At 40.0% G+C, this 144,179-nt stretch overlaps 1 protein-coding gene, 1 long non-coding RNA gene and 10 gene segments (V, D, J or C); all 12 read left to right on the top strand.

The window, feature by feature from the left end:
- Positions 1 to 13,351: 13,351 nt before the first annotated feature.
- On the top strand, positions 13,352 to 14,680 carry LOC125136138 (T cell receptor alpha variable 2-like). The segment is given in 2 exon segments: positions 13,352 to 13,558; positions 13,731 to 14,680. Coding segments are annotated over 2 exon segments (360 nt in total).
- Positions 14,681 to 17,674: 2,994 nt separating this feature from the next.
- Positions 17,675 to 18,744, top strand: LOC125136672 (T cell receptor alpha variable 3-like). The segment is given in 2 exon segments: positions 17,675 to 18,204; positions 18,296 to 18,744. Coding segments are annotated over 2 exon segments (495 nt in total).
- A 17,055-nt stretch (positions 18,745 to 35,799) lies between these two features.
- LOC125136671 (uncharacterized) lies at positions 35,800 to 42,228 on the top strand. Its single transcript, XM_047797485.1, has 3 exons — positions 35,800 to 35,965; positions 36,405 to 36,740; positions 41,945 to 42,228. The coding sequence occupies exons 1-3, from the start codon at positions 35,926 to 35,928 to the stop codon at positions 42,226 to 42,228; spliced, it is 660 nt and encodes a 219-aa protein (XP_047653441.1). The 5' UTR covers positions 35,800 to 35,925.
- A 6,729-nt stretch (positions 42,229 to 48,957) lies between these two features.
- On the top strand, positions 48,958 to 49,609 carry LOC125134977 (T cell receptor alpha variable 5-like). The segment is given in 2 exon segments: positions 48,958 to 49,077; positions 49,256 to 49,609. Coding segments are annotated over 2 exon segments (396 nt in total).
- A 13,687-nt stretch (positions 49,610 to 63,296) lies between these two features.
- Positions 63,297 to 63,995, top strand: LOC125136670 (T cell receptor alpha variable 8-3-like). The segment is given in 2 exon segments: positions 63,297 to 63,531; positions 63,658 to 63,995. Coding segments are annotated over 2 exon segments (384 nt in total).
- Positions 63,996 to 81,345: 17,350 nt separating this feature from the next.
- LOC125134976 (T cell receptor alpha variable 8-3-like) lies at positions 81,346 to 83,617 on the top strand. The segment is given in 3 exon segments: positions 81,346 to 81,603; positions 81,714 to 82,019; positions 83,373 to 83,617. Coding segments are annotated over 3 exon segments (360 nt in total).
- A 9,741-nt stretch (positions 83,618 to 93,358) lies between these two features.
- On the top strand, positions 93,359 to 94,241 carry LOC125134975 (T cell receptor alpha variable 14/delta variable 4-like). The segment is given in 2 exon segments: positions 93,359 to 93,524; positions 93,700 to 94,241. Coding segments are annotated over 2 exon segments (435 nt in total).
- A 6,214-nt stretch (positions 94,242 to 100,455) lies between these two features.
- Positions 100,456 to 101,300, top strand: LOC125134974 (T cell receptor alpha variable 13-1-like). The segment is given in 2 exon segments: positions 100,456 to 100,600; positions 100,773 to 101,300. Coding segments are annotated over 2 exon segments (366 nt in total).
- Positions 101,301 to 105,517: 4,217 nt separating this feature from the next.
- On the top strand, positions 105,518 to 106,264 carry LOC125134973 (T cell receptor alpha variable 14/delta variable 4-like). The segment is given in 2 exon segments: positions 105,518 to 105,668; positions 105,825 to 106,264. Coding segments are annotated over 2 exon segments (435 nt in total).
- A 12,295-nt stretch (positions 106,265 to 118,559) lies between these two features.
- LOC125134971 (T cell receptor alpha variable 13-1-like) lies at positions 118,560 to 119,251 on the top strand. The segment is given in 2 exon segments: positions 118,560 to 118,704; positions 118,880 to 119,251. Coding segments are annotated over 2 exon segments (354 nt in total).
- Positions 119,252 to 122,177: 2,926 nt separating this feature from the next.
- On the top strand, positions 122,178 to 123,219 carry LOC125134970 (T cell receptor alpha variable 14/delta variable 4-like). The segment is given in 2 exon segments: positions 122,178 to 122,481; positions 122,645 to 123,219. Coding segments are annotated over 2 exon segments (435 nt in total).
- A 6,640-nt stretch (positions 123,220 to 129,859) lies between these two features.
- Positions 129,860 to 138,602, top strand: LOC125134969 (uncharacterized). Its single transcript, XR_007136877.1, has 3 exons — positions 129,860 to 129,905; positions 130,030 to 130,904; positions 138,546 to 138,602. It is a non-coding gene; the product is annotated as an uncharacterized LOC125134969 (long non-coding RNA).
- Positions 138,603 to 144,179: the final 5,577 nt, after the last annotated feature.

The raw sequence follows: 144,179 nt of genomic DNA, 5'->3' as shown, positions 1-144,179 counted from the left end.
CGACCATGAGATATCACCTCACACCAGTCAGAATGGCCATCATTCATAAATCCACAAATAACAAGTGCTGGAAGGGCTGTGGAGAAAAGGGAACCCTCCTGCACTGTTGGTGGGAATGTAAACTGGTACAGCCACTCTGGAGAACAGTTTGGAGATACCTTAGAAGTCTATACATAGAACTTCCATATGACCCCACAATCCCACTGTTGGGCATCTATCCAGACAAAACTCTACTTAAAAGAGACACGTGCACCTGCATGTTCATTGCAGCACTATTCACAATAGCCAAGACATGGAAACAACCCAAATGTCCATCGACAGATGATTGGATTCGGAAGAAGTGTTATATATACACAATGGAATACTACTCAGCCATAAAAAAGAATGACATAATGCCATTTGCAGCAACATGGATGGAACTAGAGACTCTCATACTGAGTGAAATGAGCCAGAAAGACAAAGACAAGTACCATATGATATCACTTATAACTGGAATCTAATACCCAGCACAAATGAATATCTCCTCAGAAAAGAAAATCATGGACTTGGAGAAGAGACTTGTGGCTGCCTGATGGGAGGTGGGGGGAGTGGGAGGGATCGGGAGCTTGGGCTTATCAGACACAATTTAGAATAGATTTACAAGGAGATCCTGCTGAATAGCATTGAGAACTTTGTCTAGATACTCATGTTGCAACAGAAGAAAGGGTGGGGGAAAAATGTAATTGTAATGTATACATGTAAGGATAACCTGACCCCCTTGCTGTACAGTGGGAAAATAAAAAAATAAAAAAAAAAGAAAATCTGGCCATCAGTTGAATCTACGATTGTGGTCTGAGAATTTTTTATTTTCTAAGTGGTAGAAGACCATCACCATTATGAAGATAGGAGAGATCATATTGATAAAACTTTTAGTCAAGTAATAGAATGAGTTAAAATACAATAATAAGCAAAATTAATGGTAGATCAAAAGAAAAGAAAATGGGTGAAGAGTTAGAAAATTAACCTTATTTTGTTGTCTTTGGTGGAAACTGTTCAGTTGAGCAGTTAGTAGTTGGTTCCTAGTTTTGGCAAAAACTAGTCACTTCTGCAATCATCAGTTTCTGGAGAATTTATCGGACTCCTCAATTTGATGTCTTCCAATTGAATGGATTTCCATGGTGGTGAGAAACTGATGTGTCCTTTTATAGCTAGGAAGGATCAACACCATCTAAGATGAGGCCTGAGAATCTGTCTGTCTACAAGTTCCCAAGTAATGCTTTTGCTGGTCTGGGGACCACAATTTAATAACCATTAGTTTGGAATAGCACACCGAATGGCATGCCCACAGGCATTATGACAGTTCTGAGGCCAACCAGAAAAGGCCAAAAAGTGGGCAGTGGCCCAATTCCTGGAAACCCTGCCCTTTCCCAGAAATTGTTGGAATAATCCTCCCAGTCATTAGCCTATGAAATTGACCAGCCCATAAAAAACTCACCACCCCACATTTTGGGGCCTCTCTTTCTGGCCTTCTAAGATGGCCCACACTTTGTCTCTCTCTCAATAAATCTTACCTATTGCTTTGCCTTTCACTGAATTCTTTCTGTGCTGAGAAATAAAGAGCCTGAACTTCATTTCAGTAAGTTGTGGGACCAGGTGTATGATTTTAATTAAAAAACAGTGGGTTCATATCCCATTCTGGGTTTTGGCTGAGTTTCAGCCCCAGCACATGGATGCTAACCCCAATGTGAGGTGTATAGAAGAAGTGATATTTTTGTATTGCTTTTCTTCCAGTTTAGTTTATACACGTTCAAATCTTAATGAATATTATTGAAAACTTAATATATGATTGGGATTTGCTTGATTGTGTAGAATAATGAGAAGATATAAACATGTCAGATGTTATGAAAAAGTGGAACTTCATATAATTTAATCAGACATAGGATGGTATTGCCTTATAATTAGTTTGAAACTTGTGAAGACATGAGAATTTAGGAGTTCCTATCATGGCTTAGTAGGTTAAGGACACAGCATTGTCTCTGTGAGGATGGGAGTTCAATCCCTGGCCTTGCTCAGTGGGTTAAGGAGCTGGCATTGCCACAAGCTGTGGCTCGGATCCAGTGTTTTTGTAACTATGATGTAGGCCTGCAGCTGCAGCTCCGATTCAGCCCTTAGTCTGGGAACTTCCGTATGCTATAGGTGTGACCTTAAATATATATTATATATATATATATAAAATGAGATTTTATTTTTTAGAAGCTTCACAAGTTTCAAACTAAATATATACAGGCTGTCCCTGTCACCCATAGGTATAGTTTTTCTAGCTCCCCATCATTTATTCTCATTCTCCTTCTTTCTCTTTCACACACACACTACCACATAGCCAATATTTTTTATTTTGCATTTTTAAATTAAAGTGTAGTTCATTTACAATGTTTTGCTAATTTATGCTATACAGTAAAGTGACCCAGTCATATATATATATATATATACATTTCCCTTTCTCATAATATCTTCCATCATGGTCTATCCCAAGAGACTGGATATAGTTCCCTGTGCTATACAGTAGGACCTCATTGCTTGACCATTCTAGATGTAATAGTTTACATCTACTAACTCCTAACTCCCAATCCATCCCACTCCCTCCTCCTTCCCTCTTGGCAACCACAAGGCTGTTCTCTATGTCTTGAATCTGTTTCTGTTTTATAGATAGGTTCATTTGTGACCACATAGCCAATATTCCTGTAAAAATCCTGTTTTCTGTAAAATGCTATAGGAGACAGATGAGGAAGAAAAAGGGATGGACCAGAGTCTTCCAACTTTTAACAACATCCTATAATTGTAGGTTGTAACTGCTTCTGGAGATTATTATTATTATTATTATTGTCTTTTTGCCATTTCTTGGGCTGTTCCCACAGCACATGGAGGTTCCCAGGCTAGGGGTTGAATCGGAGCTGTAGCCACTGGCCTAAGCCAGAGCCACAGCAACGCAGGATCCGAGCTGCATCTGCGACCTACACCACAGCTCACGGCAACCCCGGATCCTTAACCCACAACCTCATGGTTCCTAGTCGGATTCGTTAACCACTGAGCCATGACGGGAACTCCCTAGAGATTATATTCTGATCCTAGCTTTCAAAAACATGGGACTTCAGAAACAAGGCAAACATGCTTAGATGTATCTCTGTTCCCCCCCTGCCCCCAGCAGTGGGAACATGGAGCAGTTTCTGTGACACAAAACCATGGCCAATTTCAAAACCACAAGTTCACTACTTCGAGAGACATTTACCCTAGCTCTGAAGGAACTAGTTCATTTTGGAATTTTTCTCACTCACTGACAGAGTGAGACAATGAGCCCAGGGGGAAGGATCACTTTCTCTCCTTTTCTAGTGTAGATAAAAAAGCCCTGTGTCTCAATGGAATCACCATTTCCAGCTGGCTTCCCATGAAGAAGGAGTTTGCCTCACTCCAGAATGAGACAGATGGAGCCAGAATTGGGAGAAAACAATGTGTTGAGGCTTTTCTCTGTGGGGGCACTCGGGTAAATAATTTCAGTTGTTAGACATTCACTTTCCTGTTAAAGTGGCAATTACTCTATTTAGAGAGGTATAATTGAATATAGAAATGCAAATAAAGTGGGGAATGTTAACAAATAAGCAATGACAATCATGCTAAATGTTTCTGATTCTAGTCCAGGAGGTAACTAAACTAATTCCCTGTTAAGAGAGACCACAAATGATATCACCTCGAAAATTACATTCACTGTTGCATACATAGATATTATACATACATATATATAATAGATATTATATATTATAGCCAATGTCTAAATTCTTTTTTTTGGCTGCGCCTGTGGCTTGTGGAAGTTCCCAGGCCAGGGATCAAACCTGCACCACAGCAGCAACTTGAGCTGCAACACTGAGAGTGCTAGATCCTTAACCCGCTGAGTCACATGGGAAATCCTCACCACTCACATTCTTGAAAACATTTATGAAGGGCTTATCTTTGGCAACCATGGAAACAGAAGCAAATTAAGGTATGATTCCAGTCCATTCTCCCACCCCCAACCAACTCCTGTGCTCCATCCTAAGATAAGTTTTTAAACTGGTTTGAAAACAAAATCATGGAGTTCCCATCGTGGCGCAGTGGTTAGCGAATCTGACTAGGAACCATGAGGTTGCGGGTTCGATCCCTGCCCTTGCTCAGTGGGTTAAGATCCGGCGTTGCCGTGAGCTGTGGTGTAGGTCGCAGACGTGGCTCGGATCCTGCATTGCTGTGGCTCTGGTGTAGGCCAGCGGTTACAGCTCCGATTTGACCCCTAGACTGGGAACCTCCATATGCCACAGGAGTGGCCCAAGAAACAGCAAAAAGACCAAAAAAAAAAAAAAAGAAAAAACCAAAACAAACCCCCAAATCATTAACAATTGAAAAGATTATTTTCATTAGTCTCACCACCTGGACACTGACAAACATATACAAGGCTTTGTGAATACAAATATTTGTTCCAATGTAAATAATGTATTTATAGGTGAGAATTATAATGATGCTCATATGGGAGACAATGGAAGTATAGAAAAAGTAAGAGTATAGAAATTGATACTGCAAAGAGCTGAATTCAAATCCTGACTGCCTTTTACTAGTTGAGTGACCTTGGGAAATTTGCTTAACTTTTCCTATCTTCATATTTTTTTTTCTTCTTTTTTTTAGGGCTGCAGCCTCTGCATAAGGAGGTTCATGGAGTCGTATCTGTAGCCACTGGCCTACACTACAGCCACAGCAAGGCTGGATCCCTGACCCACTGAGTGAGGCCAGAGATTGAATCCACATCCACATGGATACTAACTGGGTTTTTTTCTGCTGCACCACAATGGGAACACCCCATCTTCATCTTTTTTACAGAAAATTGAAAATAGGAATATCTATTTCATGGGACTGATAGGAAAATAAATGCAATAATAAAACTATATTGCAGTTTGTATATATAATTAAAATAAATATATTAAAGTTAAGCCAATTTAGTTATTTAAAGAATTAAATAAGTATAAATCTTGCTCTTTACTTAGTAGATGTTCAATAAATGAAATGTTTGTGAGAGTTTACCATGCGAAATTGTTGAGGAATACATGGAAGATTGTGGTAGGGAAGTTACACTGATTTCTTCATCTCAATATCTTACTGATTTTAGCAAGGGTTCTTGAAAATGAGGCTAGAAATAACAAACAATGCTGGATGTGGACAGATCTCCTGACTGTGGCTGGGCTATGGAGTCTGGTTATGGTCAAGAAATCTGAGTCCTAGTCTGCCACCCTCTAGACATGTGACATTGATATACTGTCATAATTTTTTTGCTCTCAGTATTTTTTGTAAAACCAGGAAGTTGGACTCAACTCTCTGATGTGGGTCATTGGGTTAAGGACATGACCTAGTACCTGTGAGGGTGTGGGTTTGATCCCTGGCCCAGTTCAGTGGCATAAGTTGCAGGTGTGGCTTGGATCTAGTGCTGCAGTGGCTGTGGTGTAGGCTGGCAGCTGCAGCTCTGATTCAACCCCTAGCTTGGGAACTTCCATATGCCACAGGAGTGGCTTCGAAAACAAACAAACAAACAAAAACAACAACCAGGAAGTTGTATTGGATGTCCTCCAGGGTATTTTCCAGCTCTAACATTATGTGTTTTTATGAAGATGAGATGCTGAGTGCAGAGTTAAATATGCTGAAGTGTTCACATTTAGTTTAGCTACCTTTCAACTCATTAGCATTCTCTGTAGGAAAGTCATGTACTAATCTTTCCATTATTCTGGAAACTTACTTTTCTCTTCCTTTAGTGGTATGCAGACCTGATATCTTTCAGATGCTACAGTCCTTCCTGATAATACTTCAGGAAAGGGAAAAAGTCTAGACTTCCTGTAGCCTCGGTTCCATTATCCATGAATTCAAGCTTTTAATTTTTTTTTCATTTTTCATTTTTATTTTATTTTTTGTCTTTTTAGGGCCATACCTGTGGCATATGGAGGTTCCCAGGTTAGGGGTTGAATCCGAGCTGTAGCTGCTGACCTGCACCACAGCCACAGCAATGACCAATCTGAGCCGAGTCTGTGACCGACACCACAGCTCACGGCAACGTCGGATCCTTAACCCACTGAGTAAGGCTAGGGATTGAACCCACAACCTCATGGATACTAGTCAGGTTTGTTTCTGCTGAGCCACGAAGGGAACTCCTAAAATTTTTTACTTTTTATTGTATTTTTATTAGAGTATAGTTGATTTACAGTGTTGTGTCAATTTCTGCTGTACAGCATTACACACACACACACACACACACACATTCTTTTTCTCATACTATCTTCTATCATGTTTGATCCAAGAGATTGGATATAGTTCCCTGAGCTGTACAGTATGACCTCATTGCTTATCCATTCTAAATGTAACAGTTTTGGTATAGAAATCCAAGGGAACTTGGGAACAGGGCTCCATTTTCTGGGAATTCAATTTATGGAATTTTTCTCATCAAAACAAGACGGTTGCCTAAGATAACTAATCTCTCTTAGGTGGGGCAGAATAGACTCACAGTGAAATTAATTCTGTGTTGTAACAGATACTGTTGCTGAAATTTGGCCTTCGTTCACTGGTGTTGAATAGAAATGCAGAGGCAGAGTTTTGGGTGAAGTAGAAAATAATAGTTTTATTGCTTTGCCAGGCAAAGGGGACCGTGGCAGGCTGGCGCCCTCAAAACTCTGTCCCCCCAAAAAGGGGAGTGAAGAGCTTATAGTGTTTAAGGAGCAGGGCATGATCAGCTTATGGACTTCCTTCTGATTGGTTGGTGATGAGGTAATTGGAGTCAGCATCATCAACCTTCTGGTTCCAACAGTTTTGGGGTCTATGTGCTTACGGGCAGCATACATTTAACCTCTTCTACCTGGTGGGGTTTCAATATCTGCAAAATAGCTCAAAAGACATGGATCGGACTATTATCTACAGTCCTTGAGGAAGAACAAAAGGTCCTTTATTTTGTTGAATGGCTAAACTAGTATTATTTTGTCTTGCTTGTTTTCCTTTTTTCCTGCATTTTCTCACTTCCCTGATTAAATTTATTCTTTTTCTTTATAGGACCACACCCTCATCATATGGAAGTTCCCAGGCTAGGGGTTGAATCAGAGCTACAGCTGCTGGCCTACACCCAGCCACAACAACTCAGGATCTGAGCTGCATCTGCAACCTACACCACAGCTCACTGCAATGCCAGATCCTTAACTCACTGAGTGAGGCCAGGGATGGAACCCACAACCTCATGGTTTCTAGTCAGATTTGTTTCCGCTATGCCATGATGGGAACTCCTTTAAATTTATTCTTTGAGTCAATTTTTTCTACAAATTTCAAGCAGACGTCATGAGTGGGAGGGGTGTCTTTTCTGGGAAGGCCCCATTTGGTCCTGCCAGTTATAGTACTACGAGAAGATTTCAGAGACCAATGTATTCTTTAGAGTACACATCAGGGTGGAGAGAAGTTAGAAAAGCAGGGCTGAACTGAGAGAAATCTGATGGTTTTAAATTGAATTTATGATCCAAGTGAAGGCTATGTTCAAAGACTTTAGTAAGATGGTGCTTTAAAGTGAAGTTTTTGAAAACTGGAGATAGTTTTGGAAAACATCACAGAGGTAGAATTGGTGTTAAAGACACCTGAGCAAATGCATGTAGATTTCAAAGTTGCTAAGAAGACTTTCAGAGATATACTTGTATATTGTATACTTAGGGTTGTTTTCCAAATTCTTCATGTGGAGTAGGTTCTGAATTTTTGTAATAGTCTATTCTCCCTTGGCACTGCTTCGTTCATTCACATCTTCAATTTTAGTCCCACTGAATCAATCCTTTCAGCCTATAAACATGCTCAGAAATTTCCTATAATGAAAAAAATTCTAATTGTGGCTCTGTTGTCTGATTGGCCTACTATCTTATTCTTCTTTATTTTGTCAACAGGTTATTTGTTTCCAGTGCCTGACTATGCACTTATGCTTTATTTCTTGCAATTTGGTTTCTATATATATCAATCTGTCTGGGCTGCTCTAAAAAAAAATCATAGATTGGGTGATTTAAGCAAAAAATACTTGGAGTTCCTGTCATGGCTCAGCGGTTAATGAACCTGACTAATATCCACGAGGACGTGTGTTCAATCCCTGGTCTCCTTCAGTGGGTTAAAGATTCGGCATTGCCATGAGCTGTGGTGTAGGTCACAGACATGGCTTGGATCCCACATTGCTGTTGCGGTGTAGGCCAGCAGTTAGAGCACCGATTCAACCCCTAGCCTGGGAACTTCCATATGCTGGGGGTGTGGCCCTAAAAAGATACACACACACACACATAAACACAAACCAAAACACCCCCAAACAAGAAATACTTATTTCTCATAGTGCTATCTTCAGGGGGCTGTGCGGGCCTACCTCTTGTTGTCGCTCCCCAATCCTTGTCCCTTTGGAGAAAAATTTCCATAAAGAGCGTAGTGAAGCAAAATGTTTATAAGAAAGAAGATGTGTGCAGAGAAAGCATGGGCAGGCTGGGGCATGGGGAGAGGGACAGACAGACAGAGAGATTGAGAAAGAGAGAAGAGAGGAGAAAAAGAGTGGTACATGCTTTGGATGTGGTTTAAATAACTTGTATGGGGGCAGTCCTTCCAGGGTTCCTCTGGCCAATCATCTTGCTTTGTCTGGCCTTGAGTCCACATTTGGCCTGACTCGGGGTCCTCCTCTGTGTGCACACACATCTTTGAGCCAAGATGGATTCTAGTGCCAGGGTTTCTGGGAAGTTGACAGGATGTGCTATGGTTTAGCACCCCCTCCCTTCTCTGACCCTTGAGGAACAATTCTGCACAGTGTAGTTCCAGAAGTCTCCTGGAGCTCGAGAATGAGAAATATGTACTCTCTTTATTTATCTAAGTAGGACTCAACTCCTTCTTGCTCCTGCCATAATCTTTATCCTGAGGTATTTGTCCACAGAAGACAGATTCCAGTCAGTCCTTCTGGGACCCATCTATCTCCCATCTCAGTTCTAGAGGCTGAGAAACCCAAGACTGAGGTTCTGGCAGACTTGGTGTCTGGCGAGAGCCCACTTCCTGGTTTGTAGATGTCTGTCTTTTCATTGTATCTTTGTATGGCAGAGAGCAAAGAGATCCTGTGCTTTCTCTGCCTTTTGTAAGGACATTGATCTCATCATGAGGGCATCACCCTCCTGACCTAATCTAATCCTGATTACATCCCAAAGGCCCCACCTCCAAAAATCATCTTACTGGCGTTTAAGATTTCATCATATGAATTTTGAGGAGACACAAACCTTCAGTCCATAACACCTACTATCTCTAGAACCCATACCCTTGAAGGCCACTAGTGACTTCATAAAGGTTAGTTCAGAAAGCCTTTTTTCTTTTTCATAACATCCTTATTGGAGTATGAATTTCATACAATAAACTGGACATATTTAAAGTATGCAGTTTGATGTGACATATGTATAATCCATGACGCTATCACCACAAATTAATGATCATAACCATCAGTTCTGCAGTTTTCTTGTACACCTTTGTGATTCCCCTTTCTGTCCCTTCCCACTAACATCTCCCTTTCCCAGGCAACCACTGTTGTGCTGTCACTATCAATTAGTTGTCCTTTTCAGAATTGCTAGAATTTTATGTAAATGGACAATATATATACCTTCTTTGTCTAGCTTTTCTCACTCTGTGTAATTATTTTGAGATCTATTTTTGTCTTTTCTTGTATCTGGTTCACTTCGTTGTAATGCTTGTATATACCACAGTTTGTTAGCCCAACTTATATTTACAGGATTGTCAAAAAGGTGAAACATATATAATTAACTGAAGCATGCATGGAACATCAACACCAAAAAGCTCAGAAATAAATGCTGCTATAGCTAAGAAACATCTATGTGATTAAAAAGAGGAGCAAGTCAATGAATTAGGCAAATTCAAACAAATTATTTTAGAGTCATTGAATAGAGATACGGAGCAAAAAATTCTAATGGATCAGTATGGGTAATTAAGAAGAGCAGTGAATTAAGGTTATAGAGCTTATGTTATTAAATAGATTGAGAAATGATCTTGTTTGAGGAAGATTATGTGATATGCAGGCTAGATTAGAGATAAGATTGACTAGAATATGGAAGCCAGAGAAAGGAGACTGTGGTAGCAATTGGAATTATTAGAATAAATAAGAACAATGGTGCTGAGAATAGAGAGAAAAGGGAAACTGTTAGAGAGATTTCAAAATTTCAAAGGAAAAAAGAATATGACATCACATTTTCCTAACCACAATTATATTAATCTCTTCATTTGTTTCCAGACTTGTCTTCACATGGCAGACACCCTTAACAATTTTTGTTAGAAGAACACTGAACTAAGAGATTAGAGTTGTACCTTTAGATCTGCTTAATCACATACTTTGTGTTTGACCTTAGGCAAGTCATGTTACCTTCCAGAGTGTCTGCTTTCTGTCCTATAAAATGAATGGGCTACAGCAGGTAGACCCTGAAACTTCTCCAAATTTCTTAGATGAGAAGGATTTATTATCTTGAATTTGCACTAGAATTGGGCCTATGACAAGAGACTGATTCAACTGGAAATAAAAAGAATAAGTGAATTGTATAGACTACCTACCCACACGGGGCCCTGGTGAAGTAGTTAACTGTAATCTAGGTTACAAATCCTCTCTACACACTGTGCTTTCTCTTAATGGTGAAGGGAGCTGTGCACAAAGGAATAAGCTTGTAGGGTAGTAATTTACTTCCACTCTGCTGGGTCAAGTAGCACTCGAGGGTTTAGGTGTCCCTAATCCAAACACACAAAGTTCAGAGAAAAATGAAGCCTAGAGCTTTGCTACTTTTGACAAATTACAGGTCAATAAGGACTGCTCATTAAGATGACCCAGAGGAAAATTCATCTTTTTAATTAATCTCCTGTGTCCCTTTGGCACATGCCAACATCATAGCTAAGACCAGAGAATGCCTCTAGTGATTCATTATAACTCCTGCTCTCATTGATTACCCTCTGATGTTTCTCTGTGGTAAGGATGGTAGTTAATAAAGGAGTTGTGTTCCCCAGTGGCCCTTACTAAAAATGTTGTGGTTATGAGGTGATTAACTTATGTACATGAATCAATGCAGCCAAGGAACCATGCTATGCACCCAAAACATACCCAGGAGGCAGAGGATCACAAAGCCTAGCATCATTTAAAGGTGAATTCTGGGAGAAAAATGAAAAAGGAATTCTGAGAATTATTACTTTGATTTCCAAAACACTAAGGGTGAAATGACAGATGATTAGAAGATTTTTGTTGAATTTGTACATGTTGTAGAACAGATTACTAGAACAAAGGTTAAAGTACCTTGCCATTAGCGATACTGGTCATCTCAAGTGGCTGTATTCAAGCTACCACTTCATCTGGTACACATCCTATCTGCATCCTATTTACAGTCAGCAAACATCACCAACTCCTTTATTGTGCCACTTGTATCTCAGAGGCAGACTAATTTTATTCTGCTGTGTAGAATAGATTGGAGGGGTGAGTGAGCTAGCCTAAGATTTCAAGTCTAGGGAAATGAAGGAGACTATTATAGAAATTGAAAGTCAGGAAGAGAAGAAGTTTGTGTGAAAAGGATAATTCAGATTTTGGCTTGTGTAATAATAATGTGTTTTGAGCAAAGAGAATAGAACTTTTCTGTTAAGAAGTAACTAGTTTCCTTTGAGGTCCTAACTCGCTACAAATATCAGAGATAGGGTCACTAAGGCACTTTTCTGTGAATAAAAATCGGTTGTAATATGGTTAAAATTTACTGATTTTTGTAAAGTAAAGTTGCTTTACTACCATTTGTAGAAAATTGTACTAGAGACAAAAATTGATGTGTTGGTGATGAGAGTATTTCTCCTGGGTTTGGGAAGTGCACATTGTATGACCATATGCAGAGCCTTGTCAGGATAGACATTTAAAAACAAATGGCTCACCTAGCTTTATGGAAGAATTTTTTTTTTTTTGGTCTTTTCTAGGGCCGCACCCACGGCACATGGAGGTTTCCAGGCTAGGGCTCGAATTGGAGCTGTAGCCACGAGCCACAGCAATGCCAGATCCAAGCCATGTCTGCAACCTAAGCCTCAGCTCATGGCAACACCGGATCCTTAACCCACTGATCGAGGCCAGGGATCGAACCCACAACCTCATGGTTCCTAGTCAGATTCGTTAACCACTGAGCCACGATAGGAACTCCTGGAAGTATGTTTTAAATAACTACTCATCTGAGTGAAAGGTTGGTTAACCAGAAGGCTTTCTGAGAAGGTGGTTATCTCCTCTGTACAGCATTCCTATCCTTATGGAAAGTGAATAAAGATGAGGGATTTGAACAAAAGCAAAGGGCAAGAAATCTCTTCAGGACGTTAGAAGCTGTGAAGACTGTCTCAGAGGATGCTTGGGAATATGATTTTCTGTCAGTTCCCATGTAGCCCTCTAGGTGGTGGTGGTGGTGCACATAAAACTCTACTGTAGAAACTTCAAATTGCCACAAACCTCGTTTACCCTTCTTTTTCAGATAAAACCCCAAGAAAATCTCTATAAAAGCTTGAGGTAGGATCAGTAAGCCCCCATTAATAATCAAGGAGCCAACCTCAGGGTATATAATGAGGGAAGGTACTATCCAAAACAGATTATTTCTTTTTTTTCTTTTTCCACTGTAGAGCATGGGGACCCAGTTACACATACACGTATACATAATTTTTTCTCCCATTGTCATGCTGTGATGTAAATATCTAGATATAGTTCTCAGTGCTACATAGCAGCATCTCATTGCAAATCCATTCCAAGAGCAATAGTTTGCATCCGTTAACCCCAAGCTCCCACTCCCTCCCACTCTCCCCGGGCAACAACAAGTCTCTTCTCCAAGTTCATGATTTTCTTTTCAAAACAGATCATTCCTAATGCAATTTTGTCTTCCTTGACCTAGTTTTTTTTCTCCTTGCTTACAGAAAAGTATAAGTGAGATTTTGATTTCTGTGCTTATTCTAGAGATTACTTTGGATGCAAGGAGTCAAGTTTTGATGAATATGTTTACATCCTAATTTTATGTCTTAAAAAATCTATCCCATCTCATCTACCACAGTTGCTAAGATTTCATGATCATTACTTTTAACACAGCATGTCTTATATCACATAAATTCTTTTTGTATGAGTCCATCACTTTATTTTGAATGATGAAGCAGTCCTGCATCAATTATGAGAATAATGACACAGAGAAGGAAGCGAGCTATGGTGACCTCTGAAAGGTCCTTTTAAAGAACTTATTAAAACACAGTTGTTCTTCTCAGACAGACACAGTTGAAGTCATTATTAAGTAGCCTCAGTACTGTAGCCACTCTTCTACAGTTCACAGATTCTGGTTGATGATGTCATGACAGAAGAAAATGCAAAACAGGCAGGCTTAAATCAGCTTCCTGCTGAGCATCACACAGCTGAGGCCTGAGACAGGGTGCATCTGGGCCATGGCTTTGCAGACCACTCTGGACGCAGTGCGGCTGGGGGTCCTCCTCAGCTCTTTCTGGAAGGGTGAGTCAGCTCCTTCACCATCTGGTCTTGGAAAAGTGCCTGCCATTGTTTTAACATTTGGAATCTTAAAAATAATAAGACAGCCAAATTCATTAATAATCACTGTTTCTAAGGGGCAATGGGTAAGCCAAATAGCATAAAAGTCACAACCTTGGGTTACTGTTTCCTGCAGTTGTGGAGAGCAAGGACCAAATATCTCAGCCTGCCACTGTGATGTCTTCGGAGGGAGCCGTGGCCGAAATCTCCTGCAATCACTCTATATCCAATGCTTACAACTTCTTCTGGTACCTTTACTTCCCGGGATGTGCACCAAGGCTCCTCATCAAGGGCTTAAGTCCTTCTCAGCAGGGACGCTACAACATGACACATGAGCGGTTCTCTTCATCACTGCTCATCCTTCAGGTGCAGGTGGCAGATGCTGCTGTTTACTACTGTGCTCTGGAGGACACAGAGGCAGAGAGCCCGTAACAAGCTGAACAGAAACAGGGAGAGAACACAGCCTTTGCAGGAGGCGGAAAAGAGATGAGCAATAACCGCACCTCCCACCCCCAATTCAGCATTCCCCAAGCTTTTCCATTTGGCACTGCCATCAGAAAAAAACCTTTGAGTCCAGACACACTCTATATGAGTAAATGTACATAGGGAAATTTGCTTTTAGGGAGTGATTAAGTAATGGCCCTGTAAATCCATGTTTTAAATAGTCTCGATAACTGGAACAATTTTGACCCATTTCTTTTTTTGAAATTGGAGTTGATTTCTTGCTTTCCCTTTTAAAGCGGCTGATGATGAACTTGTGATAGGAGGAAGAGTCATGTCCACTCTGCCATTTTCTTCTTGCTTTCTGGGTTTGCATTTTAAATCTTATGTGCCCGCTTTAGTCTCTTTTCAAGCCATGTATCTGTTTTGTAAAGGATACTTTAGTTGACATTGGGTAACAGAGTAAGGTGAAAGGAAATGAATGCACCAACACCCCTGAGCTTCAATCCTTCTCTCAGGATATCTTAATTATGATAATCTAATATACAGACCCACTGAGGATGCTAGTGTCAGTCAGTATATATACATATATTTTTTGCTTTTTAGGGCTGCACCCATGGCATATGACAGTTTCCAGGCTAGAGGTCGAATGGAACTACAGCTGCCAGCCTATGCCACAGCAATGCAGGATCCGAGCCACGTCTGCCACTTATAACACAGCTCAAGGTACCACTGGATCCTTAACCCACTGATGGAGGCCAGGGATGGAACTTGAATCCTCCTGGATACTAGTCGGGTTCATAACCCGCTAAGCCACAGTGGGAACTCCGGTATATAAAATATTAGTAAAACTCAATCTCCTTCCCAATTTTTAAATGGGAAAAAAATACAATTGGAAGTTGTAATATATTCTTCGCATATCCTTGTTAAATTATCTTTGCCTTTTTACACAGATGTGTCCCCCTCTCCCCACCCCCCTCACTTTAGAGACTACTGTCTAAGGTAGATCAGTTGTTCCCAACCTTTTTAATCAGAAGTCTTTGAACTTTTGTTGAAAAAATAGTTTTTTTTTTCTGCATCATAGATTATGAATCAGGGTTTGCCGAAGTGGGGCTTGGAGTCTGTATTTTCCATAATTGTTTCTCTTATGATTCTGTTCTTCAGCCAAGTTTGATCTGGGAATACCAGACTCTGGATTCCAGATCTTGAGGCTTTTTTTTTTCTGCTGCGCCTATGGCATGAGGAAGTTCCTGGGCCAGGGACTAAACTTGCGCCGTAGCAGCAACCCAAGCTGCGGCAGTGACGACAGATCCTTAACCAGCGGTGCCACTGCCACAGAGGGAACTTTCTAGGAATCCTTTGGGTTATGCAGCTTTTTAAAGGCTTAGTTCATTTGCAGCACTTGGAATTAATTATTATGGTTGAAGGTAAACAAAATCTGTCCCTTGCACTATCTAGGCATATACCTGCATGCTGTGTGTACTATATCTGTGAAGGATAGAAGTAGAGATTGAGGAATTACCTGGAAAATTTAATGACAGTGCTAAAGCCTGTCCTGGACTATTGTTTTCATTTGGTTTATTTGTCTTTCTACATTGATCAGACTGCTGTATGGATAGGCCTGTATGTACATCTAGGATATACCCACATTTTGCCTAATTGACAGGGCAGCTGTAAACACCAGTGTCGGAGAGGTGGGGGGGTGTGTGCTGAATGTTCTCTGTTCTTCTCTCCAGCCCAGAGGCTGACTTCTTTGCATTTGTCCTTTTTGCTTCTGGTTGGGGTTGGTCCAGTGGGAGGCATTGGCAGGAGAAAGTGGTCAGGGTATTTATATTCTGAGATCTTTTTTTCCTGTGCTGAAACTCACAGGTCGTGTTCACAGGTCACAGGTTCTTTCCTGTGCTGAAATTGCCCTAGCCTCAGTTATAGGCTTCCCAGGCTAGGGTAATTTCTTCCTCCTCTGTCCCTTCAGGCCTAGGAGTGGTGAAGTCTTCTGGCTGTTGCTGTCCTGGGGTGCTTTATCTTCTCTTGTAGGTTTGCCTGTGTATTTTCAAATGTTGCTTTCATTAAGCTTTTCCCAGTCATCCTCTGGAGATGATTGCCAGGACCCTCAAAAGCACACTACTAACACTTAAGCTTTAGACAAAGAGAGAAGACATCTATTTTATGTTCTCATTCATCACAGGCCTCTTTGGGACTTGAAGATTAGTATTTAAGGATAACTTACGTATTCCAAAGAAAGGCATTACTTATCGTAGGGTCAAGGTTTTAACTATTAACATGTGAGATCCTTAGCAAAGCTTTTGGAAACTTATGTTCTACATTTTTTTCTGATTCAGGGTAAAGAGATTTTTTTTACCCTCTTTCCAAAATGTGTGGTTTATCTGGATATTCTTTAAAGGAAAACAAGGCAAATCAGAGAAACAACTTCTTTGTATTTATACTTGTTTGTTTCCTTTTTTTAAAAAAATTTTTAAATTTTTGTCTTTTTAGGACCGCACCAGTGGCATATGGGGTTCCCAGGTTAGGGGTAGAATTGGAGCAGTAGCCTCTGGCCTATGTCACAGCTACAACAACATGGGATCCAAGCCATGTTTGTAACTTGTGTCATAGGTCATGGTAATGTCAGATCCTTAACCCACTGAGTAATGTCAGGGATCGAATCTGCCTCCTCATGGATACTAGTCAGATTCATTTCTTCTAAGCCACAATGGGCATGCCTACTTACTTGTTTCCTTTAAATTCAAATCTACTGAATAATCATTTTGCTGCTATTATGACATTTTTGGGTATAAAATTTTAGCCTGTCCTCCTTTTTTTTTTGTCTTTTTGCCATTTCTTGGGCCACTCCCACGGCATATGTAGGTTCCCAGGCTGTGGTCAAATTGGAGCTGTAGCTACCAGCCTATGCCACAGCCACAGTAATGCAGGATCCAAGCTGCATCTGCAACCTACACTACAGCTCACAGCAACGCCGGATCCTTAACCCACTGAGCAAGGCCAAGGATTGAACCCGCAACCTCATGGGTCCTAGTCAGATTCGCTAACCACTGAGACACGATGGAAACTCCATAGCCTGTCCTCCTCTTAAAATGGGCCATTTGTCATCATTGTAGTACCTCAAGCTTAGTTAACCAATAATTTTTCTCAATATTCACTTCATCTGAAGTCTGTTTTTCAGTAGCTTCTCTATGTGGAAAAATCTCTGTCTTTGCAACTCCTTCACAGAGGGTTTTTTTTTTTTTTAACTCTATTGTATATAATCTACTGTTTAATATGACAAATATACTAGGAGGTGTTTATAACACCAAACCTTCTTTTTCTCTCTCTAAAAATGTTTAAGGAGACGGTTCAAGTTCTTTTTGTATGACTCATTAACTAAACATCATGGGGAGGGGTCCCAACAAGCCAAACATGCAGAAAAACCTGAGTTATCTTGTGGTCAAAGACGTTTACTCAGAAGTCAGTGTTAAATTATTTCTAAAGAGAAGAATAAGCTTCTCATTCTTATCATTTCTCCTCTCTTGTCGTACTCTTTCCCCCTATTTTGCCTTTGCTTATCTCTCATTTTTCTTTTCCTCTCTCTTTATCCAAAGCTATACTTTCTCTTCTTTTTTCTATTTCCCCATCCTATTAAAATATTCTATTTCTCTTCTTTCTGTCTCTATATTATCTTTCGAGAGCATAAACCATTTAAAACTTGATCCTCCCAGCAAGCATTTCCTCCCACTTTGATTCACAAACCCCTGGTTCTTCTCCTCGAACACCAATGGAAAATGTAAACATCCCGAGGTCTTGTTCCCTGATTAGTCCTGGAAGCACTGGCTACTTGACAAAGTCACCTGGTTCTTTGGGTGGGCTCTAGGCGGCGCTGCAGTGTGAGGTGTGTCCCTGGTGTGAGAGGTGCAGCAGTCTTGGATCCCAGCGAGCTTTGAGGAGTCCCACCAAAAGCTTGCTTGACAGAGAGAAGATACAGGTGCCAGGAAGCCCCAGGATAATTTGCCAAACACAGTGCTGACACAGGGGTGCTGGTACCTCTTTGAAAGGCCAGTTTCTGCGGTGGGGCTCTATCTCCAGCAAACCTGGGCTGGAAAGGTGCCCCCCAGCCCGCCCAGGTTGAGCCATGGCTTCTGCAAGACTCTCTTCGCTTCTAATTCTTTTTACACTGAGTGAGTACTATTCCCTTCCCGTTTTCCACTTGTATTATCCACTTACGTTTTTTTCAGCAGCTTCACTGATGCAGTGTGTATTAATTTACAGGTGGACTGAGAGCTCAGTCCGTGACTCAGTCAGAAGATCGGGTTCCTGTCACCGAAGGGGATCCAGTGACTGTGAAATGTACCTATTCAGTTTCTGGGACCCCTTATCTCTTTTGGTATGTCCAACATCCCAACCAAGGTCTCCAGTTCCTTCTGAAATACATTGGAGGGGACAACCTGGTTAAAGGTAGCTACGGTTTTGAGGCTGAATTTAATAAGAGTCAAACCTCTTTCCACCTGAAGAAACCAGCTGTCCTAGGGAGCGACTCTGCGGTGTACTTCTGTGCTGTGAGAGACACAGTGGTGGGGGCCACAGAGAGAGCTGAATACAAACCCCGGCGGACAGAAAAATCTTTTCATGAAGACTTAACATCCTTCCACAAGGGGGTGATGTGGTTCCAAGATTTGTCATTCATCATGACATATCACATGGCATTTCAAACCAAATGACAATTAAAAATTTTTTTTTCTATATTTATAACGATTTTTATTTTTTCCATTATAGCTGGTTTACAGTGTTCTGTCAATTTTCTACTGTACATCAAGTTGCCCCAGTTACACATACACATATACATTTTTTTTCTCATTTATCATACTCCATCATAAGCAACTAGACATAGTTCCCAGTGCTATACAGCAGGATCTCATTGCTTATCCATTCCAAAGGCAATAGTTTGCATCTATTAACCCCAAATTCCCAATCCATCCCACTACCTCCCCTTCCCCCTTGGCAACCACAAGTCTGTTCTTCTAGTCAATGATTTTCTTTTCTGTGGAAAAGTTCATTTGTGGCATACATTAGATTCCAGATATAAGTAGTATCATGTGGTATTTGTCTTTCTCTTTCTGACTTACTTCACTTAGTGTGAGAGTCTCTAGTTCCATCCGTGTTGCTGCAAATGGCATTATTTTGTCTTTTTGTATGGCTGAGTAGTAGCAAGTATGCCATTGTGTATATATACCACCTCTTCTTGATCCAATCATCTGTTGATGGACATTTAGGTTGTTTCCATGTCTTAGAATAGTGAGTAGTGCTACAAACGGGTGCATGTGTCTTTTTCAAGGTTAGTTTTGTCTGGATACATGCCCAGGAGTGGGATTGCTGGGTCATATGGTAGTTTTATGTATAGTTTTCTAAGGTAGCTCCATACTGTTTTCCATAGTAGCTGTACCAATTTACATTCCCACCAACAGTGCAGAAGTGTTCCCTTTTCTCTACACCCTCTCCTGCATTTGTTATTTGTGGATTTATGAATGATGGCCATTCTGACTGGTGTGAGATGGTACCTCATGGTAGTTTTGATTAGCATTTCTCTAATAGTCAGTGATGTTGAGCATTTTTTCATGTGCTTGTTGGCCATCTGTATATCTTTGGAGAAATGTCTATTCAGGTCTTTTGCCCATTTTTCCATTGGGTTGTTGGCTTTTTTGCTGTTAAATTGTGAAAGTTGTTTGTGTATTTTAGAGATTAAGCCCTTGTCTCTTGCACCATTTCTCCCATTCTGTAAGTTGTCTTTTTTTTTTCTTATGGTTTCCTTTGCTGTGCAAAAGCTTGTCAGTTTGATTAGGTCCCATTGGTTTATTTTTGCTTTTATCTGTGTTGCTTTGGGAGACTGACCTGAGAAAACATTTGTAAGGTTGATATCAGAGAATGTTTTGCCTTTGTTCTCTTCTAGGAGTTTAATGGTGTCTTGTCTTATGTTTAGGTCTTTCAGCCATTTTGAGTTTATTTTTGTGTATGGTGTGAGGGTGTGTTCTAGTTTCCTTGATTTACATACAGCTGTCCAGTTTTCCCAGTACCACTTGCTGGAAAGACTGTCTTTTTCCCATTTTATATTCTTTTTTTTTTTGTCTTTTGTTGTTGTTGTTTTTGTTGTTGTTGCTATTTCTTGGGCCGCTCCCGCGGCATATGGAGGTTCCCAGGCTAGGGTTGAATCGGAGCTGTAGCCACCGGCCTACGCCAGAGCCACAGCAACGCGGGATCCGAGCCGCGTCTGCAACCTACACCACAGCTCAGGGCAACGCCGGATCGTTAACCCACTGAGCAAGGGCAGGGACCAAACCCGCAACCTCATGTTTCCTAGTCGGATTCGTTAACCACTGCGCCACGACGGGAACTCCCCATTTTATATTCTTGCCTCCTTTATCAAGGATTACTTGACTGTAGGTGTCTGGGTTTATTCCTGGGTTCTCTATTCTGTTCCATTGCTCTGTCTGTCTGTTTTGTTACCAGCACCACACTGTCTTGATAACTGTGGCTTTGTAATATTGTGGGAAGTCTTGGAGAGTTATACCTCCTGCTTGATTTTTGTTCCTCAGGATTGCTTTGGCAATTCTGGGTCTTTTGTGGTTCCATATAAATTTTGGCTTGTTTGTTCTAGTTCTGTGAAAAATGTCATGGGTAATTTGATAGGGATTGCATTGAACCAGTAGATTGCTTTGGGTAGTATGGCCATTTTTACAATATTAATTTTTCCAAACCAGGAGCATGGAATATCTTTCCATCTCTTTGACTCTTCTTTAATTTCCTTGATTAATGTTTTCTAGTTCTCAGCATATAAGTCTTTCACCTCCTTGGTCAGGTTTATTCTCAGGTGTTTCATTTTTGGGGAGGTGCAATTTTACAAGGTATTGTACTTTTGTATTCCTTTTTCAATATTTCATTGTTGGTATACAGAAATGTGACTGGTTTCTGAATGTTAATCTTATATCCTGCTTCTTTGCTGAATTTGTTGATCAGTTCAAGCAGTTTTGGGATTGAGTCCTTAGCGATTTCTATATATAGTACCATGTCATCTGCATACAGTGACACTTTTACCTCTTCTCTTCCAATTTATTTCTTTTGTTTGTCTGATTGCTGTGGCTAGGGCTTCCTGTACTATGTTGAATAACAGTGGTGAGAGTGAGCATCCTTGTCTTGTTTCAGATTTTAGTGGGAAGGCTTTCAGCTTTTCTCCATTGAGTTTTATATTTGCTGTGGGTTTGTCATAAGTGGCTTTTATTATGTTAAGGTATGTTCCCTCTATACCCACTTTGGTAAGAGTTTTGATCATGAATGGATGCTGGACTTTGTCAAATGATTTTTCTGCATCTGTTGAGGTGATCATGTGGTTTCTGACTTTCCTTTTGTTAGTGTGGTATATAATGTTGATTGATTTGTGTATGTTGAACCATCCTTGTACACCTGGGATGAATCCCACTTGGTTGTGGTATATGATCTTTTTTATATGTTGTTGGATTCAGTTGGCTAAAATTTTTTTGAGAATTTTTGTGTCTATATCCATCAGAAATTTTGGCCTGTAGTTTTCTTTTTTTGGTAGTATCTTTGTCTGGTTTTGGTGTTAGGGTGATAGTGGCATCCTAGGATGTCTTTGGGAGTGTTCCTTCTTCAACCTTTTGGAAAAGTTTAAGGAGGATGGGTATAAGTTCCTCTTTGTATGTTTGGTAGAATTTGCCTGTGAAGTCATCTGGTCTTGGACTTTTATTTGTAGAGAGTGTTTTTATGACATATTCAATTTCATTTCTAGTGATTGGTCTGTTCAGTTGATCTATTTCTTCTTGATTCAGTTTTGGCAGGCTGTAAGTCTCTAGAAAGTTGTCCGAGAAGACAACTTCTAGGTTGTTAAATTTGTTGGCATACAGTTGTTCATAGTATTCCCTTTTTGTTTGTTTGTTTGTATGTTTGTTTGTATTTCTGCAGTAGTCATTGTGATTTCTCCTTTTTCATTTCTTACTTTGTTTATTGGGTTTTTTCTCTCCTCTTCTTGGTGAGTCTGGCCAGAGGTTTGTCGATTTTGTTTACCTTTTCAAAAAACCAGCTCTTGGTTTTATTGATTTTTTCTACTGTTTTTTGAATCTCTATTTTATTGATTTCCTCTCTGATCTTTATGATTTCCTTCCTTCTGCTGACTTTAGGTTTTGTTTGTTCTTCTTTTTCTAATTCATTTAGGTGTTGGGTTAGGTTGTCTATTTGAGATTTTTCTTCTTTTTTTGAGTAAGGCCTGTATTGCTATAATTTCCCTCTGAGCACTGCTTTTGTGGCATCCCATAGATTTTGAGTGGTTGTGTCTTCATTATCTTTTGCCTCGAGGTATTTTTTAATTTCCTTCTTGATTTCCTCATTGTCCCATTGGTTTTTTAGTAACATGTTGTTTAGTCTCCTGTTGCAAGACATGTTTCCTTGAAAACTCCATCTTGTCCTTCTTTACTTTATCCCATCTTCTTGTCTTACTTTATCCCATCTTCCTTTTTGGAGAAACAGTCACAGTGCTGGTAAATGACTTAAGCTTAAGAGCAAAGACCTAAAGGCATAAGTGATGTGCCTAGAGGTCAGAGTAAGAGCTTAACCCTTTACCACCTAAGTGGCTTTCTAAATAGTAAAAGAACTTATATATAATAAACAAACCCTGTATCATCCACCCATAGCCACTCCTCACTTGATCTCATCTAAAGAGCACAATAAAAGCAGTGTGGTTTCTTGAGGCAGGGCGCTCTTGGTCCCTGAGACCTTGAGTCCCCCATGCTCTTGGTCCCTGAGACCTTGAGTTCCCTGGCTCCCACCTCTACTTAAGATAAATGTCTCTGTGTCTTGTTTTGTGTTAACTATTTTTCCTTAAGTTCCACAGCACCCGTTCTTCAGCCCCACTCTGCTGAGTTGGCCCCGGCAGTCTCCATGCAGTTAGTTTTTTCTCATTTCCTGTGGTTGATTTCTAGTTTCATGCCATTGTGGTCATGGTCAGGAGAATATAATTGAAATAATTTCTATACTCTTGAATTTGTTGAGGTTAGCTTTGTGCCCCAGTATGTGATTGATCCTTGAGAATGTTCCATGTACACTTGAGAAGAATGTACACTCTGATTTTTTGGGATGTAATGTCCTGAAAGTGTCAATTAAGTCCAGCTTTTCTTTTATTTTTTTATCTTTTTAGGGCCGCACCCACGGCATATGGAGGTTCCCAGGTTAGAGGTCTAATAGGAGCTACAGCTGCCAGCCTATGCCAGAGCCACAGCAATGCCAGATCCCAAGCTGTGTCTGTGACCTACACCACAGCTCACAGCAACGCTGGATCCTTAACCCACTGAGCAAGGCCAGGGATCAAACCTGCAACCTCATTGTTCCTAGTTGGATTCATTTCTACTGTGCCACGATGGGAACTCTGAAGCCTAACTTTTATATTGTGTCATTTAGGATCTCTGCTGCCTTATTGATTTTCTATCTAGAGGATCTGTCCATTGGTGTGAGTAGGGTGTGAAAGTCTCCTACTTTGATTGTATTCCCATTTATTTCTCCTTTTATGTCTGTGAGTATTTGTTGTAGGTATCTGGGTGCTCCTATATTAGGGACATATATATTGATGATTGTAATATCCTCTTCTTGAATGGATCCTTTAACCATTATGTAGTGTCCTTCTTTGTCTTTCTTTATGGCCTTCGTTTTAAAGTCTGTTTTGTTTGTTATGAGTATTGCAACTCCTGCTTTCCTGTCTTGTCCATTGGCATGAAATATCTTTTCTCATCCCTTCACTTTCAATCTATATGTGTCCTTTGCCTTAAGATGAGTCTCTTGTAGACAGCAGATTGTAGGTTTTTGCTTTTTTTATCCAATCTGCCACTCTGTGTCTTTTGATTAGAGAATTCAGTTCATTGACATTTAAGGTAACTATTGATAGCTATGTATTTATTTCCATTTTAAATCTTGTTTTCCAGTTGATTCTATGTTTCTCTTTTCTTCCTTTCTTTTTTTGGTTGGGTGATTTCCATCTATTTTATGCTTGAGTACTTTTCCTTTTAGTTTTTGTGAATGTAATGTTTGGTTTTGATTTGCAGTTTCCCTGTTTTTTTAGGTATGTTAACCCCTTCCTGTATCTGCTTGCTTTAGCGTGATAGTCATATAGGCTTAAACACATTATTAAAATAAACAAAAGAATCCATATTCTCTTACTTTCTTTCCACATATTCTATGATTTTGAAGTTTTTTTTTTTTTAACATCTTCATGTTTAGATCTATATGCTGGCTTATTTAAGTGATTGCTTTCCAATTGCGGTTTCCTCCATCCTACTTTTTCTTACTTCTTCTCCTTCTTTTTTTTTTTTTTACTTAGAGAAGCCCTTTCAGTATTTCTTTTAGAATGGGTTTAATACTGCTGTATTCTTTTAACTTTTGTTTGTTGGAGAAATTCTTTATTTCCCTTTCTATTTTAAATGATATTCTTGCTGGATAGAGTATTCTAGGTTGCAATTTTTTTCCTTTCAGCACTTTAAATATATCTTGCCACTCCCTTCTGGCCTGTAGTGTTTCTGTAGAGAAATCAGCTGATAGCCTAATGGGCTTATAGTTAATGCTTTGCTTTTCTCTTGCTGCCTTTAGAATCCTCTATTTATCTTTAACTTTTGCCATTTTTATTATAATATGTCTTGGTGTGGTCCTATTTGGGTTCAACTTGTTTGGGGCCCTCTGTGCTTCCTGTATTTTGATATCAGTTTCCTTTAGATTTGGAAAGTTTTCAGCCATAATTTCTTCAAATATATTTTCAATCCCCTTTTCTTTTTCTTCTCCTTCTGTGTAGATTGGCCCACTTTATATTATCCCATAGATCTCTTATATTGCTTTCGTGTTTGTTCATTTGGTTTTCTGTCTGCTGTCCTGATTGGGTGATTTCCATTATTCTATCTTCCAAGCCACTAATTCATTCCTCTGCCTTATTCATTCTGCTATTTAGTGCCTTTAGCTCAATTTGCATCTCCGCAAATGAATTTTCTAATTTTTCTATATTCCTCCTTATATTCATTAGTTCCTTTCTAAAGGGATCTGCATTACTGGTCATATCTGTTCCTAATTCCTTGATATTCAGCCTTAATTCCTTCAGTATTCTCACTACCTCCCTTTTGAACTCAGTGTCTGTCAGACTGTAGAGGTCTGTTTCATTGTTTGCTGCTTCATGTGAGTTCTGTTCTTTTATCTGGGAATGGTTCCCGAGCTTCATCTTGCTTATGGTTTTCTTTTTCTGTGAGTTTAGGGAAGCCAAACTGTAGTCTTGGAGGGCTACTTCTATGCAAGAGCACCCCTTTGTATTTTGTGGGGGAGGTTACTATTTATTCTTGGCATAGGAGTTTGAATATTTGCTGTTTCTTTCTTTGGTGTGAGCATGCTGTTATCCCCAGGGTGCTGAGTGTGTTTCCAGGGAGAAGGAGGCAATGGGTAGGGCTAGTAGTGAGTGCCTGGTTGCTGGGCTCTTAACAGCAGCAAGGACCTTCAGGAAGGTGGTGCAGTATACTCCTAGTTGCAGGGCCCTGGGAAGTGGTAATGAGCCTAGGAAGATTTACAAGGTGCCCAGAGCATGTGGCAGTGGCAGCAGCAGGATGTGTGGGTTCCCAGGGGAGCGAGAGCCACAACAGGTAGTATTCGATTGCAGTGCCCTCCTCTGAGGTGATTGGAGCCCCAAGTGGTGCCTGTTCAGGGACTCTTAGTGGTAGCAGGACATGCCCACCTCTGGAGTCGGTGATAACTGCAGTGGTTTGCCCCTGCCACCTGCAGACCATTCAAGAAGCAGCCTGTCTCACTCAGCCCCCACAGAAGGTGCTGTACAGGCTGCTCCTAGTTGCAGGATCCTGGGAAGTGACAGAGATCAAGCATGTGGGTACTGCCCAGAGCATTCAGCAGTGACAGCAACAGGGTCAGTGTGCTCCCAGGGGTGTGAGAGCAACAACAGGTGGTGTTTGGTCACAATGCCCCTCCTCTGTTGTAACTTTGATGTGGTTGGGGCCACAAGTTGTGCCTGTTCATGGACCCCTAGTGGTGACGGGCCATGCCTACCTCTGGAGTCAGTGATAACTGTGGTTTGCCCCCCCACCTGCAGACCATGCAAGAAGCACCCTGTCCCACTTAGCCCACGCAGGAGGTGCTGCACCAGCTGCTCCTAGTTGCAGGATCCTGGGAAGTGACAGAGATCAAGTGTGTGGACACTACCTGGAGTGTTAGGCAGTGGCAACAACAGGGCTGGTGAGCTCCCAGGGATTCGAGAGCAACAGCAGGTGGTATTCAGTCACAATGCCCTCCTCTGTGGTACCTTTGATGTGACTGGGCCTGCAAGTGGTGCCTATTTATAGACCCCTAGTGGTGGCGGGCCACGCCCACCTCTGGAGTCAGAGATAACTGTGGTGGTTTGCCCCCACCACCTGCAGACCACTCAAGAAGCACCCCATCTCACTTAGCCCACACAGGAGGTGCTACACAAGCTGCTCCTAGTTGCAGGATCCTGGGAAGGAACAGTGATCAAGTGTCTGGGCACTGCCCAGAGCATTTGGCAGTGGCAGCAGCAGGACGGGGGTGCTCCCAGGGGTGCGAGGGCAACAACAGGTGGTGTTTGGTCACAATATCCTCCTCTGTGGCACCCTTGATGTGACTGGGGCTGCAAGTGGTGCCTGTTCATGGACCCCTAGTGGTTGCAGGCCATGCCCACCTCTGGAGTTGGAAATAACTGTGGTGGTTTGCATTTACCACCTGCAAACCACGCAAGAAGCACCCCGTCCTGCTTAGCCCACGCAGGAGGTGCTGCACCATCTGCTCCTAGTTTTAGGGTCTTAGGAGAGGACAGTGATCAAGCATTGGGGTGCTGCCCAGAGCCTTTGGCAGTGGCAGCCACAGGGCGGGTGTGTTCCCAGAAGGGTGAGAGCAACAATGTGTGGTGTTTGGTTGTGGTGCCCTCTTTTTTTCTTTTCTTTCTTTCTTTTTTTTTTGCCGACCCCTGAGGTGATTGGGACTGCAGGTGGAGCCCACTCACAGGCCCCCAGTGGTGGCAGGCCATATCTCCCTCTGGCCTCCAAGACGACCACCATGGTCCGTTCCTGCTGCCTGCAGATCACGCAAGAGGCACCACATCCTGCTAACCCTTGTGCTGCCCTTAGCCCACACAAGAGGTTCCCGGCCACCTGTGGCCTGCACAAGAAGTGCCCTGTCTCCTGTAGCCAGAGCAAGTAGCTTCTGGCCACCCACAGCCTGTGCCAGAGGCGCCCCACCCTCTGAGAGCCCACCAGCGCATGCGCAGGGAGATTCCTATGGCGGTCCGCCCCCTCCTCCTCCTCCTCCTCCTCTCACCCTCCCCAACAATGGCGCCTTGTTTCCTCTGCAGGACCAGACTTTCTCCTGGGTTCCCTCTGCCGTGGCGGTCCACTCCCCAGCCCGTAGCACACTGTTCCCCTGCCCTTGGCGCACGGTTCCTTAGCCCCTCAGGCTGTCCCCACACAGCCAACCCTAGTCCTTTCCCCGGGACTGACCTCTGGAGTGTCTCAGGCTGTGGTGTCTGGGCGGTGGTGCAGATGAACTGTGCAGCTCTCACTCTACTTTGTCCTCAGTGCAGCTGCTGTGCTTTTCTCCACGACTTTGAGGTCCCTCTGTCTCGGCTGGTCTCCCAGTAGGTTAGGTGGCTTCCCAGGGTATGGGTTCCTTTCTCCTTCACAGCTTCCTCTCAGGAATGCCAGTCCTGTCCTGATTCCTTTTCTCTCTCTCTCTCTCTCTTTCTACCCCGTTATGTCAAGGGTTTCTTGCCCTTTTTTGGAGGTTTAAGTTCTTCTGCCACCATTCAGTAGATGTTCCGTGCAAGTCATTTTACACGTAGATGCATTTTTTTGATGTGTTTGTGGGAGAAGCTGAGCTCGAAGTCTTACTCCTCCTCCGCCATCTTGATCTGTCTTCGAATGACAATTTCAAACCACAGAATACATTCATTCACACAGTATTTATTGAATCCCTGTGTGCCAGGTACTGTGCTGAGCACTGACTATAAAGAAGTGAAAGAAGCTATGCCTCATTTCTGGGTGCCAAGTGTGGTCCCAAACATTTATGAACCCATGAATTCTCACAAGTATTATCATGAACTTCATTTTACATATGAAGGACCTAAGACTCAAAGAACTTAAGTATCTCATTTAAGTTACAAACTGTTAAACAGTAAAGTGAAACCCAGGCAGTCACCTTTCAGGTGTGTGGTCTAATTGCTCTACTTCCCCATTAGCCTATATAGGCTCCATGAGGTGTAAGACTGTGGTTTAAGCAGTGGAGTAGCCCTAAACCCCCAAATGGTCCCTGTCATAAAAAAGTATTGGTTGTAGGGCCTAGATGTCCATCAACAGAGGAATGGATAAAGAAAACGTGGTGTATCTGTACAATGGAATATTACTCAGCCATAGAAAAGAATGAAATAATGCCATTTGCAGCAACATGGGTGGACCTAGAGATTATTACACTAAGTGAGGTTAAAGGCAAATATCCCATGATATCACTTGTATGTGGAATCTAAAAAAGGTATACAAATGAAATTATTTGCAGGAAGAATCAGACTCACAGAATTTGTTTGCTTTTTTGTTTAGGGTCAAACCTGTGGCATATTTGAATTGGAGGTGTAGCTGCTGGCCACAGCCACAGCCGCAGCAATGCCAGGCCTGAGCCGTGTCTGCGACCTACACCACAGCTCACAGCAAAACCGGATCCTTAACCTGCTGAGCGAGGCCAGGTGTTGAACCTGTGTCCTCATGGATGCTAGTCAGATTGGTTTCTGCTGAGCCATGACGGGAACTCCAGACTCACAGATTTTGAAAACAAACCTATGGTTACCAAAGGGGAGGACTGAATGGAGCACAAGCTGACTCCATGGAGAGTGAGTCCTACTGGGGAGAGGTCCTCCCCTGACCCCCCAGCATCCAGGCAAAGACAAATTCTCCCAGGGATGCAGCAGGTGGCTGTCTACACCTAGAGTTCTCAGGAAAACCAGGACAATTTTCTGATCCAGCGTTGCTGCAGCTGTGACATAAGTCACAGCTGGGGCTCAGATTCAATCCCTGGCCTGGGAACTTTTATAAACTGCAGGTGTGGCCAAAAAAAAAAAAGGGGGGGGGTGAGTTCCTCAGCAAAGCTTTCAGAAATGGCTATGTTCCACTTTTTTTTCCTGATTCAAAGTGAAGAGATGATTTTTTTTATCCTCTTTCCAAAATGTGTGGTTTATTTAGATATTATTTAGAAGAAAAATAAGGCAAATCAGAGAAAAAAAAGTCTTTCTATTGATACTTGCTTATTTCAATTCAAATCTTTTGAATACTCATTTTGCAGTTATTATGGCATTTTTTTGGGTAAAAAGCTTGAGTCTGTCCTCCCCTTAAAATGAGCCCTTTGTCACCATCATGATACTTCAAGCTTAGTTAACCATGAATTTTTACTCAATATTCCCTTCATCTGTAGTCTGGTTTTTGTTTGTTTGTTTGTTTGTTTGTTTTCCTTTTTATGGCCTCACCTGTGGCATATGGAAGTTCCCAAGCTAGGGGTCAAATTGGGGCCACAGCTGCGGCATATGCCATAGCCATGGCAGTACCAGATTCGTGCCTCCTCTGTGACCTATGCCACATATTGCAGCAACACCAGATTGTTAATCCACTGAGCAAGGCCAGGGATTGAATCCATGTCCTCACAGAGACTGTGTTATGTCCTTAACCCGCTGAGCCACAGTGGTAACTCCTGAAGTCTGTTTAAGTAACTTCTCTATGTGGGAAAACCTCTATCTTTGCAACTTCTTCACAGAACTCCCTTGCCCCTGCATCCTTATGGTAACATAGCAGGGAGATGCTGATTTATGAAGCAACAAGTGAGTACTCATCAGCCATTCAATCCACTGGCACCTCGATCCTGGACTTCCTAACCTTCAGAACTGTGATAAGTAACTGTTTGCTGTTTAAGCCATCGGTTTATGGTATTTTTGTTAGAGCAGCCCACATGGACTAAGACCACCACCACCAACACTAAGAAACTCCTATATCTGCCCTGAACTGTTTACATGTGGACTGTAACAAAAGAAGGAAATACACTTCTACCTTAAGTTACTTTACTTTGGCCTTGGTCCCATCGCTTGGACCTTTGACGTCTGAAAACCTGCTATTAGGGAAGGAGCTAATATTATCTAATTACATTGTGGTTAAATTGAATTCCAACAACATTCTTTTATTACTTGTGGAATCACAGCATTTTCCCTGGAGTAGAATTTTAACCATGTTAGAGAAGATAGGGGTAGAGATACATTTTGGGGGGCAGAAAAATTGTCCTGGTTTTCCTGAGAACTCTAGATGTAAACAGCCACCTTCATCCATGTGAGAACTTGCCTTTGTCTGGATGCTGGGCGGAGGCATCTCTCCCCAGGAGGACCCACTCTCCATGAAGCCTGCTTGTGCTCCATTCAGTCCTTTATCCTTTTATTTATTTATTTTTTCTGATTGTGTAACAAGTTTTACTGGGTGTTCTCTGCAAGAATCCAGGAGCATTAAAATTAAGTGGTGTGATGCTTAGCTCTTCCTCCTCTCTGCTTCCCCAAACAACAGAAACAAAAAAGAGAAACTCCTTGTTGTTTCTTTCCTATATCATACACCATCGACCCAAGTGCCATCTACTTGTGCTTCCACATGCGCTTCCAGGTCTGCCCAGATGCTGTTCCTTCTTCCTCTTCCCGCTTGACCTAGTCTTTACTTATGTCCCTCTTCTTCTCTTACATGTTAGTTCAGGGGTCACTCTGGCTGGGAAGTGTGCCTGGAACCCCACAATCAAAGTAGTTTCACTACCTGTGTAATACTGTACTTCCCCTATCACAATGGTTATTATGAAGACTGTCATTGCTTTAAAAATTCTCTTCCTTCTCATGGGACCACTGGGTCTTTCTCACCACTGAATGTCCAAGTGTCTAGCTCAGTGCCTGACTCAGTAGGGACTCTGCAAATATTTTTTGAGTAAAATAATACCAGGAATTTTGAAATATTTTTACTCTTTAATCCAGACAATCCCCTTTGTACTAGCTAGTCTAAAGAAATGATTGGGGGAGTTCCTGTTGTGGCAGAGTAGAAACAAATACTACTAGCATCTACGGAGGAGGTGGGTTCGATCCCTGGCCTCACTTAGTTGGGAATCTGGCATTGCCCGTGAGCTGTGGTGTAGCATGCAGATGCAGCTCAGATCCGGAATTGCTGTGGCTGTGAAGGAGGCTGGCAGTTGCAGCAGCTCTGATTCAACCCCTTGCCTGGGAACTTCCATATGCTGCAGGTGCGGCCCTTGAAAGAAAAAAAAAAAAAAAGGAATTAAGACAAAAGATATTTAAGCACAGAGGTGTTTATCATAGTATTCTTTCTGGTTAGGGAACCCGACTAGCATCCATGAGGAGGTGGGTTCGATCCCTGGCCTTGCTCAGTGGGTTAAGGATCTGGTGTTGCTGTGGCTGTGGTGTAGGCTGGCAGCTGTAGCTCCAATTTGACCCCTAGCCTGGGAACCTCCATATGCCGTGGGTGCGGCCCTAAAAAAGACAAAAAGACCAAAATAAAATTCAAATATTTAATACTGGGAAAATTGGTAAATTATAGTACGTCTCTACCATGAGATATTTTGAAAAATATTCTCAATTAGAATTGAGATTCTATGTATATTTATTGACAGGCAAACATATTTGGGAAATTACATTAAAAAAATAAAAACCCCAAGGTACCAAAATGTGTGTGTTTGTGTGTGCTTGTGTGTATTTGCACATGCAATCCAATTTTGTTAAAAATATTTATGCATAGACAAAGGACTGAAAAGAAATATACCCAAATATTGTCAATATTATTTCTGGAATATGGCTCTACACATGATTTTCATTTTTTATTCTTTTCCATATTTTCCAAATTCTATATTTTATTTTATTTTTTTATTTTTAATTTTTTTGTATTTTTTGTTGTTGTTGTTGCTATTTCTTGGGCCGCTCCCGCGGCATATGGAAGTTCCCAGGCTAGGGGTCGAATCGGAGCTGTAGCCACTGGCCTACGCCAGAGCCACAGCAATGCAGGATCCGAGCCGCGTCTGCAACCTACACCACAGCTCATGGCAACGCCAGATCGTTAACCCACTGAGCGAGGGCAGGGACCGAACCCGAAACCTCATGGTTCCTAGTCGGATTCGTTAACCACTGCACCACGATGGGAACTCCTATATTTTAGAATTCATTATTTTAATAACCAGGGGAAAATACTTTTTAAAAATTTAAAATATATCTCTGGTTGGTGGCTCTTGGTATAGGGCACTGTTTTCTTAATTTTAGGAACTTTCTAAAATTTGCTTTAATGAGAGTTTTAGTTATTTATTATAATATATATATAAAACAAAGAATGTTAATGCATATACATTCTTCTGTGTTGACCCAGATCTTTTGAACACAAAAAATGTTTTTCAAAGGAGTATGTATGATGTAGAACACGATTATTAGCACCATATATTTGTTTACTTAACTGGGTGGCTTAAACCAGAGACATTCATTGTCTCACAGTTCTGGAGGTTCGAGGTTCAAGATCAAGATGTCAGAGGGCTGGTTCCTTCTTTATTCCTTTATTATTATTTTTTTTGCTTTTTATTTTTTTTAGGGCTGCAACTGAGGCATATGGAGGTTCCCAGGCTAGGGGTCAAATCAGAGCTTCAGCTGCCAGCCTACACCACAGCCACAGCAATGCAGGATCCAAGCCGAGTCTGCGACCTACACCACAGCTCACGGTTGGATCCTTAACCCACTGAGAGAGGCCAGGGATCGAACTTGCAACCTCATGGTTCCTATTCGGATTGGTTTCCGCTGTACCGCAACGGGAGCTTCCAGGGCTGGTTCTTTCTGAGATCTATGAGGGAACAATCTGTTTCAGGACTCTACTTGGCTTGTAGATGGCCATCTTCTCCCTGTGTCTCTTCACATTTTTTCCCCTATAAAAGATCTCCCTCTTTTACAAGGACACCAATCACACTGAATTAAAGTCCACCCAAATAACCTCATTTTAACTTGATTACTTCTGTAAAGACCCATTTCTAAATAAGGTCATGTTTGGAGTTACCAGGGACTAGGAGTCCAGCATATCTTTTTTTTTTTTTTTGGCAAGGGAAGTGGGGAGGGACAAAATCCAGCCCACAACACAATGCAACCATTAATGATTACTTTCATTCCAAGGGCTGTAACAAAGTAAAAGTTCTAGTGTTTCTTGGTCTAGTTGCTTGATATCTAGTGGTAATCTCCTGAGTTAACAGATGGCAACACAGAAACATCAAGTTCCATTTGTTGGCTGAAGAAGTAAGATCATTTTGGTCTTATGATATTTCCTATTAATATTAATAGGATGTTAATATTAAACATAATTTAATATCAAACACATTATTATTATTATATATTAGCATGTTAATATTATAACATTATAATATTAATAAAATAATATTAACATATTAATATTAAACATTAAAATTAGTTTGTATTCATATATAATTCTGCAGTGTAGACAGAACTTTATTATTGTACATTTAATTTCTATAATATCTTTTATAGTGATAAAGAAACTGCCTCTTAGAGAGTCAGTTATTTGCACAAAATTGCACAGATATCAAGTCCAGAGAATTGCTTACAACTACTTTGTCTAGATCCTCATTCAGAGTTTTTTCCATTGCATCTAATAGACTCCATGATCTGTGTGATCCAACCAAACTACTGGCTACTGCATTTATCAAAGAAATATGATGGAGATTCCATAAATTGCTTGCGTCTGAGACGTATTGACTTCTGTGAAACATTTCTTCTGTCCTAGTTTATTTACCACACGGGGGCGCTGTTGTAACTGAGATGATTCTAAAGTGTAACATTTTATGTTTCTTTTCTGCCCAAGGTGTCCTGGCATACCTAGCTCCCTCATAAATACTTCTTTCTACTTCTTTCACCTTCACTGGATACTGAGGGCAAGCTGGTTGGTTGTTTATTCCATGCCTTGTGATATCTACTTGGTCAAAATGTTAGTAGAAGCATCAACACTCACCAATCTTTTCTATGAGAAAAAGGAAAATTTGCTCACTCAGAATACATTAGGCAGTTCTAAACCTAGAAGAGGCACTCCTCAAATATTTTCTAGTGATTTTCCTTTCTCATATCTTATGAACAAAGAACTCAACACACCACTATACTTCCCACATTAATGTATCTAACATACTTTGATTATTGAAATTGGCTGATTAGCATTACAGTGTCTATTGGATTAAATCCAATCTTTTCCTGAGTGAATGTTTTGTTTTTGTTTTTAATTTTTGTGTTACTGTTATTGAGTTCATATTGAGTATTTCTTGAAGGAAGGGTGAACTTTATATGTATATACACACACATATATATTTTTATTTTTATTTATTTATTTATTTATTTATTTATTTATTTATTTATTTTTTTGTCTTTTGTTGTTGCTATTTCTTGGGCCGCTCCCGCGGCATATGGAGGTTCCCAGGCTAGGGGTTGAATCGGAGCTGTAGCCACCGGCCTACGCCAGAGCCACAGCAACGCGGGATCCGAGCCGCGTCTGCAACCTACACCACAGCTCAGGGCAACGCCGGATTGTTAACCCACTGAGCAAGGGCAGGGACCGAACCCGCAACCTCATGGTTCCTAGTCGGATTCGTTAACAACTGCGCCACGACGGGAACTCCATATTTGTATTTTTAAAAAAATCACATATATAATCCTACGCTTCTTTTACTTGTCATGGTCCTTGACATATGGTTTGGATGAGAAGGAAAGGAAATGGAAAGAATTACAATTTACTGTTGACTATATGCCATAGGCTGACTCTGAAGTAGGTATTATTGTCCCTATTTTAGAGATGAAGAAACTGAGGTTCAGAGGAATGAGTTATCTAAAGTCACAAAGTGGCAGAAGTGCATTTGGATTTAGGTTTGTCTGACTCTGAACTTGTGCCTTTTGCTCTTCACTTCCTCTCTGGTTAGGTGACTGATTCCATATCAAATGTCGTATCCTAGCAAGTCAGTAGGGATTTGTGAGGAGTCCGCTCCTCCGTTTAACATCTGTTAAGTGAGATTAAGTAGCAGATGTAAGATGTGGACTTAGTGCAATTATAAAAGGACATCAGGGTGTCAGGAGATGAAAGGTCTAGTTCAGACAGTCTCATTTTCTCTTTTGTGGAAATAAGATTCCAGGGAGTTCTTGCTGTGAGCTAAGTGGATTAAGCATCTGGCTTTGGAGCAGCTGTGGTGTAGATCGCAGTGGATCAGACTGATCCCTGGTCCAGGAACTTCCATGTGCTGGGGTTGTGGTCAAAAAAGAAAAAAAAAAAAAGATTCCATTTCATCTTACATAGGAATCAATGGGAGATTTCTGGGCATGGACTACCAGGTCAGATGGGTTATTCTCAGAGCTCCATGAGCATAGGACTAACTATAGTAGATGACCTTCTTCCAGGACTGTGGAAAATTCATGGAGAATAAGGAGCCCAGTGGAATCTACCCTCTAATATATTTGGTTCAGTCAGACTGAATCTGTAAGGGATTAGACCTTAGAAGAAATCTCAAAGGAAATCCAGGCTTCAGTGCTGTTGGGCTGGAAGTTTTTACCCCCATCCTTCTTCCTGAGTGCTTAGATGAACCTTGAGGGGAAGCCCATTCTGAGGAGCTGTCGCCCCACTATTGGCTTGCTTCTGGGTTCAGCCCTGGGTGAGAGCTGCTAGTGTGAGCTCTGGCAGCTGCTGCTGTGCCTCTTTCCTGTGCCTCTTTTCCTTGGTCCAGGCTGACTCAGCAACAGAGCCTAGACCCTGGGGCCTGGTTTACACTAGAACATGAGGCTGATGACAAGAGTACTAGTGCTCCTGATCTTGGGTGAGTTATTTTGGGATTAAGAGGAATTGGGATCTGGGTCTGGATTGGGATCTGCAAACTTGCCTGCTGCCATGGCTCTTGATCAGGGATGTTGAGAAGTGGCTTTGGGGTCCTATTCTTCTCCAGGTAGTTTCTTAACATTTATGTGGGGGAGAGAGCAAGAGCAATTAAAGATATTCTGGGTTACTAAGCTCTGGTCCACCCATGGGAGGGAGAAATGAGACTTGCCACTTCCATTCATGTGTCTCCAGGATTCCTCGGGTACATAAAAAAAAAAATCATCCTGAAACACAAGTGAGAAGTACATCGTATGTGTCTGTATATGGTGGGGAAGTAGGTGGGGGTGATTTTCTTGAGAAAGAACCTGGAGGATGCTGAGTTGGACCTTCAGTTTGGTTTTAGGATAGGAGCAGCTAGTGTCCTGTTTTTATCTCCACAGATACTTTGAGCCTTGCTAAGACCATCCAGCCCATCTTCGTTGATTCATATGAAGGACAAGAAGTGAACATATCCTGTAGCCACACCAACATTACTACCAGTGAGTATATCTTCTGGTATCGACAGTTCCCCAACCAGGGACCACAATTTGTCATTCAAGGATATAAGACAAATGTGGCAAATGAAGTGGCATCTCTGATCATTCCTGCTGACAGGAAGTCCAGCACCCTGATCCTGCCTTGGGCCACCCTGAAAGACACTGCTGTGTACTACTGCATCCTGGGTGTGCACAGTGAGACAGATGGGGCTGCACACCTGTGCAGTATCTCCTTGTGGGGTGGGAGTCACATCACAGGGAAAGCCCCAAAGTAGTACTTTATTTTTTTTTTTGTCTTTTTGCCATTTCTTGGGCCGCTCCCATGGCATGTGGAGGTTCCCAGGCTCGGGGTTGAATTGGAGCTGTAGCCACCGGCCTATGCCAGAGCCACAGCAATGTGGGATCCAAGCTGAGTCTGCAACCTACACCACAGCTCACAGCAACGCTGGATCCTTTACCCACTGAGCAAGGGCAGGGACCAAACCCGCAACCTCATGGTTCCTAGTCGGATTCGTTAACCACTGAGCCACGATGGGAACTCCCAAAGTAGTACTTTCTAAAGTGTTTATTTTCATTATTATCTTCAGAAGCTATTAGCAAATCCATGTATTAGTTTACTATTTTTAAATTTTTTGCACACTAATATTTATGGAATGATTGGCCAATGGGGACCTGCTGTATAGCACAGAGAACTCTACCTATTATTCTGTGATGATCTATGTGGAAAAGAATCTGAAAAAGAATCTGTGTATATGTATAACTAAATCACTTTGTTGTGCAGCAGAAATTATTACAACCTTGTAAATCAACTATACTTCAATAAAACTTTAAAAAAGGTGTGGCTGTAAAAGGAAAAAAAATTAAAATAGTTAGAATAAATTTAACCAAGGAGGTTAAAGATCAGAACAGTGAAAATTATAAGACAATGATGAAAGTAATTGCAGAAAACACAAATAAATGTAAAGATATCCCATGTTCATGGAATGGAAGAATTAACATTGTTAAAATGCTCCAGGGAGTTCCCGTCATGGCGCAGCAGAAACAAATCCAACTAGGAACCATAAGGTTGCAGGTTTGATCCCTGGCCTTGCTCAGTGGGTTGGGGATCTGGCATTGCCATGAGCTGTGGTGTAGGTCACAGACGTGGCTCGGATCCTATGTTGCTGTGGCTGTAGTGTAGGCCAGCAGCTACAGCTCCAATTGGACCCCTAGCCTGGGAACCTCCATATGCCATGGGTGCAGCCCTGAAAAGACAAAAAAAGCCAAAAAAAAAAGTTCCAATGCCATCTACAAATTCAATGCAATCTCCATCAAAATTTCAATGGCATTTTTCAAAGAAATATAAAAACAATCTCACAATTTGTATGGAACAATAAAAGACTCCAAGTAGCTGAAACAATACTGAGAAAGAACAAAGCTGGAGGCATCACAAACCTACAGTAATCAAAACAGTATGGAACTAGAATAAAAATAGACACATAACCAGGAATTCCCGTTGTGGCGCAGTGGTTAATGAATCCGACTAGGAACCATGAGGTTGCGGGTTTGGTCCCTGCCCTTGCTCAGTGGGTTAAATGATCCAGCATTGCCGTGAGCTGTGGTGTAGGTTGCAGATGAGGCTCAGATCCCACGCTGGTGTGGCTGTGGTGTAGGCCAGCAGCTACAGCTCCGATTCAACCCGTAGCCTGGGAACCTCCATATGCCGTGGGAGCGGCCCAAGAAATAGCAAAAAGACAAAAAAAAAAAAAAAAAGACACATAACCAGTGGAAAAGAATCTAGAACCCAAAAATAATATTCAATGGAGAAAGGATTGTCTCTTCAATAAGTGGTATTTGGAAAACAAGGCGGCCACATGCAAAGGAATGAAAATGGACCATTAACTTGAACCATACACAAAAATCAACTCAAAATAGATTAAAGCTAGAAAAAAATTAAAGGGGAATAGCAAGCAAAAAATAGGATGAGGCTTTAAATACATAAATATTAGACTGTCCTAATATTAGGCTGTTTGAAACTGACAGTAAAAGTATAAGAAACACCCAGACATTAAACAGGAAGTGAGAAGAAAATTAGATAGGCAGTAATTAAGAAAATTAACCTGTGTCCTGCTTTTTTGCCATTGAGTCTAATTCATTTTATAAACCAACTTATTAATAAATAAAGGAATAGAAGTTTGCATTTTCTGATCAAAGATAGTAGACAGGCCATGTTAGTTTTTCACCTTGCACTCCTAAGACCACAGACTGGAACTCTGTTGGAAAAAGCCTCCAGCTTCTCTAGACTAGCTTCCCTCTCCAGTGTTCTTTCCTCAGCATGTCAAGTATGGATCAGTCTCACTGCCACTCTCTCTCCTCACTATGCCAACGGGGGTGGGCTCAGCAGGTTTCTTCCTAAGATATTTCCAGGCAAGAGTCAGAAACCAGTCTCTGTCCTCTTAAACTCCAGAGGACGTATCCTCCCAGGCACTCTCTTGGGCTCTCTTCTGTTTGCAGGCAGAACAGACCACTCCTGCAAAGTTTCTGCTCTGCAACAAACATTCATCTGAGGGGAAATATGTCTCAGTCTCACCTTTTGAAAATTACTTCCCAGGTATCTGAGGGGTTTAGATGCTGCCTTAATTTAGTTTGAAGGAGGGGTCAATATTCCCTTTCCTAGGAGGAAGACAGAGGAAATTCCACAGAGACGTGTCTCTGAATAATTTTCAAAGAATATTCTTTTTCTACATGTCTCAACTTCTCTCACAGACTGGAGACAGGTGACATGCTTAGGTGTTCAGAACAAATTTATCACTCTTGCCAAGTCCTGTTGGATGTGTCTAATGTCTCAACCTAAATTTTACAAAAACTCATCCATATTGTCCTCAGTCTTAGTAGAAATGATTAAAAACAGGCAAACTCCTCATCGTTTAAGTAAATTTAGTCAATATTCATTCATTCATTCCCCACAATAAAAGCAGATTTTGCAGCTCATTTATATGTATATTAGACCATTATATTACTATTTTCTTCCTTTTTAAAAAATAAGAAGCATATACCTCTGTCTGCTGGTCCATCATATTAGTCAGTGTGTTCATTCTCCTCTGTGAGATGAAGCTGCGAAGGACCCCACTCAGACCTTCCTTCTCTCTCTCCTCTGTCCCATATACTGTCCACTACATTGGTATCTTTATGTGCTTTCAGTTGTCAATAGTCTTTTAAAAAATTTATTATTGAAGTATAGTTTATTTACAATGTCATGTTAGTTTCAGGTGTATGGCAAAGTGATTTTTATATATATATATATGTATACACATTCAGTATATATAGATCCTTTTTAAGTTTCTTTTCCATTATAGATTATTACAAGATATTGAATATAGTTCTCTCTGCTATACTGTAAGGCCCTTGTTGTTCCTCATTTTTTTTTTGTTTAATCTATTTTACATACAATAGTTTGTATGTGCTAATCCCAAACTCCTAATTTATTCCACCCCATCTCCTTTCCCGTTTGGTAACGATGTTTCTTTTCTATGTCTGTGAGTCTAATTCTGTTTTGTAAATGAGTTCATTGGTATCAGTTTTTAGATTCCACATGTAAGTGGTATCATGTGATATTTGTCTTTGTCTGATTAACTTCATTTAGCATGATCTCTAGGTTGGTCCATCCATGCTGCTATAAATGGCATTATTTAATTCTTTCTTATGGCTGAGTAGTATTCCATTATATATCTATACTACATCTTCTTTATTCGTTCATCTGTTGATGAACATTTAGGTTCATCATGTCCTGGCTATTCTAAATAGTGCTGCTATGAACATTGGTGTAATTAAAAAAATGTATCTTTTTTGAATTATAGTTTTGTTCAGATATATGCCCAGGAATGTGTTTGTTGGATCACATGGAAACTTTAGTTTTAGTTTTTAAGGAATCTCAGTACTGTTTTCCATAGTGGCTGTACCAATGTACATTCCCACCAACAGTGTAAGAGAGTTCCCTTTTCTCCACACACACTCTGGTATTAATTTTTTGTAGATATATTAATATTTTTATTAATTCTTTGGTCTGGATGTTGGTTTATAAAATTAAGATACAACAAATGACATTATATTACTGTTATTTTATTCACCCCATACAAGGCAATGTGGAGTGACTATTTCCTACTCTAAAAAGCCATTGTCATAGCCAAAGAAAATTGTTATTAGCATCATCAGTTGGTCTTTCTTTTCCTAAATTCCCTAACTTTTTAAAAATAGTTTTACATTTATTTTACCCCTTTCTTATACGTGTTTTCCCCTCTGGCAGTTTCTAATCTTCACTTTTACTTCTTTGGAAGAAATATACTTTCATCATTTTCTCTCTCTCTTTTTTTTTATGATCACATCTGGAGCATATGGAAGATCCCAGGCCAGGGAATGAATCCAAGCTGCAGCTGTGATCTATGCCATAGATGGGGCAATGCTGGATTTTTATTCCACTGTGCTGGGCCAGGGGTTGAACCCATACTTTCACAGTAACCCAGCAGGCTACAGTTGGATTCTTTTTCTTTTTTCTTTTGTCCTTTTTAGAGCCACACCCATGGTATATGGAGGTTCCCAGGCTAGGGGTCTAATCTGAGCTGAAGCTGTTGGCCTACGCCAGAGCCACAGCAACACCAGAACCGAGCTGCATCTGTGAACTACGCCACGGCTCACGGCAATGCTGGATCCTTAACCCACCAAGTGAGGCCAAGGATCAAACCGGCAACCTCATGGTTCCTAGTCGGATTCGTTTCCACTGCTCCACGACGGGAAATCCTTTTTTTGTTTTTTGGGGTTTTTTTTGGCCATGCTCACAGCATGCAGAAGTTTCCAGGCCAGGGATCAAACCACAGTAGTGACAACACAGATCTTTAACTGCTAAGCTGTCGGGAAACTTCTGGCCTTGACTTTTTTGAATTGACGATTTTGTGAAATGTTCTAGGGGAGTGATTGGCATTTTTCTTTCTTTTTTTCTAGTAACAGCTAAATTGCATGTGTTTGTGTGTGTGTGTTATAATGTCATGATACCCTTATTTGACCTGCTGGCTACTTCATAACCAAAACTGAGCCTGGGTCAGTCTATTTGGTTTCCTTGCCCCAAGGATTATTCTGATGCTTTCTATGTAATCAATCATGGACAAAGACTCAGAAGACTATTGTATTCGTCCGATCAATTTTTCTGTGTAAAGTCTCTTAATTTCTCTCATCTTATGTGTCTCCATACCTGAGATGAACAATATAGGTCACAAGAGGGTCATGAACTCATAGATTAGGGAAGCAGGAAATGTCAAAACAACCACAAATCACATCATGCCTCTGAAATCATAAAGACAAGAAAAACTTAATAGGTAAGTCTGTCTGATCTCACTGACATGGAATTGATATTTCAAGAGGAGCCCAAGCCCAGTCAGTGACCCGGCTTGACAGCCACATCACTGTCCCTGAAGGAGACCCTCCGGAGCTGAGGTGCAACTACTCATCTTCTTTTTCAACCTATCTCTTCTGGTATGTGCAGTACCCCAACCAAGGACTTCAGCTTCTCTTAAAGTACATGTTTGGAAAGAGCCTTGTTTCAGGAATCAAAGGTTTTGAGGCTGAATTTAAGAAGAATGAAACCTCCTTCCACCTGAGGAAAACATCATCCCATTGGAGTGACTCAGCCAAGTACGTCTGTGTTCTGAGTGACACAGTATCTGGGACTGTAGAGGAGCTGAACAATAGCTTCCAGTGAATGTGAGGCTTTCAGTGATTCAAGAGATCAACGTGGGGCATTTTTAGTAAAAACTTGTGTTCTATAAAGACAAGTAGGGCAGAGGGGACTCAATTTGTTTGCTCTTGTGCAGACATGGTCTTTACTTAATCTTCAGAGTCAGGATTCATGAGGAAAGACAATTCATGTGAAAAACACAATGTCTCCAACAGACTAGAGACTGGAACTTGTTTAGAGGACCACTTTATTATTTATTTATTTGCTTTTTAGGGTCTTACCTGGCATATGGAAGTTCCCAGGGTAGGGGTCGAATTGGAGCAGCAGCTGCCAGCTTAGGCTGCAGCCACAGCCACATGGGGTCTGAGCCATGCCTGTGATCTACACCACAGCTACTGGTAGCATCAGATCCCTAACCCACTGAGTGAGGCCAGGGATGGAACCTGAAACCTCATGGTTCCTAGTCGGATTTGTTAACCACTGCGCCATGACGGGAACTCCCTAGAGGACCACTTTAAACAGGGTAGTGGCAGTATCTGCTTTTGTGTGGGGATTGCCATATGACCTGGGATTAGACATAGGAGAGTACTGTGACAGTCTACATAGATGGCTTTAATCCATTACCTTCACTCTAACCTAAGATCACTTCCTAATGTCCGAGATAACCCACCTGTGTGTGAATATTTGAAAAACTGAGTGGGGAGATGTTTAACCAGAGTTAGAGATGGGACTGAGGAAAATGTGGTAAAATAAAAATCACTGGAGTTCTCTTGTAGCCTATTGGATTAAGAGTCCGACATTGTCACTGCAGTGGCTTGGGTCCCTGTTGTGGCATGTGTTTGATCCCTGGCCTGAGAACTTCCACATCCTGTGGGTACAGCCAAAAAAAAAAAAAATCACTAAGGATACTGGGAGAACATTTACTGAACTTAACTATCCCATTTTAACATAATCTCAAAAAGATGGAGCTCAGATCATATTAAATCCATCACTAAATCTGTCTGAGGAGGGCCTGGGCTATGATAATTTGACAAAGATGACTACCGGAGCAGGGCTGAGAATAGGAATTTGTTAGATCTACGTGGAGCTGGAGGCTCCAGTGGAAAATATTATCTGTTTCCTTTCCCTCTGATTTTTATAAATAAAAATTCTTAAAATGGCCTTGTACTCCACTGAATTAGAAATTACTAATACCCCTCATGAAATTTCTTATCCTGTATCTCCTCTGAGAAAAAAGACAAAGAAATGAGGGAAATGAGGACTGAAAGTAAAGAGAGGAGAAAGGAGGGGTGGTGTAAGGAAAGACTAGAGGAGAAAAGAAAAATATTTTGTCTGAACTAAAGACCATGGGCTTCATCTTGTGTTCACAGAGCAGAATCAGCCACGTCATGTGCAGGATGTCAGGAGAAAGGGTTGGATGGGAGAAGCGAGGAGGTGGGAATGAGATCAAGGTGAATATCCTATACACGTTCGCTTTCTTTTTCTACCAAAGTCTTACCGTATACGTCTACTGTGTTCCTATATAAGTGTTAAGTCTAAATTTTTATATTTATAAAACTATCCTAATTTCTTTTATTGGAATTTACTTTTCTAACAAAAGGGTTTAACAAGATGTTATGTACCATAAAGCAGTATTCCTCCGCTAGACATTCCATATGAATAAATTATCAAATTCTCAGTCAAACTCCATGTCTTAATTCTTGCTTAGAAATCATGCTCACTGAAACTGTCATCTTCCAGGGTGTGTTGAACCAGACCCCTATTTACCTCTGATTTGTCTTTTTACTTTTCTTACCCTCCATCCACACTTTCTTTCTTTCCTACTTAAAACAGTTTTGAAGAAGAAAAAGAAGATGGGGACTATTGGATATTTCCCTTTATTGCTTCTCTCACCCCCACTAGCTTGGGTTCCCCTACTCCCAATACAACCACACACTTGAAAGACATTACATGCTCAGCCTGGGCTGGGCCATCATTGGTGGAGTTTCCTGTTAAGAAGAGAAATGATGAAACATGTGTGTGATGGGTGCTCAGTGGTTCTGGTGGAACATATTGACAGTAAAAACAAAAATTTTCTGGAACCAAGACTCTAAACCCTCCAGAGAAGGAGTGAAGGCACCCCAGCCACTGGGCAAGAAGGCATGCAGAGACCTTGGGGAGCCCTGCTGGGGCTTCTGTGGGTCCAGATTTTCTGTGAGTTGGGATTGCCCCAGAGGGGACAGGGGAGTGCCTCACAGGTGACAGTGGGAGGGAGGGAAAGAGAGCTGACCCAGAGCTTCTAGATGGTGCTACATCCTCATGGGTGTTTCCTGGGATATTTTATGGGTCTGGAAACTGCATCAGTGACTCCCCAGTGACATTATATGTGTTTGTCTTTCTCTTTCTATACAGGGGTGAGAGGGGTCAAGGTGGAGCAGACTCCTTCATCCCTGAGCCTCCAGGAGGGAACAAACTCTACTCTGAAATGCAATTTTTCTGCCCCAGTGGACTGGGTGCAGTGGTTCTGACAGAATCCTGGGGGCGGCCTCATCAATCTGTTTTTCATAGCTTTGGGGATGAAGCAGAACGGAAGGTTAAGCTCCACAGTGAATTCTAAGGAACGATACAGCACCCTCCAGGTCACGGCCTCCCACCTGGAAGACTCAGCCACCTACCTCTGTGGGGTGGAGGCACAGTGCTCCCAGGTGGGCTGCAGCCTGTGCCCAAAGTGCAGCTGAGCCTGTACCCACAGTTTCTGCTCTGGGAAGACTTGCACAGCAGCACTTTCCACAGCCTTTGCTTTCCTCATCCATTTTGTCAGTATTTAAATTTTCTCTCTAATTATACAACATCAAATGCTAACCTGGAGATTCTAAAAAAAAAAAAAAAAAAAGGCAAGATCCAAATCCATGTTTAAGTAAACAGTGGAAAGGTCCAAATCAAAGTCAAATTTGGGACCTCAAGGAACAGACACTAAATAGGCTCGTATGGGGAGAAACCTAGAAATGTTCATGCACTGGTGGTAATATAGTGCCTTATCTGTTAATGTTAACACACGGCTCTGCTTTTAAGGAAAGAAAAAAGAGCTTTAACATCCTTGACCATCTTGTATTCATAATTTTAGTGCCTGGAGGTCCTGAATAACAAATATAATAGCGAAATACCTAATCTTTCTGTAGCCTTTACATGCAACAAGTGCTGTATGAATCTCTTTAGTATTCAATTTCCTTATTACCCTATGATACAGATATTGTGTTGTCCTCATTTTTTTAATGACAGGAGAGAAAACCTTAAAAAGTAAAAAGCTGAAAGACTTAAGGCCAAGTTACTAAATGGCAGACCAGTATTAGAAGAGAAACAATCTGACTTCAGATGCCACAGTATTAATCCTTACCACCTTCTTAGACATCTATAAGTCAAACTTTAATCATGATACATATGCAGAAAATTTTCATGAGAGTCAACAAAGAAACACATTTTGACCATTTCTAATGAGTGACTTCTAAGTCAAAGCTGGTTTGATGAACCTATTGTCTTCAGTTCTGTAGAACCACCCACTGCCACCTCTAGCAGGTCTCATTGACCCAAGCAGCAGTGGCCAGGAGACACATGAGGCCAGAGGCATCTCATGATTCAACCCAGACTCAGGCCCTACCAGGCCCCTGGGGATCTGCTTTTTTCTCTCTATGAGAGAAGTAACCAAAATTATTTTGTTTGGAGTTTGTTCAAGCATACATTCATTCAACAAATATTTATTTGGTTGTATACTCTGACAGGTGCTGGTGTAGTGGTTGAAGATACTTTATTCTACAGTATAGACAAGTTTCTTCACAAGTGGAATTTTTTTTCCCCAAGATATGAAGAGAATTTATTAAAGTACCGGGACATGAAATTTACTTTCAGTTATCAACAGCCTTTGCATCTACAATAACAACTCAGACTATAAAATGAAGATAGCTTAGATTTCCCATTGTGGCTCAGTGGCAATGAATCTAACTAGAATCCATCCCTGGCCTCGATCAGTGGGTTAAGGACCCTGCATTGCCCTGAGCTGCAGTGTAGGTCGCAGACAAGGTTCGGATTGCAGTTGCTGTGGCTGTGCTTGTCTGTGACCTACACCACAGCTCATGGGTCAGATCCTGACCCACTGAGAGAGGCCAGGGATCCGACCTACATCCTCATGGATACTAGTTGTTTCTGCTGCACCACAATGGAAATGCCTTCATTTCCTCTGGATATATACCCAGAAGTGGAATTGCTGGATCATATGGTAGTTCAGTTTTAATTTGTCGTGGAAACGCCATAAGGTTTTCTGTAGTCTCTGCACCAATTTACATTCCTACCAACAGTGTGCACATGTTCTCTTTTTCTCCATAACTTCACCAACGCTTACTATCTCTGGTCTTTTTTTCTTTCTTTTTTTTTTGGCCACCCCACAGCATATAGAGTTCCTGGGCCAGAGTTCGAATCCAAGCTGGAGTTGCAACTGTAGCAGCGCCTGATCCTTAACCCACTGCAGTGGGCCAGGGATAGAACCTTCATCCCTGCTGCTTCAGAGACACTATCCATCCCCTCTCTGTTTTTTTGATAATAGTCATTCTAACAGGTTAGAGGTGATATATCATTATGGTTTTGATTTGCATTTCCCTGATGATTACTGATTTGAGCACTTTTTCATATACCTTTTGGCCATTTGTATAGCTTCTTTTGATAAACGTCTATTCAGATTCTTTGTCTATTAAGAAAATCATTGCCCATTAAAAAATTATTTGTTTGTCATGCTACTGAGTTTTATGAGTTCTTTATCTATTTTGGATAGATGTATAATTTACAAATGTTTATCAGATGTATAATTCACAAATGTTTTCTCCTGTTATGTTGGTTTCCTTTTCTTTTTTTTTTTTTGGACAAGCCCATGGCATGTGGGAGTTCCCCAGCCCAGAGATCGAATCCATGCCATAGCATTGACCCAAGGCATTATGACGACAATGCCAGATCCTTAACCCACTGTGTCACCAGGGAACTCTAGGCAATACTTTAAAACTATGCAAATAAACCCCTTTCAGGGAAAGACTGGGAAATGGTTGTGACCATTTGCTCCCTCTGCACTGAGCTCTGGGGGAACAGACACACTGAGTCCTTGTGAGCCCATCAAAAACTGTTCCTTTGTTTATTATAGTCTTGTAGGTTTCACGGATTCAAGTGCCACTGATTTTCAGAGGTGGGTGTTTTGTGGAGCTGTCTCTTATGCGGAAGTCTTATGAATTGGGGTGCTAGATGTTGGGTCTAAACCCTTCACACCTAAGGAAGAATCTGGGAGTTGTGAGTTCCCTCCCAATCATGTGTTATGGTGAGATTGTTTTCTGCCTCCCTAACCCATTTTCGATATGTTTTCCCCTCATTCACCTAATGTGTTGGAGTCACACAGACAGTTTTTGGATTTCTTTGAGGCAAAACTGCTCTGTATGTAGTTGTAGATTTGATGTGTCTGTGGGAGAAGTTAAGTTCTGGAGGCTTCTATGTTGCCATGTTGATCCAGAATCTCTTCCATGGTTTTGATAGTAACACAAAATTTAGTTAAAAAAATCATACAGCTGAGAATTTGTCCAGGGAATAGTTATACTAGGGTTATCCCTAATCTCAAATGATCTGTTCTTCCAGAGGAAAAGATTTCACAGTGAATGTCAGATTTCTCACCACAGCTTACAAGCCAAATTCTTCCCTGTGTTTGGACTAATATTAACTCATGGAAGTGTTTCTCCCTCTTCTTATCCCTTAATCTACAGTTTATCCAATTTTACTAAAGGAACATTCATGTTTTGACTTATGGAACTGTCCATTCCTTAGGGAGGAGGAGATCAGGGGTAAGGCCAGATTTGGGGTAGCAGAGACTGCAATAGCATGCATTTGACATATTTTATGTATTTATCTATGTACTTGTTTGTTATTGTTTACTCTAATCTTTGTGCTTAAATGTTGCTTTTAGAAAGGGTTTTCCTTTGTGGGAGCTGAACCACGGTGGGTAATTTGGTTCATTAATTAGCCAATTAAAAATGCTGGAGAAGATAAGGAGGAAATATTTTACTCCTCAGTTGCTTAGCAAAGTCACTCATGGCATTTTCCTGATTTCAAGTAGACTAAACCTGTCATGGAAAAATGTTGGAAACATCTGACTTCTTCCAGTTTATTCAAAATGACTCAATGGTGTGCTGAGAAGATAAGATCAAAAATTTTTTTTCTTTTTAGGGCTGTACCTGTGGCTTATGGAAGTTCCCAGGCTAAGGGTTGAATTAGAGCCACAGCTGCTGGCCTAAACCACAGCCATAGCAATGCCAGATCCTAGCTGCATCTGCAACCTACACCCAGGTCATGGCAACACCGGATCCTTAACCCATTGAGCAAGGCCAGGGATTGAACCTATGTCTTCATGTATTATAGTCGGGCTCATTTCCGCTGAGCCACAACAGGAACTTCTAGATGGAATTTGAACTCTCCATTTCCCTCTCTGCTTTCTGATAATCCACATGATTTCTGATTGGAGACACACTTGGAACTTAATTTATTTGACCCATTGCTCTTTTATGTGTCAGAGTCTCCCACAGATACAGGACACAAGAGGATTTGACAAGCTAGTTTAGCAGTTGGAGATCTGACCACAAGGTGGCAGAGCATCTTTGCTGATGTGGAATATGTGAAAGGTTCCTTTTGGTCGACTGTAAGCTTAGCCTAAAGCCTGTGTAGAAAGTTTAAGAAACCACTGTGCTTTGGAGGAAAGGAAGAGATAACCTGGTAACAGAAGTAGCTCTCCTGGCTGGAGATTGCAGGTCCTAATTGGGAGAAGAATGAAGACATCCATTGGACCTTTATTCCTGTTCTTGTGGCTGCAGCTGAACTGTGAGTGGAGAGCTTTTGGAACAGGGTGTTTTAGTAAATATTTATCAGAAGTCTGAGGAGGAGACTTACCTTTTCCAGACTGCCTGAAATTACTGTAGAAAAAAAAAGGGAACTCTGGAAAAATGGTGATGACAATCTTGTCTAGCTTTTCTTTCTTTCTTTTTTTGTGGGGGTACAGGTATGAGGAGAGGAGAAAGTGTGGAGCAGCATCCTTCTTTTCTGAGAACCTGGGAGGGAGACACCTGGGTCATCAACTGTACTTACACAGACAGTGCCTCCACTGACTTCTATTGGTACAAACAAGAACCTGGAAAAGGTCTGCAGTTGCTGATACGTAGTTTTTCAAGTGAGGCCAAGAAACAAGAACAAAGACTCACTGTCTTATTGGATAAGAAGGAAAAACATCTCTTCCTGAACATCACAGCAGCCCAACCTGGGGACTCAGCAACCTACTTCTGTGCAACAGGAACACAGTGGTCCATAGGCACCTGGATCCTGTACCCAAACCTGAGACTGGGCTGAAGTCCCAGTCTTCCTTCTTTGTCACAGATGGTCAAGTCAGGAATTTTTCTTTACCATTGCATTTTAAGTGTATAGAAATTTTACACATCCCTCAAAAAAGTCAGCTTTGAAATGACTCAATAAATGTTAGAATATTTTGAATGAATGCTTAAGAGGAGTTAATGATTTCTTAGATATCTGGGCTTTAGGATTGACTTTATGGGTACCATTCAGAGTTCCTTCCTACCAAGAACATCTTGATGTCAATGTCAGAGAATATGCTTTTTGATGGAAAGAGTCTCATCTTTTGATAAAATATTTATTAACTTTTCCTGATTTAAAAAATATTAACTACATGATATAGAAAAAACACCCCAAGAATACAAAATAGAAAATTTAACTGTAATCCTATCATCCAGATAAATCATGGCTAACACTTGGTATACCTTCTTAATTAAAAATCTTTTTAAAAATGAGAAGCACACAGACTGATATTTTGACTTACTTCCACTTAATAGTATATCCTAACCTGAACATTTCACATTTGTCAAATCTTATAAGACCTAATTTGTAATGATTCCATGAGTGATTTTATTTCACCATTTTTTTCCTTCTTAAATCATCCATTTCCATTCGTGGTAAAAGGTAATATTTTTCTGAACTCAGATGTTATCTTTTAAATGTATAGTTTTGTAAATGTGGTAGCCAATAATAACAATAATGATAATAGTAAAAACTATAAATAAGATAAAAATATCCAATAGAAAGACAGTAAAAAAAAGCAAGGAATGGACTTGAAAATAAAAGAATCTCAAGAGGAGTTCCCGTTGTGGCGCAGTGGTTAACGAATCCGACTAGGAACCATGAGGTTGCGGGTTCGGTCTCTGCCCTTGGTTAACGATCCGGCATTGCCGTGAGCTGTGGTGTAGGTTGCAGACGCGGCTCGGATTCCACGTTGCTGTGGCTCTGGCATAGGCCGGTGGCTACAGCTTCGATTCAACCCCTAGCCTGGGAACCTCCATATGCCGCGGGAGCGGCCCAAGAAATAGCAACAACAACAACAACAACAAAAAGACAAAAGACAAAAAAAAAAAAAAAGAATCTCAAGAAAACAAAAGAGACATTCTAACGAAAATAAACAGATGGGTCCTAATCAAACTTACAATCTTTTGCACAGCAAAGGAAACCATAAAAAAAAAAAAGAAAAGATAACGTATGGAATGGGAGAAAATGATGCAACCAATGAAGGCTTAATCTCCAAAATACACAAACAACATGTACAACTCAATGGCAAAAAAATAAACACCCTAACCAAAAAATGGGCAGAAGACCTAAACAGACATTTCTCCAAAGAAGACCTACAGATGGACAACAAGCACATGAAAAAATGCTCAACATCACTGATTATTAGAGAAATGCAAATCAAAACTACAATGAGGTACCACCTCACAATCATCAGAATAGCCATCATTAACAAGCCTACAAATTACAAATGCTGGGGGGGATGAGAAAAGGGGACTCTCCTACTCTGTTGGTGGGAGTGTAAATTGGTACAACCACTATGAAAAACAGTATGGAAATTCCTCAGAAAACTAAATATAGGACTACCATGTGATCTAGCAATCCCACTCCTGGGCATATATCTGGACAAAACTATAATTTGAAAGTATACATGCACCTGTATGTTCATAGCAACACTGTTCACAATAGCCAAGACATGGAAACAACCTAAATGTCCATCAACATATGAATGGATTAAGAAGATGTGGTACCTATACACAATAGTCATAAAAAAGAATGAAATAATGCCATTTGCAGTAACATGGATGGAACTAGAGACTCTCATACTAAATGAAGTAAGTCAGAAAGAGAAAGACAAATACCATATGATATCACTTATATCTGGAATCCAATATATGGCACAAAGAACCTACCTACAGAAAAGAAACAAACTCCTGGACATGGAGAACAAACTTGTGGTTGCTAAGGGGGAAGGGGAGGAGAGGGATGGATTGGGAATTTGGGGTTAGTAGATGCAAATTATTGCATTTAGAGTGGATAATCAGTGAGGTCCTACTGTATAGCACAGGGAACTATATCCAATCTGTTGAGATAGAATATGATGGAAGATAATATAAGAAATGAAACAAATGTATATGTGTGGCTAGGTCACTTTGCTGTATAGTAGAAATTGGCACAACCCGTAAATCAACTATAATTTAATAAAAATAAATAAAACAAAAACAAAAGGGGAGTTCTAAATTAATGGGAGGAATTTTTTTCACCAATGATGTTTATCAGTTGTTTGGACCAGATGTTTTCTGAAACATCCCTACAGAGCAGGGACAATGAAATCATTCCTTTGATAGGCACCTTAGCTATCTGGGGCCAGTATCCTGTGTTTTCACATCCTGAGTTTCCTCGGGGCTCATCACCTGCCATGGCTGCAGTCTGATGGCTACTAGATGGCAGGTATTCTTTGTTAACTTCCTGAGTTCCCTCAGGACTCACCTTGAAGCTGCAGTTGCTGATTGTGACATCTTTGTTTTCTGATTGGCAGGCAATATTTTATTTCCCAAGACTCAACAAGCTCTCTTCTAGACTTGCTACTTAAAGTATCCTCTGAGAACCAGCAGCACCAACATCACCTAATAAGCTTGTTAGGAATGTGCATTATCCAGCCACGCCAGACCCAGTGAAGCAGAATCTGCTTCTTAGCAAAATCCCTGGATGGTTAAGTAAGTGTGAGAAGCACATTTCATCGGTGTAAACAACCGTCTGAACACAAGATGGCAGTGTCTCCTATTTCTTCGTGTTTCTCAGGTTTGAAATAAAATTCGCTTTAGCATTAGATAGGCCCCTGTGTGTATTAAAGGACTGAAGAGACTTGTCTCTCATTGGCTGGGTAGGAGGTGGAGACTTCCTCCAAAAAAGAGCCTCAGTGGTACCCACCAAATAAAAAAGAGCATCTTTTTGACTGAGGAGGCTGAGTCCACATTTCAGGCCACAGTTGGGGAGAAGAATGGAACTGTTCCTGAGAGTTGTTTTGATGATTTTGTGAATCCCAGTAGATTGTGAGTTGGAGGCATCCTGGTGATAAAGTGACTCGGGGACACAGCACACAGGATGGAGAGGAGAGGGCTAAGATCCACTCTGCTTCATCTTTGGTTATACTGGGGCTTGTGGGAAGAAAACATGACTCTTAAAAATGTCAGTGTAGTGACTAAACCTCCTGTTTCTGGCCTTGCGTTTTTGTCTAGGGGTGAGCAGCCAAAAGATGGAACAGAATCCCCCATCTCTCAGCATTCAAGAAGGTGGAAAAGCCATGCTGATTTGTAACTATACAAATTATTCTCCAGCATTTATACAGTGGTACCGACAAGACCCAGGAAGAGGCCTGGTCTTCTTGCTCCTAATACGTGAAAATGAGCATGAGAAACAGACAGGAAGACTGAGCACCACCTTTGACACCAGAGTCAAACAGACTGCCTTTCATATCACAGCCTCCCAGCCTGCAGACTCAGCCACCTACTTCTGTGCTGCAGACACACAGTAGGGCCCTGCCACCCACTGCCTGCACCCAAACCCTGCAAATCACTCACAGTCAACAGAGCTGCTGGCTACGCCATCCCACAAAGGCTGACCAAGCTCCTGGCAAAATAAAATGGGGATTATTTGAAGGGGTAAATGGTGTGAGTCAGAGCCTGGATTGAGAGCTAGTCTTAGTTCTACTGATACTGACTATATGACTCTGAGCAACTCATGAGCTTTGTAGGTCTTAGTTTCCTCAACTAAAAGTGATGGGGAAAAAAAAGGAAGTTTGCATTGTGGCTCAGCCATAACAAACCTGACTGGTATCCATGAGGATGCAGGTTCAATCCCTGGCCCTGTTCAGTAGGTTAAGGATCCGGTGTTGCTGTGAGCTGTGGTGTAGGTCGCAGTCACAGGTTGGATCCCACGATGCTGTGACTGTGGCTGTGGTGTAGGCCAGCAGCTGAAGCTCCCATTTGACCCTTAGCCTGGGAACTTCCATATACTGTGGGTGTGGCCCTAAAAAAAAAAAAAAAAAGAAAAGAAAAAAAGTGGATTTATTGAGAGACGTAGAATGTGGGCCATCTCAGAAAGTTCCATCAACAGAATGCAGTCCATCTCAAGAAGAGAGAGATCAGGCCCTGAAATATGTAGTGGTTAGTTTTTATGGGTTGAATAATTTCATAGGCTAATTAGTGGGAGGATTATTCCGACTATTTCAGGGAAGGGGTGGGGATTTCTGGAAATTGTGCCACCACCCACTTTTTTGGCCTTTTATGGTTGGTCTTATGATGCCTGTGAGTGTGCCATTTAGCTGATGTATTATAATGAACCTAATGAAACTTCAGGTCTACTGGAAGTGGAACCTTCCACCATCTTGACCCTAGCTGGTTCTAACCAGTTTTTAGCATATCCTCAATGGCTACGTCATTCTGTTGTGTTTTTTTTTTCCCCCTTTTTTGGCCATCTTGTGGCATATGGAATTTCTGGGCCAGGGATCAGATCTGAGCCCCATTTGTGACCTACACCACAGCTGTGGCAACACCATATCCTTTTAACCCTCTGTGCTGGGTCAGGGATGGAAGCTGTGCCTAGGCGGTACAGAGATGCCACCGATCTCATTACAACAATGGCTATGTCATTCTTTTAAAGATTGTGCCCTGCCACCTTCTCTTCTGATTCAATAGTGCTCTTTCTGGACTTTAGATCCAGTAGGGGAGCAAAATTTGCTATCCTAAAATGTGTCTCTTTGGCATGAGGATTAATTTAGGCTGATTATTTTTAAGGTCCAAAAGACTCAGGAAGAACCACTGACCTTCCCCCCAACTTCCTAAAAGAGTGTAAATAGAGGACCTATTCCAGGAAGGGAGCCATCACTGTAGTTATCTCTAGTAGGAACTAGGGATGTAGACAGGAAGGAACTTAGCAAAGTCTGTTAAAATTCCTCTCTGTGTCCCATTGTCTCTGCAAGGCCCATGTTTTTCCATCTCCCTGTGAATTTCTTTCCTCTCTTTTGAAGTCCCAAAACACCACCTCCAACATCCTCTTTTGTCTTTAACTGAAGACCATATTTAAGGTGAGAGTGAATTATCTGAGGAACACACGTGCTGGCAAAGCAAGAGACTTTATTGGGACTTTAAAAAACAAAAGTCGGAGTTCCTGTCGTGGCTCAGTGGCTAATGAATCCGACTAGGAACCATGAGGTTGTGGGTTCAATCCCTGGCCTTGCTCAGTGGGTTAAGGATCTGGCATTGCTGCAAGCTGTGGTGTAGGTGGCAGATGCGGCTTGGATCTGGCATTGCCGTGGCTGTGGCGTAGGCCGGTGGCTACAGCTCCAATTCGACCCCTAGCCTAGGAACCTCTATATGCCACGGGTGTGGCCCTAGAAAAGGCAAAAAGACCAAAAAAAAAAAAAAGTTTTTTTATTGGGAAGGAGTGCCTAGGCAGAGAGCAGCAGGGTAAGGAGACCTAGGAGAACTGTTCAGCCATGTGGCCCATGGTCTCTGGTTTTATGGGAATGGAGTTAGTTTACAGGTTGTCTCTGGCTGATCGTCTTGCTCAGCCCATATTTGATCTGGCCCTGGGTCCTTCTTGGTGGCACATGCACCTCTCAGCCAAGATGGATTCCAGCACCAAGGATCCAGGGAGGTTGGTGGTCTCCTTCCTCTTATTGGAACAGAATACTAACTAAGGTAGTCAGTGTAGGAGCATGGGCTTCAATGCATTCTTTGATATGGCTATTGATTAACATTTGTGGTTTGAGGGCTCCAGGGAGTAATTCCCCTCAGGCCTTGTTTATTATAGGAACTAACATCCCCACAGGCCTTGTTTACTATAGGGAGTGTACCTACACCCAGATGGGCATTAATCCCTAACCCCTGTGACTCAGTTTACAGGAAGAAAAGGGCAAAGAAATCAGAAGACTAACAGGACATTTCTACCCCTAAGACCCCTGCTGGACAAGGACTGACATAGGTAACTGGACAAGGCCAATGGGAGAAAACCACATATTTCTGGACCCCACGTTGGTGCCCCCCTATCTTTAAGGGATAAAAACCCCTATAGGACAATTGAGAGCAGGGGCCTTCTCCCCTCTCCCAGCAGCCCTGAGAGCTATTTGCTTTCCTGTAATAATGACTTTGCTTGCTTGCTGCCTGTGTGTTCACAGAGTTCATTCTTCCACTGCATGAACAAGAACCCGGATTCTGGTAACATCTTTCCAGCATCACTATTGGCCACTCCCAAATCCTACCGGTTTGTCTTCAGGGCAGCACCGTGTTCCTTATCAAGAACGCCTGTCTTGTGACAGCTCATGTAAGTGGTTATTTTTGTGCCCAGTCAGTGGGCAGTTTCAGTCAATGGTCCCCTGACGTGTGTATGTTATTAAAGTTTTGTTTGATTTTTTTTCCTGTTAATCTGTCTTATGTCAATTTAATTCTTAGACCAGCCAGAAGAAGCTAGAAGTGTAGAGGGAATTTTCTTAATTTCTGACAATCTAAATTTGTTTAGGCAGTTAAGGTGGAGGTTTAAAAAAAAAGATTTCCTGAGATGAGACTTTTGTTTTTTAAAAACAATTAGTTCAAAATAATCCTCAAGCCAAAAAGACACATTTTGTGGTGGCAAATTTTGTTTCCCTATAGACTGAAATACATGATTTCTCAAGCTTGTCTTAGTTCCAAATTTCAAACAGTCTAATTTTTCAGAAAATGAAACAAATATGCCTTAAAGAATGCTTGAGAACTTGAAGAAAAGTTTTTCATTTTGTTTGTTTCTTTGTTTTTAAGGCAGTTAATTCTGTCTGGTTATTGCGACTAGGCCAGAATAACATGAGAAATACACTGAATTGAATTCATTCCTCTTGAACTTAAAAATTATATTAGGTATAAAAATAGTGAAAAATTTGAACACTTCTAAACTGAACACGAGATAAAAGATGATGGGTGTTCCTGTCATGGCTCAGTGGCTAATGAATTTGACTAGTATCCATGAGGGTGAGGGTTTGATTCCTGGCCTTGTTCTGTGGGTTAAGGATTCAGCGTAGCTGTGAGCTGAGGTGTAAATCGCAGACTTGGCTCAGATCCTGCGTTGCTGTGGCTGTGAGACAGAATACTAACTCAGGTAGTCAGTGTAGGAACATGGGCTCTGATGCAGTCTTTTGATATGGATAAAAGGGCTTAAGGGCCCTAGCTTAAGGGCTCCAGGGAGTAATACCTCCACAAGTCTTGTTTTATTATAGGAAATGCGCATTCCCCAGAGGTGTTGTTTACTATAGGAAATATGAATCTCTAGCCCACTCCTCAACTGATAAAAAGAAATGAGAGGAATGGTGACTTAATCTAAGGACAGAAAAGGACAAAGGAACCATAAAACTTACAGGACATTTCCAACTCTAATACCCCTATTGGACAAGGACTGATATAAGTAATTGAGCAAGGCCAATGGGAGAAAAACCACATCTTTCTGGACCCCCCCCCATTAGTGCCCTCCATCTTTAAGGAATAAAAACCCCTATAGGACAATAGAAAAAGGGGGGCTCTTCTCCCCCCTCCCAGCTGTCCTGGGAGCTATTTGCTTTTCTTTAATAAAGATTTTGCTTGCTTGCTGCCTGTGTGTTCGCGGAATTCATTCTTTGACTGCTGTGAACAAGAACCCAGATTCTGGTATCATCTTTCCAGTATCAGCTGTACTGTAGGCCAGAAGCTGTAGCTCTGATTAGACCCCTGGCCTGGGAACTTCCATATGCTGTGGGTACGGCCCTAAAAAGACAAAGGATCACAATAAAAGATGATGGCAAAAATGATGTTGACTAAAAATATATATGCACAACCTTAAAGTTGAGAATTATGTTTTATTCAGTGGACAACCTGAAGATTTAAGCCCTAGAAGCAGCATCTCAAGTAACCCTGAGAAAACAGCTCCAAGAAGGTGAAGGGAGAATGAGGATATATAGGAATTCTGCAACAAAGAACAGGTTCTGGACTCGCTGAAATTGATTTCAGAGAGACAGCAGTGAGTGAAGGCTTGGAGCGAGACCTTAATTCTCTGCTCAGTTATTGAACCTGGGCAGCCTGAATGAAAACCTGAAATCCTAGTCACTAGATAGCAGAATTTCCCTGATTCGTGCAAGCAAGAGTGTTTCAAAGAGGCAAAGACTATGAAAATGAGTATAAAGTTTATTGTTAGAAACACAGTACAATAGGAGATCCCATTGTGACACAGTGGAAATGAATCCGACTAGGAGCCATGAGGTTGTGGTTTGATCCCTGGCCTCACTCAGTGGGTTAAGGATCTGGCATTGCTGTGAGCTGTGGTGTAGGTTGCAGATGTGGCTCAGATCTGGCATGGCAGTGGCTGTGGCCAGCAGCAACAGCTCCGATTGGACCCCTAGCCTGGGAACCTCTGTGTGCCACAGTTGCAGCCCTAAAAACCAAAAACAAAACAAGACAAAAAAACCAAACAAAAAAACCCCCCACAGTACAAGATGTGGGAGAGCACACAGAGAAAGGTCTATTTATCTAAGGCAGAAGTAAAGCAGTAATACACACCCAAAGGAGAGGGGGGTGCACTCTCCTGAATGAGGAGCATGCCAGAGAGTTGATTTAAGCCACTTATATGGGTCCATTTTTCCAGGTCTTTGTAATCCTTTAGCCCATTATCTTGTTTTACTTTTCACACCTGACCAGATCCAGGGCCCTTCACTGATCTGCTTGTGCACATTTTGGCCAAGATGGATTCTAAAGCAAAACATGGCAGAAAGGTTATCTGGACTTATTATGGCCTGACACCCCCTCCCTTTCTGGCTCAGAGAGGTCTCTCTGCACATGCATAGTTGAGATCTCCCTGACTCTGTGGATGGGGAGTATATGACCTCTTGGTCTTTTGTCCAAGCAGGGCTCAGCCCCTCTTTTGATCCTGTCATTACTATTGTTTAACAGTTCATAAAACAAGTACCAGCTATTTGCCTTGTGCCTGTTGTTATTTCTGTCTTGTAGTATAGATTGGTGGCTGGCTGTAAAATGTTAATCCCAGAGCACACCTATCTCCCACCTCAGGAAATGTAAATAAGGGGCTAGTTGCAAATGTCTATCCTGAGCACATCTATCTCCTGCCTCAAAATCATTCCTTTGATGTGCTTTGTAGCTGTTAGGGGGCAGTATTCAGTGTTTTCATATCCTGAGTTCCCTCAGGGCTCACCGGCTCACCCTTGGAGGTACTGCAATCCCTGAAGACTATGACATACATTCTTTTCTGATATGGCAGGGAATATTTTATTTCTCAATGATGCCACCGCTGATGAAACTGAGTAGGACCTTGTGGGGCTCCTGGACACAATTTCTTGTTTTTAGGAAATAGGCCTCATTCAGCCTCCATGACCTTCTCTGAGTTCCAAAGGGCAGGTTCAAACAGTTGCTCATCAGGGAAGGGAGGGGTGCAGGGACCAGGGAGGAACAGCCAAGAAACAATAGTGTAGCCTCAGAGCAAAGTCCTGTACCTCCTCAAGGAATATACATAACAACACCTTTGAGTTCTTCTGAAGAAATAAAACCCCAGTATATGAAAAATGTTAACTACTTGATGAAGCATTCTTCATTCCAGAAAGGAGGACCTCCAGAATCCATCCTGGGGTCACTGAACACCAGCTTTGAAGAAGAATGCAAGCTTGTGTCTAACCTGATCCTTACTGTGGCCATATTTTCCACTCCCCAAACTAGAAGACCACCTCTTATTTTCTCCCAAAGGGGGGCACAGCCTTTAGGGGATTAGCCTGTGGTGGCCTCTTTTGCCTGATAAAGCAATAAAGCTATTTTTTTTTCTCCTTCACCCAAATCTCTTTGTTTCTATTTGGCACTGGTGGACAGTGGCTGAGTTTTGACAACAATGATGATATTAACAAATTGACCTGTATCTTGGGTTTTTACTCATTTTGTGAACAGATGACCATGATATATTGGGCAACATACCACAGTCATAAACATCACAAAGCTCAATTTAGAGTCTTAATGTTTACTATGTGTGTGGTATTGAAACCAAAACACTTCTGACTTGAACACAGCTGAAACCCAGATTGGAACTTGAATCCACTGTTGTTGTTGTTGTTGTTTTTGTCTTTTTAGGGCCGCACCAACGGCATATGAAGATTCCCAAGCTAGGGGTCCAATCAGAGCTGCAGCTGCCAGCCTATGCCACAGCCACAGCAAGGCCAGATCTGAGCCACATCTGTGACCTACACCAGATCCTTAACTCACTGATTGAAGCCAGGAATCAAACCTGCAACCTCATGGTTCCTAGTGGGATTTATTTCGGCTGTGCCGTGATGGGAACTCCAAAACCACGTTTTTTTTTTTGTTTTTTTTTTGTCTTTTTGCTATTTCTTGGGCCGCTCCAGCAGCATATGGAGGTTCCCAGGCTAGGGGTCGAATCGGAGCTGTAGCCACTAGCCTACGCCAGAGCCACAGCAACACAGGATCCGAGCCGTGTCTGCAACCTACACCACAGCTCACGGCAACGCCGGATCATTAACCCACTGAGCAAGGGCAGGGACCGAACCCTCAACCTCATGGTTCCTAGTCAGATTCGTTAACCACTGCGCCACGACGGGAACTCCCAAATCCATTGTTTTTTAATTAGAATCACTCACATGGTGTCTGGACTTACTGAGATTTATGTTCTTTGTGTCTCAGTGAAGAAGCAATTCAGTGAGAGGCAAAGTGATAGGCAAGAAATAGATTTATTAAGATAGGACCTTTTTGAGGGATAAAAGTGAGCAGGCAAGGAGGCTCTGCCCTGAGGATTATTTGGGATACATTTTTATAATTCAAGGAAAGTGGAGGAGGGGGAAAGACCCCTTCTTCCTCATTCTTTGAGTAGATATTAGGCTTATATCACTAACTTCTTCCCTTTGAGGTCATGTTGCAGGATTCTCATAGAGAGACAGGACACTGAGGCTTTTTGCCAGGAAGCAGCCTTTATTCATGCCTGCACTGGCTCAGCGGATTCATATCCAAGGCTGAGCCCCGAAAGCAGGGGGGCATTGTCTGATATACCCTCCTTTATTTTCCCTTTTACATTTTGTTCCCTTTGTCCCCCTTGTAAGACAACATACATTCTGTAAATTCTGGTTGGATGGTCTATGTTACAGAGTTGAACATGGATACTGATTATGCTCTGCTGCCTCAGAGTTACGCATGCACACACAGATGCTGGTTATGCCACATTGCCTTCCCTTTGTTCTGGGAGGGCCCTTACCACAGTCAAACTAGGACTGTCGTGGTGCTATTTCAAATCAGCCGAAGGAAGGTAACATATGAGAAAATACTTTGAATCATCTCAGGTTTCCATGAGAGGGTCTCCTACTTTGGAATATCGTCTTTCCCTTAAATGCCTGTCTTTGGTCCTAAGGATTATCATCTTGCTGAACTTGAATGCAGGCCTCATTTTACCTTTCAATTAATGACCTGAGGCATATCTCATGCTTTTATTTATGGTTTTATAAGTTAAGCAAGCCTGCCTCATTCTGATGGCAGCATCTCTATAAAGTAAATCACTTTCTCTAATTTACAGTGGTCTCCCAAAGTTCCCTAGGTTTCCCTCTCAACTATGGTCCCCTACTGGACGTGTACAACTACTTGTGTAATTATCCTACTCTATTCTTATCAGGATCAGTGAGTGTTTCTATATACAACTCTTTTAAAAAGAGGGACCTTGCACCTTCCTTTGCTAGGCATAGGTTCTGAGTTGAAGACTTCTCTTTTTTTTCTTTACATTGCATTGCACTAAAATTTCTCTTGAAAGGGTACAAAATACACCACCCCAACATATGCCTCTTTGGAATATTGCTTATTCTGAGATAGGTTTTTTTTTTTTTTTCTTTTTAGGGCTGCACCTACAGCATCTGAAACTATCTAGGGTAGGGTTTGAATTTAAGCTGCAGCTGCCAGCCTATGCCACAGCCACAACACTGGATACGAGCCGCAATCCTGTTGTGCCACAGCAGGAACTCCAACACGGCGGTATTTTAAAATTTAAGTATTATGTCTAAATATATATATACATTACATATATATTAAGACATAATGCCATTGCACACTAAATAGACTAGTGTATAGTGTAAATATAACTTTTATAAAAAATTTGCCTGACTTGCTTTATTGCAATATTGGCTTTATTGGTGTGGTCTGGAACAGAAGCTGCAATATCTCCAAGGTGTGCCTGTGCTCAATTTCATCTGTAGATATTCAAACCCATCAATATTCTTTCGATGATGTAGCACCCATAAATGGGTGTTATATTTCAGTCATGTTGTACATGGATAGCAGTGGGATTTTACTTTTTTATCTGAATATTATATCATTATTGTTGTTGCTCTAAAACCACTGAATCTTCATAATTCTGTTTGAAGTAGACAAAGAGAATCTACTTCATTTTCATGGTGTGGACCTGTGTGCTAAGCTGTTTGTTTGTTTGTTTGTTTTTGTTTTGGCCATGCCTGGGGCATATGGAAGTTCCTTGGGCAGGGAATGAACCCATATCACAGCTGTAACCTGAGCCACTGCAGTGACAACACTGGAACCTTAACCTGCTGAGCCACAAGGGAACTCCCTGTCTGATCTGATTTTTAATTTCACCAGACAGGGCAATTATCTCCACATCCCACTGTGTTCTCCCTTCAATCTGATGCTGACTGCAAGCAAGGCCATCCAAAGCTCAGCCTAGGGAAGTTGATCTGATTATCTTGAACAATGGTTCCACTGCTTTTTTTTTTTTTTTTTGTCTTTTGTCTTTTTATTGTTGTTGTTGTTGTTGTTGCTATTTCTTGGGCCGCTCCCGCGGCATATGGAGGTTCCCAGGCTAGGGGTTGAATCGGAGCTGTAGCCACCGGCCTACGCCAGAGCCACAGCAACGCGGGATCCGAGCCGCGTCTGCAACCTACACCACAGCTCACGGCAACGCCGGATCGTTAACCCACTGAGCAAGGGCAGGGACTGAACCCGCAACCTCATGGTTCCTAGTCGGATTCGTGAACCACTGCGCCACGACGGGAACTCCATGGTTCCACCGCTTTTACATAAAGACTCTAATATATTACTGCAACTTTTGGTAGACTGCTTGTTAATCAGCATCTCTATATAGTATATCCCTTCTCTATTTTACAGCTCCATTTTTCATCGAGGCAAGGATTGATAAAATATACGGAGAGTGATATATCACATATTTGGGAAGAAAGAAGCATGTTCAGTGGAATTTTTTTTTTTTTTTTTTTTTGTCTTTCGGTTTTTTCTAGGGCCACACTCACGGCATATGGAGGGTCGCAGGCTAGCAGTATAATCATAGCTGTAGGCACCGGCCTACACCAGAGCCACAGCAACCCTGGATCCTTAACCTACTGAGCAAGGCCAGGGATTGAACCCGCAACTTTGTGGTTCCTAGTCCGATTTGCCAACCACTGTGTCACGACGGGAACTCCTTCAGTGGAATTTTTTCATGCATCTCTGAGTAGAAGGAAAGCACACATTAGCTTCCTGTGGGGGAGTCTGGATCCTTGGTCCTATGTGTGGCCTCCAGAGGGCGATGTTGCACAAACTAGAGATCCCTGTTTCCCTTGGAGATGGGCATTTTCCCCTAAGCCCCTCCTTCCTGCAGCTATGAGGGCAGAGGCATCCTTTCCAGTTCTTTGAAGATAGGGACAGATGAGGAGAATCACAAATCAGGAAGCACTCAAGATCATCTCATCAGTTTTTGTATTTTCACCTCAACGAGGGGCATGTCCAGCCCAACCTTACTCACACCTCCTATTTCCAAGAGCTAGGTTCTGCACCTGCTTCCGGCCTACTTGAGATCTTCCAGAAAGAAGTCTGCAGCATTTCCACCGCTCAGCCATGTTCCTGTTGCTCATCCCAGTACTGGGGCTGCCTTTTTCTCTGAGTGAGTAATAGTCTATTATAGTCACTAAGTCCACAGGAGTAAGTGTTCTCTTACTCAAATTTTAGTAGAAATGCTTTTCATAGTGAAATCTGCACTGCTTTTACTGATATAACATTTATTTCGCAGGGGATGCCAGAGCCCAGTCAGTGACTCAGCCTGATAAACATGTTACCGTCTCTGAAGAAGGCTTGCTGGAGCTAAAGTGCAACTATTCCTTTGCTGGAGCTCCTTATCTCTTCTGGTATGTCCAGTACCCCAGCCAAGGCCTCCAGCTGCTCCTGAAGTATTTATCAGGTCCCCCCCTGGTTGAAGGCATCAAAGGTTTCAAGGCTGAATTTAAGAAGGATGAAACCTCCTTCTACCTGAGGAAAACGTCAGCCCTTTGGAGTGACTCGGCCAAGTACTTCTGTGTTTTGGGTGACACAGTGCCCGAGTCTGCAGGGGGAGCTGAACACAAACTCTGAGATGCTAGGGAGGATAAGTGCACCTGAAAGGTTTTAGATTCTGACAGAGTAGAAATCTTGGTGTTTTTATGACCCAGTGTATGGAAGCTCAAGGCCTTGCTGAGCTGGTGTGGGGCAGAGGAATGTAAAGTGCTTGGATATGTGAGTGGGACATGGCACAAGAGGGTTTTTCTTTTCTTTTTTTTTTTTGTCTTTTTGTCTTTTCTAGGGCCACAACCGTGGTATATAGAGGTTCCCAGGCTAGGGGTCTAATCAAAGCTGTAGCCGCCGGCCTACACCACAGCCACAGCAATGCCAGATCCAAGCTGGGTCTGCGACCTACACCACAGCTCATGGCAACACCGGATCCTTAACCCACTGAGCGATGCCATGGCAACACCGGATCCTTAACCCACTGAGCGATGCCAGGGCTCAAACCCGAAACCTCGTGGTTCCTAGTCGGATTCGTTAACCACTGAGCCATGACAGGAACTCCGGGTTTTACTTTCCATTCATCATTTTATCTTCCAATAATCCAAAGCAAATGTGAACTCCTTTTGATAACTGAACTCCTTTCAAACTTACTACTTCCCAATTTGGTAATTTCAAGCTGGTTTTCTTGGAATCTTTCGTCCTGGCTCCACTCTGTGCTGGTTATTTTTGCTCATTTTTTTAGGTGCCCAATCTAGGAGGGACAAGATGATTGGGATTGTGAATAGCTTAGAATATGGTATTTTTGTGTAGATTTTAGTAATTTATTAGGAATATTAAAGAAAGTAGACTGAATAACTCAAAAATTTTAATATCTATTTAGGTGAGAGGAGATGATAAATATAGATGCTTTTTTTTTTTTTTTAAAGTGAAGCTCACTTAATTTTTTCCAGTTATAACAATAGACTCCTATTCCTTGGACATTCTGCAAAGCCACTTATTACAGGAAAATTTTAGAACTGGTGGGATAGTAACTTTTGGCAATTTCTCACAAACACTGTCAATGTATTCTTTTTTACTTTTATTCTGTTTTAATATGGTCTCACTGTGGGAATGTTAGAAACTGGTTCTCATCGTGTTTGACACTGCTATAATGGTGCACAGGGTTTAGCAATTTCTGGCCCCTGAAGATATACTGATTAAGAGTTGCCACAAGGAGTTCCCATCATGGCTCAGCGGTAATGAACCCGATTAGGATCCATGAGGATGTGGGTTTGATCCCTGTCCCCCATCAGTGGGTTAAAGGATCTGGCCTTGCTGTAAGCTGTGGTGTAGGTCACAGACTCGACTCAGATCTGGTGTTGTTGTGGCTGTCGCGTAGGCTGGCAGCTGTAGCTCTGGTTCGACCCCTAGCCTGGGAACCTCCGTATGCCGTGAGTGCGGGCCTAAAGAGAACCCCCGCCCCCCCAAATAAAGAGTTGCCACAAAAATTAAAAAAGTCAAAGGGCATGAGAAAGATATGACTGTCCCCTGGTTAGGACGAAAATCTCTACAAGACAACTAACTGTGTTCTTAAGTACCTGAAGCCTTGTAAATCGATAGCAACTTTAAAAGAAAGTAAAGGGGAGGATGCGAAGGAGGGTTGGATTTTTTTAGTTGTGAACCTCTTTGAAACAGTTATCAAATGTAATGTTTTGATTTTTAAAAATAGAACATTACAAATAAAATTGCCATCTCTTTTATTTTTCTCCTCAATCTTCTTCCTTTTCCCAAGACAAACTTATAATGAATTTTGTTTCTCACATCCATGTTTTTGGTATTTCTAATATACATATGTTTATCTCTAAATAATATGTGGTGATGTATTTTGTGTTTTTAGATTTACATGAATGCTATTGCATTGTATGTATAATTGTGAAACTCGGTTTTTCATTAAAATATTTCTGAGATACAGAAAAATTTATACATAGAGTTATATTTCATTACTTTTAACTGGTATGTAGTTTCCCACTTTATGACTATACCATATCTCTTTTTGATGGACATTTGTATTGGGCAAAACCACCAATGATTGTCTTAGGCTAAAGTAGACATTCTGCTTTACAAAGCTCAGTGGACCACAGAGGTATTGACTTCTTTCATGCCAGGATTTTTTTTTTTTTTTTGTCTTTTTGCTATTTCTTGGGCCGCTCCAGCAACATATGGAAGTTCCCAGGCTAGGGGTTGTATCGGAGCTGGAGCCACCGGCCTATGCCAGAGCCACAGCAACGCAGGATCCAAGCTGCGTCAGCAACCTTCACCACAGCTCACAGCAACGCCGGATCCTTAACCCACTGAGCAAGGGCAGGGATCGAACCCGCAACCTCATGGTTCCTAGTCAGATTCGTTAACCACTGCGCCACAACGGGAACTCCCCAGGAATGTTTTTAAGGTGAGTCCCCTCAGCTGTCTACATAGGAGCTCAGGGACTATTTTTTTGCAACTCCCCCCTTCTCCTCCTCCCACATCAAGGGCTCCAATATGAAGGAACATGACGAAACAGCCTACCCAGACTTAGAAGCCCTGTGTCCCAAATAGGAACCAAAATCTCTAGTAAAAATTTCAAAAATCATTGCCTCAAAGCCATTGCTTCCTACCAAGTAGTCACAGTTCATTTACATGCAGAAGTTCCTGCACCTCAGCAGCAACCTGAGCTGCAGCAGTGACAATGCTGGATCCTTAACCCACTGAGCCACCAGGGAGCTCCAGTCAGGGATCATTTTTTCACAAGCAATGTTATCTAATAATACAACTGACATCTCACCTTTATCAGGTTTCCAAAGGAACAGAGGTATAAAGTTAACCTAATTTTTCATGCAGAAAGAAGAAGAGTTTTGCTAATCCTTTACTCAAGAGGTGTTTCTAATTTTTTATTATTATAGCAATTCTACAAAGAATATATGTTTTCTTTTTCTTTCTTTCTTTCTTTCTTTTTTTTTTGGTCTTTTTGCCATTTCTTGGGCCGCTTCCACAGCATATGGAGGTTCCCAGGCTAGGTAGGGGTTGAATTGGAGCTGTAGCTGTCGGCCACAGCCACAGCCACAGAAACTCAGGATCTGAGCCGCATCTTCGACCTACACCACAGCTCACGGCAACTCCGGTTCCTTAACCCACTGAGCAAGGCCAGGGATCGAACCCACAACCTCATGGTTCTTAGTCGGATTCATTAACCACTGAGCCACAATGGGAACTCCTATGTTTTCTTATATATAAATTAAAATATTTCATTGCATATAGGTTAGAATTTCTATGTTATATACCTAGAAGTGGCATTGCTGGGTCATATAATTTGCATTCCTAAAATTTACTTGCTATTGCCAAATTGCTCTCCAAAACATTCTTATCAACTTTTACTCACAACGGCAACATAAAACCTCCTATTTCCTCATATCAAAGTCTTAATAGTCCCTAAATCACATTCCCCCTCTCCTCCCTGTATTTCTTATATTTCCCAAATAAACTTCTTGCACACAAAAATTTTTTCAAGGTTGACTTCAGGGTTGGCTTCTGGAGGAGTTTGGGTACATGAATGGTCCTAGCGAGAAAATATACAGAACAGGAGTTCCCTGGTTAAGCGAGTTAAGTGGGTTAAGGATCTTGCATTGTCAGTTCAGTGGCTCAGGTTGCTGCTGTGGCATGAGTTTGATCCTTGGCCTGGGAACTTCTTCAAGCTGTGGATAGGGCCACAACAACAACAACAACTACAACAAAAGCCCACCAAAACCAAAACAAAGAAACAAACAAACAAACAACAAAGAAAATATACAAAACGAGATTCTGGAATTAAATTATTCATGGTCAGGGGGCAATAAGGATCCCATTATTCAAGGTAAGTGGGGGTGGTGATAAGTCCTGACAGGCTGCAGCATCACAAGTACTAATTACTTGTGGGGAACTGGCAAGGGATTCAGGTATAAGTTTTTGCAGTAGCTTATGTGATGCCTTTAGTATTTGAGAGGTATTGTGATAATGGTAAATTTGTGTACTGTGGAGTTGGTTAGTTGTTAGGTTTCAGCAGGGAAGGGTTAAAGTCAGCCAACACCACTGTTTGTCTTTCACCATCTTTAATCAACAGTGATCTTCAGAAGATAATGGCTGCTGCTTACTGTCAGTCTCCCAAACCTTGTGAAAATTCACTTTTGCACTCAGAACCATAAAAAGAATTTTGGGAAATGTATTTATTACACAACCAAATTGGCTATAGAATAACCCAGTATGAAATGCATAAAACCACTATGAACAGAAAGAAAATCTTAACCTCTTGAGGATCATACTCTCCCAATACAGATATTCCTCAAATTTTCTTTCCCTAGATTCAGTGGGAATTACTCAGTGGGAGAATCTGACTAGCATCCATGAGGATGCGGGTTCGATCCTTAGCCTTGCTTGGTGGGTTAAGGATCTGACGTTGCTGCAAGCTGCGAGTTCCTGTCGTGGTGCAGCAGAAACGAATCCAACTAGGAACCGTGAGGTTGCAGGTTCAAACCCTGGCCTCGCTCAGTGGGTTAAGGATCTGGTGTTGCTGTGAGCTGTGGTGTAGGTCACAGATAAAGCTTGGATCTGGCATTGCTGTGGCTGTGGTGTAGGCAGGCAGCTGAAGCTCTGATTCACCTCCTAGCCTGGGAACTTCCATATGCCGCAGATGCGGCCCTAAAAAGAAAAAAAGAATTACTCACTTTGGAGATGCAGGCTGCTGAATACATTACACCCCAGAATTCCTTGTAATTAATCTTCTTTGCTTTATCAACTCTTCCTACGTCTGAATGTCTAATTCCCTGTACTGAATTTCTTTCTACTTAAAATATTTGGACCTGTCTCTGTTTACCTGACTGACTTTTGCCCAATCCCTCTGGGTATATCTAAATCCCTTCAGCAGAGCTCTGAGTTCTTGAAGTCGGGGCATCTGAATAAAATCTGCTATTAGCTGGTCATTAGCTTAAGCCATTTTTGTTATCAATCACTGTCCCCATACATTTCACCAAATCTTTTGGTACAATTCTTCAACAATACCCGCCTATTGTACTTATGAACTCATGATGTGCATGTTAGGAATGGAGGGTTGTTACATCACAAAGGGACAAGGCTGACTTGAAAAAGTAATGGAAATATGGAAGAAAGACTGTTCACTCTGTTTATTTCTACTTTGACTTCAGGTAGAGTTAGATTAGAGGCATGTGCCAAAAGAACCAGGTGAAAAGGAAGAAGACTCTGCTTGCTCAGAGATTTGACGCTGGATGGAAGGGAAAAGGGAGAGAGAGAATTGCTTATGAACACAAATGATATCTAGAGTTAAATTTTCTACCCAAGGCTGAAACTTTTTACTATTTAAATCCTTGATGCAGGACCATGTAGCTGGCTTTTCCAAATTCATGGAGAGTGAGTTTTCCAGGAGACACATGGGAAAAGCCTTCCATACTCTGATACATGTTAGTAAGGCTTGATAGGTAAAAGGCATCCTCTCCCCTAGGTTTGTCCTGAGAACAGTCAGAGTGTTTTAAGTTCAATGGGAAAGAATAGAGAGACTAAGTAGCATTTGATTTGCTACTGTGACTTCAGCACTACCACAAAAAGAGAATGGCTTTAAAAATCTCTCCGAGGATTGGAGGCATTTTTCCCATGCTGTCCCCAGAAGTGATCACTGAAACTTTGATTGTCCTCCTTTTTTTTTTTTCCTTTTTCTTTTTCTTTTTTAATGGTAGCATCCATGGCACATGGAAATTCCCCAGCCAGGGATTGAATCTGAGCCACAGCTTCAACATAAGCAGCTGGGCTGGCCACTGCAGTCAGATTCTTTTTTAAAAATTTATTATTATTATTATTATTTTTTATGGCTGCACCCATGGCATATGGAAATTCCTGGGCTAGGAGTCGAATGGGAACTGCAGTTGCTGACCTCCGCCACAGCCACAGCAATGCCAGATCCAAGCCGCAACTGTGACCTATACTGCAGCTTGTGGCAACGCTGGATCCTTAATTCACTGAGTGGGGCCAGGGACTGAACACACATCCTCATGGATACTAGTTGGGTTTGTTTCCTGCTGTCAGATTTGAACCCACTGCACTACAACTAAGAACTCTAGTTTTTTGCTTGTTTGTTTTTTGTTTTTTGGCCTTTTAGTTCAGGGTTCCTGAAAGTTGTTTTGTAAATTTGTGTAACATTGGCTGCATCACAAACCACCAGAGATTTTTAACTTCTCAAACTTCAAGTCTAGAGATTATGATTTTTTAAGTATAGAGATCTTTAAATCTGTATTTTTAAGTTGATGACCAGTTAACACTTATATACAAAAAGAAGTTCCGCCCTTGCTATAAAACATTTCTGTACCTCAGCAGACATGTCTTTACCAATTCTAGAAGCTGAGACGGAGCTCATTTTTTTGTCTTCTGAGGCAAATCCATATCATCTGAGTATCTTATCATGTCACAATAATTTTTCTGAACTATATTAGTCAATAATTTTGACAGAAAAATTTATGTAGAGAGCATACTTGAGGAAAAATTTCCATTAAAAGTTTAGTCTCACAACATTTTGCCTGATGGTCATAGGTCGATCAGATTATCTGAGAATCACTAAAATCCTAAGGGAGAAGAAGGTTTTGTCAGATATTTTTATAGCGATTCAATTATTTTAGTGACTGTATTTCTTCAGTGCTAAAAGTCATATATTTTTTACTTTTTGATGTGAAGCGGTAGGGTATTTCAAGTAGCAGCAAATTTTCAATCACTGTTAATTCACGTAGTCACTCATTTATGCACTTAAAAATATTTGCAGACTACTTGCTAGGTGGTTTATGTGTAGGAATAAAGTAGTGAAAAAAGTTTAATCTTTGCTGTTCAAAATCAACTAATGACTAAATGTGGTGTTTCTCTGATTTTACCATAAAAAATGCTTATATAATGTTTTAGGGGCTCATGAAATAGGCAAACAATGGCTAAATAAGAAAAAGTAAAATTGAATGCTTCTCAGAAATGGCATGATATGGGTGGGGCTCCCATGTCAGATTGTGTGCTGGGGGAAACATAGGCTTATGGAAAATACCAGCTATTTAAAAAAAAAATTATTGGAGAATAGTTGACTTAGAGTATTGTATTAGTCTCAGGTGTATAGTAAAATGAATCATTTATACATATACAAATATCCATTCTTTAACTACATAGGCTATTACAAACTATTGAATAGATTTCCTTGTGCTATAAGTAGGTTCTTATTAATTATCTACTTTAAACAGTGAATCTTGGAGTTCCCATTGTGGCACAGTGGAAACAAATCTGAGTAGGAACCATGAGGTTGTGAGTTCGATCCCTGGCCTTGTTCAGTGGGTTAAGGATCTGGCGTTGCGGTGAGCTGTGGTGTAGGTCACAGACACAGCTTGGATCCTGCGTTGCTGTGGCTGTGGTGTAGGCCGGCAGCTGTAGCTCTGATTTGAACACTAGCTTGGGAACCTCCATATTCCTCAGGTGCAGCCCTTAAAAAAACAAAACAAAACAAAACAATTCAAACAAACCCAAAAAACAAAACAGTGGTATCTATATGTTATTCCCACCCTCCTAATTTATCCCTACCCCCCATGGTTCCCCCTGTGGTAACCATATATTTGATTTTGTAATCTGTGAGTTTTTTCTGTTTTATAAAGAAGTTCATTTGTATCATTTTAAAATAGATTCCACATATAAGTGATATCATATGATATTAGTCTTTCTTTCTGGCTTACTTCACTTAGTATGATAATTTCTATGTCCATCCATGTTGCCAAAAATGGCATTGTTTCATTCTTTTTTTATGGCCGAGTAACATTCCATTGCATCCAACTATTTTTTAGATTTACAAAGATCATCTTGAAAGCTAACATTTGTCATAAAAGTAAAGCTAGAGACTAAGATATAGGACTGACTGTTGAGAGGAGAACATGTTAGCAGCATCTGAGTGTAGCATCTCACCCACAAGGGGGTGCCTCTTCCTAAGATATACGCATTTCCTGTTTAAATTCTGAGTTCTCTTTTATCCATTTACTGTGACCTTAACATTTTTTCACACTGAGCAAGCACGACTCAAGAACAACAGAGACTTTTAGAATGAACTCTTCTCCCGGATCAGTGATTGTGCTGTTCTTAATGTTTGGTAAGTGAAATGGCACATAGAGCTTAGAGGCTTTTGTTTCATTATGGCAGTGTCATTTTTTTCTTTTGGCTATACCTGCAGCATGTGGAAGTTCCTGGGCCAGGGATCGAATTCCCACCACAGCAGCAACCTGAGCTGCTGTGGTGATAACACCAGATCCTTAACCCTCTTCGCCACAAGGGAATGCCATGGTGGTATAATCTTTAACTGCAATTTTCATGAAGGAGCCCACATCATGCCAAGGTAAATAACCATTATTATTATTATTATTATTTTCAGGAGGAAGCAATGGACACTCTGTGACCCAGATAGAAGGTCAAATGACCCTCATAGAAGGAGATTCCCTGACTGTGAACTGTTCTTATGAAACCACACAGTATCCTGCCCTTTTCTGGTATGTCCAGTATCCTGAAGAAGGTCCACAGCTTCTCCTGAGAGCCTTGAAGGCCAATGATAAGAGAAGTAACAAAGGTTTTGAAGCCACATACAATCAAGAAAACACTTCCTTCCACTTGAAGAAAGCCCTAGTCCAAGACTCAGACTCAGCTCTGTACTACTGTGCCCTGGAGGACGCAGTGACAGCAAGTGCAGGGGGAGCCGACTCTGGGCAGGATGAGAGGGCCTGGATGCTGAGTGTCTGACCTCATGATCCATTCTGGTTTAGGAACCAGGAACTAGGCTACTGTTTTATCACACACCACACACCCCCCAGGCACTCTTGCTGGTGTGAAAGAATTCCACTCTAAAGACACAGCAGAAAAACAAACAAACATGTCTCATATAAGACAGTTTAATGATGAGAGTGAAAAAAGCAATCTATTACCATAGTTTCTTTATCAGGGATGAAATTTGTGAATTTTTTTTTTCTTTTTAGGGCAGTACCATGGCATATGGTAGTTTCCAGGCTAGGGGTTGAATCAGAGCTATGGCTACCAGCCTACACCATAGCCACAAAAACATGGGATCCAATCCACCTCTGCGACCTACACCTCAGCTCACGGCAACGCCAGATCCTTAACCCACTGTGCGAGGCTAGGTATCGAACTCTCATCCTCATGGGTTCTAATAGGATTCCTTTCCACTGAGCCATGATGTGAACTCCCTAAATTTGTGATTTTAAAAATATAAAATCTCAGAGTTCCGGCAGTGGTGCAGCAGGTTAAGAATCTGACTGCAGTGGCTTGGGTTGCCACAGAGATGCAGGTTCAATCCCTGACCTGGCACAGTGGTTTAAAGGATCCAGTCTTGCCACAGCTGCCATGTAGATTGCAGCTGTGGCCCTGATTCAATCCCTGGCCCAGGAACTTTCATATGCCACGGGCATTGCCATTAAAAAAAAAGTATAAAATCTCCAGTGGATGAAATGGTCTATGTGTTCATCCTTGCATATAATTCTAGCCCCCGACCATGTCCTAGGTCATCCAGGGAAATAGTATATTTAAACATACACCTGTAATAGATGAGGATGTAAATACTCAATGTCTCAATGACAAGCTGGGCAAGAAAGGATGATTTCTAGAGAAGCTTCAGCCCAACAAACAATAGATTCTTAAAGGAAGAAAGAAATGTAAGAAAGGAGGAGGAGAGAGTCCTGTGCATGATCACTCATACACAAAGTAAAGATAGAACTCTTTCTTCCTTCCTTCCTTTCTTCCTTTCTTTCCTTTCTTCTCTCTCTCTCTTTCTTCCTTTCTTTCTTTCTCTCTTTCTCTCTCTCTCTTTCCTCCCTTCCTTCTTTCTTTCTTTTCCTTTCTTTTTTTTTTTTTTTTTGCTTTTTAGGGCTGCACTCGTGGCACATGGAGGTTCCCAGGCTAGGGGTCAAATTGGAGCTCAGCTGCCGGCCTGTGCCACAGCCACAGCAACTCCAGATCCGAGCCACGTCTTCGACCTACACCATAGCTCACGGCACTGCTGGATCCTTAACCCTCTGAGCGAGGCCAGGGATTGAACCCGCAACCTCATGGTTTCTAGTTGGATTTATTTCCTCAGCGCTACGACAGGAATTCCAAGATGGAACATTTCTTACAGCTTATTTTGGGGGAAGTTACATGTCAGACATGGATTGGTGTTCTCCATGTGCTTTTAAAGTAAAATTGTTATACTCACTTTAATTAGAATAGTGCCTGCATCATAGTAAAGTCTCTTCAGGTATTTGTTAAATTAATAAATGAATAGGAAAACCCGTTATTGTTTCCACAAAAAAGCTAGTAATTTTTTCATTACATAAATGTATTCAATAAAGAATTATTTGTGCATACTCAGTGTCTGATCATAATCTAAGAGACAGTACACAAAACAGACAAAATCTGCTGCCCTTAATAGAACTAATTTTCTAATATAGAGCTTACTCAGTGTTGCTGCCATTCTAAGTCTTTGCTGTGCTCAGATCATTTGATTCTCTCAAAATCTGCTCTATATTACTATGGCCATTGTATATGAGGATACTGAGGCACAAAACATTTAAGTCACTTATCCGTGCTCACATAGGTAGTTTGAGCAGAGCCAAGACTCAAACTCAGTTTCTTTTTTTTCCCTTTTTTCTTTTAATAGCTGCAGAGGTGGCATACAGGAGTTCCTGGGCTAGGGACTGAACCTGTGCCACAGTAGCAACCTGAGCCAGATCTTTAATCTATTGTGCCACAAGGGAACTCCTGTTGATTATCTTTTATTTAGTCATTTTCCTCAGTCCTTTGTATGTTGGGTATTTTGGGAATGCTCTTACACATTCTAAATATTATGTTGTGTAAACTTAAAAAAATGATCTTCGAAGAATGTTTCAGCAGGAAATTGACCTATGTTGGTTAATTTAGTAAGTTTTCTCTCTCCTTTTGTAAGTGGTGGCTCACATCTTGGTTCAGTTCTTTACTCTTTGATATGTTGATATGGGTCCTTCCTAGCCCTGTGTAGCTCAGGAATTAGTTTGAAACCTGTTGGAGTGGCTCAAATCTCAGGTCAGTTCCTGAAATCGCTGCTGTATTGGTTTGAGTCTGCCCTGCATGTATGTCACTAGGTTTGGTTCAACTCTTAGTTCAGGTACCCAAGGTTTGCTATTCTGGTTTGGAGAAGCCCAGTGCATACAGTGCTTTGGGATTAGCCTGAGACTTAAGCTCTCTCTCCTTCCTGGGCCCACAGGGCCAGAAAGATGGTGTTTCTTTCAGTTTTAGCTTCTTGGGTCATTGCCACTCTGCCATTGGAGACCTAGGATCAGAGTAAAGCCAAAAGAGGAAAAGAGAAAATGTGAAATTCATCCTCGTGGGAGGGTGTTTCCAATTCTTGAATCCTCTACACAAAATCTGCTTTTGTATAATTTTTAGAGTCCATAGGTCATTATCTTTCATATTTTGTTCAGTTTTTACTTGTAATCTGTGGAAGAGATGAAGCCTAGGTATCTTAAAACTATCTCCTATACTACTAAGTTCCTGCATTAACTTCTGGTTTTCCATAACTCTCAGCAAGAATGGCTATTTGATATTTCCCCCTACTATTATTTTTTATTATTTTCCTTGAGTTGATCTCCTCTAGTTTTTATATTTTCAAATTTGTTTTTCTATCATGTTTATTTGATCATCTGATTATAAGGTCTGATTTTCTGGGTCTTTTACCTCTCATTCTCCAAATTAATGAAATTTTCTCTCTGGTGCTGGAAAGTGAGGATATTGCTTGTTTTTTCTCATGTAGTTAAGTACTACAATTTTTTTCCTAAAATCTAGAACTTCTGAATTTTGCATCAATTCCCAAGATTATTCTAAGGCATGGTGCAGCTGTTGAAAGACTATCTTTTCAGTACCTAAAACAGAGCTATTTTGTTTACAATTTCCTCTTCCTTTATTTTTTTTTAATGTCTTAATTTTTTCTTGCCTTTAATGGACCATTGTTTTTGGTGTTTGGGCTGTCTGTGAAGACTCTTTAATCTTTCTAGCAAGTAATACATTTCTTAGAGTCCTGTCAACATCTTTATAGGAGAATATTGCATTTCTTGTCTTATTATTTTTCAATTCTCAAATGTTGCTTTACTATAGACAACAGGAAAATTTTTTTGCATTCTTCCAGTGCAGAGAGAAGAGCACTGTTCTGAGGGGTCAACAAACCTGTGGACTTTGTTTTTTGTTTTGTTTTGCTTTTTTGTGGCCATGCCCATGGCTTGTGGACATTCCCAGGCTGGGGATTGAACCTGAGCCACAGTAGCAACCTGAGCTGCTGCAGAGACAATGCAAGATCCTTAACCCTCTGAGCCACAAGTGAACTCCCAATCCTGTGGACTTTGACATTGTCCATGCTGGGCTTTGCCACTACCCACAAATGCTGAGAGGAGTTAGAATGACTGTCTACCTGAAAGCCAGCAGGAATTCCTCCTTGTAGCTTATTTTTGAAATAAGGACAGACTGTTTTTTTCTGTCCTAACTTTAATCCTTAATATCATCCCATCCATTTTGTGTATTCTGGAAATGTGTAAATCTCTCATCTCCAGATGATCCCTATTTTTTTTTTTTTACTCTTATGAGTTTTGGTTTATTCTCTGTCACATTTCTATTCTTTTAGTTATGAGGAAAATTGGAAGAGATGGGAGAGAAGTGTGTAGCTTTAGAAATTAGAAGGCCACACTCATAGACTATAGATCCACAAACTGACAGCACTACTAAATATTCTATGTAAAAGGCAATCATAACAGGAGAAAATAAGTGAATGAAGAACCCAAGGTGAGGGCTGGGCTTATGCTCCTGGAATCAAAGAAGAGAAGTATTCTGACTTTTGTAAGAGGGTTCCATTGACCACAGAGAAAGTACAGATTTTCTCCAATCCCAAGTTTTTAAGAGATTGCTCTCTTGGTCTGGTTGTATTTCCTTTAGCCACAGAGGCTTCGGTAATGGTCTTTCCTTTAGCCCTTAGGACAAAGCCTTCTCATCCAGAGCTACTTCTTTCCACATAGCAGCATTACTCTCATCATAAAGGCTGTGCCTTTTTTTTTTCCTTCCTCCTTCATTTATTTTCCCACCCCTTCCAATCCCCTATTTCTGGGAACCACCAATCTGTTCTCTATAAGTTTTTTTTTTTTTTTTAAGGTTTCAAGTATAAGTGACATCATACAGTCTTTCTTTCTTTCTTTCTTTCTTCCTTCCTTCCTTTCTTTCCTACTTTCTTGGCTGTACCTGGCATATGGAAGTTCCCAGGCTAGGGTCCAGTTGGAACGATAGCTGTGCCACAGCCACAGCAACACCAGAATGGAGCCATATCTTCGACCTATGCTGCAGCCTGCAGCACTGCCGGATTCTTTAATCCACTGAGCGAGGCCAGGAATTGAACATGCGTCTTTATGAATATTAGTCGGGTTCCTAACTGGCTGAGCCACAAAGGGGAACTCCTTATCATACAGTATTTCTATATATCTCTCTGACATATTTCACTTAGTTTAAAGCCCTTATGATCTATATACATTACTGCAAATAACAGGAGTTTCTTCTTTTTTATAGTGTGTGTGTGTGTATATATATATAACACACACACACAAAGACAGATATGTGTGTGTGTGTGTGTGTGTGTGTGTGTGTGTAGCATTTTGTTTTCCATTTGCCATTTGTCTGTTGATGGATACTTCGGTTTTTTCCATATCCTGGCTATTATAAATAATGCTACAAAGAACATGAGAGTGCAGATGTCTTTTCAGTATGATGACTTTGTTTTCTTTGGACAGATAGTCAGAAGAGGATCATGTGGTACTGCTATTTTTTTTATATATATTTTTATTTTCCCACTGTACAGCAAGGGGGTCAGGTTATCCTTACATGTATACATTACAATTACATTTTTTCCCCCACCCTTTCTTCTGTTGCAACGTGAGTATCTAGACAAAGTTCTCAATGCTATTCAGCAGGATCTCCTAGTAAATCTATTCTAAGTTGTGTCTGATAAGCCCAAGCTCCCGATCCCTCCCACTCCCTCCCCCTCCCCCTCCCATCAGGCAGCCACAAGTCTCTTCTCCAAGTCCATGATTTTCTTTTCTGAGGAGATGTTCATTTGTGCTGGATATTAGATTCCAGTTATAAGTGATATCATATAGTACTTGTCTTTGTCTTTCTGGCTCATTTCACTCAGTATGAGATTCTCTAGCTCCATCCATGTTGCTGCAAATGGCATTATGTCATTCTTTTTTATGGCTGAGTAGTATTCCATTGTGTCTATATACCACCTCTTCCGAATCCAATCATCTGTTGATGGACATTTGGGTTGTTTCCATGTCTTGGCTATTGTGAATAGTGCTGCAATGAACATGCGGGTGCACGTGTCTCTTTTCAGTAGAGTTTTGTCCGGATAGATGCCCAAGAGTGGGATTGCGGGGTCATATGGAAGTTCTATGTATAGATTTCTAAGGTATCTCCAAACTGTTCTCCAGAGTGGCTGTACCAGTTTACATTCACACCAACAGTGCAGGAGGGTTCCCTTTTCTCCACAGCCCTTCCAGCACTTGTTATTTGTGGATTTATTAATGACGGCCATTCTGACTGGTGTGAGGTGATATCTCATGGTCGTTTTGATTTGCATTTCTCTTATAACCAGCGATGTTGAGCATTTTTTCATGTGTTTGTTGGCCATCTGTAGATCTTCTTTGGAGAAATGTCTATTCAGGTCTTTTGCCCATTTTTCCATTGATTGATTGTTTTTTTTTGCTGTTGGGTTGTCTAAGTTGTTTATATATTCTAGAGATTAAGCCCTTATCGGTTGCATCATTTGAAACTGTTTTCTCCCATTCTGTAAGTTGTCTTTTTGTTTTCTTTTGGGTTTCCTTTGCTGTGCAAAAGCTTTTCAGTTTGATTAGGTCCCATGGGTGTATTTTTGCTCTGATTTCTATTGCTTTGGGAGACTGACCTGAGAAAGTATTCATGATGTTGATGTCAGAGAGTGTTTTGCCTATGTTTTCTTCTAGGAGTTTGATGGTGTCCTGTCGTATATTTAAGTGTTTCAGCCATTTGGAGTTTATTTTTGTGCATGGTGTGAGGGTGTGTTCTCGTTTCATTGCTTTGCATGCAGCTGTCCAGGTTTCCCAGCAATGCTTGCTGAATAGACTTTCTTTTTCCCATTTGATGTTCTTGCCTCCCTTGTCAAAGATTAATTGACCATAGATGTCAGGGTTTATTTCCGGATTCTCTCTTCTGTTCCATTGGTCTGTCTGTCTGTTTTGGTACCAGTACCACACTGTCTTGCTGACTGTGGCTTTGTAGTATTTCTTGAAGTCTGGGGGAGTTATGCCTCCTGCTTGGTTTTTGTTTCTCAGGATTGCTTTGGCGATTCTGGGTCTTTTGTGGTTCCATATAAATGTTTGGATTGTTTGTTCTAGTTCTGTGAAAAATGTCCTGGGTAATTTGATAGGGATTGCATTGAATCTGTAGATTGCTTTGGGTAGTATGGCCATGTTTACAATATTGATTTTCCCAATCCAGGAACATGGAATATCTTTCCTTTTCTTTCCATCTTCTTTGGTTTCTTTGATTAAAGTTTTATAGTTCTCGGCATATAGGTCCTTTACCTCCTTGGTCAGGTGTATTCCGAGGTATTTGATTTTGTGAGGTGCAATTTTAAAAGGTATTATATTTTTGTATTCCTTTTCTAATATTTCATTGCTGGTATACAGAAATGCAACTGACTTCTGAATGTTAATCTTATATCCTAGTACTGCTATTTTTAATGTTTTGAAAAACCTCCATTCTGTTTCCCAGAGAAAAGCTACTCCAATTTACATTTCCATCGACAGAGCACAAGGGTTCCCTTTTCTCTAACTTCTCCAAAACTTGTTATTTCTTGTCTTTTGGATAATCACCATTCTAACTAGGTTGAGGTGATATCTCACTGTGGTTTTGATTTGCATTTCCCTGATGATTAGTGATGTTGAGCTCCTTTTCACATAGCCTATTGGCCATCTGTATGTCTTCTTTGGAAAAATTTCTTTTCAGGTCCTCTGCCTTTTTTTTTTTTTTTTTTTGCTTTGTAGGGCTGCACCCACTGCATATGAAATTTTCCAGGCTAGGGGTCAAATCAGATCTGTTGCTGCTGGCCTCCACCACAGCCACAGCAACGCAGGATCTGAGATGAGTCTGAGAACTATACTAGCAGCCCTTGGCAACACCGGATGCTTAACCCACTGAGTGAGCCCAGGGATCAAACTGTGACCTCATGGATATTAGTTAGGTTGTTATTGCTGAGCCAGGAACTCCAGACATACTGTTTTCAGTGCTAGTGTTTGTAGTATAGTTTGAAATCAGGAAGTGTGATATATTCAGCTCTGCTCTTCTTTCTCGAGATTGCTTTGTATATTCAGGATCATTTTTAGTTTTTTTTTACAGAAATTTTTTTTTGTCTTTTGTTGTTGTTGTTATTGTTGTTGTTGTTGCTATTTCTTGGGCCGCTCCCATGGCATATGGAGGTTCCCAGGCTAGGGGTTGAATCGGAGCTGTAGCCACCAGCCTACGCCAGAGCCCCAGCAACGCGGGATCCGAGCTGCGTCTGCAACCTACACCACAGCTCACGGCAACGCCCGCCGGATCGTCAACCCACTGAGCAAGGGCAGGGACCGAACCCGCAACCTCATGGTTCCTAGTTGGATTCGTTAACCACTGCACCACGACGGGAACTCCCATTTTTAGTTTTAATTTTAGGATTATTTTTCTATTTCTGTGAAAAATGCCATTGGCATTTTGATAGGAATTGCATTGACTCTATAGCTTGCTTTGGGTAGTATGGATATTTTAACAATATTAATTCTTCCAATCTTTGAGAACAGTGTATCTTTCCATTTATCTGTGTCTTCTTCAATTTCCTTCATCAATATCTTAGAGTTATATGCCTTGTCTTTATGTCTAAAAGATTTCGCAAGGATCATGTAGCTTCATGAGCATCAGCCAGGGAAACTATATCTGACATCCTCCATCACTGTAGCACTGGGCCATCCAAAACTTAGTCTGAGGCAATTAGGCTGATTCCAAAGACTGTCATGGACTCAAATTCTAAGTCTGAGATACCTAAAAAAAACCTAATTTCTCAGTGTAGTTACTTGTTACTCTACTTTTTATATGACATCTAATTTCTATGGATGGTAGGACTAATATACCGTCATAGATTTGGGAAGGTAAAAACATATTGGGAAGATGGAATTTTTGATATAGCTCAGGAAATACAAGGAACTAATAATTAGTTCTCTCTTGGGCTTTGAGACCTTTGGTTCTGCACCTGACCTCCAGAGGGCGATGCTGCACAAACTGGAGATTCTTGTTGAACTTCCTCTGCTCAGGTCCTTTTCCCTGCAGCTGGCTGAGTTCTTTGCAGAGGTGAGAGAGAAGACCTAGACATCAGAAAGCTCCAGGCTCATCTTTGCAGCTTTTGCATTTTTATCTAAGCAAGGAACTTGTCATCCCAACCTTCCCCACACTTCTTATTTCCTGCCACTTTCCTGTCTGCTTGGGGGAGATTTTCCAGAAAAGACCAGACAGCGTTTCCACTGTGCAGCCATGCTCCTGTTGTTCTTCTCAATACTTGCGATGATATTTGCCCTGAGTGAGTAAAATTGCATAGTGGTCTAGAGTTCGATAGACTCTTACTACAAATGCTTACTTTTCATAGTGACGTCTGCATTGCTTTCATTGATATCACATTTATTTTTGCAGGAGATGCCAGAGCCCAGACAGTGACCCAGGCTGATGACCACGTTTTGGTTTCTGAGGGAGAATCCCTGGAGCTGAGGTGCAACTATTCCTATGGTGCAACCCCATATCTCTTCTGGTATGTCCAGTACCCCAGCCAAGGACTCCAGCTTCTCCTCAAGTACTTTTCAGGGGATACCTTTGTTCGAGGCATTAAAGGCTTTCAGGCTGAATTTAAGAAGAGTGAATCTTCCTTCAACCTGAAGAAACCCTCAGCCCATTGGAGTGACTCAGCTGGGTACTTCTGTGCTGTGAGTGACACAGTGCCAGGTATTGTAGGAGGAGCTGAACACAAACTACTCATGGTAGTGGAGTTTTTGGAGACTCAAGATCTCTTCTTGTATTTTAAAAGGTCTCTTGCTATATGGTGGCAAATGAGGCAAGGAGAGCTGAGCAGACCTAGGTACTTATATATAAGCCTATAATTCCATGTCTGGTAAATTTTATTTCAGAAACTTTTTGCTTTTTGTAGAAACCACAAAATTCTAGAATTACGTTCTTATATAATAATCATATGCTTAAGGACCTGCCTTTAGATTGACTGATGAAGGAGATGACTATATGGGTTTTCATTTACCATTTCATGTCTCACCCAACACAGACAATGAAAGATGATCTCCTCATGTTTTCTCCCTGAAAATTTGCATTTATGTCTACTTGGTCATTCACAGACAATTTTCTTGAATTTTTTTCCCCTTAGATCTCACTGTGCTGGTTACAGTGTGTTAGAATATTTCCTCTGAGTTTAAGCATCTCATTTAGGAGAGATTCTGAAAAATTAGAAATGGATTATTTTTTTTTTCTTTTTAGGGCTGCACCTGCGGTACATGGAAGTTTCCAGGCTAGGGGTCGAATCAGAGCTGCAGCTGCTGGCCTATGCCACAGCCACAGCAATGTGGGATCCTAGCCACTTCTTCGACCTGCACCGCAGCTCACAGCAACCCCAGATCTTTAACCCACTGAGCGAGGCCAGGGATCAAGCCCATGTCCTCATGGATACTAGTCAGGTTTGTTACCACTGAGCCATGACAGGAATTCTGGAAATTGGTTCTTATATGTTAACATTGTCATAATGAATCACATAATAAGATTAGCAATGCCAAACTCTGCTAGAAATATTGATAAAAATTGTAGTGAATACTAGAAGGTTATTGGAACCAGTATAAATTTGTGATCTCATATAAACTTTTTGCTTAGGATGGAAAGAACTGTATAAGAAAGAAGATTTTATAGTCCTTGTGTTCTTCAAGGAACATAAAAAATACTCTGGAGAAAGAGGAAAAGGAAAAAGAAGTTTTCTAGCTGCTGTTTGGCTTACACTATAATGTATAAAAAGATAGGTACCTAGGAACTCTTAAATATAAAAGGAGAATGAGTAGATTGTGACCAGTGGTACATCTTAGCGAAACAGTCAGTCAAAAGATAACAGTAATTTTAGGACGTACTGATAGGTTATACGTAATAAATGTGTTTAAGTGGTTGCTGGATGGGCCTAAGGAAAGTAAATGGGAAGTTAAGAGACATGAAACTGTGAACAAGGACTGTATGCCCATTTAACATCTCTCTTCCTCCCTCCCTTCCTTCCTATTGTTGGACCACACTCTCTCCTCCCTCTATTTCCAGGCGACTAACTGTCAGTGATTCAACGACATTGCCCAAAGGTACTATGGTGGGCACTTTATGTATGAGAAGGAGAAGTTTCTTTTGAGTCTGAACTCAGTCAGGCTGAGTTTGAAGAAAAACGGTTTCTACATGAAGGACCCCAAGGAGCTGGGAGATCATATCTCAACCTCCCAACACTCACTCTGCCAGAGAAATCACAGTGACCTTCCTTGCTCTCTGTCCCTCTCTCTCTTCCCCTGCCCCTCCCTTCCTTCTTTCTTTTTAGTAATAATTTATTATGATTTTATTATATGATTTTTTGAGAAACTATAATAAAGAATTATATTAGGAATAAAGTGGAAATCCTGAGGTATTTTATCTATGAAATTAATAATTTTAACTTTTAGTGTAATTAACTGCTCTTACCACATACTCCCACAACTCAGAAGGAGCTGGCCTAATTGAAGGGTGGAATAGCTTACAGTGCCAGATGGAAGACAACATCCTGACAGGACGGGACTGGGTGTAATAGGATTCAGCATGTGCTTTGAATCAGAGGCCATTATATGGCACTGCCTCCCACATAGCCAGAATATGTAGGTCCTGGAATTAAAAGGTAGATATGGGAGTGGCCCCTCTCCCTACTACACCTAATAACTCATCAACAGACTTTTAGACTCCCATCCTGGCAACTTTGGGCTGTGTTGATCTGGAGATCTTAATTCCTAAGGGAAGAATTCTTCCACTGGAGGGGGGTGGGGAAAGGCTCCAGTCAGTGGACAATTAGACTATCTCCTGGACATTTTGGGCTCTGTAGCCATCAAACCAACATGGAAGAAAAAAATCTATTGGCTGGAGTGATTGATCCTGATTAACAAGTGCATATTGGGTTGCTTTTATACAATGGAAGCAAGGAATATTGCATTGGAGCCTCTTAGTACTTTCATGCCCAGTGGTAAGGCTTAATGGAAAACTTCAGCAACCAAAGCTAAAACAGAACAATTGAAAATTCAGCTCTTTCTGAAATAAAGGTTTAGGTCACTTGACCAGGCAAACAACACAGGCCAGGTAAGATTTTGGCTGATGGCAGGAGAAATATGGAATAGGGATAGATGAGGGAAATCATACATAAAATTACAGACCTGTGACCAATTATACTAAAAAAAGTAGTACTTTAGCATCATTTCTATTTGCCTGTTTTATATGTATGTGCTTATTTGTGTATGCTGAACATTTTCTTCTCTCCTTTCCATTTGTATTTTATTTTTTAAATTTATTTTTTATTAAAGTATAATTGATTTATAATGTTGTAACAACTTCTGCTGTACAGTAAAGTCACCTTGTCTCACACACACACACACACACACACACACACACACACACACTCCTTTTCCTATATTATCTTCCATCATGGTCTATCCCAAAAGATTGGATATAGTTCCTTGTGCTATACAGTAGGACATCATTGCTTATCCATTCCCCATTTTTATTTTCCATGCAATTTAGTTGGAAATTAACTTTACAGTTTAGTCTATAGGTAACAGGATTTTCAGAGAGAACTTTGACTGAATTTGAGGAGTTATTAATATAATTAGGGAGGCACTATTGCAACTGGAGATCTCATCTTGAGGAAAGGATAAGTTCTTCCCTCGACCATGTTCCTTTTAGAAAGATTTTTTTTTCTCTATAACAGACAAATGAGGATGTTAGATTTGGCTGGAAAAGAAGATTTTACATTTTCTTTATTTTAGGGAGTGAATCATGGTGTTTTCCTGATTTCAAACCTGAATACCAGGCACATTACTGCATAAACAACAACAGCATCTACCTCTTTCCAGTTTATTAACAATAACTCAGGCCTGTGAAGAGATGTAAATGTAATGTATACTATTACCGTGCATTTAATCTCTGACCTACAACTAAATTTGTTTGACCTCTTGCTGCTTTTATGCATCTGAGTCCCTCTTAGGCACAGGGTGAGAGAACATTTATCAGAATTTTCAGTAGTTTTGAGATGTGACCACCAGATGGTGGTGCACCTCTGCTGATGCAGGATGTGTGGAGAGTTCATTTCAGTGGATTCTGCATGAATAGGCCCTTTTCTTATTGGCTAGGTAGACAATGTGAGAACCCACTGTGGCTGTTGGAGAAAAGTAGGGATCACTTGATAATCAGTGTAGCTCTCTTGGCTGAATACAGCAGGTCCATAATTGATCCTAGATGGGGAGATCAATGAAGACATCCATTAGAGTTTCAATCCTGTTCTTGTGGCTGCAGCTGGACTGTGAGCTGAGGGCTTATGGGAAACAGAGTATATCAGTGGGTGTTATTTAAAAGTCCACAAAGGAGACTAACTTTATTCTGGTCTCCTCTAGTTACTGTGGAAAAGGAAAGGTAAATTCAGGAGTGTAATGAACTAACAACCCTTCTCCTTTCTCTGACTTCTTCTTTCTGCCTAGGGGTCAGCCTTGGAGAGAAGGTGGAGCAGAGTCCTACCCTGAGTGTCCAGGAGGGAAACAGCTCTGTTATCACCTGCACTTATACGGACAGTAACTCAGACTACTTCCCTTGGTATAAGCAAGAACCTGGAAAAGGTCTCCGGTTACTTACATACATTCGATCGAATGGGGTCAAGAAGGAAGAAAGATTCACTGTCTCATTGAATAAGACCGCCAAGCATTTCTCCCTGCACATCGCAGTCACCCAGCCTGAAGACTCAGCTGTCTACTTTTGTGCAGCAAGTGCACAGTGCTTCCCAGGCACCTGCCCTCTGTACTCAAACCTGTGACCAGGGCAGCTCCCTTCCTTTGGCACAAACCTTTTGTTCTATTGTTTGTGTGCAAGTAGAAACTAATGTATTAGATGTGAAATGTCAATAATAAGAAGATTCTGTTTAAGATGATTAAGAAAGTGTTAGAACATTTTGTTGGATGACTATTACTTAATGGATTCTTAGAGGGAGTTAGTGAGGTTTTAGTTTGATATTCAGGCTTTAAAATGATTTTACATTTCCTAATCATCTCCTTTCATATAAACAACAATATCACAGTCTTTTTATAGGTGAGCTCTTATTATACATGAGCTTTAACTCATCGTATTTTTTGCTTATTATAATACATTCTGTGATAAAATTAGAAAATGCATAAAATAAATAATATGAATTGATAATTCTGCCCTCTATTGCAAATATGTGGTTTGCTATTTTCATAAATTCTGATATAATTTGAATTTGATTTTTTTCACTGAATGTTTTACTTTGAATTGAGCATTTCCAATTTCTCCTCTGATACTTGCTTTTTAAGGCTTCATGAGAGATTTTTATAAACCACGATTATATTTAAAATTTTCTTTCTCTGTGTATTTCTGGCAAAATTTTATAGCTCTTTGTGTCCTGAAGACTGTCTTGTTGAAAAAATGTGACTTGGGGTTTCCTTTAGAGTCCAGTGTTGGTATATATATTCTGTGTGTTTAAGGGAATTTGAAATAAGAAGCATTTCATTCAAGAATATGAATGTGTTTTAGGTTTATAAGTCAAGTCTTCTTGTCAAAAATGTTGTTACTTCTCACCTTTACTCTCATATAATTTAGAAAGGAGAGCTGTGCTTTTTTTTTTTTTTTTTTTTTAGTGCCCCGCTTGCACGGCATATGGAAGTTTCCAGGCTAGGGGTCTAATAGGAGCTGTTGCTGCTGGCCTACACTACAGCCACAGCAACACAGGATCCGAGCCCTGACTGCAACCTAAACCACAGCTTATGGCAATGCCAGATCCTTAACCCACTGAGCAAGGCCAGGAATCGAACCCACAACCTCATGGTTCCTAGTTGGACTCGTTAACCACTGAGCCACACAGGGATCTCCATGTGCCTTAATTATTGCTATGTAATGCAATTTTTTTACATAGTATATAATCAGTAGGAGTTTGCTAATATAGAAGGAATTATGAATTCTGCTAGTATATTTAAATTTTGTGATTAAATAAATTTATAAGTTGACATGATGAATAAACTCTGGAAAGTCTATATTTGATTAGTGATGGACAAAGCATTTCTGTTTATCTATGTCTTTATCAAAAAAGTTCCATTGTTTTGATAATTCAATCTATTCCAAGATATTTAATTTTTGTTGTTACACTTATGATTGATCTCTTTCTTTCTGAGGTGTGTGCAGAAAATTTTATATATGTTTCTTATGTACCTTGCTCAAGTGTTGTTGATAGATTAGAGAAGATATTTGGATTCATGTTTAATATTAGAGATATCTTGCTACAAATTTCCATGCTTCATCTTCATGTTTTACTTAACATTACTTCCACAGTTTCTTTAAAAAAAATATTTAGGAATTCCCATTGTGTTCACCTGATTAAGAACCCAACATAGTGTCCATGAGGTTGTGGGTTAGATCCCTGGCCTTGCTCAGTGGATTGAGGATCCAGCATTGCTGTGAGCTGAGGTGTAGGTTGCAGATGCAGCTTGTGGTGGATGTGGTGTTACTGTGGCTGTGGTGTAGGCTGGCGGCTGTAGCTCCAATTCAACTCCTAGCCCAGGAACTTCCATATGCCCCAGGTATGGCCCTAAAAAGAAAAAGAAATATATAATAGGAAGACTAGTCATTGATAGTTTGAATAGTAGAATCAAAGCACCAATGTAAATGATAGGATTTCCAATAAGTCACACACATTCCTCAGTGAACTGAAAAGAATTTCCTATATAAACAAAAGGAATTTTCTGTCTCTCCTCTTGCTTGCCAAACAATGAGAGGGTCACAGGCTTATTCACTATTTATGGAGCAATGACAGTACACATGGCATTGTGCAGTGTTCATAAGGGAAATGCACACATGACTCTTCTCAAATATTTTATTTAGTTAAGAGATAAAACTAACAGCACTCACACTGTTTATTTTTAAAAAATAAAAGGTATTTATTTTCGTATTATAGATAAATAAAAGGAAAGAAGTTGCATAAATAATTTCCTAATTCTCCCACCCCTGGGAATCAAGGATAAGCTATTTTCAAGATCCTTCATATTTTCTTAAGGGTGGGAATAATTGGCGATTGGTATGGTGACCACTTGGCTGATTTATGGTTCTTATTTATCAGCTGAATGGCTCATTCTTACAGCAAAAGTCATGAGATTAAATGTGGCATAAAATATCAGAACAAGAAAAGTCACTATGCAGCCTAACACCTGGCTTTGGTTACTGCCCTCAGTGGAACCACTAACTCTTGCTCAGTAGATTGTCTCTCGACTGGTCCATGTCCTCTAAGACAATAATGGAGTGAGAGGGAGGCGTGGCATATATTTTATCATTCAATTCTTAAATCCAGGTTAAAAGAGAGAGAGGGTGCAATTACTATGTACACTCTTTATCGTACTCACATGAGAATATATCCAGTGGAAGTGAAAACAGTGCTCCAGCCAGAGTGTGCAGCATTAGAACATAGTTACCTTAGATCCAGAAATTCAAGTGGAAACTTTCACCATGGTTTGTATTTGTTTCCTATTGTCTCTGAACAATATATCACAGTCCCAGTGGCTTAAAACAACAGAAATGGTTTCTGCCATGGTCCTGAGGCCAGAAGTTGAAATTACTGTCACAGGGCTGGTATTCAGGCATAAGAAGGACTGTGTCCCCAAAGTTCTAGGGGAGAAACTGTGTCTTGCTTCTTCTAGTTCTGGTGGCGGCCAGCATTTCTTGGCTTGTGACCACATCTCTCCTGTCTCTGCCTCCATGATCTCATTGGTTTTTCTTCCTCTGTCATCAAATCTTCCTCTACTTTTCTCTTAGAATCATACAGGTACTTGCATTCATACCCATATAATCCAGGATTATCTCCCAGTTTCAAGATCTATAACTTAATCATAACTTGACAGATTTTTTTTTCTTCATATAAGATAACATTCATAAATTCAAGGGATTAGGACCTGATTTTTTTCTTTCTTTTTTTTGGTTGGGGGGGTAATTGTTACATTGCCTATTACAATTGGCATTCTGATGCTTGAGTTTTAAGTAAAGAAAATTTTAAGTAAAGAAAATTTTATATACATATTAGACAAGTCCAGTAATAAAAATAGAGGCCACATCAATTATTTCATTTTACCAATGTTTTACATTTTTATTTTAAAAAAATATATAGTAAAAATAGACTGTTAATGTACAGTTATATCTGTGAATTTTGAATTGCACACATAGTATCGATTCATGAAAATATCCCACAATCGTGATTCAGAACAGTTTCACTGTTCCTCAAAACATCCTGTGCTATAACTTTGTAATCATATCATCTCCCTAACTCCTTGGAAACCTTGATTTGTTCTTTTATCTCTTTAAGATGTTATATGAATGGGACCATACAATAAAAACCCTTTTAAGATCTCTGGATAAGAGGAAGCACATGCTACTGGGCACATGCATGGCCTCAATCCCTGACATCACTCTAAGGGTTTTCTACCCCTGGTGTTTTGAACTTTTAGGTCATTTTCTAGGAATAACTCATCCTTTCAAGTGTTTGAATTCCTTCAGAGATTTTTGTTTTGTTTTGTTTTTTACTTTTTTGGCTACACCTGCAGCATAAGGAAGTTCCTGGGCCAGGATTAAATCTGAGCCAAAGCTGTGACCTACACCACAGCTTCACCAGTGCTGGATACCTAACCCACTGCTTTAGAGATTTTACTTTCTGATCTACAGAAGGAACACAATGGTAATTAATAATGAAGTGGTTCAGTATAATGTTGGACCAACTCATATATCAGACAGAGACATACATATTCTTTATGTCAGTCTATTTGTACCAACTCTATTATAACATTTTTCTAGTATTTTATAACAAACTTTATTGATAAAAATTCATTTTAGTGGTACTACTTGGAGTGTGGTTATTATTTGGCTTTCAGGAGTTGACATTAAATAATATACTCAATAATTCTTGAAATTTGTTGCACTAGAAATGTCCTTGTAGAGCTGAACAATAGCATTAGGATGGTTATCACTTCAAGTAAAGCTAATACCTTAGCAAGTGATATTTTTGGTAAGAGCATAAATTCAGATAAATCAGAAACACAGAACATTCTAGTATTAAAGTGGGAAAAGACGAGTAAAAGGATGAAAACCAAAAAATTCAAAGGAAAGTATGACAAACAGTGGTTCCAAACATCCAGGAAGATTCTCTTCCAATGATACTGATTTGAGGTGTCTACTTTACATAATTATATGTTTGTCTCAGGAATCTTGGGTCAGCCTTATCTTCTCTGGACCGTCTGCTTCTGACCATTTGCTGGAGAATCTTAGTTTAATATATAATGTGAGTAACTTTTCAATGCTTGTTAAATAAGGATACATGGTTTCATACTAGTTGGTAAACATGTAATGAAGGATTAACTTCTAGTATTTTCTCTGCTAGTAAAAAAGAAATCATGCTTAATAATAAGGTGATTTCCACAAGCTCAATGGCAGTGTTTCTCTGGGATTTTTGCAAAGCCCCCAGTCACCCAGATTAAGGTTATGTAAAGGCTGATTAAATGAAAGGCAAGGAAATCAACCTGTGCCTGTGATGAAAGGACTGACTATCCTGGGTTTATTTATCTAGTTCAGTTTGTGAAAGATTGAAATATGTATGGTTACCTGGGCCTATCAGTGACCAGTTCATAGTGAGGCAGCCTATGACTTTGTAAGGGAAAGAAAACAGAGCCACAGGGGCTCAGGCTAATTAATAATTCATTAGGCCATGTTAGATCAAGGTTGTCCGACATGGTAATTCACTTCAGTTTTAACATTCCATTTGTTCTTTCCACTTTTTCAGAAGATAGAGGGGTGATAAGAATAGTAAAATCTCTAAGTGAGGGCAAAACTTTATGTAACTGTTCCAGAGAAACTTGCTTCTCTATATAGATGTGCATTGAAACGGAACAGGTAGTAAATACAATATCAAGCTGATTTTTAACGATCATGAGTGCTGAGGTCTTCTGACAAAAGATTGCTTCAACATACATAGAAAATGCAAATGCTATTACTAGTTCGTACTCCTATCCCATGGGGAAAATTCCATTTTTAAAATCCTTTTGGAAAATATCCAGGTATTTTCTAGGGAAAGTATTCCATTTCATCCCCTCTTTACAGATTTTATGGGATTTTTCTGATTCCAAGATAGGCATGACTGGCCCTTTTTTTCATCCTAGAAAAGTTTCCCCACAAGCGTGGGGTTAATTTTGCAGCCACTATGTCCCTGCTGTGATGTCTTCACTATGGAGGATTTGAGTAGCAGGCAGCTTTCCCGGCTCTGACATATCTTGTCCTCATGGATCAAACAAATCACTTGTTCCTAGTGATTCCTTATGGAATCAGGATCTGGTATTCTAGAGCTAAGATGCACTTATTGAGCTTGTCCGTGTATTTGTTTTTATAACGAAATAGAATAGAAGAGGTGTTTGCATGAGGCCTCCAGTTAGAAATTATGTTTAACACCATGATCGCCACAATCATTTTCCCGCCCTAGCTTCTGTAGTCTTTTGTAATGTGAAACTTTGTCTTTATAACCAAATTTCTTTGAGTAACTTAATTGTTGCTGGACTTACGTACAGGGAGACAGGACACCAAGGCTCTTTTTGCCAGGAAGCAGCGTTTATTTGCGCCGGCACTGGTTCAGCGGATTCATATCTAAAGGCTGAGCCCCGAACGCAGCAGGGTGCTGTCTTACATACCCTCTGTTATTTTTCCTTTTACACTTTGGTCCCTTTGTCCCCCTTATAAGGTAACAAATCTTCTGTAATTTCTGAGTGGACAGTTATAGGTAGGCTTGCACCCATGGAATCAGGTTATGTTACATTGTTACGGAACTGGGCATGCGCACACAGGTACGCTGTTGCATGTTGTCTTCTCTTTGTTCTGGGAGGGCCCTTCCCCCTTCCCACTACATAATGACATCAAATATTTCATGTATTTGGAGTCCATTTTTAACAGAGATACATGAGAGCATTAAGAAATGTTAGACAGCACACTTCATTGTCTCCATAGTATTTGGAAGCTATGAACTGTGTTAAAAATGTACTCACAATGAATATAATTTTTTTGGTAAATTGACTTGCCCAAGTATGAGCCATTAGTTCAGCTACTTGAGTGAATTTTGCTTCTGCTAGTGGACTGAATTTTTATAAAGGGGTCTGAGTAGTTATTGCATAAATAGCCAGTTAGCATCCCTTTCAATTTTAAAGATAAGAAAAACTTATCAATGTAGAATTTGGTATAAGAGTGTCCAAAATATTTGTTCTGGACATGGACACTTCTTGAATGACAGAGGCACAATCATGAGATTCCCTTGATTGAGAAATGTATTATAGTTGAGTAATGTGAAAAGTTAATAATTGATATTTACTCAGCCAACTGGTAGGAAAATGTTGAGCGTCTTTAGAGAGTTATAGTATGTAACTCAGAGAGCAGAACTGCTTGTACTGTATGTGGTACCATCAGATTTATTGGAGATTCCAGTGTGAGATCTGAAGTTGCTTCAATCAATTTAGCGAACACATGTTACAAATATTTTTAGGCAAGGATGATGAACTTTGGCTGATGTATCAGGAGATAGGAATGATATGCAATGGGTCTTTGTTGCTTGTCCTGATGATGAGTCATATTCTGAGGGCATGGCTTTACTTTTAATATACATACACAGAAAAAATTTTATTACATTCAATGACCCTAAGATCAGCAGTTCTATGTAGGTATATGGAGTCACCTATTATATATTATCTTCAGAAATGGGCATATAGCATATAGAAGCTTACTGTGATGACTCAACACAGTAGTTGATGGAGTCATCATTCTTCCTTTAGTATATAGTATAAAATTTAACTCCTCTTTATTTATTTAAGATTTAAATATTTTAGTTGAAGAACTGGTTAATGCAAAAGGAAGTTTGGGTTGAGGAAGACTCTCACCTAGTCTGTTAGAGAAGTTTGACGTGACCCACATCAACTTGCTACACCAGGAAATCCCTGTTTCCTGTTGTGGTTGTGGGGCAGCAGCAGAACATAGTCCAGCAAATGTTCCTTCACTTTTTCAGGGTTGCCTCACTTTGCAGAGCCTTGAAATTGATGAAGAAGGTATTTCCCTTCTAGTGGAAGACATCAAATATGCGTCTCACCAGCCTTCTGAAGGTGATCGTGGCTTCATTGTGGCTAGGTAGGGATGGCCCAGGTGGGATTGTAAGTTCTCTATGATCTAAGGACTGGGGGAGCAGGCAGTCTTATGGGTACCCTGGAAGGGAGGGTAGCTGGGTTTAAAATAGAATTTCTTTCTTCCACACCACTTATTACTAAACCTCTGAATCTATGAGGTTTTTTTTTTTTTCCTTTAGGATCCAGTATTGCCCAGAAGGTAACTCAAGCCCAACCACCAAAGTTCACGCAGGAGAAGGAGACTGTGAACCTGGACTGTACATACGACACCAGTGATCCAACATATAGCCTATTCTGGTACAAGCAGCCCAGCAGTGGGGCGATGATTCTTCTTATTCGTCAGGACACTTATAGCCAAAAAAATGCCACAGAAGGTCGCTACTCACTGAATTTCCAGAAGGCAAACAAATCCATCCAACTTGTCATCTCAGATGCACAGGTGGAGGACTCTGCAGTCTACTTCTGTGCACTGAGTGAGCCCACAGTGAGAGGTGTGTTGGAGGGAGGTGTACCAAAACCCACAGTTCTCCTTGATACATCCACCTGCTGTTGGGTCCAGGGCTGAGAGTTGCCATCACAGACAGGAAGTGGTTAGGGCTGTGGCAGCACAGGTGTAGGGTCAGAGGGAAAACACTCAGTCTAAGAAATACCTTTCTAGGTTCATAGACTATGTCTGGAACTAACATTCATCAAAATCATTCTTATCCCTGAATCATTGGCTTGAAGGTAAGACATATAGAATTTTTAGCTAAAGATTGGAGAGAAAGAACACCCAGGTAAAATCTTTGGTATTTGGTGATTAGGTTGAGCTAGAAGAACTGGCTAAGGAAATTCAGAAACATATGGCCATAATTAGTATAAATATTGTGAATAGTTGGATTTTCAGATTAATTTATTCAATAAATATTTACTGAGAATGTATTATTTGCAGAGAGAAAGAAAGTTTAGAGGAGGATTCCACTGAGAGAGGAGGAGACTTTTGGAATGATGCATATTTTCATTAACTTGATTGTGGTGAGGGCTTCCCAAGAATATATATAGGTCAACCTTGTAAAATTGTCCACTGTAAATAGGTGCAGTTAATCTGCAGAAAAGAATGAAACTAGTGGACATGGAGAACAGACTTGTGGTTGCCAAGGGGGAGGGGGAGGGAGTGAAATCAACTGGGAGTTTGGGGTTAGTAGACACAAATTATTGCATTTGGAGTGGATAAGCAATGAGGTCTGCTATATAGCACAGGGAACTATATCCAATCAATATCAGATGGAAGATAATATGAGAAAAAGAATGTGTATATATATATATGTATAACTGGGTCATTTTGCTGTATAGCAGAAATTGACCGAACATTATAAATCAACTATAATGAAAAATTAAAAACAATAGGTGCAATTAATTCATAGGTCAACTATACATCAATAAACCATTAAACATTCAAATAACAAATATCCTACGTCAGTGTTGTACAAGTCTTATGTTGTCACTCAAAATATAAAATATTAATCTTGTAGGTTTTCATTGGCCTAAAACTGTGCTTTTATAAAAGTATAGATAACAATATTTCTATGATGTTTGATTCTATTTCAAACTGCTTTATTCTTATAGAAACACAAGTTTAGCATACATTATATGTATTTATTTTTATTTTATATCAATTATTTCTATATGAGAAAGAGTGTGTATATAGATGTATGACTGGGTCACTTTGCTATACAGCAGAAATTGACAACATTGTAAATCAACAATAATAAAAAATACAAAATTATTTCTCTCTGATTATTTCTAGGTTTTCATTATCAGTGTTTGGACTCATTCCAACATTTTGGTTAGCTAGGCATGCCCTTGTTTTATTCTTTTCGTTTCTAGTCTGTACTCTGTTGCATTGATAAAGTTTTGTTTTTTTCCTCTCTGCCGATTTATAAAAAGTAAATTATATTTCCATTCTGACGAGTATCCTTAAATTTTACATACACCTAACTGGATATACTTTCTATGCCAGTTTGACCCTATAATATTTTTTCTCTTATATATACCACTTCTCCTTGGATGCACCTCTTCTCTTATTGTTTTACTATCTTTAGAAACATCTGAAGGCTGATTGAAGCAAATTCCCCACCAGTTATATATCAGGACAGTAATTTTAGAGAAAAATTATCAAATGAACTGATAAACTATGTTCCAATGCACATCAAGGAAAATAGTAACAGAAACCCAAACAACTATTCAACATAATAATCAGAATGTGAATCCATGGGATTCTTCCTCTGAGCCTTTGTCCCTGGTCTTCCCTCTGCTAGGAGTGATTTTTACCCACCAGCCTCATGGTTCATTCTTTCACTTTTTCTTAGTTTATGCTGCTAGAGAAGCATGATCATATGTGAATAAAGAAGAATATTGAAAACAGTTTATTGCAATTTTTAATCTCATTGTTAAAGATATTCATCATCTTAATTGTTCATCAAGAAGGGAAGTGCTTTATAAATGGTAGTATATGCGTAAGCAGGATATAATGTAGCAGAAGGACCCATGTGTGTTATTAATAAGACCTACGAGATTTATTACTAAGTTTATAAAGCAAGTTAAAGAAATGTATGCACAATATGTATCATTTTGTATTAAAAACCTATAAATAAAATACTATATATTTTCTGTTGATTCACGTATTGGTATTCAGATATGTTTATGTAAATCTATAGTAAATTAACTGGAAGCATCAATTCCAAATTGATGAATGATGAAAATTGGGAGTTTAATTCAAAGGGGATTTTAGGTTATCCATAATGTTTTCTGACTTTTGTATCATTCTCATATTCACGAATTCCTCTTAATGTTAAAATTAATAAGAATCATAAAATCTCTCATAGAATTTTATTCATATTCCATCAAAAAAGCAAGAGAAAGAGAAAATGACAACTTTATTTTAAGGCTTTTTTTTTTTTTGTCTTTTGTCTTTTTAGGGCCGCACCCACGGCACATGGAGGTTCCCAGGCTAGGGGTCTAATCGGAGCTGTAGCTGCTGGCCCATGCCACAGCCACAGCCACGCCAGATCCAAGCCTTGTCTGTGACCTACACCACAGCTCACGGCAACGCCGGATCCTTAACCCACTGAGCAAGGCCAGGGATCGAACACAAAACCTCATGGTTCTTAGTCGGATTCATTAACCACTGAGCCACGGCAGGAACTCCTAACAACTTTCTTCATAATATTTTGTTCAACCATACAGAGGAAAATTTCCTCCCTCCTCTGGGATCACATAGCTTATAGTTTATATTCATCTTAAAAGAGTCCTGTTCTTTGTCAAAATTATGTATATTTTTGTCTTCCTTGCTGGACTCTAAACTGCTGCTTTATAGGTTTTATGTATTTTTAACCTAGTAATTATCTCACCTACAGTAAAACATCAATAATTTTTTTGTCTTTTTTTTTTTTTGTACAGCAAGCTTGGGGCCATCTGTGGCTTAGCAGGGTCCCAAAGTGGGTAGCAGAAAACCTTGTTGATAAATTATGACAAAACGAAAGCTTATATGTGAATACTGCAATAAAGTGTAAGGAGAGATAGAATTCTCAGAAAGTTGAGAAACTCTGATTTTGAAAATTGCTGCAATATGTAGAGTAAATATCCATAGGCTTAGAAATAGAAATTAATGTAAAGATAAGAGCTCCAGTGAAAAAGCATACTATTTTCATTTGAAGTCTTAACTAATTCAATGAGCTGACTTTTAACACAGAAGATAATTGACAATTAACTTTTCCTGTCATTGAAGACACGGTGGTAGGATGCATAAACAAGCAATCTATTTTGAACAAATCTTGAAGCCACTTTTAATCCTATAGGCTTTCTACATGGTACAGAAATTGGCAGAAAATATAAAATGCCACTATAGAAATTTACATTTAATATTAATTTTAGACTTATTTGAACTTGATTCATATGGAGAGTTAAATTGTTACAGGGAAATTGTTCCACTAGAGTATCAGCTCTAGATACACTAGAATTTATATTTCAAACCAATTTATCAGGTATTTATGTTAATACTGTCACAACATATAAAATACTCTTAAGAGCTCTAATATGATTTGAATCAACAGAAATACTCTTCTCAAAATTAAAAATTCACAGAGTTCCCTTCGTGGCTCGGTGGTTAACAGGTCCAACTAGGAACCATGAGGTTGTGGGTTCGACCCCTGGCCTTGCTCAGTGGGTTGGGGATCCGGCGTTGCCCTGAGCTGTGGTGTGGGTGGCAGACGCGGCTCAGATCCTGCTTTGCTGTGGCTCTGGCGTAGACTGGAGGCTACAGATCTGATTCGACCCCTACCCTGGGAACCTCCATATGCTGCGGGAGCGGCCCAAAAGACAGCAAAAAGACAAAAAAAAAAAAAAAAAAGACAACCCCTCCCAAAAAAAACCCCTCAAATATTCTGTTCGCAATCTTGTATTTACCCACAAGAGCTGACATTGCTTTTAAAGAGATTGAAATGAAGTTCCTAAAAATGTAATATTTGATATTCTAATGAATAATCTATAGGAAAGCAAGCTAGAAAAATTTTATTGTCAAGATAAAAGCTAATAAAGTATTATTAGTAATTGGATTATATAAAATTGTAACCCCCAATTTTTTATTTTGTAAATTTATATTGTTACTTATATATCATTAGGAATCCCATCAATTTTATGACTAAGAAAATATGTCTAAAGAGGCCTTTCTACTTTATTACATAATATGACTTTTTCTTGCTTTTTGAACCAGAGACCCCATTTTTGCACTGGGTGTTATGGTTCTCTTACAGCTAGTGGTTCTTAAAGTACTAGAAAAAGTCTGGCCCAGTCAACATTTTTTGAGGATGAATTAGGCAATATTCAATCAAATTTTCATGGTGTATGAATTTTATACAGGGGGTGGCTGTACTTGTGCTAAAGTTAGGATATGGGACACTGTGCTGAGGAGAGCAACTTCACTTAATCTTAGCCAAAAGAATGGGAAACAATTATATCTTCAAACTATAACATTCAGTTCTGGATACCATAATTTGAAAGGGAAATTTTGATATAAGTTTTCTGTCTTTATGAAAATGAAATTTGCCCAGTGAAGCATTTGGGAATTCTATACTATGAAGGATGAATGAGAGGATAGATGAACATCCTTAGAATATAGGAGTTTTATATGAGTAGAAGCACACATTTCATATTTACATACAAATTTATGTTGATTTCTGATTCTTTATCAAAACTCTCCTTAAATCTTGAAGTGTTTGAAATGTGGATGAGGGTTTGCGTTTATTCTCCATGCCTCCAGAAGACCAATGGGTATATGTCACAGGAGAGGGGCTTCCACTGCTAGAACTGAGGTGGTGCTGGTTTCCCAGGAGTCACTTCTCAGGATCAGTTATTTAGAATCAGTTACCTATTTGGACTATCCCAGTAGTAAACACAGGTGATATTTAGGTTTCCCTAGATTTTTTACTTACAGAGGTAATTGGTAAATACCAAGTTATATAAGTAGAGGAGAAAGGGTTTTGGCAGAGGGAGATAATCTTGGCCATTTACAGGACTGAGGAATTTTATCAATGTCTTGGGGGAAAGAATGTTGCAATAGAGTTGGGGAGAAAAATCAGAGTATGGAAACTGAGCCAGCAATAGCCATGGCAGCAGAAATGTATGCTTTATACTATAGAGGAAATTCCACTAAGGATAGGAGTAAGTCACTGCATTTAGGACATGCCATACTTTCTGACAGCAGAAAGTAAAAGTAACTGTAGAATAAATTTATATATGATTACATTTTCTGAACCTGCAGCTTGATATTTTCTGAGAACTTGTATTCTTAGTCTAAATATTTCACAGTATATAATCCACCTAGCAATAGGAAGAAATATCTTTCTTTCTTTCTTTCTTTCTTTTTTTTTTTTTGGTCATTTTAGGGCATATGGAGGTTCCCAGTCGGGGGTCGAATCAGAGCTGCAGCTGCCAACCTATGCCACAGCCACAGCAACATGAGATCCGATCCACCTCTGCGATCTGCACTGCAGCACATGGAAACGCCAGATCCTTAACCCACTGAGCAAGGCCAGGGATCTAACCTGCATCCTCATGGATGCTAGTCAGATTTGTTTCCACTGATTCACGACGGGAGCTCCAGGAAGAGATTTCTTAAAGCATGTCAGGTTTTTCATGGCAAAGTAACCAAACCTGGGGTCAAACTATTTCCTAACTTATAGAGCTTTTCTCCAGGCTCCCTTATCATTGAGATTTGATCTTTTACCTCTTATTTTCCCTCTTACAATAGGCTTTACTGAAGGAAGTTTCTGCATTTTGACTGCTGGTGGTGTTGATTCTCAGGGAAAAGCAAGGTCACGGGCAAGACCAGCTTATAGGAGCAGAGGCTGAAATAATAGGAACTTGAAATAGAAACAATCTTCTCTCTCCTAATTTTATCTTTGGCTTACACATTCCTTTTACAAAGAATTTTTCTCCATAAAAGACAAATAGGATATTGCCTGAAAAGGAAGATTTTACATTTTCGTTGTTTTAGGGAGTGAATCATGGTGTATTCCTGATTTCAAACCTGTATACCAGGCACATCACTGCACAAGCAGCAAAAGCATCTACCTCTTGCTAATTTATGAACAATCAACTCAATCCTGTGCAGAGATATAAGTCTGGATCTCTATAGTATTACCATACACTTAATCTCTGACCTACAACTAAATTTGTTCGACCTCTTGCTGCTTTTATGCATCTGAGTCCCTCATAGGCACAGGGTGAGAGAAGACTATTTACCAGAGTTTTCAGTTGTTTTGAGATGGGACCACCAGATGGTGGTGCACCTCTGCTGATGCAGGATGTGTGGAGGGTTCATTTCAGTGGATTCTGCATGAATAGGCTCAGGGCAGAAGCAGGGCCCTTTTCTTATTGGCTGGGTAGACAATGTGAGAACCCACTGTGGCTGCCGGGGAAAAGAAGGGATCACTTGATAGTAGATGTAGCTCTCTTGGCAGGTCCTTAATTGATTCTAGATGGGGAGAGCAATGAAGACCTCCATTGGAGCTTCAATCCTGCTCTTGGGGCTGCAGCTGGACTGTGAGTTGAGGGCTTATGGGAAACAGAGTATATGAGTGGATACTGTTTGAAAGTCCAAGAAGGAGACTGGCTTTATCCTGGTTTCCTCTAGTTACTGTGGAAAAGGAAAGGTAAATTCAGGAGTGTAATGACCTAACAACCCTTCTCCTTTCCCTGACTTCTTTCTGCCTAGGGGTCAGCCTTGGAGAGAAGGTGGAGCAGAGTCCTACCGTGAGTGTCCAGGAGGGAAGCAGCTCTGTTATTACCTGCTCTTATACAGACAGTACCTCAGACTACTTCCCTTGGTATAAGCAAGAACCTGGAAAAGGTCTCCAGTTCCTTACACACATTCGAGCAAATGTGGTCAATAGGGAAGAAGAAAGATTCACTGTCTCATTGAATAAGACAGCCAAGCATTTCTCCCTGCACATCGCAGTCAGCCAGCCTGAAGACTCAGCTGTCTACTTCTGTGCAGCAAGTGCACATTGCTTCTGAGGCACTTGCCCTCTGTACTCAAACCTGTGACTGAGGCAGCTCCCTTCCTTTGGCACAAACCTTTTGTTCTATTGTTTGTGTGCAAGTAGAAACTAATGTATTAGACACAAAAAGCATAGAATAAGAGAATTAGGTTCATGAAAACCCAGACAGGGTTAGAACATTTTGTTGGATGACTGTTGCTTAATGGATTCTTGAAGGAGCTTGGTGAGGTTTAATTTTGAAATTCAGGCTTTAATTTTTTAAATTTTTATTTTTTTTTGTCTTTTTGTCTTTTGTTGTTGTTGTTGTTGTTGCTATTTCTTGGGCCGCTCCCGCGGCACATGGAGGTTCCCAGGCTAGGGGTTGAATCGGAGCTGTAGCCACCGGCCTACGCCAGAGCCACAGCAACGCGGGATCCGAGCCGCGTCTGCAACCTACACCACAGCTCACAGCAACGCCGGATCGTTAACCCACTGAGCAAGGGCAGGGACCGAACCCGCAACCTCATGGTTCCTAATCGGATTCTTTAACCACTGCGCCACGACGGGAACTCCCGAAATTCAGGCTTTAAAGATAACTTTTCATTGCTCTTGACTCTTCACCTATCATTAAATGCTTAGTAACAATATCACATTCTTCTTATGGGTGGGCTCTTAACTAATGTCTTTCAGATGTTGTGTATGTTATTTTGTCCTATTATAAAAATTACACGCTAAATACAGAAAAATGTAGAATTGTTAACTCTGTGTTCAGGTAATTTAATGCTCATATTTGGTTTAATCTCTTCATAAATTCTAACATAATTAGAATTTTGAATTTTTTGACTTTGTATTTTATCCTGAAAAGAGCATTTCCAAGTTCATCATCTTCTCTAAAACCTGATTTTTAATGGCTTCATGAGATATTTTCATAAGTCAACAGCTATTTTTTTAGTTTTCTTCCTCTGGCAAAATTTGATAGTCCTTTGTATGTGTTCTGACCCCTTCTTTGTTGCAAATATGATTTGGGTTTTCTTTAGAGCTCAGTGATGGTGTATGTCTATTTTTGTTTGTTTGAAGGAAATTAAAATAGGAAGTGATTTATTTAAGAATGTGAGCTAGGGATTAGACTCACAAATCTTTTCAAAATATTGCTGGTCTGCACATTTATACTCATTTGTGTTAGAAGGAAGAGTTGTATCTCTTATCATTGCTACATAGAACAAAACTTTAATATAATTGTTAATCATTAGATGTTCATTAAAGAAAGAAGGAAAATATGAATTCCTCTCTATATGTAAACAATTATTTATGTTTGTGATAACATTAAACTTGTAAGTTGATTTGTAAAGAATAGACTCCTGATAGTCTATATTTGTTTATTGAAGAACATAATATTTCTCTCTCTTTATCAACATCTTTCTCAATAAATCTTCACCATGGTTTGTTTCCCACTCTCTCTGGAAATTTATCACAAGTATAGTGGCTTAAAACAAAAGAAGTGTTTTCTGTCGTGGTCTGGAGATCAGAAGATGAATTTTTTTTTCTTTTAAGGGCCACTCCTGCAGCATGTGGCAGTTCCCAGGCTAGGGGTCGAATCAGAGCTGCAGCTGCTGGCCTACTCCATAGCCACAGCAATGCGGAATCTAAGCCACATCTGCGACATACACCATGGCTCATGGTAATACAGGATCCTTAACCCACGAGAGAGGCCAGGGATCAAACCCGCATCCTTATGAATACTAGTCGGGTTTGTTGCCACTGAGCCACAACGGGAACCCCCAGAAGATGAAATTATTGTCACTGGGTTGGTATTAGGGCATGAGCATGGCTGTACTCCCTCTGGAAGCTCTAGGGGAGAAACCGGATCTTGCCTCTTCCAGTTCTGGTGGCTGCCAACCTTTCTTGGCTTGTGACTACATCTTTCCTGGCTCTGCCTCTGCAGTCTTATTGGCTTCTCTTTTTCTGTCATCAAATCTCCCTTTCTTGTGTCCTCTTAAAAGCATACAGGTGCTTGCATTCATACCCGTATAATCCAGGATAATCTCCCCACTTCAAGAACTTTAATTACTCCTTCAGTTGTTATTTTTTCTTCATATACGACATCATTCACAGATTCAAGGGATTAGGACCTGAGGTTTTTTTTAGCCATTACTTTGCCCATCACAATTAGCATGGCTGGCGTGTTTATCTAACGTTCGTTAGAGAGAATTTGGCTCCACAGGCAGCTGTTATTTGATCCATGAGGACAGGTGGAACTTGTCCTCATGGATCAAATAAATCGATTATTCCTAGTATTCTTTACAAAATCAGGGCCCGGTATTCTGGACCTAAGATAGAATTTTTGAGCTTTTCCATGGATATGTCTTGATGTTCTAGACAAGGTACTTGTAGGAGGAAGGCATGCTTTACAGGATGATCTGCTGCATCATTTGTCCTAGCTTCTGCAGAGTCTTTTATAATGCGAGACTTTCTGATAAATTTTTTTCAGTAGATAATATCAACAAATATATATTTGTCTCTTTTTAATAGGGATACATGAGACGAACGAGAGTGTTAATAAAAGTCAGACAGTTAAGGAACCTCATTGTCTCAGTAGTATTTGGAAACTGTGAACTATGTTAAAAGCATACTAAGCTTGAATATAATTTTTTTGTAAATTGACTTGCTGAAGAGAGATAAAGTTCAGCTACTTGAATTAATTACGCATCTGCTAATTGATTGTATTTTATAAAGGAGTCGAGTGGTTATTTATTTATTTAATTTTGGGGCTGCACCTGTGGTGTATAGAATTTCTTGGGCCGAGGATCAAATCGAAGCCAGAGTTGGTATCTATACTACAGCTGTAGCGACGCTAGATCCTTAACCCACTGGGCAGGGCTAAGGACTAAACGTTCACCTCCATAGAGACAAGGTGGATCATTAACCAACTGTCATAGCGGGAACTCCAGGAATCTGAGTAGTTATTGCATAAACAGCCAGGTATCATCTTTTTCTTTATTTTCTTTTTCTTTTTCTTTTGTTTTTTTTTTTTTTTGTTTGTTTGTTTTTGCTTTTTAGGGTCACACCTGTGGCACATGGAAGTTTCCTGGCTAGGGGTTGAATCGGAGCTACAGCTGCTGGCCTATACCACAGCCACAGCAACGCTGGATCCAAGCTGTATTTGTAAACTGCACCATAGCTCATGGCAATGCTAGATCCCTAACCCACTGAGCAAGGCCACATCCTCATGAATACTAGTCAGATTTGTTTCCATAGCACCACCACAGGAACTCCCTCATCCTTCTCAATTTTAAAAATAAGAAAAACTTATCAATATAGAATTCAGTATGAGAGTGTTCAAGAGATTTGTTCTGGAAATGGACACTTCTTTAATGACAGAAGCCCAATCCTAAGAATCCCTTGATTGAGAAATATATTGCAGTCGAATAATATGAGGAGAACTTGATAATTTATGCTTATTATATATTTACTCTGTCAAATGGTAGGATAATGTTGTGTGTCTTTAGAGAGTTACATTTAGGGTCTCCACTGAGGTAATGGCGAAAATGTAAATTTATTTATTTATTATTTATTTTTTTATTTTTATCTCTTTGCTTTTTCTAGGGCCACTTCCACGGCACATGGAAGTTTCCGGGCTAGGGGTCGAATCGGAGCTGTAGCTGCCGGCCTACGCCAGAGCCACAGCAATGCAGGATCCGAGCCATGTCTGCCACCCACACCACAGCTCATGGCAATGCCAGATCCTTAACCCACTGAGCAAGGCCGGGGACCGAACCCGCAACCTCATGGTTCCTAGTCGGATTTGTTAACCACGGGAACTCCGGGAAAATATAAATTTAAAGGTTTGATAGTCTGATGACCAAACTCTGGTGTTTAACCTGGCTTTTCTGAACAGAGCTGGCTGTCAAAACTGAGGAAAGAAGGGGGCCTCTGTGACAAGACTCCATGCCTAGGGCTTCAGTCTAAATTCTTCAGCAAAGTATGACTAGATTTTTCTGCTTTTGGCCCCAAGATAGGCAACTGAACCAACACTGATACATTGACAGTGAAGAGAAATATTGCCATAACAAGAGGCAGAACAAAAGAGCTAAGGTGATTAGTCCAAACAACTTTGCCTTCTCATCATTAAGGGATATGTTTCTACCTTAGGTGAAAAAATAACATACATAGATGTGAAGAAGCGTATTATTACATTCTATGTTTTTTCCATAATCCACTACACGTAATATTTTTAAATAGTAGCATCAACTCAGTCCCTTCACAGACACAATGACTGAACATAGCTGTGGGTTGAATCATCAATCTCCCTTTCAATATTAAATTTTGTTCATGTTTATTTTTAGATGTAGTTGCTATCAATTGAAGAGAAGGAAGTTTGGTTTGAGTGAGCCTGTCATTTAGTCCATAGAGAAGTTTCACGTGACACACACAAACTTGCTACACCAGGAAAGCCCTGCTTCCTGTTGTGGGGCAGCAGCACATAGCCCAGCAATTCTTCTCTCACCTTGTCAGGCTCGCCTTACCTTGCAGAGCCTTGAAATTGAGGAAGAAGGAATTTCCCTTCTAATGGAAGAACACAAACATGCTTCTCTCCAGCCTTCTGAAGGTGGTCCTGGCTTCACTGTGGCTCGGTAGGGATGGCCCAGGCGGGGTTGTGCTTTCTCTAAAGACTGGGGGAGCAGGCAGTCTTATGGGTACCCTGGGAGAGAAGGGTAGCTGGGTGTAAAACAGAATTTCTTTGTCCACAACTCTTATTCCTGAAACTCTTATTCTGTTTTTTCCTTCAGGATCTAGTATGGCCCAAAGTGTAACTCAAGATAAGCCAACAAAAGAGGTACCAGAGAAGGAGGCTGTGACCTTGGATTGTACATATGATACCAGTTATCCAAATTATGGTCTCTTCTGGTACAAGCACCCCAGCAGTGGGGGGATGACTTTCCTTATTCATCAGGACTCTTATAGCCAGGAAAATGCCACAGAAGGTCGCTACTCACTGAATTTCCAGAAGGCAAACAAATCCATCCAACTTGTCATCTCAGATGCACAGGTGGAGGACTCTGCAGTCTACTTCTGTGCACTGAGTGAGCCCACAGTGAGAGGTGTGTTGGAGGGAGGTGTACCAAAACCCACAGTTCTCCTTGATACATCCACCTGCTGTTGGGTCCAGGGCTGAGAGTTGCCATCACAGACAGGAAGTGGTTAGGGCTGTGGCAGCACAGGTGTAGGGTTCGAGGGAAAATACTCATTCTAAGAAAATACCTCTCTAGATTCACAGACCATATTCAGAGGTATAATTCATCAAAAAATCCCTGAAAATATGGCTTTAAATTGTTTATTGAAGCCAAAAGTAGCCACATAAAATCTCTGCTATTTAGTGAATAATCATGAGCTAGAAAGATTGCCTAAGGAAATTCAGAATCATATGACCAAAAATCAGTAAAAATGTGTGTGATATGTTTGATTTTTAGAGCAATTTCTTCAATAAATATTTCCTGAGGATATATTATGTGGGGTAGGGAAAATTCTCCCCTATCATCTTTGGATCCCTAGATTAGTTCGGAATTAAACTGACCTAAGAGAGATTAATAGGAGAAAAGCATACAAGTTTTATTACATCTTTACATGTAACTTCACAAAAGAATGAATCTGAAGAAATGCACAGAGTCAGAATATCCTTTATATTTTTGGACATAGAAACAGTTCATTTGTGGAGAATTGACCAGACCATAGGCTAGTATTAGTATAATAGGGCCTGGTAATCGTCATCATCCTTTTTTCTAACCCCCTTTTTCAGCCACACCCATGGCACATGGAAGATCCTGGGCCAGGGTTCACGTTTGAGCTGCATCCTCGACATAAGCCATGGCTGTGAATGCCACAGAGAGGAGCTTGATCGTTAACCCACTGCACCACAGCAGGAACTCCAATCCTCATCATTCTTAAATAGAAAGAGTCCTTGGCGCCATCACTGAGCTGATAAAGAGTGTCTCTCTAAAAAAAGGGAGAATTTCTTCACTGCCTTTACGCAGAAAATGAGGGTCCTTTTCTCTGTTTACTAAAAATCATTTTTATGTCAAAGAGGCATATTTTGGGGTGACATATTCTTGTTTCCTTCAATTTGTTACAGGTATTCTTTGCGAAATGAAGGAACTACTCTGCATGTTTCCTCTTTTTATATACTAGGCTGTTTATACTCTCTCTCATTTTTTCCAAAATTTTAAAGTTTTGTTTATTTATTTATTTTCCTTTTTTTAGGGCTGTTCCATGGTACATGGAAGTGCAGGTTAGGGGTCAAATGGAAGCTGTTCCTGCCGGCCTACACTATAGCCACAGCAAAACCAGATCCGTGCCACATCTGCCACCTACACTATAGTGCCAGACCAGTTCAGCAGGATGGGGCTGAAGAACCAGGTGCTGTGGAACTTAAGGAAAAAAAGTTAACATAAAACAAGACACAGAGACATTTATCTTAAGTAAAGGTGGGAACTGGGGGACTCAAGGTCCCAGGGACCAGGAGCCCTGCCTCAAGAAACCACACGGCTTTTATTGTGCTCTTTAGAAGAGATCAAGTGAGGAGTGGCTATGGGTGGATGATATAGGGTTTGTTTACTATTATATAAGTTCCTTTACTATTTTAAAAGCCACTTAGCTGGTAAAAGGTTAAGCTCTTACTCTGACCTCTAGGCACATAACAGTTCTTAAGCTTAAGTCATTTATGCCTTTAAGTCTTTGTTCTTAAGCCTAAGTCATTTACCATCACCATGACTGTTTCTCAAGCAGAAAGACGGGACAAAGTAAGGAAGGACAAGATGGATCTTCAGCAAAGAGGCTAAGAAAATATTATAAAAACCTGTCTCACAACACTATAGCTCATGGCAATGCCAGATCCTTAAGCAAGCAATCCTTAAGCAATCCACTGAGCAAGGCCAGGAATCAAACCCACATTCTCATGGATACTAGTTGGATTCTTAACCTGCTGAGCCACAATAGGAACTCCCTGTTTTACTACTTCTTGGTTAGTTTCATTTAGGTTTGTTTGTTGTGAGTCAGTCATATTTACTTACTTTTTTTTTTTTGTCTTTTTGCTATTTCTTTGGGCCGCTCCCGTGGCATATGGAGGTTCCCAGGCTAGGGGTCGAATCGGAGCTGTAGCTGCCAAGCCTACGCCAGAGCCACAGCAACGCGGGATCCGAGCCACGTCTGCAACCTACACCACAGATCGTTAACCCACTGAGCAAGGGCAGGGACCAAACCCGCAACCTCATGGTTCCTAGTCGGATTCGTTAACCACTGCGCCACGACGGGAACTCCACATTTACTTTCTAAGGTGACTACTGTGTGACTTTGTGCTAAGATCTCACTCTATCTCATTAACACAGCCAGCAGGAAAGAGCTCAGTCTCCATATGGAGGGTCACCCATCATTTCTATCTGTAAAGTCATCAATAATAAACCTTTTTATTTGTGTATAAATAAGGCACCTTTTCTCCAATATGAATCACCTTCATTGTAATTTATTAAATTCCTCGTTGCATTATGTTTCCACAGCCTTTACTTATTTCCATTGATCTATCTGTCTCAGTCCGTGCCAACCTGAGAAGATGTTTACAGAAAATTTTATTACCTGTGAGTCAATCATTCTAAACTATTACTGTTTTCCAAGAATTTGAGGGTGATTTTTTACACATTTGTTTTTCAACATAAATGTTAAAAATTCTGTACCATGCTATTCTTGTTCAGCATACCTCCTGAAAGAGAAACAATAAAACAAAAGATATTTGAAAATAAGGTAGGAATTGCCTTTAATGATTATATTAACATTTAAATAATGTTTTCCTATTTTTTTTAAATTCAGGAAACTTCTAATTTTTTCAACTTTAAAGGTCTTGAATGTTTTTTATTATATTAAAAAATTTCTACCTTTATAGTCAAATAAGTTCCTCTGTCTATATTCCTATGTGTTCATCTGTGTATACACATTTAATTGAAGCTTCTTTTTTACATTTATCTTAAATTTTACTCCAAGTAAAAAGTATATTTTGATGAAATAACTTTAGTCTGCAACTCAGGAAGTTAGACAATAAGCAATAAAGCAAAGTGAAAGCAATAGAGTGCAGAAATTAAAGCTAAAAGCAGAGATTGGCTGATCAAAGAAAATAATAAAATCAATGATAAAACCACAATATGATATTTTTAAAAAAAGAATGTTACATAATTTGACCAAAAATTGATGGAAAACAAATACCTGCACAAAAAACAAAATACGAATTTCAGACATTATAAGGATTATCTTAATACTGGAAGTCTATTAATAGTTCTTTATATTAACAATCCTTAAAGTCTTAAAGGTGTGCTCAAGCCTGGCTAGATGGGTTAGATCTGGAATGATTTCCTTTGGACCTAGGGCGATTCACTGTACCTGCTCAATACATGTGTATTTGGGTAAGTTTGTCTGATTCTGGCAACTCTTACAGATATTTGGATCTTCTCACTTAATGTGACAAAAATTATAGCTATAATATTTGTTCCTTTTCTTTCATCTCCTTGTTGCATTTAGATTATTTCTGTTCTGTGAACCATATTTATATTGATGTCTTGGCTTCCATTTACTGCTTGTGCATTTGTGTTTTATTTTGAGATGCTCCAAGTTTTACTCTAGAAATTGTCAGGCTGGGGGGGGGGAGGTGTAATTATGATTCAAATTGATGGGATGAATAGACTCTTCGGATTCCTGAAATGCATCTAAAATCAACTCTCCTTTCTGTCCATGAACATCTCATTAATCTTATTGAATAAAACTTCATAACTGTGACTGATCATGTACAGACCAAGTCATGGCTTAAATAATGTAGTCATACAGGAAGGACCTAGCTATAAGTCCACATGTTTGAAAGATTAATACTGAACAACTGTATTTTAGAATTTTTATCATAAATAAATCATAAGGAATAGAGAGAGAGGGAATGATAACTGGCATGAATAAATTTCCAGTGCCCTGGTGGTCCACAAAACTCTAGAGACATGTGTTACCCTTGTTACAATGCATTGCTCAAGTCAGGTACTAATAATTGATGTGAAAGGAATGGCCATAGCCCTACCTGGTGATAAGCTCAGTTTGAATCACAGTTCAAATCCCCTTATAATATTTTCTGTTTTGGTGAAAAAGTCAAGTCTGCAATTATTTAATAATTTCCTCCATATTTCGATTTGGATGAATATGGAGCAACTTAACACATTGTCTGAAAATGCTTAAAGGGCTTGAGAAGAACTAACTGTGCTCCTCTCTGATTTTTCTCTCTAAATTTCTCTGAAAAGAACCTATAGTGTTAAAAGCAGAGAACAGGGGTTTTGCTATTAGATAGATGTGTGTTCAAAACTATTAGCTGTGCCACCTACTTGCTAAACACTTGTGAGCTTTATTTCATTATTTGTAAAACAGGACGGTGATATCTTACCATTTTGTTGTGACAATTTATCAATAATGTAGCTACAGAGAGTGATAAGTAAGACGTGACTAACTACTGTGGGTAACCCAATAGGTCCAGAAAATCATTTGACAAAATCCAGCATTCATTCCTGTTGAGAAACTCTCAGTGAATTAAGAATTAAAGGAAATTACTTCAGCATAATAAATGCAAATAGGCATGCACCTATTTTATTCTATTTTTTAATTTTAATTTTTCTTTTTAAGGCTGCACCTGCAGCAAGTGGAAGTTCCCAGGCTAGGGGTTGAACCGGAGCTGCAGCTGCCAGCCTATGCCACAGCCACAGCAATGCCAGATCCGAGCAATATCTTTGACCTACACCACAGTTGAAAGCAATGCCGGATCCCGAGCCCACCGAGGGAGGGCGGGGATTGAAGCCATATCTTCATGGATACTAGTCAGATTCTTAATCCGCTGAGTCACAATGGGAAACTCCCTGCACCTATTTTATTCTTTTCTTTTCCAGTCTGTACTCAGCTGCACTGATAAAGTTTTCTTTTTTCTCTCTGCTGATCTGTAAAAAGTAAATTATTTTTCTGTTTATATGACAAGTACCCTTAAATTTTACATATACCTAACCAGATGTATTTTTCTTTGCCAGTTTGATCCTATAACATTTTTTTCTCTTATATATACCACTCCTCCTTGGATGTACTCTTTCTCTTACTGTTTTACTCTCTTTAGATTCTCAAGGCTGGTTGAAGCAAACTACACACCAGTTATGTAATGGGACAGTAATTTTTGAGGAAGTTTATCAAATGAGCTGATAAACTAAGTTCCAATGCACATCAAGGAAAACAGTTAATAAAAAATACTATTCAATGGAATAATTACAATTTGAGTTCACTCAATTCTTCCTCTGAGCTTTGTGCCCAACCTTCCCTCTGCTTGGAGTCATTTTCACCTACTACCCTCAGGGTTCATTCTTTCACTTCTTTCTAGTTTCTACTCCTAGAGAAACATGTGCATGTGTGAATGTTCAAATGGGTTTATTGCAATTTTTAAATTTCATAGTTAAAAATAATCATCCTCTGAAGTGTTCATCAATAGGGAAAGCTCTGTATAGATGCATAAAATAGGATATAATGCAGCAGAAGGAACTAAGTGTGTTAATACGACCTATGAAATTTACTATATTGAGTTCATAAAGTTACAGAAATGTATACACAATACATATCATTTTGTATTAAAAGCCTATAAATAAAATACTACATATTTTCTCTTGTTTGATGTATTGGTATATATATGTAAATCATTAGTAAATTAAATGGAAGCAACAATTCCAGATTGATGAATGATGACAAGGTGAAAATTGGGAGTGAGAGTCAAAGGGAATTTTAGGTTATGTGTAATGTTTTCATACTTTTGATCATTCATAGATTTATGTATTCCTCTTCATGTTAAAGTGAATAAAATCCTAGGAGCTATCATAAAGTTTTATGCATAGCCCCTCCTCAAAAAAAGGGGGAAAAGAGAAAATGCCCACCTTTTTCATAAGATTTTTTTCAACCAAAACTAAGGAAAATTTCCTCCCTTCTCTGGGATCACAATGGGTTTAGTTTATAGTCATCTTGGAGTCTGTTCTATGAATCTGTCCAAATTATGCATATTTTTGTCTTCCTCACTGGACTCTAAACTCATGTATAATTACTTTAACATATTTTTAAGAGCTAGTACTTATCTCAATTCCATTAAAACTTCAGTAAACATTTATCAATTTATTTTGATCTAAATAAAAGGAAACTACTAGCACGAGATGGGAATTGCCAGTTTATTTTATGACATTAATTTTCACGAAATCCATTTTAAAAGTAGGATTGGTTTATTTTTAATTCCCGTTTAATCCAGGCAGTTAGTTTGTTTTCCTACCATCAGCAGTTCCTTCACCAGGAAACAGGGAGTGAAAGGGGCTGGGATCGGGTGATGCTGAATTAGTTGAAGTGGTCTTTGTTGATGGTTGTAACCACTAGGGGGCACTGTAAACTTCATGAGAAGCAAAGACTTTTTCTACAGGTCTGAAAGAGCCCAAAAAGCATAGGAACAGGAGTTCCCGTCGTGGCGCAGTGGTTAACGAATCCGACTAGGAACCATGAGGTTGCGGGTTCAGCCCCCTGCCCTTGCTCAGTGGGTTAACGATCTGGCGTTGCCGTGAGCCCTAGTGTAGGTTGCAGACGCTGCTGGGATCCCGAGTTGCTGTGGCCCTGATGTAGGCCGGTGGCTACAGCTCCGATTGGACCCCTACCCTGGGAACCTCCATATGCCGCAGGAGCGGCCCAAGAAATAGCAACAACAATAACAACAACAACAACAAAAAAGCATAGGAACAGTCAAATTGTAGATAGCAACACTGGGGAGAGAAGAACAGTGTTTGTGTAAAGTCCATCTCAGGTTTCAGCTCTGCCATTCTGTATAAACTTTGCTGTATAAACTTTGCTGGCCATTGTGAGCATGGAAGCTCCACTCCCTGCTTTCAACTAAAACCTTTTTATGACTAAAACCCCCCAAATCCATGGGTCCAGAAAATTTTCTTTTCTTTCTTTTTTTCACGGCCCCACTCGTGGCATATGAAAGTTCCCGGGGCCGGGGTCAAATCGAAACTGCAGCTGTGGCCCCTGGCATGGCAACACTGAATCCAAGCTGCATCTGCAAACTGTGCTGCAGCTTGTGGCAATGCCCTGTCCTTAATCCACTTAGCGAGGCCAGGGATCAAACATGCTTCCTCACGGAGACAAAGTTCAGTCCTTAACACACTGAGCCACCACAGAACTCCAGAGAAAATTTTCTTACATCTCCCCTGAAACTAGAAGGAATAACAATACTCAGGAGCAAATAAGAAAAGATGAAAAAGTATGAAATACAGAAGGAGGAGAAAGGACAGTATTTCATTTGACTGGGAATGTGTGGCCTGATCAGTATCAGCCATGTGCGTCAGCAGGGTGTCTGTGGACCAGTTGGACATAAGGGAGAAGTGGGCATGGAGTCAGAATGTACCTTAGACATACCTCCGTTTTTTCTCTTAACCTACTGAACTCTGTAGGGATCATTTTCTGTATAGAAAGCAGTGTTCCTGGGATCTAGAACTCACTTTCAAGACAATGTATTTACTTCTGCAATATACAGTGCATGTATCAGAGAGTTTTCCTTTATCAGAGTTTTCATTTAACTGAATTATTTTTTTAATGAGGAATATTTGACATATAGCATCATACTAGTGAGGTATAAACATAATAGTTTGGTATTTGTATAGATTGTGGAAAAATCACCACAGTAATTCTAGTTAACATCTGTCATCATAAAGAGTTTAAATTTTTTTCTTCTTTTGAGGAATTTTAAGATTTACTTTCTTAGGAACTTTTAAACATGCAACACGTTTTTTTTTGTTTGTTTGTTTTTGTCTTTTGAAGGCTGCACCCACGTCATATGGAAGTCCCCAGGCTATGGGTCAAATTGGACTTGCAGCTGCCGGCCACAGCCACAGCCACAGCAAAGCCAGATTCAAGCCATGCCTCCGACCTACACCATAGCTCACAGCAACACTGGATCCTTAGCCCGCTGAGTGAGGCCAGGGATCAAACCTGCATCCTCATGGTAACTTGCCAGATTCCTTTCCACTGAGCCATGATGGGAACTCTGCAATATGGTATTATTAACTACAGATTTCATGATGTACAGTGCATTCCAATGACATTTATTTTATGTCTGAAAGTTTGTATTTTTTGACCAACTTCATATCTTCCATCCTCATCCCCATCCCTGCCTCTGGCAACTACTAATTTGTTCTTGGTATCTGTGAGCTTGATGTTTAAACATTGTACATGCAAGTGAGATTACATGGTATTTGTCTTTCTCACTTCTGACCTACTTCTCTTAGCAAAATGCCCTTAAGTTCATCCAAGTTGTTGCAAATGACAATATTTTATTCTTCTTGAAGGATGAATAGTCATACACCTGAATTCTTTAAGCTCTGTCATTCTACAGAATTTGGGAAATGGGGTCTCTTCCTAGAATTCCTCAAGGCTCCCAGGAAGTCCAAGGCTCCAGTTGAGATTCTAATTCTTCTGAGGAGTATCTTCTACCCTTTCGCACACACTCTTACACAAACTTCTCTTACACAAAGTATTTTTCAAAGCATCTTATGCGGTCACATATTAGACACATTGTCCCTACCCTCTTGCTGTGGTCCCGCCCACAATTTTAGAGAGATTACTGTGCAGTCTCACTGGGCACTGTGGGTGGAGTTTCCTGTTAAGTGAGTGACAGAGCTCAGATATGATTGGTACTCAGTGGTTCCGTGGAACAGGGTGATTCTAAGAAAAAAATTACTCTGGACCCAAGGGAGTTAGGGTGAAGGCATCTCAGCCAGTGGGCAAGGAGAAATGAAGAGACCCTGGGGAGCCCTTCTGGGGCTTCTGTGGGTCCAGGTTTGCTGTGAGTTGCCCCAGAGGGGACTGGAGAGTGTCCCAGAGGTGACAGTGGGAGGGAGGGAAGGAGAGCTGACCCAGAGCTTCTAGGTGGTTCTACATCCTCATAGGTGTTTCCTCCAATTCTTATAGGTCTGGAAACTGCATCAGGGATTCCCCAGTGATATTGTATACGTTCTTCTCTTTCTAAGCAGGGGTGAGAGGGGTCACGGTGGAGCAGAGTCATTCATCCCTGAGCCCCCAGGAGGGAACCAACTCTACGCTGAGGTGCAATTTTTCTGTCATAGTGAGCTATGTGCAGTGGTTCCGACTGAATCCTGGTGGCGGCCTCATCAATCTGTTTTTCATAGCTTCCGGGAGGAAGCAGAACGGGAAGTTAAGCTCCACAATGAATTCTAAGGAACAGTACAGCACCCTCCAGATCACGGCCTCCCTCCTGGAAGACTCAGCCACCTACCTCTGTGGGGTGGAGGCACAGTGCTCCCAGGTGGGCTGCAGCCTGTACCCAAAGTGCAGCTGGGCCTGAAACCTCACCCCTCCGTGGAGGGCCGAGGGGGGGCCTGTACCCCCCATAGCAGCCTTTGGACAGCAAGCTTGGGGCCATCTGTGGCTCGACAGGGTCCCAAAGGGAGTAGCAGGAAACCTTGTTGATAATTACAAAATGAAAGTTTATATGTGAATGCTGCAATAAAACATAAGGAGAGATATTAGAAATCTCAGAAAGTTGAGAAAACCTGGTTTTGAAAATTGCTGCAATATGCAGAGTAAATATCCATAGGCTTAGAAATAGAAATTAATGTAAAGATAAGCACTTCAATGAACAAGCATACTATGTTCAAGTGAAGTCTTAACTAATTCAATGAACTGACTTTTAACACAGAAGATAATTGACAATTTTTCCTGTAATTGAAGACACAGTGATAGTATGCATAAACAAGCTCTCTGAATTGTAAACAAATCATGAAGCCATTTTTAATCTATATGTCCTCTACAAGTTACAGAACATAACAGAAAAAAATGCTATTCTATAAGTGTACATTTAATATTATTTTAGACTTACATGACATGATTGTTATGAAGAGTTAAATTGTTAATCAGAAAACTGTTTCAGTAGAACTTCAGCTCTAGATATGCTAGAATTTATATTTCAAAAGAATTAATCAGTATTTATGCTAATGTTGTCACAGCATATAAAATACTCAAGAGCTCTAGTATCATTTGCATCAACAAAAATATGAAAAACTATAAAATATTGTTTGCAATCTTGCATTTACCAACAGTAACTGCTATTGTTTTAATTATAGTTATTGAAATTATAACTTTTATTGAAAGTATAAATTTGGATATTATAATAATTAATTTACAAAAAATTAAGCCAGAAAAATCCTATCATTGTCAAGCTATAATGCTAATAAAGTATTATTAGTTATTGATTTATATACAATTATGAGCCCAAATATTTTTTAATTCAATGAATTTTACTAAATGTATAGTTGTGCAATCATCACAACCTAATTTTAAAACATAATTTCCAGTAAATTTAATTTGTAAATTAATTTTTTTGTCATTATTTTATCTTTTTTTTTTTTGGCCATACCGTGGCACCTGGAAGTTTCCAATGTCAAAGGGTCAAACCTGAGTTGCAGTTGTAATCTGCACCACAGCTGTGGCAATGCTGGATCCTTAACCGCTACTTCACAGGGGAACTTCCCTTATTGTGTTTTATGAGTAAGAAAATATTTTGAAAAAGACTTTTATATTTTATTATATAATGTTACTTTTTCTTGCTTTTTGAACAAGGGGTCCTAGATTTTCATTTTCCCATTGTTCTCATGCAGCTGACCGCTCGTGAAGTACAAGAAAAGTCTTACCAAGTCAACACTTTTTGAGGATGAGGATGAATTAGGCAATATTCAATCAAATAATCATGGGATATGAATTTTGCACAGGGGGTGGCTATACTGGTACTAATGTTACTATATGGGACACTGTGTTGAACTTCACTCCATCTTAGCCAAAAGACTGCAACTTCAAACTCTAACATTCAGTTCTGGATACCATAACTTGAAAGGGAAAAGAATCACCTAAGTTTTTTGTCTCCAAGGAAAAGGAAATTGCCCTTTGAAGGATTTGGGAATTCTGTCCTTTGGAGGATGAATAGATGAAGATCCTTAGAATTAAAAGAAGTTTTATATGTGTAAAAACACATATTTTATATTTACTTACAAAGTTGATTTCTGATTCTTCATCAAAGCTCTCCTTAAATCTTTAAGTGTCTGAAATGTGGATGAGAGATTGTGTTTATTCTCCATGCCTCCAGATGACCAATGAGTACACGTCACAGGAGAGGAACTTCCACTTCTAGAAATGAGGTGGTCTTGTTTCCTAGGAGTCATTTCTCAGGATCAGTTATTCAGGACCATTTACGCATTTGGACCACCCCCTCAGCAAACACAGCAGATACTTAGGTTTCCCTAGATTTTTTACTTACAAAGGTAATGGGAAAATAACCCAGTTATTAAAGTAGAGGAGAAAGGGGTTTTGGCAGAGGGAGATAATCTTGGCCATTTACAGGACCGAGGAACTTTATCAATGTCTTGTTGGGGGGAAGAACAATGTAATAGAGAGGAGAGAAAAAATGAGTATGGAAACTGAGCCAGCGATAGCCATGGCAGCAGAAATATATGTCTTATACTATAGAGGAAATTCCATGAAGGATAGGAGTCAGTCATTGCATTTAGGACATGCCATTCTTTCTGATATCAGAAAGTGAAAGAACCTGTAGAATAAACTTACATATGATTACATTTTCAGAATCTACAGCCTGATATAACTTTCTTATAGCATGATTTCTTAAAGCATGTTAGAATTTTCATTGTAAAGTAACCAAATCTTGGGTCAAATTATTTCCTAACTTATGCAACTTTTCCCCCTGCAAAGATTTGATCTTTAACCTCTTATAAGACAATATTCTTTACTTTAGGAAGTTTCTGCATTTTGACTACTGGTGCTATTGATTCTCTGGGAGAAGCAAGGTCACAGGCGAGACCAGCTTACAGGAGCAAAGGCTGAGATAGAAAGTATTTGAAATATCAAAGATCTTCTCTCTCTTACTTTGATCTTTGACTTATATGTTCCTTGTAGAAAGCATTTTCCTCCATAACAGACAAACAGTATATTGGTTGAAAAGGAAAGATTCTACATTTCCTTTGTTTAAGGGAGTGAATCATGGTGCATTCCTTATTTCAAACCTGTATACCAGGCTTACCATTGAATAAACAGCAATAGCATCTACTTTTTTCCACCTTATTAACAACTTAGTCCTGTGCAGAGATGTAAATCTGGATTTGTACACTATTACTCTGCATATAATCTCTGGTCTATGACCTAGTTTGTTTGACTTCTTGCTGCTTTTATGCATCTGAGTCCCTCATAGGCACAGGGTGAGAGAAGACTATTTACCAGAGTTTTCAGTTGTTTTGAGATGGGACCACCAGATGGTGGTGCACCTCTGCTGATGCAGGATGTGTGGAGGGTTCATTTCAGTGGATTCTGCATGAATAGGCTCAGGGCAGAAGCAGGGCCCTTTTCTTATTGGCTGGGTAGACAATGTGAGAACCCACTGTGGCTGCCGGGGAAAAGAAGGGATCACTTGATAGTAGATGTAGCTCTCTTGGCAGGTCCTTAATTGATTCTAGACGGGGAGAGCAATGAAGACCTCCATTGGAGCTTCAATCCTGCTCTTGGGGCTGCAGCTGGACTGTGAGTTGAGGGCTTATGGGAAACAGAGTATATGAGTGGATACTGTTTGAAAGTCCAAGAAGGAGACTGGCTTTATCCTGGTTTCCTCTAGTTACTGTGGAAAAGGAAAGGTAAATTCAGGAGTGTAATGACCTAACAATCCTTCTCCTTTCTCTGACTTCTTCTTTCTGCCTAGGGGTCAGCCTTGGAGAGAAGGTGGAGCAGAGTCCTACCATGAGTGTCCAGGAGGGAAACAGCTCTGTTATTACCTGCACTTATACAGACAGTACTTCAAGCTACTTCCCTTGGTATAAGCAAGAACCTGGAAAAGGTCTCCGGTTACTTACATACATTCGATCGAATGGGGTCAAGAAGGAAGAAGAAAGACTCACTGTCTCATTGAATAAGACCGCCAAGCATTTCTCCCTGCACATCGCAGTCACCCAGCCTGAAGACTCAGCTGTCTACTTCTGTGCAGCAAGTGCACACTGCTTCTGAGACACCTGCTCCCTGTACTCAAACCTGTGACCAGGGCAGCTCCCTTCCTTTGGCATAAACCTTCAAGTATAAGAGTAATGCCAAATCAGTAGATGTTTGTTAAAGAAAAAAAAAAAAGGAAAATTTGGTATTTATTCATAATTACAATTTTAACTTTGAATTAACTTATAAATTAGTGTGTGAAGGACAAAACTTGTTAATGTGCATATTGGATACTTTGATTAAGAACGTAGGAGTTCCCGTCATGGCGCAGTGGTTAATGAATCCGACTAGGAACCATGAGGTTGCGGGTTTGGTCCCTGCCCTTGCTCAGTGGGTTAACGATCCGGCGTTGCCGTGAGCTGTGGTGTAGGTTGCAGATGCGGCTCAGATTCCGCGTTGTTGTGGCTCTGGCGTAGGCCTGTGGCTACAGCTCCGATTAGACCCCTAGCCTGGGAACCTCCATATGCTGCGGAAGTGGCCCAAAGAAATAGCAAAAAGACAAAAAAAAAAAAAAGAACATAATATTTGTTTTCATTTATGAATATATTTTAATCTCAGTAAAGCACTGTCATTTAAAATAAATTTATTCCTAGGTTTGTAATGTTCTGTTACCATTATAATTGAAATATTTCTTTCTGAGGAATATGGGAAACTTTTAAAATGTTTTCTCACTCTCCTTGTATTATTAGTAGATTGACAAAAGGCATTTGGACTAATAGTTAAGTTAGTGATAATTTGCTAAAAATCTCCCTCCCTCATGTTTAATTTGTGGATTAAACATTACTAACCACAAATTTCTCCTTTAAAAATTACATTAGTGTTGTATATAAACCAATGGATTGGAAAATATACACGTATAATTAACTCTCTAATTCACCCACGTCTGTCAAGGGTGGGCTAGTTCTTCCTTTTTTTTTCTTTTAGTGCCACACCCTCAGCATATGGAGGTTCCCAGGCTAGAGGCTGAATCGGAGCTGAATAGAACCATACAATACATAACCTCCGAGATGTCTGAATCTTGGTTAGATGAAGCACATGCCACTGGGTACATGCATGGTCTCCATACCTGTCACCACTCTGTGTTTTCTACCCCTGATGTTTTGAACTTTAAAGTTATTTTTAGGAGTTCCCATGGTGGCGCAGCGGAAACGAATCTGATTAGGAACCATGAGGTTTCGGGTTCGATCCCTGGCCTCACTCTGTGGGTTAAGGATCAAGCATTGCCGTGAGCTGTGGTGTAGGTTGCAGACACGGCTCAGATCTGGTGTTGCTGTGGCTCTGGCAAAGGCCGGTGGCAGCAATTCTGATTAGACCCCAAGCCTGGGAACCTCCATATGCTGCGGGTGCAGCCCTAAAGAGACAACAAGAACAACAAAAAGTTATTTTTATAGGAAGAGTTCATCATTCCAAGTGTTTGAACTCCAGTGCATTATTGATTTATAGTTCTACAAAAAACTCTATGGCAATTGATAATGATGAGATAGTGCTGAAGGTCAGACCACATCATACATTCAGGCTGAGTCATGTTTTGTATACAGGTTTACTTGCAAAAACTCCATCCTAAGTTTTTATCAATTTTTTATAATGTTATATGATATTTTTACAATGTTTTAAGGCTAATTTTATTGATGAAGATTTTATTCTAGCAGTATAATTCCCATTTAGCTTTTCTAGGAATTGGCACCGAATGAGATATCCAACAATTCTTTTTTTTATATTCTCTATCTTATTTCATTTATTATTATTATTATTTTTTGGCTGCATCCATGTCATGTGGAAGTTCTTGGGCCAGGGGCTGAACCCAAGCCACAGCAGTGTCTTTGTAATTTAATATGTTCAAGAGAGAGCCACATGTTAAGGTACTTGAGTTAATTTTACTTCTGCTAATGATTGGTTTAAAAGGGAGTTTAGAGTAGTCATTGTATAACTAGCCTGGTATTGTTTCTTTTCAATATTTAAGATAAGCTTATTTTAAAACATGTTAATTCAGAATTTGGTATAAGGATGTCCCAAAGATCTGTTCTGGACCTGAAGGCATTTTGCACAACAGAAGTACAGTCATGAGTTCTTTATTGAATAATATGAGGAGAATTCATATCTTATAATTAGTCAACTAATTGGTAGACAAAGTTTGGGTGTTTTAGATTGGAGAAAAATTTTGGCTATATTTGGTACCATCAGGTTGAATGGAGATTCCACAGCAAGATCTAAAAATGTTTCAATGAATTTAGCTGAGGCTGTAATTACTTTGAGACATGGAGGGTAAATTTTGTTTAACTGTATTAAGAGATAGGCTGTGATAGGCAATGAGCCTTTGTTGTTTGCCATGGGGTAGAGCAACATCTTTAGGTATGGCTTTTCTCTTATATTCATACACAAAGAACAGTTTATTACAATCGGTGGTGATCTTACAATTAGCTATCTTACAGAGGTGAATGAGGCCACCTGCGATATAGTCCCTTTAGAGTTGGACACACAGAATAAGGAGGTTTCTTGTGGCTCTTTTAGGGTTCCAATTGAGTTAATGAGAAAAATATACATTCAAAAGTTTAATAACCTAATGACAAAACTCTGGCCTCTGTTCTGGCCTTTCTGAACAGAACTAGGCTGTCAAAACTAGTAGAGAAGAGGGCCTCTGTGACAGGACTCCATCTCTTGGAGCTTCAATCTTGTCTTCTGCAAAGAGAAAATTATCTTTTCTCCTGCTCTTTGGTCCCAAGATAACTTAACAGATGTTGGTGATGAAGAATTACAGTGATTGCTATATTAATATAGAGGTTGAAAAAGCTGCAGTAATTAGTCCAAACAGCTTTGCCTTCTTATTATTGTGATTTGTTTTTACTTTAAGTGAAAGAACAACTTACAGAGCTGTGAGGATACATGATAATTACATCTTATATTGTTTCCATGTCGTTTTTTTAACTTCCATCATAGATGCAATGACTGAACATAGCAGTTAATCAAATCTTCAGTCTCCTTTTCAATATCAAATTTAACTCATTTATTTTCAGATGTAGTTGCTATCGATTGAGGCACTGGTTAATACAAAAGGAAGTTGGGGTTGAGTGAGCTTGTCACCTAGTCCACAGAGAAGTTTTGACATAACCCACATGAACTTGCTATACCAGGAAGCCCTGTTTCCTATTCTGGGGCAGCAGCAGCAGCACATAAACCAACAGTTCCAGCCTCCCACGGTCAGGCTCGCCTCACCTTGCAGAGCCTTGAAGTTGAGGAAGAAGGTATTTTCCTTCTAGTGGAAGAATTCAAACATGCTTCTCTCCAGCCTTCTGAAGGTGGTCGTGGCTTCACTGTGGCTCGGTAGGGATGGCCCAGGCGGGGTTGTGCTTTCTCCATGACCTAAAGACTGGGGGAGCAGGCAGTCTTATGGGTACCCTGGGAGAGAAGGGTAGCTGGGTGTAAAACAGAATTTCTTTGTCCACAACTCTTATTCCTAAAACACTTATTCTGTTTTTTCCTTCAGGTCCCAGTATGGCCCAAAGTGTAACTCAAGATCAACTACCAGTCAAAATGCCAGAAAAGGACACTGTGACCTTGAACTGTACATATGATACCAGTAGTTTCAGTTATAGTCTCTTCTGGTACAAGCAGCCCAGCAGTGGGGCAATGATTCTCCTTATTCGTCAGGACACTTATAGCCAAGAAAATGCCACAGAAGGTCGCTACTCACTGAATTTCCAGAAGGCAAACAAATCCATCCAACTTGTCATCTCAGATGCACAGGTGGAGGACTCTGCAGACTACTTCTGTGCACTGAGTGAGCCCACAGCGAGAGGTGTGTTGGAGGGAGGTGTACCAAAACCCACAGTTCTCCTTGATACATCCACCTGCTGTTGGGTCCAGGGCTGAGAGTTGCCATCACAGACAGGAAGTGGTTAGGGCTGTGGCAGCACAGGTGTAGTGTTTGAGGGAAAATACTCATTCTAAGAAAATACTTCTCTAGGTTCATGGACTACATCTGGAGCTATGCTTCATCAAAAAATCCTTATCCCTGAAAATTTGGGTTTAATTTTTTCCCCCACACCTGCAGCATATGAAAGTCCCTGGGCCAGGGATTGAATCCAAGCTGCAGCTGTGACCCTATTGTCCTAGCTGTGGCAATGCCAGATCCTTAATCTGCTGTGCCACAGCAGAAACTCCAGGTTTAAATTGTTTATTGAAGACAGAAAAATAGGCACATAAAATCTTTGCCATTTAAAATTAACATGAGCTACAAGGATTGACCAAGGAAATTCAGAAACATCTGACTCGAAAATCAGTAAAAATATGTATGATTTGAACCTTCATTTCAATTTGTTCATTGATTTTGAATTGAATATATATTATATTATTGAATATATATTATATTAAAGGCATTGTTTTGAATGAGGAAGGTTGTGTAATCTCTCTAGTTTTCCTCTTTTGAATATCATGCTGCTTTACACTATTTAATACATTATTTTATTTTTAAAACTTTCACTATTATTTTTTGGTCTTTTGTCTTTTTAGGGCCACATCTGCAGCATATGGAGGTTCCCAGGCTAGGGGTCTAATCGGAACTATAGCTGCCAGCCTACGCCAGAGCCACAGCAACGCCAGATCCGAGCCGTGTCTGAGACCGACACCACAGCTCATGGCACCACCAGATCCTTAACCCACTGAGCGAGGCCAGGGATCAAACTTGCAACTTCATGGTTCCTAGTCGGATTCGCTTCCATTGAGACGGGAACTCCTATTTTTTGGTCTTTTTAAGGCCAAACCCATGGAATAGGGAAGTTGCCAGGCTAGGGGTCAAATCAGAGCTACAGCTGCCCGCCTGCACCACAGCCACAGCAACGCCAGATCTAAGCCATGTCTACGACTTATACCACAGCTCACAGCAACACTGGATCCTTAACCCACTGAGCAAGGCCGGGGATTGAACCTGCATTCTCATGTATACCAGTCAGGTTCATTACCGCTGAGCCACAATGGAAACTCCTAAATTCATTTAGTTTTGTTAGTTGAGTTAATGTACTCTTATTTTCTCTCTAATGTGCCTAATATGTCACAAACTTCGTGCTAATACTAACTCCATCTTATTAACACCTCTAGCATGGGAAGAGCACAGGTTCCATAATGTAAGTTTCCTGCCTCCACCAGTCTTATCCACAAAATGATCAATAAATTGATGGCTCTTAATACTTAGTGAAGGAGCATACAGTGGATTATCTTCTTTCTCTGTTCTTGCCTTTCACTGCACCACTCCTTGAAAAGCATTTTTGCTATCATGTGGCACATTTTGCCTATCTCCAGGCCTTTTTTCAATCAGTGGTTCCACAATCCCAAATACCCCTTCTCTCTAATTTTTTCGTTCTACCTCTAACCCCACTTTTTTCAGTACCTTAAAATTTGAATGGTAGTGGATGACTGATAAATATTTTTGTATTGTAACTGTCTATTATATTTGCATTTGGAAAGCAGTTGTGTGGGATAGAAATCTTTTTCTTTCTTTTTTGGCTGTCCCTGCGGCATAGAGAAGTTCCCTGGCAAGGGACAGAATCCGAGCTGGAGCCGGGACCTACACCATAGCTGCAGCAACATCAGATCCTTAACCCACTGTGTGGGGCTGGGGATTAAACTGGCACCTCCACAGAGACATGTTGGATCCTTAACCCACTGTGCCACTGCAGGAACTCTTATAGTGTAGAAATCTTAAAAGAAGTGTTTTAAACTTTTAACAAAAATTTTACAGATTTAACAGATATTTTTTCATGTTAACAATTTTAAAGTGTACAATCCAGTAATATTAAGTGCATTTACATTGTTGTTCAATCAGCACTACCAGCCATCTCTAGAAAATCTGAAAATTTACACTCATAAAAACAGTAACTCCCCCTTCCTCTGTCCCTCCAGCCCCTGGCCACAACCATTCTACTTTCTCTTTTGATGAGTTTGACTACTTTAGACAGCCCGTGTAAGTAGAATCATGCAATGTTGGTCATTCTGAGACATTTCATTTAACATAATGTATTCAACTGTCATCCATGTTGTAGCATGTGTTAGAATTTCTTTCCTTTTTAAGGTTGAATAGTATTCCACTGTATGTATACACCATATTTTGTCTATCTATTCATCCGTTGATAGATATTTTGGGTTGCTTTCACCTTTTGGTGGAAACATGAATATATAAATAACTCAATATTTTGGGGCACATATGCACATTCTTTCAATTTTTTAAAGTATCTAGAAGTGGGTCTGCTGGATCTTGTGGCAATTCTATTTTTAAATTTAAGAAATGTTTATACTGGTTAATTTGAACATCTGCGCTCTAGACTGCTTTATCACAAGCCACTTTCAAGCAATACAGAAAGTGAGTGATCACTAGCCATGAATGAAGTTTCAGTACCCTGGTGGTTCACTTAAACCTAGAAGAGTTTGTCAGCCCGCTACAGTGCCTTGTTCCTTAGGTGCCTAATAATTGGTACAGTCAAGGCTCCACCGAGTGGTCAGCTCCTGAATTGCATATTGGGTATCCTTTATAATATGTTTCTTCTTTTGGTGAAAGAGCCAAATCTGCAATTATTTAATCATTTTTATTAGTTCAATATGAATAAATAAAGAACAGAATAAATAAATAAAGGTAACAGACTATCTTAAAGTTTTTCAAATGCTTAAGGAGAAGTAATTCTGCCAGCCTCTAGTCTCTCCAATTTTCTCTGAAAATAACCTATTGCAGAAAAAAACAAGAAATAGATTTTGCAATCGAAGAGATTTGTGTTCAGAACTATTAGCCTTACCATGAACTTTGTTTCATGAACTTTGTTACCATGAACTCTTGTGTGAGCTTTACTTCATTATTATATAAAATGAGAGAGTGATATATTTGATATTTTATATTGAAAATTTATCAATGATGTAGCTATAGAGACTGACAAATAGCCAATGATTAATTAATAAGGGTAACCTCAATAGATCCAGAAAAAAATCACTTGACAAAATCTAGCTTCTATTCCTGATTAGAAACTCAGTGAATTAGGAATTAAAGGGAATTTCCTCAACCTAATAAAGAACCTCAGCAGAAACCACATCAAATATCATACTTGGTGAAAGAATGAATGATTTCTCCCTAATTTCAGGACTAGGGGAAGATTTTGTCTCTTGTCACTTTGATTTTATATTTTACTAGGGATTATATCCAGTGCAATAAGGCAAGCAAAACAAACAAAAGACATACAGTTTGGAAAGGCAAAAGCAAACCTGTCTGAATAGAAAAATCCAAGGAAATCTACTAGAACAAATAAGTATGTTTAATAAAGTCAAATATACATCTACCACATGCTTCAACCATTTTACTTCCAGATATTGACCCAAGAGAAATGCATATGTCTATTTAAAAAAAAAATCTGCTACTCAAAAGTTCAAAGCAACTTTATTTATTTATTTTAGGGCTGCACCCATGGCATATGGAGGTTCCCAGGCTAGGGGTCTAATTGGAGCTGTAGCCACTGGCCTACACCACAGCCACAGCAATGCCAGATCCTTAGCCCACTGAGCAAGGCCAGGGATCGAACCTTCATTCTCATGGATGCTAGTCAGATTCATTTCCTCTGAGCCATGACGGGAGCTCCACAAAGCAGCTTTATTTGTAACAGTCCTAAACTGGAACTAACAGAAATGTTTGTCAACAGGTGAATAGATAAACCAATTGTTTTATATTTGTATAATGGAATACTACTGGGCATCATGAAGGAAGGAACCACTGATACTTATAACCATGAAAGAATTTTAAAATAATTACACTGAGTGAAAGAAGCTAGACAAAAGAGTACATGTAATTCCATTTATATCATAAAATACGCAAACTAATTTAGGACAGAAGTGGTGCACGAAAATGGGAGTAGGAGATGGGGAGAGAGTTGAGAGAAGGACTGCAAAGAGAGGTGAGGAAACCTTTAGGTTGATGCATTGTTCATTATCTTGATTGTGGTTATGGCTTCATGAATGTGTACATATGTCAAATTTATTAAATTTTTGCTTAAAATAACTACAGTATTTTTTTAAATGAAAGTTATATGTTAATAAAACCATTAAAAACCTAAGTCAGGGAGTTCACACTGTGGCTCAGCCATTAACGAACCTGACTAGTATCCATGAGAATGCAGGTATGATTCCTGGCCTCAGTGGGTTAAGGATCCAGCGTTGCCACGAGCTGTGGTGTAGGTTGCAGATGCGGCTCGGATCTGAGCTGCTATGGCTGTGGCATAAGCTGGTGGCTACAGCTACAATTAGACCCCTAGCCTGGGAACATCCATATGCCATGGGTGCATCCCTAAAGAGACAAAAACAAGAAACAAACAACAACAACAAAAACCTAAGTCAACATTAGGTTGACAGTAATAAATATCTTTCTCAGTGTTGTACCTGTCTTCTAGTGTGACCCCAAATGCAAATATTTCTTCTCTATGTTCTCATTGGACTTAAACGATGTTGTAGTTTTTTTTTTTTTTTTAAGTGTGGATAGCAGTTTTTTGCACTTATGTGTTATATGTTTCTTTTCAATTCAACATCACCCCAAGCTATTTTTGCTTTCTCTCTAGTATGTCAAAACAGAATTTTGTAGCTGTTTTTTCCCCAGAATCCCTTCTGAGCATAGTTTTAAGGTAAATTCTGACAATATGATTAGAAAAGTGAAGGAGAAGGAAAGGGATATGTGAAACCAAACATTATCTAACCTTACTTTGTTACTTAAATCTGGATCTGGGAAAGTATTCACATGTTGTCTTTGGATTCATGAAACTCCTTGATCTGAACCTATGGAGAGTGAACTTCTGGGAACAGACTGAACTAAGCTTCCATCTATGTGCCTAGGGGGTCTATGGTTGCAGGGCTTTACAGAAGAGTCATCCCCCTCCAGAATTTCATCCTGATAGCCCTCAGGATTTTCTGGTTTATTTTATGAATGGCCATGAAAAGGGAGCTGAAGCAGTGCTTGTTTTTGCTGCTGGTACTTCATAGCAAAAGACCAGTTTAAAAAAAATGTGTAGTCGTGGGGACATTTTTCCACACTGATCGCAGAGCTTTCTCCCTACTCTTTGAGGACCATCTTGGTCTAGAAGACTGATCACAAGTGAAATCTTATAAACTGGTATTGGACCGGCTCAACAAAACCATCTGAGAGCTTTTAAAAATTATACATTCATGGATATCTCAATCCTGGAAAATATGATTCATGAAGTTAGTGGCGGGATCCCAGAATCTGTAATTTTAAATCACTCACATATTGACTCTGTCATTAGATGTTGTATTAATATCAGCTCTGTCTTTAATAATTTGAACAGCTGGGGAGAAAAGAGTTCTAATTCATGTTCCAGGCAACGTGTTTGTTGATGCAAATGCAACATGTTTGTTTCGATGCAAATCCACATCATTAGGGTTCCCAAACTAGAGGAGGAAAATTGTCTGATTAAAGTTTGGCCACAAAACGCCGCAGATGGATGGCAATAGAAAGCATCCTTAAGGTTAGATGTTCACTAGGAGTATAGGATAAGTTCTTGTCTGATTCACATAGATTAGCCATTTTATCTTGGAAACAAGGAAATAGTGGGAGAATAAAGTATTTTTAAAGAAATATATTGGAGTATAGTTGACTTACAATGTTGTGTTAGTTTCAGGTGTACAGCAAAGTGAATCAGTTGTACACATACATCCATCTTTCATATTCGAGGATAAGGCATTGATCTCAGATCATTCTATAAAGATTTGATAACTTTAATTATGATATTTATTTTATTGTTTTCACATTTTAGTAGTTCTGATATTGATTATTGATGAGATAGTGTGATTTTTTTCCCCTGAAAAAAATTTTATTAAGAAGATAGCATTTTTTACAAATGATATTATTTTAGGACCAAGAAAATATTTTGTTTCAAGTAGCAGTGATCCTCAACCAAAGACCCTTTATTTATTATTTTTGTCTCGTATAGCAGATATTCAGAGAGCATGTAATAAATGTCAGTCACTGTTGTTCTATAAACTGAGGTACAATGCTGAAAAACACAGATTCATTTGATACTGACTTGACTTCTCATTACTTCCTCTGCAATCAGCCTTAAACCCTTTCCTGACATTCAGTGGGTTATATACGCTGATCCACGATCGCTACGTGAGAAGATAAAATACTGTATTAAAGTGCTTAAGAAAATTGATATCTTCTCAGCTGTAGAGATACTTGGGTAGTTCTCTTATGGCTCAGTGGTTTAGGGATCTGGCCTTGTCTCTGCAGCGACTTGGGTCGCTGCTGTGCCAGGGGTTCAGTCCCTGCCCCTGGAATGTCTACATGCTGTGGGAGTGGCTGGAATAAAGAAAAAGAAAGAGAGAAAGAAAGAAAGAGACACCTGAGCTACTCTGCTGAAGAACTTCCATGTCAGGTAGTATTTTAAGAACAAAACAGACCTGAGAGTTTATGACAGCTGTTGAAAAGATTTCCAAGGGCCACCTGAAGACAGACATGTGCCTCCTAGATAAAGTAAAAAATAACATTTTTCTGATTTGGGGAGACCAGGAAACATGCATCCCATTTCTGTCCCTGACCACCAGGGGGTGCAGCTTCCTAAAACAAACACATTTCCTGTCTGAAACTAGGCTTCGCTCTATCACTTTAACTTCAACATTTCTTCATGTTAAGAATCAAGAACATTACTCAGGCGACACTTTAGAGATGAGTTTATCTCCAGGCTTAGTGACTGTGATAATCTTAATTCTCGGTAAGTGAAATACCTCGAAAAATTTGAATTCTTTGTTCTGTTATGTCAACAAAACATTTAACCATAATTTTATCACAGAGGTTTCTGTTCAAGGTGATACAGAACTCTTTTTATTTTTTCCCAGGACAAACCTGTGGATTCTCAGTAATCCAGGATGGTCAAGTGACCCTTTCAGAAACAGCTACCCTGACTGTGAACTGTACTTATTCAGCCATAGGTTACCTCCTTCTTTTCTGGTATGTTCAGTATCCTGGAGAACATCTACAGCTCCTTCTGAGAGCCACGAAGGCCAACAATAAGCAAAGCAACAAAGGTTTCGAAGCCACACACCACAAATAATCAAAATCCTTCAACTTGGAGAAAGCCTCAGTCCAAGACTCAGATTCGGCTGTGTATTACCGTGCTCTGAATGACACAGTGGCAGGAACTGCAGGGGGAGTTGAGCACACACTCTGAGCAGCACCAGGGGCCTGGATGCTGAATGTCTCTGACTTTTTGATCCATTCTGGTTCCAGCACAGTCTGTGCTGGTTTGTCTCTCAGACTCTGGTTGATACAAAAATCATACCAACGGCTAGAGCATAAGAACAAAAAATGAATATTCCACATACCCAACTTTCCCTTAGTGAATCTGAAAACTGACATAAATATTTCCTCATCCAGGGCCAAGGTAATTTCAAGGTAAAACCACATAAACAATGAAACCTGGACCTCAGGTAAGAAGCAACAAGAAGCCCTTGCGTGTATGCCGTACCCTTGTGGAGGGGCTTAGAAAATAGAAGCACCAATTACACTTGGATAATTAGGGTGGATGGTGCTCTGTGTGTGTGTTTTGAGGGCATTCAGGGAGTGGAGGTTCAAAATAGGAGGACTGAAAACATACAAGCAGCAGACAACCGATGTTCCCTACCAGTTCCTGCATAAGAAGCAATGGTTTCTTCCCTCACCCAGTAGAAAGTTGGAAGTTAGCCATTATGAATTGAGCAACAGAACATATAAGGTAAGAAAGCCAAAATAATTAAAAATTTAAAAGATGATAATTAACTGTTCACTTCAGGGAAATAAAATATTATTCAAGAAAGTAACATACTTATTGTAGTCTGTACGATTCAACAAATTTTCTTATAGCTAAGTTGTACTATCAATTGGTGATTAGGCAGAATACCTATTTTCCCCAAATGTTATTACTAAGGTTTTGAACTTTTGCTTATCAATTAGGCTTTTTTTTATTTTTAGTAACTTTAAATTATTAAGATGGAACTTCATTCCATTTAAGTTATTTGTATGCTTTTGTATAATTTGTCCATTCATATATCTGCCCATTCCCCACTGTTATAGTCATTTGAGTGTAGATTTTAAAGAACATTCTCTGTGTTAAGAAAGTCGTCATAAAGCTGTCATATATATGTGTCATTTAAAAAAGTTTAATATAGTCTATCTGACTTTATGATCTTGTTTGTTTGCCATGTAGAATTTTTAAAATAGTGTATAATAAATTTATCAAAAATTTCCTTTATGGATTCTAAGCTATATTTTATGCTTAAAAACCTGTAGCACTCTAAAATGATACAATTTTATCTCATTTTTTAAACATTTCATTTTCCTTAGATTTTGTTTATTTTGAGACAGCTACCCAGGCTCAGCATCTTCAATAACTCATTTTTCTTCATTGATTTTAAACTTTGTATTTGTCTTTTTCCCTATCTTTTTTATTTTTCCTTATTATGATTTTCAACCAAGGCATTTTTTATCTTTTAGGCTGCACCTGCAGCATGTGGAAGTTTTTGGACCATGGATTGAACCCGCGCCACAGCAGTGACCTGAGCTGCAGCAGTAACAACACTGGATCCTTAATGAGCTGAGCCACAAGAGAACTCCAAGGCATTCTTTTTTCTTTTTTTCTTTATTTTTAATTGTTATTTCCCCAATACTATTTTTTTTCTACTGTACAGCATGGTGACCCAGTTACACATACATGTACACATTCTATTTTCTCACATTATCATGCTCCATCATAAGTGACTAGACATAGTTCCCAGTGCTACACAGCAGAATCTCATGGCTAATCCATTCCAAAGGCAATAGTTTGCATCTATTAACCCCAAGCTCTCCATCCACACCACTCCCTCCCCCTCCCCCTTGGCAAGCACAAGTCTATTCTCCAAGTCCATGATTTTCTTTTCTGTGGAAAGGTTCATTTGTGCCATATATTAAATTCTAGATATGTGATATCATTTGGTATTTGTCTTTCTCTTTCTGACTTACTTCACTCAGTAAGAGAGTCTCTAGCTCCATCCATGTTGCTGCAAATAGCATTATTTCATTCTTTTTATGGCTGAGTAGTACTCCATTGTGTATATATACACCACCTTCCTAATCCAATCATCTGTTGATGGACATTTGGGTTGTATCCATGTTTTGGCTATTGTGAATAGTGCTGCAATGAACATACAGGTGCATGTATCTTTTTTAAGGAAAGTTTTGTTTGGATATATGCCCAAGAGTGGGATTGCTGGGTCATATGGTAGTTCTATGTATAGATTTCTAAGGTAGCTCCATACTATTCTCCATAGTGGTTGTACCAGCTTACATTCCCACCAACAGTGCAGGAGGGTTCCCTTTTCTCCACACCCCCTCCAGCATTTGTTTGTGGACTTATAAATGATGGCCATTCTGACTGGTGTGAGGTGGTATCTCGTGATAGTTTTGATTTGCATTTCTCTACTAATCAAGGATGTTGAGCATTTTTTCATGTGCTTGTTGGCCATCTGTACATTTTTCTTGGACAAATGTCTATCCAGGTCTTTTGCCCGTTTTTCCATTGGGTTCTTGGATTTTTTGCTGTTGAGTTGTATAAGTTGCTTGTATATTCTAGAGATTAAGCCCTTGTCAGTTGCATTGTTTGGTATTTTCTCCCATTCTGTAAGTTGTCTTTTTGGTTTCCTTTGCTGTACAAAAGCTTGTCAGTTTGATTAGATCCCATTGGTTTATTTTTATTTTTATTTCTGTTGCTTTGGGAGACTGACCTGAGAAAATATTCATAAGGTTGATATCAGAGAATGTTTTGCCTGTGTTCTCTTCCAGGAGTTTAAAGGCATTTTTTTTTATCCAGTATTTATACCTCAATATTAGCAGTGCTTTATGCCAATAGCTTACTGGATATGTAAAGAATATACCAGGCAGCTTCATTCCAGTGGTACTAATAAATACAGAGAAATTGATGTGAATGGGAGAGATGCTACTGGAGGAGGAGAGAGAGATAAATCTACCCCAGTGCCTCACAAGATGTGTATGAGGTGTCACATCAGGCAATGGAAATTACCTATCTGCCTGTGTTCCCAGCTCCGTCAGTTGGTTTGGACTGAGAAGACCGAGACTAAGTAGCTGATAGCAAGCTCACAATTAGTCTTCACAAAGATGGAAAGTAGACAACCCAACATACCCAACATTGGAGAACAAGGACAATTTTCTATCACCAGTGTCCTTGAAGACAAGAATTTAAATAATTGAGACTTGGATTTAGAGCTTAGAAGAATCCTATCTGTTTGAAATGACTTGAAATCTGCCACTGCCTCAGTATTTTAGACAGTGTCATTGATTTCAAGGAAATTTTTGAATTTGTTTTTCTGTTATTACATAGCTTGCTGATGACGTTTGTAAAAACCCACTTTTTTAAATTTAATGCAAAATTGTTGTATAGACAATTTATTCAAAGCTCAGGTTGTGTTCATGTTCACATTTACACTTCTCATCTGTAAAAACCCATTGTAGTAACTGTCATTGCTTCTCTTGAGGGTGTTGTTGAAAGTTGATTATATTTCAAACATCTTGCCCCTAATTTAAGCAGAAGGGGTTTGGACAGTTCTGATGTCTGAGGTTCTCTTTTTATCCCTTTCTTTCTCAATCCCTCTCTCCTTTCATGTCTTCTCTCAGCTTTTTTGCTCTTGATTTTACTGGACTGCTCCTGCTTTTGTCCTTTCCTGATGAAGTAAGTGTCCCTGAGAGATCAACCATTTCTTTACAACATCAACACTTAAAAATTATTGGGCTGTGAAATATAACAAATGTTTACAAAAATATATAAAACCTACAATCATTCTGTATATTTATGTACATGGAAATGTCAGACTGTGATTTTTTTGGTATATGAAATTTCTTTATGAATTAAAAAAAAAAACCTCTCAGTATTAGGATTCTCCAGAGAAACAAAATCAATAGGATCAACAGAATCTCTCTCTCTCTGTGTTGTGTGTGTGTGCGCGCGCGCGCGCGCGCACGTGCGTAGACACAGATGGAGACAGAGATTGGCTCATGTGTTTGTGGGGGCTGGCAGGTCTAAATTCTGCAGGGCAGGCAGGCAAGCTGGAGACAAGGGAAGAGTTCATTTTGTAGTTCACATCTAAAGGCAGTCTAGAAGCAGAGTTTTTTCTGCCTCCAGGACTTAATATATATATTTTAGTTTGATGCAATACAACTAATTTACTTTTGTGTCATATCAAAAAAATTATTGCTCAAACCAATGTCAAGAAGCTCTTTCTTTGTGTTTTCTTCTATTAGCTTCACTTTTTCTGGTCTTAGGTTGAAGTCTTTAATCCATTTTGAGTTGATTTTAGTATAAGGTTTTAGATAAGGTTTGAATTTCATTCTTATATATGGGAATATTTAGTTTTCTCATCACCACTTATTGAAGAGACTATCTTTTCTCCATTGGAAATAGGAATTATCTTTTCTCATTGTATCAAAGATCAGTTGATACATAAATGCGTGGATTTATTTCTGCACTCTATTCTGCTCCATTGGTCCATATGTCTGTTTTTATGTCATTACTATACTCTTTCAATTACAATTGATTTGTAGTATATTTTGAAATCAAGAAGTAACATGCCTCCAGCTTTGTTCTTGCTCAAGGTTACTTTGGCTTTTTGAGGTCTTTTGTGATTTCATATGAATTTTAGGATTTTTTTCTATTTTTGTGAAAAATGTCATTGGAACTTTAATAGGGATTGCATTGAATCTGTAGATTGGATTAAGTAGTAGGGACATTTTTAACAATATTATTTTTTCCAATCTAAGAACACAGGATATCATTCCATTTGTTTGTGTCTTCTTGAATTTCTCTCATTAATGTTTTACTTTACTTTTAAAGTAGGGAATTTAATTTTCATTAATGTTTCATTAATGTTTTTAGTACACAGATGTTTCACATCTTTGGTTAAATTTATACTATATATTTCAGTGTTTTGATGCTAGTTTAAATGAGAATGTTTTATTGATTTCTTTCTCTGATAGTTTACTATCGGTGTATGGTGTTGGTGGTATGGTGGTGAGCATAGCTGCCTTCCATTATCAATGTATAGAAACACAACTGATTTTTGTATGTTAATATGCCTCTTGCAGATTTATGGAGTTCATTCATTATTTCAGACAGATTTTTGGTTGTCTATAGGATTTTATATATATAAGATCATGTCATCTGCAAATAGAGACAAGTTTACTCTTTTTTTCCTCTTTGGTTGCTCTTTATTTTATTTTTTTTCTTAACTGATTTCTCTGGTTAGGACTTCCAGTACTATGTTGAATAGTAATGTTGAGCATGGGCATCCTTATCTTGTTCCTAATCTTAGATGAAGAACATCCAGCTTTTCATCATTTAGTGGAATGTTATATGTGGGCTTGTTGTATATGGCCTTTATCATGTTGAGGTGCATTCCCTCTATACCTAATTTGTTGAAAGTCTCTATCATGAAAGATTATTTTCATCAAATGATTTCCTGCATGATCATATATTTTTTGTCCTTCATTTTGTTAATGTAGTGTATCATATATATCTATTAATTTGTGAATTTTCAACCATCATTTCATCCCAGGGTTAAATCCCACTTGAGCATAGTGTGTGATCCCTTTAATGTGTTTCGGTATTCAGTTTGAACATTATTTTGCTGAGGATTTTTGCATCCATATACCCTAGAGATGGCCAGTAATTTTCTTTCTTGTGGTGTCTTTATTTTGTTTTGGAGTCAGGATGATGCTGAACTCTTAAAATGAGTTTGGAAATGCTTTTCCCTCCTCTTCAATTTTTGGGAAGAGTTTGAGAATGGGTGGTAATTCTTCTTTAATCCTTTTTCCTTTTTTTTTTTTTTCTTCTGTATCTGCAGCATGTGGAAGTACCTGGGCCAGTGATGGAACTCATGCCACAGCAGCAATCCAAGCTGCTGCAGTGACAATGGCAGATCCTTAACCTGCCGAGGCACAAGACAATTCCATAATTCTTCTTTAAATATTCAGTGGAATTTACCAGTGAAGCCATCTTGTCTTGTTTTTTCTTTTTCTTTCTTTTTTTTTTGAGGTTTTTCATTATTAAATCAATCTCCCTACTTGTTATTGTTTTGTTCAAATTATTGATTTCTTCATGATTCAACCTTGGTAGGTTGTTTGTTTCTAGGAATTTGTCTGTTTCTCCTAAGTTATCCAATGTGTTGGCATATAATTGTTCATAGTAGTCTTTTATGATATTAAGAAGTCTCATAAGTCCTTTAAGACTTTCTTTACTCTTTTTTGTTCTTTTATTCCTCTGACTAGTGACTTTTCTTCAAATTCACTGATTCTTTTGATTCTTTCTTCTACTCGATCAAGTCTGATTTTAACCCCTCTAATGAGCTTTTCAGTTCAGCATTGCATTCTTCAGCTTCAGTATTTCTATTTGATTCCTTTATATGTTTTCTATGTCTGTTGAATTTCTCACTTTGTTCATGCATTGTTTTCCTGATTTTTTTTGTCTGTCTGTGTTCTTTTGTAAGTTATTGAGCTTCTTTAAGATGATTACTTTGAATTATTTGTAAGTAAATTCACAGATTTCCATTTCTTTCAACTGGTTACTGGAGATTTATTTCCTGCCTCTGATAGTATCATGTTTTCTTGATTTTTTTATGCACCTTGTAGTCTTGCTTTGTTGTTTGAGCATTTGAAGAAGCAAATATCTCTGCCAGTATTTATGGTCTGGTTTTGATTAGAAGATACTTTCATTGGTCAGCAGTACTAAATATGAGGCAAGATAGAGACCAGCCCCCTTGGTAGGGCCCTGTAAGTTTGGATAAGGACCCCTTGGTGTTCTGTTCTTCCTTTTGGAGGATATATTTCAGTTCTGTGCTTTTCCCTACCTTGTAGTGCAGTACTAGCTCTAATGCCATGCCATTCCTTTTCCTTTTCTGCTAGCTGTCCCAGGGACCAAGCTCTGCCATTCATTTAGTGCTAAGTATGATGTGACGTAGAATCTGGCTCCGTGGAGAATGCTTTGAATTATGAGGCCTAAGGCTCCCTTCACTTCCTTCCCTTCCTTGAGATAAAACAATTCTGCAAACTTGGAGAGCAGATGCTGAATGTGGAAAAATAGAAACCAGCTCTACAGGAACATTCTGAAATGCTAGGAATAAGGCCATCTCCTTCCCCTCCGCTGTAGTGGCTTTCTTTTCTCCCTGTGGAGGAAAAACTTCAGTTCTGCTCTTCCAATCCCACAGAGCAGACATCCTCCATTTTCCATAGTTTCTCACCATCCCAAAGGATTGCTCTCTGCCTGTCATTCAGCACTTTGTATTAGGTAAGATAGAAAAGTGCCCCACAGAGGGTGCCCTGAGAGGATACGAGGTCAGGCACATGCTCCAATCTCACTCCCCTCCCCATGGGGGAAATTATGGACATAAGCTATCTTCTTGGTACTGAGATGACTTGATTTGGCCAAGGGACTGATTTAGTAAAGTGAATTGCTCCTGTAAATGTGACCATTCTGTTTGTGCTTCCTTGAGTGCTTTTACTTTTAGCTGGATTTCTGAATTTCTTTTCAGGGTATTTTGGTTCTAATATCATTGTTAAATCCATGCCTGTGTAGGAAAGAGAGCTAGGGCTTCCTACCCTGCCATCTTGCTGATGGCCTGCAACATCATGCCTTTTAAATCTTTCAAAAACTGTCAGGTGTTACTACATCTATTTTCAGATGAAAAAGCTGAGGCTTAACTCTCCTAGTCAATACAGCCAGAATTCATAGTAAGGTTTTCAAACATATGCTTTATACACTAAACTACTGTACTTATAGTATCATGTTGAAAATAGTGATGAGGAAATCTAGCAGTAAGACTAATCCGAGATTTTGAGCAACTGTAGCTCTGACCTCAAGATGGCAGTGTTTGCATTGGCCCTGCCTGTAGGTATACTTGTGCTTCTTGGAACACAATCTGGTTTTTGACTAGACATGTAGTCTCTAATTGGCTGAGCATACACCCTGAAAATCCTTTTGTTAAGTGTAAAAAAAAATAAATAAATTATGTTGACTGGATAAGTCAGTTTTGCAGGACAATTCTGTGCAGAAGAAGAATGGAGATGCATCTAAGGACCTCCTTAGTAGTTTTGTGGCTTCTTTTTTATTGTAAGTAAATGAAGAGGATTAGCCAGATTGACACAGGACATTCAGGGAACATTTTCTTGGGATTTTCAGCAAAGGTGAATTGCATTGGGGTAGGAGGAGGGAAGAATATGGGGCCATTTTATGTTTCATCTGGGATTCATTTTGATGAGGGGGAAGGGATACAAATTTGAAAACATTAAGAATGGTGGTTTATCTCTCAGATCTCTCTCTTTTTTTTTTGAATAGGGGTGAATGGCAAAAACCAAGTGGAACAGCGTCCTCCGTCCCTGACCATCCTGGAGGGAGAGAATTGCACGATTCACTGCAATTATACAGTGAGCCCCTTTAATAACTTAAGGTGGTACAAACAGGACACTGAGAGGGGTCTTATTTCCCTGATAATCATGACTTTCAGTGAGAGCAAAAAGTCAAATGGAAGGTACACAGCGACTCTGGATGCAACCACCATGCACAGCACCCTGCACATCACAGCAGCCCGGCTCAGCGTTCCAGCCACCTACATCTGTGTGGTGGGTGCACTGTGCTCCGCAGGCATTTGCAGCTAGTGTGCAAACCTGCACCTGGAGGTTGTCAAGAAAGCTTGTGAGATGGAGCAGGAGCATTAAAGAAAAGTATGTAATTTCACAAGTGAGCTAGCACTTGTGACACAACTGAGTTTGAACTTGAACCTAGATGTCTATTAGCATATACATATCCTCACTCGACACAGAAAAATAACTGTTATTTTAATATTTGGCTATTCCCATGGGTAAGACCATCATGTTGCATCACTGCCGCTGAAGTCGATGATAATTTTGGTTGAAAGGGAGAGATCAGCTCAGTATGGGGTCTTGCTACTGGTAGAATGTGGGATAAGTGTAAAAGGAAAAAGTCATTGAGGCTGACAACAATATTTGACAAGGTTCCTTTCACCTGACAGCTTTTTAGCCCTCATTTAATGGCTACTCTAGTTCTCAGAAAATACCTGCCTTACTGATTTACCTGTGCTCCACATAAGTCAACTTTTCAGATACTGTATCAAGTCTTTTATTGTTTCCTACAACTACTCCTTTTTGGAGAACATCCTTGCTCAGACTGTTATGTTAGTATGATACTGGAAGTTGCAGTCATTCTGAGGAAGCTGGACAGCTGTTCCAGGTTCTTCAAATGTTGGTATTCTAGAAAAGAGACATAAGGGACAGAATGCCTACTTGCTATGTGTGGTCCTAGGTTGACAAATTATCTTGTTGCTCTTATTGGGGACAATTAGAGACATTTAAAAAAAATTTTTTTTTTTTTCATTTTTGACCACCCCGCAACATATGGAGTTCCCAGGCCAGGGATAAGATCTGAACTGTAGTCATGACCTAAGCCACAGCTGTGGCAATGCTGGACCCTTAACCCACTGTCCTGGGGTAGAGATCAAACCCAAGAGACCCAGCACTCCCAAGATGCCACAGATCTATCGGGCCACAGTGAGAACTTTGAGACATTTAAGAATGGTTTGAGAATTAGATGAGATAAATATTTATAGGAAAGGCGTATATCGACTGAGAAAAACAGAAAGGATATATACTAAGGTACTACTAAAATAGTCAGTCAGTAGAAATGTGGTTTTTTTTTTTGTCTTTTTGCTGTTTCTTGGGCCGCTCCTGTGGCATATGGAGGTTCCCAGGCTAGGGGTCTAATTAGAGCTGTAGCCACTGGCCTATGCCAGAGCAACAGCAATGCAGGATCCGAGCCACATCTGCAACCTACACCACAGCTCACGGTAATGCCCGATCGTTTAACCCACTGAGCAAGGCCCCAGGGACCAAACCTGCAACCTCATGGTTCCTAGTCAGATTCGTTAACCACTGTGCCACGATGGGAACTCCAAAACGTGGTATTTTTATTTTTATATCTTTCCTTGTTTGTATTTCTAATTTTCTAAGTGGAACAGATTGAAAAATCTAAACTGTCCTAGGATCTATAGAGGGGAAGACAAAGGATGAACTGCTACCCCCAAGACTGGAGACACAGACAGCAAACTCTAAGAGAAGCAGCTTACCAGAGCAGGGACTCAGAGCAGAAACTGCAGCGGGAACCAGTGAAGAAGTAGAAAATCCTGAACTGTAATTGATAAATTGCTGGAGGCTCAGTGTGGACAAGTCTAAGAGTTAAAAAACAGTCTTAAAGGACCCTACAATATTGTCAGATTTACCAACCAGGTACCCATGGTAAATACTAGAGAAAAAGCTCCTAATGTTTCTGAGGGCAGGGTCGGGGTGCAGGACTATTTTGAAATGCACCAGAACACTGTTCTTCTTAACAAGGCCTTCCCTATAGGGGAAACTAGTTAACCATAACCTAACCTGCTGGGCTATTATTGGAGCCTAACTGACCTGGAGTGAAGGGGGGGAATACCCAACTCCAGTCAGTGCTAGCCATCCTGTATCTTTTATTGGGGAGGGGATGAAGGAGGAAAACCACAGAGAAACACTTGTGAAACACAGTCCAGCAGCAAAGGCTCAATGAAAGACTGAGATGTGATCATAGGGCCATAGAACAGTTCTCCTCCCCCCACACCTCACCACCAGATGACTAAAAACCTATTTCAGCAGTTCCTTCCACCCAGTACATCAGGTCTGGCCCACCAAGAAAGAATCACAAGCACACCAAAAGGAAAAAAAAACCAAGAATATGAAGAGAAAGAGCAAACATCAACCAAACATGATAGGACGTTGGAATTATCAGACCTGGTGTTTAAAACAACTAACTTTCTAAATGGTGTGACTTTGGACACAATTACTTAAACTTAGAGCACCTATGTTTTATCATCTAGAAAAAACATATACCTCATCATATGGTTGTAAGGATTAATTAATTAAAGATTGAAACATTAGTAGAAAATAATGTTTCAACGAATTAGTGGTTATTCTTGGATATAGCTGAGATGAAGCAGTGGAGATAATCAACACCAAAAAAAAAAAAGCAAGAAAATTTCAAGTATGAATTAAGCCTTAACTTTCCACTGTCCGACTATTGATTATGTTACTTTGTTGTAATGGCTGGCAGTTTTCCTTTATTCCACATTTGCCTATCCCATCTAATTATTTGAAAGAACTCTAATGTCTTTCTTGTTTGTTTTCTTTATCTTATAGGTGTTATGCACAGAAAAAAGACAATGTCTTGCTTCTTGTATAATTGGATGTAAATTGTAAGAAGAAACCACACAAGCTTTATGAGGCAGGGCTCAGATATAAGGCGAATATACTGAGCTAGTGTCAAGAACTAGATTCATACACAGGAACTCATTTAGCAGACTTTTGCATTGAGAGGAGAGTAAAAAAACATGTCTAGATTTTTTTGTGGGGAGGGACACTTTTTAATTATTCAATTTTTAAAAATTGTGCATGGTAGGTACTCAAGAAATTTGTAGTTGTAAAAAGGAAAGAGAACAGTAGGGGATAAACAGTTGATGCAGCTCTCCAAAATCCTGCACCTGGCTCTCTTTCCGTTGTTACTTCTTCAGAGATCAGGAATAGCTGTGTGAGTCTGCGCACTTGGGCATGGATCTAATTTCTGATTGGCTGAGGAGCCTCTGAGCTTCCTGTGACAGCAGAAACAGGAATATGCGCTCAGATAAACAAGTCCTTTGGAGCCTTAGGGCTCTCAAACTCCAACCTGAGTCCCCATGAATCTGATGAATGAAGAAATGGAAAAGTCCTTGGGAGTTTTCTGCGTGGTTCTGTTTTGGCAGCTGTACTCTGAGTTGGTGGGCTTTAGAGAAATGAATGAGAGGGGTAGATTCTAGTAACCATAAATCTGAAAGTTATAGAAGGGTCGTTAGACTTACTAGGATCCCCTGGGGGATTGTTGAAAGGAAATTTATTCTTTCAAAAAATAGTGAGCCATTAATAAATCTCCTCTGTCTGTGTTCTCTGTTTAAACAGGCGTGAGCAGCTCAGATACACTGGGCCAGAGTCCTTCATTCCCGAGTATCCAGGAGGGAGCACATGCCGTTCTTAATTGTACTTATCAAAAGAAAACATTTTACAGCTTCCATTGGTTCAGGCAGGATCCTGGGAAAGGACTTACATCTTTGACTTTAATTCAGTCGAGCTGGAAGGAGGAGTAGGCAGACAAAGATTTTAAAGAGCTGCTTGGAGAAGAGAAGTTTTATAGTGTTTGGCATAACTCAGCCTCCCGCCTCGGGGACTCAGCCACCTACTTTTGTGCTTTGCGGCACAGTGCTCTCCCAGCACCTGCAGCCTGTCCCAAAACCAGCAACTGGGCCTCCTGATGGGGGTCTAGCCTTGTGGGTGGGTGTGAAGGTGTTTCTTGGTCTATAGAGGGAATTTTCTTAAAATCTCTGTCTCTAAGCAGAAGTTGATATACTGCTCCCATATGTGATGAATCTGATTTTATACTGAATGAAATTTCCTTTTGCTCATTCCTCAATGCAGATCGTCCTCCTTTTGGGCCTGTTTGCCCGGATTCCCTTCCACTCTCTGCCCTCTGATCTGAAGGGTCAGTTCCCAGTCAAAACAAGTTGTACCCTCATCAGTAGTGTTGAACTCACTGGTTCACAATCTTCAGGATATTTTCAATATTTGTGTACCACATACCATTATTCACTATTTTAATATTAAATTGGCTTTTATATTATATAGACTTTAAAAATGATGATGCCAAAAATTATCCCTGTTTTAATGGCTAATTTATGTGAAACCATATATTTTATGTGCAGATGTATTTTTTCTATTACACATTAAAATAACACCTTTTTGTAGCAATAGAATTTTCATCTGTGTACTGCCTAACATCACCTCCTACATCAATCACATTTTAGGAAACACTGATTAAGCCCATGCCGTTCATTTAATAGAGAAAAGAATTAGCATCTACAGGATTTGAATGGCCTACTGAAAGCATGACTTTTAGCAAATTGTAAGCTGGGAGTAGAACCCAGACACCCTGACCTCTTGTCAGTTGCTTCTTCCACTGAACGTATGAAATAGGATCCAGGCTTCGAAGGAAGGAGTTGTGTATTTTTTATTTGATTTGATTTGATTTTTTAAAATGATTTTAATTTTTTCCATTACAGTTGGCTTACAGTGTTCTGTCAATTTTCTACTGTACAGCAAATTGACCCAGTCACACATACTTATATACATTCTTTTTCTCACATTATCCTCCATCATGCTCCATCATAAGTGACTAGATATAGTTCCCAGTGCTATAGAGCAGGATCTCATTGCTTATTCCAAAGGCAATAGTTTGCATGTATTAACCTCAGAGTCCAAGGCCATCCCACTCCCTCCCCCTCCCCCTTTGCAACCATGAGTCTGTTCTCCAAGTCCATGGAAAGTTTTATTTGTGCTCTACATTAGATTCCAGACATGTGATATCATATGGTATTTGCCTTTCTCTTTTTGACTTACTTCACTTAGTAGGAGTTATGTATTTTAAATTTAAATTAAATTAAAATTTTATTACTCAGTGATACATATCAATTTTAAATAAATTAGAAAATATAAACAAAAAATAGAACACACTATAATTTCATGACTTAAAAATGATGACTATTACCAGTTTTCAAATTGAGGGGGGCGCATGTTGAAGCTATATTTTTCTATGAAAGGATTTATTATTTACTTGATATTTATTAACATATTTGGCTTTTCTCAACATTGTATTGTAGGTATTTTACTCTGGGAAACATATTTTGAGGACATTATTTATTTATTTATTTATTTAAACCAATGAAAATACTTTTTTTAATTCAGAACTCAGAACCCTCCAAAGCCTTCCCGCTTCATTCAAAACCCAAACCAAAGTCTTTGTAACAGCCTCTGAAGCCTCTAGTGAGTCATCTCACCACCCTAAACCACCCAT

Source organism: Phacochoerus africanus, chromosome 9 (genome assembly GCF_016906955.1).
Source record: "Phacochoerus africanus isolate WHEZ1 chromosome 9, ROS_Pafr_v1, whole genome shotgun sequence".
NCBI classification, from domain to species: Eukaryota; Metazoa; Chordata; class Mammalia; order Artiodactyla; family Suidae; genus Phacochoerus; species Phacochoerus africanus.
Note: the sequence above shows the minus strand (reverse complement) of the source record. Positions and strands in the feature narration are given on the sequence as shown.

What these genes read in the sequence shown, in the direction of transcription:
- LOC125136671 (XM_047797485.1), top strand. Translation starts at nt 35,926, where the DNA reads ATGAGGCTGATGACAAGAGTACTAGTGCTCCTGATCTTGG. An exon ending in ACTAGTGCTCCTGATCTTGG is followed by an intron (nt 35,966 to 36,404) that starts GTGAGTTATTTT and finishes TTATCTCCACAG; the next exon opens with ATACTTTGAGCCTTGCTAAG. An exon ending in GTGCAGTATCTCCTTGTGGG is followed by an intron (nt 36,741 to 41,944) that starts GTGGGAGTCACA and finishes CTGTCCCTGAAG; the next exon opens with GAGACCCTCCGGAGCTGAGG.